This window comes from Colossoma macropomum, unplaced genomic scaffold, assembly GCF_904425465.1.
Source record: "Colossoma macropomum unplaced genomic scaffold, Colossoma_macropomum, whole genome shotgun sequence".
Classification (NCBI taxonomy): domain Eukaryota; kingdom Metazoa; phylum Chordata; class Actinopteri; order Characiformes; family Serrasalmidae; genus Colossoma; species Colossoma macropomum.
Window position 1 is genome coordinate 1373828 of NW_023494793.1, and position 135964 is coordinate 1509791.

General features: G+C 40.2%; 3 protein-coding genes across 3 annotated transcripts; 1 reads left to right on the plus strand and 2 right to left on the minus strand.

Moving 5' to 3' along the window:
- Positions 1 to 5159: 5159 nt before the first annotated feature.
- LOC118813042 (leucine-rich repeat-containing protein 75B-like) lies at positions 5160 to 63162 on the minus strand. Its single transcript, XM_036578178.1, has 5 exons — positions 62566 to 63162; positions 43640 to 43768; positions 36339 to 36451; positions 8258 to 8603; positions 5160 to 6555 (listed from the first exon to the last, which is right to left on the minus strand). Exons 1-5 carry the CDS (start codon positions 62839 to 62841, stop codon positions 6307 to 6309), a joined length of 1113 nt encoding a protein of 370 aa, XP_036434071.1. The 5' UTR covers positions 62842 to 63162; the 3' UTR covers positions 5160 to 6306.
- Positions 63163 to 64494: 1332 nt separating this feature from the next.
- Positions 64495 to 89491, plus strand: LOC118813040 (glutathione hydrolase 1 proenzyme-like). Its single transcript, XM_036578173.1, has 13 exons — positions 64495 to 64526; positions 70709 to 70885; positions 73535 to 73665; positions 74720 to 74809; positions 76541 to 76733; positions 78042 to 78202; positions 80529 to 80678; positions 82719 to 82855; positions 84143 to 84330; positions 84542 to 84669; positions 87100 to 87212; positions 87438 to 87551; positions 89345 to 89491. Exons 1-13 carry the CDS (start codon positions 64495 to 64497, stop codon positions 89489 to 89491), a joined length of 1761 nt encoding a protein of 586 aa, XP_036434066.1.
- A 5151-nt stretch (positions 89492 to 94642) lies between these two features.
- LOC118813037 (glutathione hydrolase 5 proenzyme-like) lies at positions 94643 to 113500 on the minus strand. The gene is made up of 12 exons (XM_036578171.1): positions 113133 to 113500; positions 112929 to 113056; positions 112629 to 112715; positions 106336 to 106516; positions 105775 to 105935; positions 101460 to 101606; positions 101213 to 101343; positions 99750 to 99934; positions 99555 to 99646; positions 97499 to 97611; positions 97252 to 97362; positions 94643 to 96811 (listed from the first exon to the last, which is right to left on the minus strand). Exons 1-12 carry the CDS (start codon positions 113297 to 113299, stop codon positions 96665 to 96667), a joined length of 1650 nt encoding a protein of 549 aa, XP_036434064.1. The 5' UTR covers positions 113300 to 113500; the 3' UTR covers positions 94643 to 96664.
- Positions 113501 to 135964: the final 22464 nt, after the last annotated feature.

A 135964-nucleotide genomic window follows, 5' to 3' on the forward strand; every position in this document is an offset into this window, starting at 1 on the left:
CGCCATTTAGAGACCAAAGTGTTCAAAATTCCCCCATAAGTCAGTGTGTGAGGTGTAAACAGAGAGATTCAGAGCGGTTTGGTGTGAAATGGTTCAGATGTCTTTACAGTGGTGGTGATAGGAACCAGGGGTCGCCATGACTACAACACAAATATACACATTTTATTTACTATCCAGAACCACCAGTGAACCTACACGAGTCTTCTGAGTTTATATGAATGTTGATGATGGAAAATAGTGGAAAATCTGAAATAATACGTTTTCTTTGGGGACTATTTTGCCTCACAGCGCCCTGCATGTATCCCTCCACCATGAATGGAGTTTAAGTTCTCTAAACTATCATAAAACAGTGTCTCAGTCATCAGGCAGTGAATTCATAACCATTTCATGTAGGAACTTTCTGTGAGGGAGCTTTTAGAGGTGGACGTCTGGTTCCTATCACCACCAGTGTGAACAGCTCTGACTCAGTAAGAACAGAGCGTTTCACACCAAACCACTCTGAACCGCTCTGATTACATCTCAATTATGCAGTTATTTTTAAAAATTGGTGGAATTCACCTTTAATATCTTGGAAAATTGTCCCGTTAACAACAATAATAATGTGTTATTGTTATACATATGACGAAACAGCTGACACGGCAGTCAGTCACGTGTCTCAGGTGCGTCACTATGCTGGTTATACAGTATGTGTGCATTTAATGATGGCTGCATCACACTATACAGCAGTACGCATATATGTTTATTATTGTTTAAGGGTCTTTCAGACACAGGACCACAACAACAACGACCTGAAATACGTTAAAAGTTCATTACAAGAGATTTAATCCAGCTGTTCTCTCTTGTTGTATCAGATGTTAAAGTATTTATACTGATACACTGATAAATATACACTGCCAAAAAATTAGATAGATAAGTGAAAACATCTTAAATCTAGTCAGTACATCTAATATTTCTCATTACAAAACTGCTGTAAGAGTTTTCAACCTAATTTATGGACATTTTTATTTGTTTTATTAAATTTTAAATTTTTAAATTAATTAAAAATTAGGGTGAGACCGATATGAAAACTGCGACCAATGACAACAGCAATTTTAAAGGGACAAAAATTCCCACAGCTGATAAGTCGGAATAATTTAATATTTATATTTTAATTCTATAATTTTAGTTATTTTTAATTTTATAATTTAATTATTTTAGTTAAACAGTGCTGTAGTGACTGATATGACTGATATGAATTTTCACACATCAGCAAAAACTTAAATAATATTGATATTGTAGGTCTGGGGGCAGGGCTACCCAGAATTCTTTGTGGATCTGTTTTCTGTTGATTATCTTTTATTTTTCTTGATTTATGATTGGTTCACATAGTTAATAATGAAAAGGTTTGTGTTATAAGCTTTTTAAAGCTAAATTTAAGGTTTGGATAACTTTTACATGCTTTTACATGTTTTTTGTTTTGTTTTTCTGTGGTCGCATGTTCAAACCTGGTGATGTGGCGACTAAAAATTTGGTGATTAATGGCAACATCGATTGCCAATATCAATACAACTGTGTTCAGTATCGGTCGATATAACTGGCCAACTAATATATCTGTCGGGCTCTAACAACAATATCAAGAAATATGTTCAATACTATATATTATATATTATATACATAATATTATATGTCAGAAAATTATATTATATGAAGTGAAACTATCTAGAAGTAGGGTAAACATAATGCTATATATTTGTAATATTACATCTTATTATAATGACATTATAGCAGTGGATATTAGATATATTTACAAGATTTAAGATGATTTCACTCACCAATATATATAATTTTTTGCAGCGCTCTGCGGTTATTGCTCAGTCCTGTGAGTCCGTGTTTGGCGTAGTTCTGTTTACAGTAACAATGAGATTAATAACAACACAGAGATGACATTAACATTAAGACGACATTAAACAGTACAGTTTATACAAACGCGTACAGTCAACACACAAAAGACGGCAGCTTACAGCAAACAGCGACTTCAACAACAGCCTTAATCTGCAGTTCATTTAGTCCCAAAACAGCTCAGTGAGATTCAGACGAGCGTCCCAAAAACCTGGAATGAAGAATGGCGTATTAAAGGGCCCAAATCAGGGAAAACGGACTTTCCCTCAGGTTTTAAATACGTGTTTGATGTATGTACACATTGTTACACAGACTCTTCACTACACAGTCCATATATGGAAACCAATCTGCATAAACAGCCCGTTTTAAAATGACTGTTTTTGTGATGTCATGAAATTCAGCTCATTTACATACAACTGCCTATTCAGCAGTTTAGCTCCACCCATTCATGTTAAAAGCAAGTTATAAAGTTATAAAGGAAGAGTGTTTCAGTCCAGAATGCTTTCTGAATGTGGCTCAATACCAGGCAGCCAATCACAACACAGCTCATTTACATATCATCAAAAAACTGCCAAAAATGCTAACTTTTTAGGATGACTTAACTTTAAATGGAATTAATGAAACCACATTTTGAAGCATTTATGTTGCTCCATTCATCACGACATTTTAACACGTCTTAAATAACAGCAGGTATTTTCAAATTCTGTAAAAAAATAAATATAAAAACAACAAAAACTGGAGCGACAAGGTTTTCAGCAGTGAAGAGTGTAAAATTGTCACGTAAAAATTTTATTAACTGTTTCCTTGTAGAAAAAAAAATGTTATTAGTGGACCTCAGGAAAGAAAAATCCAAATGCAAAGAAGTGTAAGATATGGGCCCTTTAATCAACAGTGATGTGCTACAGTGAGTGTTCAGCTTGCATAACCTGCTCTGTAAATAAAAACCCAGTTGGGAAAACTGTTTATATTAGCCAGATGTTCTAACACGACATTCAGTACATAGTTAGCGATTACGACAAACTGTGAAACTGCCCTACGGTGTGGGCAGCACTGTCGTGGACGTAAGTACCATTCTACAGCGCTTAAAGGGTCAACTTAACTGGAGGAAGTAGTTCATAGCCAGGATAACTGAGGCTCCAGCAGGGCTGGTCCTTCATGTCTCGGCTAACTGAGCGACCTGCTAATACCTAACAGTCCTGTTCTTTATTTAGAGATTAAACAAGAAAGAAACATCAAGTGGTCGATGTTATGTTAGGTAGACTGTGTTGTGTAGTTATGAATCTATAAACAATGTTCAACAAACACTAAACATTTCACTAAATACAGCTAGCTAGCATATTATTATTATTAGCATTGTTGTTTTAGAAAGTGGGGAATAAACTCAACAAAACTGGTCTTTTTCTAGAAAGTAGATCAAACTGACAAACGACCAATGTTTTTAATGTTTTTTCCCTAAATAACACTTACTGTCCCCCTTTAAACCACCCATAGCCACTGATGCTAACGTTAGCCAAAGGTCAAGCTGGGCTAATTTCAATAACTGTGTAAAATCAATGCATTTCCTGCACCTGAACAATGTCAAACAGAGTGGACGAGCTGTACGGCAGCCCTAAAGTTACTGTTGCTGATTTTTTTTGTTTATTTTCAAGACTCAATGTAGTCAGCTAAGGGAATTAGCATACAGCCAGGATAACTGAGGCTCCAGCAGGGCTGGTCCTTCATGTCTCAGCTTAGAAAGTGAGGAATAAACTCATTATAAACTGGTATTTGTCTAGAAGGTAGGGCAAACTGACAAACGACCAATGTTTTTAATGTTTTATCTCCAAAATAACACTTACTGTCCCCCGTTAAACTGGCCATAGCCACTGATGCTAATGTTACCCATGGGTCAAGCTAGGCTAATTTCAATAACTATATAAATTGAAGTATTTCCTGCACCTGGACAATGTCAAAAAGAGTGGATGAGCTGTATAGCAACATTAAAATTACTGTTAATTAACATTTTGTTTATTTTAGAGATTTAATGTACTTTAATGCATATAGCCACGATAACTGAAGCTCCAGTAGGGCTAGTCCTTCATGTTTCAGCTGTTCCTTATTCAGCGATTAGAAAAGAAAGAAACATTGAGTGGCAGGTTTATGTGATGGACTATATTATTTCATTGGGTAGAGATCTGTAAGCAATGTAAACAAATATTAAATATATCACTAGATAAGGTTAGCCTGCATCCTGTTATTAGCATAGTCAGTTTAGAAAGAGGGGAACAAGCTCAGCTAAGCTGGCCTACCTCACCCAGCCGGCCACACAGTGACAAATTACCATGTTTTTAATATTTAAAAGTGTGATTTTATTACATCTGTTCCCTTTAAAGCTGTCCGTGCTCGCTGATGCTAATGTCAGCCAAAGTTTCATGGGCTAATTTTAAAAACTGGATTTGTTTTCTGCAACTGCAAGTGACTAATGATGAAAACAGACGCGGAGAAGAGGGACTGTTAGCTATTTTTGTGGTGTTTTAAGATGATATAGCATTTTAAACAGTAGCCTTGCAGTCATCTGCAGCTTCCCTATTCCCAAAATCCAGTGGGGGTTTAGATTAGCATATCAAAATCCTAGAATGGAAAAGTGCCTTTTAAACAATAAGAAGTAAAGCACTACAGGAAGAGTTGTAGTGATCAGAAGAGCATCCCAAGCTCTGTAAATAGTAATAACAATAATAGTAAAACAAACAAACAAACAAACAAAGAAACAAACAGGAGGACACAGTTTATATTAGCAAGACGTTCTAACACTACATTCAGTACATAGTTAGCGATTACGACAAACTGTGAAACTGCCCTACGGTGTGGGCAGCACTGTCATGGACGTAAGTACCATTCTACAGCGCTTAAAGGGTCAACTTAACTGGAGGAAGTAGTTCATAGCCAGGATAACTGAGGCTCCAGCAGGGCTGGTCCTTCATGTCTCGGCTAACTGAGCGAAATGCTAATACCTAACAGTCCTGTTCTTTATTTAGTAATTAAACAAGAAAGAAACATCAAGTGGTCGATGTTATGTTAGGTAGACTGTGTTGTGTAGTTATGAATCTATAAACAATGTTCAACAAACACTAAACATTTCACTAAATACAGCTAGCTAGCATATTATTATTAGCATTGTTGGTTTAGAAAGCAGGGAATAAACTCAACATTAGCTGATCGTCTTCCAGAAAGTAGATCAAACTGACAAATTAACAATGTTTTAACGTTGTTTCCCTAAATATCACTTACTGTCCCCTTTTAAACCATCTATAGCCACTGATGCTAATGTTAGCCAAAAGTCAAGGCAGGCTAATCTTAAAAACTTAAAGTGTACTTTCATCAAAAACTCATATTCAGTGTACAGCAGTGACTGCTGCTGACCTCTTAGTGTATCTGTTAGCCTTAATGTGTTGAATGATGAAAACAGACAGTGGAGAGGAGGGACTGTTAGTGACCTTCGCTGAATTGCTCCCATGGTCTTCTAAGATGGCTTTGTTCATCACTGGCGCACACAACAAAGAGAAGACCACCACAACAGCGTTATGTTTTTTTTGTATTATCATTCACGGCTACACGACACAAGTGATGAGTGGGTATTCACAAGTGGACGTTTTGGAAAGGTGGGGGGAAAAAAAACGCAAAAGTCTTGACTTAGCAGTTTTGCGCGAGTCACGTGACGGAGGGTGGGCCGTGCGGTTTGTTGAGCTGGTCTCATGGCTTTTGTTGGGAGATTAGCAGAGCACACAGTGGTGAGATAGGGCCGGTCTGCTGCGGCAGAGACGGCCTCAGCCACCAGACCCTGAAAAACACCGCCGAACCTGACCCTAAGCCCCCTAAACCCCCCCAGCACCGCCTTTAACAACATCACCGGCCCTACCTTAGCTAAACCTGTGGATGCTCAGACCTGGAAAAACAGCGTCGGTATGCATCAGCTAGTCCAATCTTTCTGAAACACCCTGGGATTTTCTTCACTCAGTTCACCTTTTTCCCATCTCCCACTGCTGTTCCTTTGCGAGAGAAGTGGGGCACCTTCTCAAACTCCTCTTGGCCCCCTCCAATGAACCCTCACCCTGCGCCGAGGAGCATCATCTGCCAAAACGGTGAGTTCAGGCCTGCGTTTGTCACTGTGTGCTGTGCTCAGGCGCCTAGCTTAGCTGTCCCGCTAGCTCCCATGTGGAGCCCACAGCCCTGTGAATGTGATGGTGTTGGTTCACACGAAGCCACGATGGGGAACGGGTTAACTCATGGAGCTACGGTGAAGGACAAGAGGGTGAACAGTGCTCGCGGTTTGGGAGAGTTGATGCAGAAAGAGCCAATCTCGCTCCCTCTCTCTCTCTCCCTCTGTCTCATTTATTCTCTATGTCTCTCTCCCAGCGTTGGGTAACACTGCAGGTCAAAAACGGGGCTGCTTCACCTCTCGCAGTAGTGCAGGGTGAAGCTCCCTGAACTTTTCTGCTCTCCAATGCTCCACTGCTCCAGGTCCAGCTTGTCGTCCAAGTCGTCTTCGTCCTCCTCTTCCTCCTCCTCTTCCTCGTAGTGGCTGGGCTCCTCGATGGAGCTCTCCATGCGGTAGCAGTACGGCTGCCCCTCCGTGTACTCGTAGATGGTGGGCAGGCTGCTTTTCAGGCTGCACCGCCGCCTCAGGGCCACCAGGAGGGGCTGTAGACAACAGAGACAGGAGGCGTAAGTTTTAGCCACTCCAGAAATTTTCTATATTAGATGTGTAAGTAATGTAGGTGTTTTTACAATTATTGTAATCTTTTATGCAACATGTCGTGAGCTGTGAAAATCGTTATGTGTTTTTGTGGTGAGGGGTGAATATATAATCAACATAATCAATAATCACTATTTTTGTAATGATAAGAAAATGATGTCACAGTGGATATTCAACCAAAATAAGTCTGACAGCATTTATTTTACTTCTTTTTCTCATTTTTCCTGAATATCTAACTGTAGAAACATGGTACTTATTTTGTATGCAAGTCATTTTAATATTAAATATTCAAAAAATTTGACTGTAACTTGAAGAAACATTGAGAAAAAATTTCCATCACAAGAAAGGTTGTGAGATCCTGGTCGGACTAAAACTTGAAAGAAAAAGCACTTCTAACTAAATACTTCTAAGTAAATATAATAAACATATCTAATATTTCTCATTATAAGACTGTAGTAAGATTATTCAACCAGTTTGCTTGATTTAAGTCATTTCAGATAATTTCATTTGTATTTTTACAACAATTTCACAATGAGAAATATTAGACAAGCTACTTTTAAGATATTTAACTGGTAACAGTTAATTTGGATGGTCTACATGAGATGCTTTGTAGATCTTTAGTTTACTTTCAAGTTACAATCTACTAAATTGACCATAAATTTCTTTAACTCTAAACCTGCTCTAATCCAAAACTGAACCTTAACCTCAACCCAAATCCTAACCCCAACCCCTGAAGCGTTTCAGAAGATAGTTTGTTAATAGTTTGAACATCTGTAGATGATCTATAGTGGACTATCCAAATAAAGTGAGACCATTTCATTTTCCAAGGTATCATTTAGTGGTGTCATCTTTTAATATGATCACATGTATATTTGTGTGTTTGGAACACCATCATATAGCAGAGCAATTACTTTTACCATGGTTTACTCATCAAACACAAGAATGGGTCGCTGGCAAAAGCGTAATTATTTATCATAAATTATATAGACAATAAATAAAGCATGCTAGTAAAAATTAGAAATTTGGTGAGGTAATCCAAAAAATGCTATTTCTGTCTGTTTTGGCGTTTCCTCAGCTGAACTAAGCAATATTTTACTTCAGGAGTGTTGATGGAATATATTTCTATGGAAATGTGTACATGCAGAACTGGAAGTGAGCTGGATTTTGGTCTTTGTAACAGTTATCAAGCATCAAGTGTAGCTCAAGAAAAGAGCTACAGCACAAATGGGGGGGACTGTAGAACAACAGCATTAAACATGCTTCACATTTGTGCCAGAAGGTCTGAGGTTTACACAGCAATTCTAGTACGAATTAATTAATCAGCAATTTGAATCAGCAACTTGAACAGGGCTGAAGTTAATGATTATTTCTTAATATATCAGTCTACTGACTGTTACTGGATTATTTGACTAGCATTTTCACAATCTGTCAATCAGAATGACTGTGTGGATCATATGAACATTATAGAGCTTTTTAAATGAAACAGTAGAAGCCATATCGCCCCCTACACTTCCTGTAGTGTATTACAGTCTGTCAGAGTGACTGTGTGGATCATATGAACATTATAGAGCTTTTTAAACGGAACAGTAGAAGCCATATCGCCCCCTACACTTCCTGTAGTGTATTACAGTCTGTGTGTAGTGTTACCTGAGGCATGGTGAATATGTCCACATTGTTGCCCAGATCAATCCAGGCCAGACAAGAGAAGCTCTTTGGGTTCTTCAGCGCTTCAGTCAGATCTTTCATGATGGCGATGGTCAGGCGGTTACCGTTGAGAGCCAGTGTCGTGAGTTTCGGTAAGGCACTCAGGAGTGGCAGCAGCAGCCGCAGCCCTTCATCCCGGAGCTCGGTGAAACTCAGGTCCACTGAGATCACAGCGCCACCGCTGGTCTGGAGGTAATACGCCACGTGCCGTATGTCGCGCATCGACAATGGGATACCGGAGAGGTCAACAGAGTCGCTGCACAGTTTCTTCTGAAGGGTCGTTTTTAAACTGAAAGGTGGAAAGAGATCATTATCAGCTGGGATAGTCTATGAAGAAGCTAGCAGTGGAATAAGCTCGACCCTGTTTCCAAAAAAGCTGGGACTCATTGATATTCAATGATATTCAAATAATGTATATCCTCTATTTTATTGAACATGGTAAAAGACAAGAAATCCACAGTTAAAACTGAGAAATTTTATTGTTTTTTGAAAAAAATACGTCCATTTTAAATTTAATGAAATATCGAAAATGTTTCAACATTTGATATGTTTTCTTTGTACTACTTTCAATTAAATATAGGGTTTAAATGATTTGCACATCACTGCATTCTGTTTTTATTTACATTCTGCACAGCGTTCCGACTTTTTTGGAAACGGGGATGTAATTGAGGCTCACACTACACAAATCTGATTTTTTGCCTTAATGTGCACAGATCTGATGTTTTCAGAGCTGTGTGAACACACAAATCTGATTTTTTCAAATCTTAACTGAGCCACTTTCGTATATGGTTCTATATCAGATACTTATCCGATTGGTGGCCAAGCGGCCTTAATGAGAATGCTCAGATCGGAATTCAAGCCTTTTTTTCCTGAAGCAATTAAACTTGTTTTATTCAAATAAAAAAAATACACTGATTAAAAGAATCGTTCCAAGTATTGATTTATGTTCACTAAAACTAGTTAATTACTTGTTACCACATTAACTAATTTTCTTAGGTTGATCTGATGAGCCACTGTTTACAGTGGACTGTGCAAAAGTCAGAGAAAACCTTAATTTATTTACTGTCCAGTTAAAATGACCATTCACTTATTCATTTTTCACCGTCAGAAAAAGAATCGAGAACATATTTAACAGAAAATCACACAGAAGCCTCAACGACTAAATCTAATATCAGCTGTTTGAGTGTTCAGTGTGTCACTCTCTACCTTTACTACAGGCAACATGCAGTTGGTTCAATGGTTCTTTAGTAAATAAAATGGTTCTATATAGAACCATGAACACTCAAACGACTCTTTGCATGATTAAAGGGTTCTTTGCACATCTGTGTTCTTCAGATTGATGAAGAATGTTTGTAGATGGTTCTACATAGAACCTTTTTGAAAAGGGTTCTTCTATTGTTACAAGCTTGACACCATAACAATAGAAGAAACCCTTTTGGGTGCTAAAAGGTCCTATATAGACCCATATACAGCACATTCTTCATCAATCTGGAAAACCATTTCACCATGCAAAGAGCCATTTAATCACGGGAAAGGGTTCTTTGGTGTTCATGGTTCTATATAGAACCATTTTCTTTGCTGAAGAACCCTTGAAGCACAGTCTTCTTTAAATGTGTCGTGGGCAAAATACAGAAAAAGTAGAAAGAGTGGGAGAAAGAGAGCGGATTAAAAGACTCTTTTCAGGAGACTCACTTTCAGTTTCTCAAAGAAATCTGAGAAAAGTTCAGCCTTAGAAGTTGGTTTATCATTTTCTGCTTCTCACAATCCAAGAATCACAAACATCTTCCTCTTTGATTATTTTGTATCTAATCTCCTCACAGATATCTCCTTAGAAATGAACAACTTGTACTTTATGGTCATTTTGCATGGAAATTAAACACACGAATGGTGGTCTCTGACTTTTGCACAGCACTGTGTTGGAAGGGTTTATCTGCTGCAGTAGCCACGTTTACATGCAGCCTGATAATCCGTTCATAATCCGACTAATATCTCAATCGGAATAGATTACGTCCATGTAAACACTTCAATCTGAATAGTCTAGTCTGATTGAGGCCACATCAAAATACAGTTTCTATCCGACTGATCGAGGTGGGTAATCCTGTAAATAATCCGTTAAATAGAAGAATAATATCCGTGTAAACGCCTGTATCTGATTACATTCCCTATCGGAAAGTTTAAGTCCGTTCTGATCATGTTCGTCACGTCATAGTGAGAGTTTATACCGTTCAACATGGCGGAGCAGAAACTGGTCTGCAGAGGAGACGAAGTTTATGCTCTGATCTTTAAAAGACGGCGGTGGGACGGACGTCCAGCTTATGTGTCTCAGAACACGACGTCTTCCTCTCGGCCTTCTTTAATAAGGACATGTGAAGGACGTTTTCCTGAGTCTGACATCATTTTAAAGTCATTAAAAACACAAGCACTGCTCACTGCTGCTCATCTGACTCTGACTGGACTCACGTGATGCTGGTTGTCATGGTAACGTCTACACTAAGCGGTTCTCCACGCGTAATTTTGGATCTGATTACTTGTAGTGAGCATGTAGACAGAGATTTTCATCAGATTGTTGAGTAGAGTGAGAATAAACACCTCAGTCTGAATCTAGAATCAGAATGTGTCCAATCAGATTGGAGAAAATCTCTGCATGTTAACACAGACAGTGCTGTGCTCAATATTTCTGTTTCTGTGGTTATTTTAGATCCAAATGTCAGGCATCTGTTATTTGATGTTTAAAATTTAACAAAGTTTTAATAGGAAATTGAATGTCGGACATGCTGAACTTTCACAGGATCCCTCTGAGCAGGTGTTAGCGGCGTGTTAGCAGTTATTGCTAACACAGATGAGGGTTATTTATGGCTCTATTGTAAAGTCTCCTTGCGGGCAGGGAATTGGGTGCCATTGTCACTTTCGCTGTGTGTGTTTCCAATTTTGGGGGTGTTGGGGGTGGGTGTCCATAATGAGAGCAGGAGATCCACCAAAACATCCCACACACACCAACCAATTATCTCCCCAAACTACTCACAAAAACATCATCACTGCTGAGCACAAAGGAGAAAAGGCTGTGAAAGAGGGACAGAAGAAAAAGCCACTACGTCACATATACGCCCCAAAAAGAATCATCTGATTCCAGTCCAGCTGAAAATCGGCCCTTGGTTATGTGCTTGAAGTCATGACTACTTGAAAAGTGCAGGAGTACTTGACCCTCTGGGTTCCGAGTGTTCTTGCCCTCATTTTTTTCAGAGTAGCTAAAGAGCAGCGACTAAGAATAACTACCATCTACAATCTCTAACGCTGGTTTCTCCACGTCTTCTGCTAAGAAGTAGCTAAAGAAAGAGAGGAAGGGTTTCATTTTAAGTATGAAAAATGCAAAAACAGAAAGGAATATCTTGAACTAAATTTACTTAAAACAGTACAAAGACAAGATACTTAAACTTTTTACTTTTCAACATCAGTGCTTTTTGTAAATATTCGCTCATTCTGAAATAGATGCCTGCAACACATTCCAAAAAAGTGAAGATCAGGGAAATTTAAGACTAGGAACATTGTTAAATTGTTGAAAACTCTAGAATGAGTGATAGAATCATGCTTGGGTATAAAAGGAGCATCCAGGAAACTTCATGAGCGAGGACGAGTCACAGCTCACCACTTTATCACTTTAATATCATCAAAAGTTTCAGGAAATCTAGAGAAACTTCTGCATTAAGGACAAGACGGAAAATTACAACTGAATAACCTTTGCACTATGGAGTCACATATTAACAACATCTAAAACACCGCCGACTTCTCTGGGCTTGAGCTCGTCTAAAATGGACTGATACTCAGTAGAAACGTGTATTGTTGTCTGATGAGTCAACCTTTCAGATTGTTTATGGAAATAATGGACGTTGTGTTCTCCGGGCCAAAGAAAAAAAAGACCATTCAGATTTTTACCAGTGTAAAGTTCTAAATCTGTCATGGTGGTATTAGTAGGTAATCTGTGAAAGCCCCATTAACAAAGATATCTACACGTTTGCTGCCTTCAAGACTCCTTTTTCTGACAACACCGACAACCATTCTGCACGTTTTACAACCACAGTTGCCAAGTCCACTAATTATCAGCAACTTTGGGCTTATTTTTCTGTAAATTCGCAACTGACAAATATTAGTAGTTGCACGTTGCATGTTTTTGCACTTGTTTCTAAAGTGTAGTTGCTTATTTGAGCTTATTTCTATATAGAACCATGAACACTCACAGGACCCTTTGCATGATTAAAGGGTTCTTTGCATCATTACAGGGCTCTTTAGATTGATAAAGAATGGTTGCAGAATTTTTGAAAAAAGGTTCTTCTGATGTTACAAGCTTAACATTGTAACTACAGCAGAACCCTTTTTGGTGCTATATAGAACCCCATACAGAACCATATACAACACATTTTCCATTCATCTGAAGAACGTTTTCACACAAAGAACGCTTTAACTAAGCAAAGGGTTCCTAGATGGTTCATGGATTTATATAGAACCATTTTCTTTAGTAAAGAACCCTTGAAGGACCATCTTTTTTAGAAGTGTAAGTGAAACACGTGAAATAAAACAACTATATATATGTAAACTGATCCAAGTGGCCTTTCTTTTCACACATTGTGGTAGGTAAGTTTGCCTTTTTTGGGCTTTTTTTTATTTACTTTAGAGCCAAGTTGTTTCTTTTGGGCTTGTTTCCATAAACCTGTTTTTTTGAGATCTGGCAACAGTTTATAACAGCATGGCTGTGTAATTAAAGCATGCAGGTGCCACACCGAGCTGCCTGTCTCCCAGTGAAAACCACAATATGAACTTCAGCATGAATGTGCTAAAATGCTGCAGGTTGAATATGTGAATACGTGCAAATATGTTTGTAACTTTGAAACTGGTTGTTTTTACAGATTAGTTTCCATTTATGGACTAATTTTTGAATATTTACATCCTACATCACTCTTATTTCAAAACAGGGAGGAAAGTCTGGTTTTCCATCAAATGGGCTTCTGCACCTGTGAATCTGTGAACACAGACGTTTGCACAGGTGTCTCCTAACATACTCACACGTAATGTAGATGTGAGCACTAGGGGGCAGTGTTCACACCAAAATGCACAGAAAACAGACATTTTGCAATATTTTGAAGAACAGTCATTTGTAACGTCGCTCCTCTTCTGCCAGCTGATCTTTGACCTACTCTGTTTTGATTTTGTGAGTTCTGCCTCGCCTCGAGTCTCGTCCCAAAACTACCAGACAGCCATACAGCATCTGCTTGACATGCAGCTCCTCAGATTTGCAGAGGCGTAGTTGAGATTTTGGTGGGGGGTGGGTTTGATCCTCTACGAGCTACACTTACCAATAAACTCCTTCTCTGGTTTCAACACAGATACATTAATGTGCGTCTTTGCAGAGAGAAAAATCTCCTTAATCATAAAGATTAGAGCTCCTCAGGTTTGAGTTCTCTTCTCCAGGTCTTAGTCATTCTCCACTCAGCCAAGTGGCTCTGAGTCGGTGCGAGACGGTGGCAGCTATTTGGCCAGAACTGATGGTCTAATTTTATGTTGTTGATGTTTACAGCAGCGTCTGAAACCAACGCTCTCTCGCTTTGATGGTCTACAGTTATTACTGTTGATTTATATCGCTATTTAAACACAATCACATAATCAATTACATTCACGTTAGATTTCCATTCTGGACTGATCTCCTCTTCTACAATCTTAAAAAAAGGTGGTTCTTCAAGGGTTCTTTATCAAAGAAAATGGTTCTGTATAGAACCATGAACACTCAAAGAACCATCTGCATGCTGAAAGGATTCTTTTCATCATGAAATGATTCTTCAGATTGATGGAGAATGTGCTGTAGATGGTTTTATGTAGAACCTTTTTGAAAAGGGTTCTACATAACAGCAAAAAGGGTTCTTCTATTATTGTTGTTGTCTATTTTGTTACTATATAGAACCCTTTTCAAAAAAGGTATAAGATAGAAACAGAAACATACAACACATTTTCCATCAATCTGAAGAACAATTTCACCATGCAAAGAACCATTTAAGCATGTTAATGGTTCTTTGAGTGTCCATGGTTCTATACAGAACCATTTTATTTAATAAAGAACCCTGAAGAACCGTCTTTTTTTAAGAGTGTACTTACAAATGCAAAGTATACAGATTGAAAGTTTAGAATCTGCACTTTTCACACACTTTTCACCGCTCTTTAGTAACAATGGTAACACTTTGCTGTAGGGTACAGGTCATAAGGCTTTATGACACCTACATAAGCTTACAATGACAATTGACATAACGCTACATAAATGTTTATAAACGCTTATTCCAACAGGCGTAATTTGCTATGTTACGTTTGCCGGTTAGCTAAAGTAGTCTTTATGACAGATGATGCGTATTGGTATAAGCAATTGTAAACAGTTATGTCAGCTGTCATGACAAGCTTTTCCAGGTGTCAGGTAGCCTTACGTACAGCACCCTTCAGTAAAGTGTTACCATAACAACTAACATAAAATTGCACCATGATTTTTCATTGTTACTCAAAGTCTAAGAACATGGTGGTAAAACGAGACCCACTGACCTCATTCTGATGAAGTTAAAATGCTGTTTTGTGTAGTTTTTGTATTTGTATTTAAGATTTATCTGATTTTCAGTAAATAAGGGTAAAAAATCCCTTCTAAAAATTCTGTACTGACGGATTTGAGTCTCTACTTTTAACGTTTTTCTTATTTTTTTGATGTCAAATTATAAAAGAATACAAAAAAAAACCATAAAGGATGCAAAAATGTAAATATCTCATCTTCTACAACTCTTAAAAAAGATGGTTCTTCAAAGGTCCTTTATTACAGTTCTATAGAACCATGAACACTCAAAGAACCATTTACACAAAAAATCCCTCTTAAGAAAATTGGTTATTATTTGTATCACAACATCCAACAAAGTTTCTAGATACTTAGCTTAAAGACTCAGGGAACCCAAACCTGTGTTTTTCTTCTGATCAGGTTAATCTCGTTCTTGCAGGTAAACAGTAAACATGTACTGAGGTCACACCTTTGAATTGTTCTAATGACCAATAAATTACGATATATTTCACCAAATTTCTCTCATCTCTCCTAATCTCGGGTAATGCTTCCGTAAGCATTCCTCTGACCAATCACAGGGCGGCATCTCTGGCCCCACCCACACACAACAGTTTCATAGTCAGAGAAGCTTAGTGAGCTAAAGCTAACCCAACATAATCAAACACTAGAAAGATAGACCACCTGTCTGTAGCTGCCTGTCGCCATTCACTCGTTTATCAACACCAACATTAACTCATCCTTTTATTTATTCGCACGTTGCTTCATCTGTCTGCACATCTGTTGGTGGCTTTTTTCGTCCAGTTAGCGTCACATAAAAGCTGGATAATGATGTTAGTTCAGTATGAGGGGCGGAGCAGGCTAGCGCAGAGAGCTGTCAATCAAGCTGCTCATTAGCCACGCCCACACAGCTCTCAGAAAGGTCTGCTCAGTCGTGTTTAAAGCCATGTTTTATCACATTTATCTGATATTTTTTTCATTTTTACTTCGCTGGATGTTTAATATAACACTCACGTTTGAAGTATCACAAACCATTTTTAATATTCTACTCCCTGGGACGTTCAGGTGAACCGAAAAATTCGAGTAGGGAGCTGCCAGATGGGCAGCCAGTTTCAGCCCCGTGTAGCGCCATATTTCATTTCCACTGTACAGACAGTCCTGGTGAATATTGCACTAATTCTGCTGTGTCACTCACCACTCGGCTTGTCTCACTGCTGAAATTGTTCATTCCAGCAGCATGGCTTTCACCCAAACACTGTCCCTGCCTCATCCCTCCATCTCTCCCTCCATCAGCACCTCGCTCTCTCCCTGCCTGCCTGCCTGCTTTATTACGATATGAGTTCCATTATCAGGATCAATTTCTCCATCTCTCCGTCTCACACAGACCCACTCAGTCTCACAGCTCTACAGGACGCATTATAAACTGCTGGACTCTGCTGTCTAAAGGTGACATCATTCGATAGCTCAGAGTAAATCAACACCGCTAATGCATGGCTCTAAAAAATGAGGCGGTAATTGAGCCCCTCCAAAGTAAAACCACACATTAACCATTCCACCGTTTTTCTGGATCAGTTATTTTGTTTTCTGTTTTATTTTGTACAATCTTTTGCACTAAGAAGCCAAAATATGTTTATGCTATAGTGAACTCTTTATTTTAAATATACCTCTTTATTTAAACACAATGCCGTACCATGCCTTTACACACCATGGCAAAAACCATGCCTTTATATTCATATATGCTGTGCTGCAAGGTCTCAGTTACTCTCTCCAGGCACAAATATGTTCTTTCGTAACTGCAGAACAGTTTGAAAGCCTGACACAGTGGTCTAAGAACCAAACCTGTACACAAACCATAGGCTGCTTTCTATACAGGCATGACACCGTGTGGTAGGAATTTTGGGCCCCCTGAAAAACTCGGAGGCCCCCTGCCTCACCCCATTTCCAAGAGCAGAAACTTTCACAGCATTTTCATAACTAAATATTCAACAAAACTCCATAGTTTCCAGTTCTTACTCAGCAGGCAGCAAGCTGTGGATATTAATCATCAGCATCGTTTCATACACTGTTAGAAATAAAGGTGCTGCGCAGGTACATTTTTGTTCATCAAGGTACAAACAGTGTAAATGTTCCCTCAAAGCTCCAACAGTGGTTTTAAGGTCTGATTGTGAACCTTAAATACGTTTTTCCAGGTGAAAAGTTCGTATTTGTACCTTTTCATAACCGAATGTTTTAGAAGAGAGCTATAAAATAAAAAGCCTGGAGACGAGACGGGGTGTGTGGAGTCAGTACAGCTCAGAAAAGGTTAGAAAAGGTCTCAGTGTTTCTTCCTGTTGCTCTTAGGGAGTTTTTCCTTGCCACTGTCGCCATTGGCAACACTCATGGAGGCTTGGACCCGGATTCTTCTGTAAAGCTGCTTTGTGACAACACCTGTTGTAAAAAGCGCTGTATAAATAAACTTTGACCTGACTTGATAAGAACTTCACTATAACCGGCAGAATGACTCAGTTAACCGCCACTGGCCACAGACCCACATCAGAGGAACCTTTTGCCGAAACAGCACTCACATTTCCTGTTCGTGCAAACTTGTGCAGTATGATAATATGAACCAAAACCCCTCAGGACGTTCTGGATGAGGCTTATAGTCGTCTTCTTGCTGTGCGCCGTCTCTGCAGCGGCGGCAGGTGTCACGGCTCCTTTGTCTACGGAGCCCAAATTCAATTTCTCTTCCAAATATAACTCCCGCTGTGTCGTCCCCGGCCTGTGTTACATACAAACGTTTGACAGTCCGATTCTGACCCGCAGCCCAGCGCAGCAGCTGCGTCTCTGAGCGCCGTGACATTTCTGTCATCTCTGAGTTTGACAGGCAGCTTTGAAGCAGCTTTCAGCACCAGCTCAGATCAAAAAGTCATCAACTCTGTGAGACGCTCGTCTGTGGGTAAATAACGTCATTGTGACCTTTGTCAAGTTTTTGTCGCCTCTTATTAGTTCTGTAGAACAGACTCAGTTTATATCACAATACCTACATTTAGAGTCGGTTATTCATTCAGCCTAATGAGAAACTGTAGAACAGACTCAGTTTATATCACAATACCTACATTTAGAGTCGGTTATTCATTCAGCCTAATGAGAAACTGTAGAACAGACTCAGTTTATATCACAATACCTACATTTAGAGTCAGTTATTCATTCAGCCTAATGAGAAACTGTAGAACAGACTCAGTTTATATCACAATACCTACATTTAGAGTCGGTTATTCATTCAGCCTAATGAGAAACTGTAGAACAGACTCAGTTTATATCACAATACCTACATTTAGAGTCGGTTATTCATTCAGCCTAATGAGAAACTGTAGAACAGACTCAGTTTATATCACAATACCTACATTTAGAGTCAGTTATTCATTCAGCCTAATGAGAAACTGTAGAACAGACTCAGTTTATATCACAATACCTACATTTAGAGTCGGTTATTCATTCAGCCTAATGAGAAACTGTAGAACAGACTCTTATTAAGAAGGACATGATGTGCATTTTTGTATCAGCAAATATATTTGCATTTATATCTCTGTGTTTTCTATCTTTAAATATATTGAGTGTTATCAAAGCTTTTAATTGCCTGTTTAAGTTGTTAAACTGTGCTGGTCTGACTTTTCAGACTAATTTCAAATTAAACGTCTTAGACAGCCGTAGAAACCTTTGTCCTTAAACTTGAGTTCATACTTATATTTTTAAATAAATAAACAATATTATAATAATTCCACCTTTTCATGGTTCCCCTGCGGTCAGGCCACAAATCATGAAGGTTACTAGGGGTCTCTATATGATGCAATACCCCTGGCCCCTCTTTCATTAAAGCATGTCAAAATAAAAGTTCTTTGTTTTTGGTTGTGCTGCCTGTCATTTGAGGAAGTAAGAATTTGTGGACAAAAGTTTTTCAGTGAGTTGAACACTTTTAAGTTGCCTTATTTTGTAACATTTTTATTTAAAAATTTAAAACATTAAATCATGCCTAGTTACACATTTTATAACTAAATTACCTTTTTTTAAATAGTTTACTTAATCAACATATATGGCTGGGTGGACATTTTTAGACTTTTGGAAACAAAAAAGAAACTAAAATGAACTTTATAAGGATTCAGTGAAAATTGTTTCACTTAAAAGAGTTACTGTTGAACAATCTGATATATGTCATGTATTTATTGAATTATTTTTTGAGAAAATGAAGGACTTGGACACAAAAAATGCACATCATGTCAATGACCTGCATGTAGAGTGAGCTGAGAAACAGTAGAACACAACATTTAGCTTTTCCCATAATGGTTACCAACTTTAAGTTCATTGCACTTCAATTTTGCTTTTGCATTTTAGTAGCTGTGCAGCTAACAATAACATTTAGCTTACGCTACTTTGATTACATGTTTACGCTTAAGCTGTGTGCATATAGGTGGCTGGCATTACTGATTATCAACCTCAACTGAGAAGTTTTGGATCTCCTAACTTAAGATAAGATGCTTTAAGATAAGAACTGTTTCCCAAATTGAAGTGCTTCTGTAATATAAATCTGTGAAAATTCTTAGATTGAGCTTGTCAGATATTAATTTAGGACTAAAGATTGGAAGTTTCTTATCTGAATTTCCCTTAATAAAGTGTAACTGCTGCATCTTCTTAAAACAGTAGGCCTTGTTTAAGCACTACGATGCTGGTAACAGCTTAAAGCTGAGGAGTTCAGAAAGGAGTAGATTGACTTTCAGGCTTCCAAGCTGGTTATTTGTCTGTTTCTTATTTGTGATCAGGTGTCATGATGAATTACAGTCACTCTCGGCTCGTCTCACGTCTCCTGGCAACCAGTGACTACGTGTGTCATCCATTTTCTTCTTGTCAGCTTCTTTCCAATCATGGAAGGATGAGGACTCGTCTAGAAATGCAGTGCCGCACACACTCTTCATAGAACTGAAGCACATGGCTGCTGTTGGTATTGATTGTATTCCAGATATTTTTTACCATTTCTGCTGGTCCATTTATCCTAAACTGATGGAAAAATCTTGAATAATACTTGTAAAGGACAGCTGGTGTTTCAAAAGGTGTAAAAACATAAAAACTGAAAAAACAGCAGGTCTGTAAAGTGATAAGTGACGATATACGACATTTTTTCTTCTATTACTGCACTACACATTTAAAGGTTCTATAGTAAAGACAGTGGTTCTATACACAACCATGAATGTGCAAAGTACCCTTTGTATACTTAAATGGTTCTTTGCATGGTGAAATGGTTCTCCAGATTGACCGAAAATGTCTTGTACAAGGTTCTATATAGAACCTTTTTGAAAAGGGTTTTTTTTAATCTTGGAAAAATACATGTGGAATAATTGCACCTCATATTTATCACCAAAAGGCAAAACAGGTACAGATTCAGGTCATTCTACCTGAGGTAAATTACAATAAAGTGGAATTAGAATTTTTTCAGATTAGGGCTGCAACTACCATTTATTTATATAATCGTTAGAAGTACCAACTACCATTTGATTAACCAACTAATTTAAATCATTCCAAGTTGTCAAAATGAAATAAAAATAAAGAAAATAGAACAAAATAGAAGCCACATCGCCCCCTACACTTCCTGTAGTGTATTACAGTCTGTCAGAGTGACTGTGTGGATCATATGAACATTATAGAGGCTTTTTAAATGAAACAGTAGAAGCCATATCGCCCCCTCACTCTGTAGTGTATTACAGTCTGTCAGAGTGACTGTGTGGATCATATGAACATTATAGAGGCTTTTTAAATGAAACAGTAGAAGCCATATCGCCCCCTACACTTCCTGTAGTGTATTACAGTCTGTCAGAATGACTGTGTGGATCATATGAACATTATAGAGCTTTTTAAATGAAACAGTAGAAGCCATATCACCCCCTACGCTTCCTGTAGTGTATTACAGTCTGTCAGACTGACTGTGTGGATCATATGAACATTATAGAGCTTTTTAAGTGAAACAGTAGAAGCCATATCGCCCCCTACACTTCCTGTAGTGTATTACCGTCTGTCATATGAACATTATAGAGCGCTTTTATTTTGAAGTAAACAATGCACTGACAAAAAATCCACAATGTCAGCTCTTCATAATCAACTTTGCTGACTTGGTCAACTGGTTGAGACAGAGTAATGCTGTAAAGCACTTTGAGCTGCTGCAGATGTAAAGTTATTATTATTATTAGTATGATATGATTATTATTCTCCGGTTCAGTGCAGGAGGATGTGTCCTGCTCAGTGCCTCAGTGTTTAGTATGAGTGCTGTAAGGTGGGAGTGTTATCAGGGATGCAGAGACAGCAGTGGGGGGTCGGGGGGGGCAAGATCCCGGCTGGTGGTCTGTTATTAATAAGAGATGTTGGCCGGCGTTTCCGTGGCAGCTCAGGGTGCGGTCTGTCCCTCGGCCTCCCTGCGGAGCGTCTGCTCCGGCCTCCACACCGTTTTGTTTTTGCAAGATCATAAATGATGCAAAATCCCTCCATTATTCATTCCAGCCCTCAGAGACTCATATACTCTCCGTCCCTGTCTGCCTCTGTGTCTCTCGACCACTGCTCCTCTCTCTCTTTTACTCTGTCCTCCGCACTTTTTTACTGTATGTCCTTTCTCAGTTTTACTCTCTCCTTCTCTCACTCCTTTACTCTCTGTCCTCATATCTCACTCTTCAACTCTCTCCTTCTCTCACTCCTTTACTCTCTGTCCTCATATCTCACTCTTCAACTCTCTCCTTCTCTCACTCCTTTACTCTGTCCTCCTAGCTCACTCTTCAACTCTCTCCTTCTCTCACTCCTTTACTCTCTGTCCTCATATCTCACTCTTCAATTCTGTCCTTCTCTCACTCCTTTACTCTGTCCTCCTATCTCACTCTTCAACTCTCTCCTTCTCTCACTCCTTTACTCTCTGTCCTCATATCTCACTCTTCAACTCTCTCCTTCTCTCACTCCTTTACTCTGTCCTCCTATCTCATTCTTCAACTCTCTCCTTCTCTCACTCCTTTACTCTCTGTCCTCCTATCTCACTCTTCAACTCTCTCCTTCTCTCACTCCTTTACTCTCCGTCCTCCTATCTCATTCTTCAACTCTCTCCTTCTCTCACTCCTTTACTCTGTCCTCATATCTCACTCTTCAACTCTCTCCTTCTCACTCCTTTACTCTCTGTCTTTCTATCTCACTCTTTAACTTTCATCTCACTCTTTCGTCTCACTCTTATACTCTCTGCTTCTCTAATTCTTCCTCCTCCATCTTGCAGTTTTACTTTCTCCTTCTCACTTTTCAACTCTCTTCATCTCACTCTTTTACAGTCATACCATCTCACTCTTCTAGTCTCTTCTTTAATTCTTTCTCCTCATCTGATTTACTCTTCTTCTCTCACTCCTTTACTGTCCTATCTCACTCTTCAACTCTCTCCTTCTCTAATTCTTATCCCTCTGTCTCTCAGTTTTACTCTTTCTCTCACTTTCACTGTTCTCTTTTCTCACTGTTCAACTCTCTTCTTCTCACTCTTTTGCTCTGTCTGTCTCACTCTTTTACACTCTTCCTGTCTCACTCTTACACTTTCTCGTTCCTTTACTCTTCATCCTTTTTGTAGTCTTTCACTCTCCCCTCCTCTCAATCAACTTTCTCACCCTTTTACTCTGCACTTCTTTCTTTTATTCATTCTTTTACCCGTAGCTCTTCTCTCTATTTTACCCTTTCATTCTTTCCTTTCCTTTCTTTCACTCTTTAGCTCTCCAATCTCTCATTTTTACCTGATCCATTTCTCTTTTACTCCTATCCTTTCTCTAACTTTTTAAATCTCTCCTTCTCTTTATATATTTCTTTTTCCTTGTACTTCTTTTTCACTCTTTTGTCTCTCACTTTCTTCTCCACTCTCATCATATATTCTCTCTCTCTGCCTCATCTCTTTCAGTTTCACTCTCTATATCTCTCTCACTCTCATTGTCTCTGATTTATTGTCTATCCCTCCTGTCTCCATCACTCTCTTTCACTCTCTCTCACATAATCACTCTCTCTCTCTTTCCACCCTGATGGTGGCAGGAGCTCCAGAAGTCTCACTGATAAAGTCTAACCCCATTAAAATGCGAAAAACCCTCCTTTTCAGTCTTGGCCAGGGGTCATAGTCCAAATGCGAAGAAGAGCCATTTTGTCCTTTAAATAAAAATCAAACCACCTTGGGAGCCACAACGTTTTATGTCCATTTTACCATCTTGGCTGTAAATATGTCTCAGTATGTGCTGATAGTGTAGGCTAAAGAATACAAACGCAGAAAACGCAGACTTACTTTGCTCTGCTTTAAGCTTTAGCTCAGCTACAGCTGCTTTTCTCGCATCTCCAGCAGGAAACTTTTCCGCAAAAGTAGAACAGTTTCTTGTAAAATGTCTCTCAATGTTCGACTTTTTCTGAGACTGAAGTCGCTTCTCATTCGCCAGCTTCTTGTTCTAATTTCCCGTTCCACCTTAAATGGCGCCTGAGGCACCAGAATGAAACTGCTGCACCACTTAAGGTGGAACGGGAGAATTTGAATGAGAACGTGGAGAATGAGAAACTGACTTCAGTCTCGAGACTTTTTAGTGTTTGTCAGTTTCTCGTTGCAGATTAAACGTATCAGGAAACCAGCTGGAGTGATTATAAATGCTAGTAAGTCCATTCATCTCTGAATTATCGATGTTCGTCTTAAATCTCTCTCTTTGCCGTTTCGTTAGCTACCAGCTAGGCGAGATTGTGAGATCTGCGTTGCTATGGTGACCAGCAGTCTGTGCTGATCTTCGAGGTTAAAGGGTGAATTAGCAGTTCTACATTAACTCCAGAGTTTAAGACCATTTATTGTTAAAACTGTAGAGCAGCAGAGCTTTATTTTACTGCAATCTATTTTTGCAGATCTAATTCTACTGTGGAGCCACAACCGGGCAGGAAAAGAGCTGCATGCAGCTCTGGAGCCACATGTTGCTGACCCCTGGTTTGCGCTGTTCCTCCCTCTAAAACTTCATCCTAATCTTTCAACTGCAGTTATCATTTAACTACAGTAACAGTACTTTTACTGGAGAATGGGTTATTATACTCGACACACTCTACATACTCTAATTATTATGAAATAACCATTTAGAAATAGTTTAGAAAAACAACAGTAAGTCTTGACATCTCAGGGTTAAAAATGGCAAATAACAGCGTACGAGCTTTATGTAGAAATGAGCGTGGAGTCTTTTGGCCTTCTGGTGTGCAGCTAAAAGAAAACAACAGAGAAAAGAGAAGAAGCCTGCTTGTCTGTCTAAACGGGAGCTGGGAGCAGCGCCCTCGGCTTTGCCGCTCATGAAAACAGCAGAGTAATCGCTGCCTTTAGAGCAGAAACACAGGAGCGCTCTCTGGAGACCCAAACAGAACTCAGCGGAGACAACAGCCTGTTCATTACAGGTGTAACGGTACATGTATTCATCCCAAACTCTCACGGTACGCAATTTCCACCCACAAACCTCAAGCTGTAAGCCTGCGTCTGCAGCCAGAGCCGAATTATCTGGTCTATCGAGGATTCATAACAGCAGCAGCGTCAGAACTCCTGACTCCCGATCAGCTGTGAGGCTGAGTTTGAGGTGAACAGTGAGGGAGAGGTGAGAAAGGCAGGTATTGAGATAAATAAAAAAGAGAGGATTTTTAAAACACACAAGCTGAAATGAAATGAATGACTTTTCCCTCTCCACATAATATTTTTGCGCCTGTGAAGAAACAGGCCCTTTTTACAAGAAAAGGAAGTGCGTAAACGCTGGGTAAACAAGTTCCGCTACTACCTTACAGACAGTTACTAACTTCAGAAATACAGGCGTTCGTATCACTTCAGCCACCACAGAAACGTGAGTCACTTTATCTCTGTCATAGTTGCCAAGATTGAAATTCGACGATGTGTCCAGAACTGTTAGAGAACAAATACACAACAATGCGGGAGTCCAAACTAAATTAAGGATATAAATGCTTCATGGAAAAATTCCTTCACAACTATCAGAGCGCAGTAACGTCAGCTAATGGAGTGATAAATCGATGGAGGTGAAAACAACTATAACCAAAACGCTGGATTAGCTGGAGATGTTGAAACAGCTTGCGGGCAAAAAGCTAAACAAGCACACACACACCAGCAGGGGGCGCGCTGAGACGCCATGGTCCGTAACACCCCTGTGGACATTTTACACAAAACACCGGCTCCACTGAACAAACATCTCCCCACTGAGTTCTCGCTCTCTCGACAGCTTTAGAGGGAGAAAATGAAAACTGTTCCTCTGAAAGCGGCTGCAGCAGCAACTTTACAGCTCAAACCGCACATTAACATTAGTCAGCTGCTCTGAAATGCAGACACAGGGTCTTTTACTCCGTATGACAAAGTTTAGTACTTTATTAATTACACAAACTCGTTTTCCTCTGATCATGGTCAGCTGACAAACCACTGAAACTGAGATGAGGTTGCTTCAAGCTCGAACTCCTGAGTGAGCTGTACACTCGGCAGTGTTACCTGCAACAACGACTTCAGCAGAAAAAAATGTGGAAATGTGAAAAGGGCCTCTTCAGCACGAAGCCTTACAGATTTTTCTGTTTTCTGCTCCAAACTACAAAATCACAACTGAAGTCACCTCACAGATTAGTTAACATCAGTGACTTTCCCCATCAAGTTTAATAAACCAATACAGACTGTAGCAGCCAAAGTTACCTCATGGGGGCGATATACGACACTTGGTGGAAAAAACTACAACTTGCACTAGTCTGTTCAAAATAAATGAAAAGAAACCTAACTTTATACATTTGGGTGTTTTTGTTGCTTTATTTATGCATTTTGCTGTTGTCAGAAGAAAACCTCATATCTCCATTGTTGTTGTTTTTTGGTTTTTGACATAATTTGTTGCCCTTTATATTGTGTGTAAATTTAATGAAGAATGGACCAACAGAAACAGCCCAAAATGGCTTGGACTAAAGTCTGGTTGCACTGACTTACATTAAAAGTAAAGTATGTTTTTTCCTTCTCCTGTAAAGTTACCATTTTGGAGATGTGAGGTTTTGTTCCAACAACAGTGATTTGCTTGTTCAATATGGTAAAACTAAAAACTTGGTTTGATCTCTGCCTAGCAAAATGAATGCAACATTATTTAAGGAGAGGAGCAGATTAAATGGCAGAAACAGATCATTTTTATAAGCATTAATGCTTGATATTTGTTATTGTAAACTGTCAAGCTAATTGGTATTAAAAACAGGTTGAAAGCGAAGTGTCCCCAAACTTTTTATAGACATTTGTTCTTAAAATGCGTATTTTTCATATATTAGATTCAAATATCTGCCCTCCTACGTTTTATCATATTGTTTAAGGTTATGTAAGGTTACTGTCTGGGATGGTATTTAGCCTCTGGTCAGGGGAATATGCTAAAGATGACGAGACATTTTCTCTGCTCTCATTGCCGTGGGAACGGTTGCTAACGCACATACTCACAAGGGACTCTGAAGCCTGGGACTCAAACATGCGCTTCATAATGTGTTTTCCTGTTTTTAGCACTTTGTGAGGACCACATGCACCCATGATGACACAAACAGCAAAAAATCTCTAGAAGTGAGCATATTCTGCTGGTCCTCATACGAGATCACACTGTTTTCACCAATTACTTTTATTTTTTTTAATCTGAGAGCCAAAAAAGCCTTTTGGTAGCGCTACAGTATCACATGAGTGATTGGAAGCCCTCACAGAGACAGTAATACAAATGTGTGTGTGGGCAGCCCTGCAGAAGCTAATCAGCGCTGAATTTCAGAGAGGTCTGAAGGACCGAGCAGAAACAGCTAATCAGAATTAAACCCCACTGTCTGATTATGGAGGGTCTGTGCTCTTACTCTCTGCATTAGTAATGGGCCTTCAACATGGGCTTGTGATACTGTATGCATATAAAGTCGTCCGATTGCGCCCCCTAGCCTCGCCATTGGTCACTGATGACATTATCGTGTAGGGTACAGGCTGGTAGCTTTAAGGAAAAAAAACAGCACATTGTCCAAACAGAGTTTCCACTGCTCACCAAAAAAAGAGCAGAAAATAAGCACTGCAGACTCTTTAGGCTCACAGACTGAGGATCACCTCACAGCTCCTTTCATCCCACAACCTGTTTCAGCACGACTGCTTACCTGCCGCACCTGCTTAAACCGGAGAAAACAAACATGCTTCCTGTGCTCAAACTGTTCTTTGTCAGAAGCTTTGTTCTTGGTATGGTTTGATCATATTTAGTATGGTTTGGTCATATTTGGTATGGTTTAGTAGTTGTTGGTATGATTTGGTAGTTCTTGATATGGTTTGGTAGTTCTTAATATGGTTTGGTCATATTTGATGTGGTTTGGTAGTTGTTGGTATGGTTTGGTAGTTCTTGATATGGTTTGGTAATTGTTGGTATGATTTGGTAGTTCTTGATATGGTTTGGTCATATTTGGTATGGTTTAGTAGTTCTTGGTGTGGTTTGGTAGTTGTTGGTATGATTTGGTAGTTCTTGATATGGTTTGGTAATTGTTGGTATGATTTGGTAGTTCTTGATATGGTTTGGTCATATTTAGTATGGTTTGGTCATATTTGGTATGGTTTGGTAGTTCTTGATATGGTTTGGTAGTTGTTGGTATGATTTGGTAGTTCTTGATATGGTTTGGTCATATTTGGTATGGTTTGGTAGTTGTTGGTATGATTTGGTAGTTGTTGGTATGATTTGGTAGTTCTTAATATGGTTTGGCCAAATTTTTAAGTTCCACATTTATCTTGTTTTATCTACCAAAAGATTTAACAATTTTCATCCTCTCTGTCCCGTAAAGGTAAACAGGCTGTTTTTTTACTTTGCCTTTAAGACTGATCTATGTAAATAAGCTTTGTTCTGATTGGGTGACCTGTATTAAATCTCACTCAAAAAGCAACCAAAGCTAAAACATTCCTTATAAATTTGGTTTGAATTGGTGGGGCTAACCTGCTGTAGGCTGAATGGGCGGGGCTAAACTGCTGTAGGCTGAATAGTTGGATATATGTGTTGGTTTTTGTGACATCACAAGAACAGCGAAATTAACAGGCTGTTTTTCAATTTATCAATCATGTTGGTTGTAACCATGCCAACGCCAGAGACGTTCAGTGACTGGTGAAGTCACCTGAGACTAATAAAGTCTGAATAAATTGGTGTATAAGCATTTTTTTGTGTTTGGTGATGAATCGCTGACTGACCATGAGGGAAACGAGTATCTTACAAACGGCTGCACAACTACACAAATTTAATTTGTGACTGACTTGTTTCTCACTGCAATCTGAAAGGAAAGAGGTGGATTAATATTTAGAATATCCGTAATTTTATTTTAATTATACTTAAATTCATGTAATAAGCCCTTTATATATGTGTATTGTTTTGTAATTCCTTTGTTTATATTTGATCTCTGACCGAATGTCAATGAATTGTGAGAAACGTGATTTCACTTTAAAGCCAAAAACACTGTGATACCATTTTAATCATGAACTGTTCATTACTATAATGTCAAAATGTGCGATAAAGCCAGAAAACCCAAGTTTTGTGCTCGATGCATAAAACAGTGAGTCAGAATCCTTTCTGAATGTCCAAGCAGACGAAAACAGGTAAAAAAATCGTTCATCCAGCGAGAGCGAATGAGAATTCAGTCAGATAAACGGCAGAGGGAGGAGATAACGGAAAGGGAGAGATAACAGACTGGTGTGAAGGCGTTGGCATGGCGATGGCTGGTTTTCTACCTGAGTGGATGCTTTCACACCTTTGATGAGTGTTTGCCTCAAACTCTCACCTTCCTGCAGGAGCAGCTGCTGATCCACCTGCAACCCAAACCTCAACACTCGGCGTACTCACACACCCTGTTACCTATCAGAGACGGCCATTTCAGCCTTTTTCACTGTTTAACAAAAATCATTGATTAAAAAAACCTTGTGGTGACGAGCTGGCATCAAGATTTAAAGCCATTGAGGTGAACTTGCATGAAGATGCATATTTTACATTCTGCTCTCTCAGAGAGAAAACAGGGCCACATACACAGTTACATACTCTGCTACTTCTGCATTTCTTTTTCTTAACCAGAATTTAGAGAATTTAGTGTGCCATTTACACTGTGTCAACATTTCATGATGAATGGACCAAAATTAAGATACAGTAAAGACACTGGTCCTCATTCTTCAGTACCTTCCTGAGTTTGTTCTTAAATGTGACCCTGAGAAAGGTCCTAAGAAAAGGTCTCCGTCAGATTCATGCCTTGTTCTTAAAGCGCAGAACTGTTCTCACCTTTGTGCTCTTGTGTGTGTGTAGATTCTGTTCTTACCTAAGAACAAACAGAATCTCAGAGTCGTCGTCAGAACTGCGTAAGTGGATTTATGAACAGTTGGAGAATAAGGCCCACGGGCAGTCGTGGGCTGGAGGTTAGGGCACCAGCCTTGTGACCAGGAGGCCGCCGGCTCGATCCTCTGAGCCAACAGTCTGTGACTGTGGTGCCCTTGAGCAAGACATCTAACCCCCAACTGCTCCCCGGGTGCCAAGGATAGGGCTGCCCACCGCTCTGGGCAAGTGTGCTCACTGCCCCCTAGTGAGTCTCTCCACTAGTGTGTATGTGGTGTTTCACAGATGTGTTAGATTGCGGAGGCGAAATTTCCCCGTTGTAGGACTAATAAGTGTCTCTTAATCTTTTTCATTCTTCTGTAACCATTTTGGATATTGAAACCATTATATATATATATATACACTGTATTCAATATTAAAAAATGCCAGTTAACTTTTGAAGTGTGATAAAAGTTAACGATAAACAAAAATGGTCCAAAATTGCTTGGAAAAAATCTTGTTCCATTAACTTCCACTATAAGTTTAGTAAATTTTCTATTGCTGTCACCATTTTGGAGATACGGTTTTGTTCTGACTGCAACAATGACTGTGTACAAACTGTTGCTACAGCCTAAATGGTAAGATATGTTGAAAGTAAGTAATTTTATTAAATTTGTGATATCGACTTGTGCAAATCTGAATGAGATGAATGACTGATCCTGCAGTGTTGGTTCTTCTTTGTGTTTAATTTGTAATTTCATTTTATTCAGAACACAATTTATTTATTTGTAATAACTTTATTTGTATTCGACTTTACACTGCTGTGTCTGATCCACTCAGACCAGCACAACACACACTAACACACCACCACCACGTCAGTGTGACTGCAGTGCTGAGAATGATCCACCACCCAAACAGTACCTGCTCTGTGAGGGTCCATGGGGTCCTGACCATTGAAAAACAGGGTAACAAAGTATCCAGAGAAACAGATGGACTACTGTCCATAACTGTTGAACTACAGAGTGATGGTCAGTGGAGCTGATAAAGTGGACAGTGAGTGTAGAAACAAGGAGGTGGACTTAACGAAGTGTTTGGAGAGTGTAGATACCATTACTGTCCAAAGAAAAACACACAACTCTATTTTTGTTGATTTTATGCCATTTTATGGCAGCCTTTACATTGTGTGAAGATGTCACGATGAATGGACCAATAGAAATGCTCCAAAAATATGGAATAAATCTCTATGAATGAACTTAGTTAAGAAGTTAAGGAGGTTTTTGCCATTTTCTGTAAAGTTACTCTTTTGGAGATGCGTTATTCTTCAGGCACTGATGATGTGTATAAAAAAAAAGTTTTGTAAATACGTAAACATAAACGTGCCTAACTTTTGCACAAGCTACATTTTATGTTTTATTTTCCAATATGTTAAATTATGTAGGATCAACAAACCAATAAAAACTTTTTTTTTAAATTTGTAATTTGACCCGGGGTGTCCACACTTTAACATATTGCCGCTGTCCAAAGAAAACCATGCATCTCCATTATTGTCATTTTTATTTTTCTACATCATTTTAACACTCCAGCTGTCCTTTATGTTGTGTGAAAACAAAAAGATGAATGGACCAATAGAAATGCTCCAAAATCACTTGGAATAAAGTCTCTTTACATTAACTTACATTAAATGTAAGAGTGATTTTGTCTTTTGTGGTAAAGTTCCTATTTTGGAGACACTTGTTTTTCGTTGGACAGTGATGTATATATTGCTGCTGTCGGAACAAAAAATCTCCGAAATGGTAACTTTACATGAGAAGGAAAAACACTTATCTTTGAGTGGAAGTTAATGGAGCTAGATTTTTTAAGTAAGTAATTTTGGAGCATTTCTATTGGTCCATTCATCACAAAATGAAAGGGCAGCTGGCATTTTCAAATTCTGCAAAAAATCGCAAACGACAAAAATGGAAATATGAGGTTTGGTTCCGACAGCAGTGATATATCCCTCCACTAACGCTGGAGGAAACACTCTCTTCCTTGTACATCTTTTCTTCTCCACCTCTCTATTCCTCTTTCCTCCGGCGTTTTTAGTTGGGCTTTGTCAGCGCGTGTCCTGCTCTCCCGCTGTGGAACACACACTGTCGGAACATTAATCATATTTGGTAATGGTATTATTGTATTAAGTGCTGGCTCCATCCACCCAGACCAAATCCCGACAATGAGCTCAGCAGTCTGAGGACGTCTCCACACGAGCTGCAGGGAAACTGATCCAAATTCATCAGAATAGAGAACAGACACCGATCTGTGGGGGAGGGGGGGGGGCTCTCAGTGCTGCTGCTTTTCTCATTTCCGTGTGAAAAGAGCTCCATTACGGTGATACGGAACATAACAGAACGAACATGTGCTCATTTCATCAGGAAAGAAGTGAATATGAATAGATGTGAGATTATAGGCAGAGCTCACGCTGGGTGAAATGCACAGTGAGTTGATTTAGTACCACCCTTGCATCTATGTGCACTGGCCATTTTAACAGAAACACCAATATACAGGGTGATTTATCCGATTTCAAAATGATTCATTTCTCTTGTAAATCGTTACAGATCAATTCAGTGAACTGTAAATGGTTTAAATGAGCATAAAGTTTATTATGTAATTGTACAAGGTCTCAATATGAACCTCCTCCAGCTGTACAGACAACATCAACACCATAGTCAAACTCATCCCATACTGGATTGAGCGTGTCGGGTGTCGCTGCACTCACGGCTCTTTCAGTGCGATTTCGGAGATCATCCAGTGTTGTGGAACCAACGACGAACGCTCTGAGCTGTTGGAGCTTCACTGCCCATGAAAATCACACTGCACAGTTATGACGGATTCACTCTTATTGAAGTGGAGAACGCAGAACACTTTCTGCTCAGGGGTCTCATCTCCTCTCAGACTGAAGGGGGAGCCATCTTCCGGTGACAGTTAGAAACTCTATGACCCCTCTTTCAATTGGATTGTGATTGGTTCCTCGGTGCCTCACGGTTGTAAAAATATGGCGCTTTGAAATCAGATGAATCTTTCTGAATCGCCCTGTATAGTTACAGGCTGCAGCGAACCTGCTGCTCTATGGTTTATTAGCCCCTCCACCCCATTCATCACTCGTTGAACGCAATAGGCTTTTATTCAGGAATGCCCACCTTTTTTTCAACGTTTCAGAGAGATTCAGAGTGGTTTGGTGTGAAATGGTTCAGATGTCTTTACAGTGGTGGTCCCCATGACTACAACACAGATATAGACATTTTATTTACTATCCAGAACCACCAGTGAACCTACACGAGTCTTCTGAGTTTATATGGAATGTTGATGATGGAAAATAGTGGAAAATCTGGAATAATAAGTTTTCTTTGGGGACTATTTTGCCTCACAGCGCCCTGCATGTATCCCTCCACCATGAATGGAGTTTAAGTTCTCTAAACTATCATAAAACAGTGTCTCAGTCATCAGGCAGTGAATTCATAACCATTTTATGTAGGAACTTTCTGTGAGGGAGCTTTTAGAGGTATATGCTTTCTTCTCTCTCTCTCCTCCTCTCTGATCATCACTCCTAATTCTGGCTCTGGTTTGTGGAACAGGCTCCAGCCTGCAGATTCTCTCAGAGCCCTGGAGAGAACCCAACACAAACACAGAGCACAGAACACTAGAGCTTTCAATTCAACACAACACACACTCACATGCGAATGCCCCGGTCATACGACGTTTTCTTGGTGAAAATAAGTTAACCCTCTCAGGTTGACAGTAGCAACGATTACAGTCTGATGATCCGTTAACAATCCGACTAACAGCTCAATCGGAATAGAATAAGTCCATGTAAACACCTCAGTCGGAATAGTCTAGTCCTGTTGAGATAATTCAGAATACAGTTTCTATCTGATTGAACGAGGTGAGTAATCCTGAATAATATCAGTGTAAACGCCTGTATCTGATTACATTCCCAATCGGAAAGTTTACACTGATCAGGCATAACATTATTGTTTCTACACTCACTGTCCATCTTATCAGCTCCACTTACTATATAGGTGCACCTTGTAGTTCTACAGTTACAGACTGTAGTCCATCTGTTTCTCTGATACTTTGTTAGCCCCCTTTACCCTGTTCTTCAGTGGTCAGGACCCCCATGGACCCTCACAGAGCAGGTACTGTTTGGGTGGTGGGTCATTCTCAGCACTGCAGTAACACTGACGTGGTGGTGGTGTGTTAGTGTGTGTTGTGCTGGTTCGAGTGGATCAGACACAGCAGTGCTGCTGGAGTTTTTAAACACTGTGTCCATTCACTGTCCACTCTATTAGACACTCCTACCTTGTCAGTCCACCTTGTAGATGTAAAGTCAGAGACGATAGCTCATCTGCTGCTGCACAGTTTGTGTTGGTCATCCTCTAGTCCCTCATCAGTGGTCACAGGACGCTGCCCACAGGACGCTGTTGGCTGGATATTTTGGTTGGTGGACTATTCTCAGTCCAGCAGTGACACTGAGGGGTTTAAAAACTCCAGCAGCTCTGCTGAGTCTGCGCTCCTGACTCATAGACCAATCAGAGTCTGAGCTCCTGACTTGTCGTTAGAAAAATGCTACCCTTCCAGGCAAAAATAAAAGTAAGTCTCTAGCACGCAGTGTTCTCTCTCTCTCATCTCTCTCTAGATCTGTCTCTCTCAAGCTCTCCCTCTCTCATCTCTCTCTAGCTCTCTCTAGCTCTCTCTAGATCTGTCTCTCTCAAGCTCTCTCTCATCTCTCTCTAGTTCTGTCTCTCTCATCTCTATAGCTCTCTCTCTCCTTCTCTCTCACTATATCCTCCTTCTCTAACTCTCTCTTTCTCATCTCTTTCTCCTCTCTAACACTCTCTCTCACTATCTCCTCTCTCTCTCTTTCTTCTTTAGCTTTTTCTCCCCTGCACAGATTAACTCAGGACAGAGCCATACGCACACACGCGCACACTCGCGCACACACACACACACACACACACACACACACACACAAATGCTAAGATATTGATCAGTTCTATCTCTTTAGCAGAACTCCGGTGCCAGATCATTGGTTCCGTCCGAACTAATGCACTCAGCAGGTCCTGCTCCAAAAGCCCTGCAGCACCTCCTGCACTTCATCAGGCAGCGGAGCAGACAGGAACACCAGCTCTGCTTCACACATATTTCGATATATCAAATAAAAACACTTGATAGAAATTGGCAGATATTAAATAATAATGTAACATGGCCGATTAGGTGTTTCTGCTTTTGTGGCCATAGTTACAAAACATGGCAGCAGGTACCCGTGGGCTGATGAGATCAATATGTCCCTTTATCTTACAGAAAAGACAATAATAGTGATGTAAAAATATATACGTTATATAAGAATCTTTGAATGCAGATTTCCGTGCATGTGCAGTCGTTGTGAGATTAATGGTACTGCAGAGTGGAGCTTAATGAGCTCTAATTCCTTACATTTATCTACAACCGCACTGCCAGAAATTACTGCACCGTTTCACCAGCATGACTAATGAAATCGGTTTGACAGGTGATGAATGAAGCTTGTACGTAGATGTGGATCGTAACTGAGTATCTCTTCAAAACATAAACAAACAATGCAATTATATATTAAACTTACATAGAAATAAAAACGTGAAGGAAGTTGTTTCAGATTCTGCACGATTATAAACAATCTGCGTCCTTTGTTCAATATAAACATTCAGTGTTGGGTAATAAAGGCTGTGTGGGTAGTAAGCACACTGTGCGGTGTTGAGCAGTAAGCACACTGTGCGGTGTTGAGCAGTAAACACACTGTGCGGTGTTGAGCAGTAAACACACTGTGCGGTGTTGAGCAGCAAGCACACTGTGCGGTGTTGAGCAGTAAACACACTGTGCGGTGTTGAGCAGTAAACACACTGTGCGGTGTTGAGCAGTAAACACACTGTGCGGTGTTGAGCAGCAAGCACACTGTGCAGTGTTGAGCAGCAAGCACACTGTGCGGTGTTGAGCAGCAAGCACACTGTGCGGTGTTGAGCAGTTAGCACACTGTGCGGTGTTGAGCAGTTAGCACACTGTGCGGTGTTGAACAGTAAGCACACTGTGCAGGGTGTTGAGCAGTAAACACACTGTGTGGTGTTGAGCAGTAAACACACTGTGCGGTGTTGAGCAGTAAACACAGTGTGCGGTGTTGAGCAGTAAGCACACTGTGCGGTGTTGAGCAGTTAGCACACTGTGCGGTGTTGAACAGTAAGCACACTGTGCAGGGTGTTGAGCAGTAAACACACTGTGCGGTGTTGAGCAGTAAACACAGTGTGCGGTGTTGAGCAGTTAGCACACTGTGCGGTGTTGAGCAGTAAACACAGTGTGCGGTGTTGAGCAGTAAACACAGTGTGCGGTGTTGAGCAGTTAGCACACTGTGCGGTGTTGAGCAGTAAACACAGTGTGCGGTGTTGAGCAGTAAACACACTGTGCGGTGTTGAGCAGTAAACACAGTGTGCGGTGTTGAGCAGTAAACACAGTGTGCGGTGTTGAGCAGTTAGCACACTGTGCGGTGTTGAGCAGTAAACACAGTGTGCGGTGTTGAGCAGTAAACACACTGTGCGGTGTTGAGCAGTAAACACACTGTGCAGGGTGTTGAGCAGTAAACACACTGTGCGGTGTTGAGCAGTAAACACACTGTGCGGTGTTGAGCAGTAAGCACACTGTGCAGGGTGTTGAGCAGTAAACACACTGTGCGGTGTTGAGCAGTAAACACACTGTGCTGTGTTGAGCAGTAAACACACTGTGCGGTGTTCCGGTAATAAGCACACTTTGTGATGCTGGGTAGTAAACAAACTCTGTGGTGTTGGGTAATAAAAGGGCTGCGTGGTGTTGGGTAAAGAGCAAACTTTGTGGTGCTGGGTAGAAAACAAACTAAGTTGTGCTGTGTTGGGTTATAAGCTATGCAGTGTTGGGTAATAAACAGGCTGTATGGTGCTGGGTAATAAAAAGGCCATTTGGTGTTGTGTAATAAAAGGTTGTTCGGTAAACACTTTACGGTGTTGGGTAATAAGCAGGCTGTGCGGTATTGGGTAATAAACACACTGTGCTGTGTTGGGTAATAAAATGCTGTATGGTGTTGGGTAATAAACAGTTAGCTCACCAGGCCTGAGCTTTCCTCCGGCTCATGCTCTGTCTCAGCCACTTGGAGTGCGGAGTGAGGTGATAGATCAGCTGCCTGCAGATTTTATCTGTCGACTTCAGCATGTCCGAATCCTAAAAACACAGACAGACAAGCTTCTTCACTTTCAGCTCTCCATACATCACGGTGCACGTCCGCAATAACCACACAGTAACTCAGCGACACTAACAGGTCAATAGTAAAAAATTCACTGCATGAAAATGGCCAAAATGTTATTTTGTTAAATATATGTTTAAAATGTATTCATTAGTATTAGTTATCATACGCCGATCAGGCATAACATGATGAGCACCTCCTTGTTTCTGTTCTCATTGTCCATTTTATCAGCTCCACTTACTATATAGGTGCACTTTGTAGTTCTACAGTTACAGACTGTAGTCCATCTGTTTCTCTGATACTTTGTTAGCCCCCTTTTACCCTGTTCTTCAGTGGTCAGGACCCCCATGGACCCTCACAGAGCAGGTACTATTTGGGTGGTGGATCATTCTCAGCACTGCAGTAACACTGACGTGAGGGTGGTGTGTTAGTGTGTGTTGTGCTGGTCTGAGTGGATCAGACACAGCAGTGCTGCTGGAGTTTTTAAACCCCTCAGTGTCACTGCTGGACTGAGAATAGTCCACCAACCAAAAATATCCAGCCGACAGCGTCCTGTGACCACTGATGAAGGACTAGAGGATGACCAACACAGACTGTGCAGCAGCAGATGAGCTATCGTCTCTGACTTTACACCTACAAGGTGGACTGACAAGGTAGGAGTGTCTAATAGAGTGGACAGTGAGTGGACACAGTGCTTAAAACTCCAGCAGCTCTGCTGTGTCTGATCCACTCGAACCAGCACAACACACGCTAACACACCACCACCACGTCAGTGTTACTGCAGTGCTGAGAATGACCCACCACCCAAATAGTACCTGCTCTGTGAGGGTCCATGGGGGTCCTGACCACTGAAGAACAGGGTAAAAGGGGGCTAACAAAGTATCAGAGAAACAGATGGACTACAGTCTGTAACTGTAGAACTACAAAGTGCACCTATATAGTAAGTGGAGCTGATAAAATGGACAATCAGCGTAGAAACAAGGAGGTGCTCATAATGTTATGCCTGATCGAAGTATAAATATATGTTCATACATATTTTTTTCCCATATGGTCTTGAAAAAGAATAATTGTGGTCGCAATTGCGACCATTTTAGTCGCAGTCTGGAGCCTGGACTGCTTTTGAATGAGGCTCAATACAGGGCAATCAATCAGAACAGAGCTCATTTACATATATCAGTCCTAAAGGCACAGTAGCAAAAACAGCCTGTTATATTAGGGACATAGGCATCAAGAGAGGCAGTGAAATAGTCGGGTAAAATAAAAAAATGTTTTTTGATATATAAAACCACACAGGGCCATTTAAAGGGCTAATGTGGAAATGTAAACATCACTGAACCTTCATAGTGTTACTGAGTTCCAGAGTTAGAGTTCAAAGCCAAGTGTGGCAAGTGAATATTTTAGCATTTAATTTGTGCCGCCCAAAGTTTGATTTCTCAATTTGGTTGGCAGATATTCAGCTGAAGCACAAAATCATAATCCTTTTGTGTGGATGAGAACACTAATCCAGTCTGTAATCCAGAACGGGGGCTGGATCTTCTGCTTTTGTTCAGACTCTGAGAGCGAGCGCTCAGTCGGCTGCAGGGGTTCGGGTGGAGGCGGCCTGGGGCTGTGAACCAGAGCATCTTCACACTGTCACAGCTCTGTCAGCCAAATATAACCACACAAACTCCGAGAGCAGACAGACTGGGAATCAACAAGAGGAGTCAATACAGCCTGGAAATGACCAGCTCTCTGAAGGAGGATGTGTAAGGGAATCGTTTCCCCCTCTTACCACAAACGCAGTCCATCAGCCAAGACAAGACAAGTTTGACGTCTGAAGTTCGCTTCTTTAGTTTCAGCACTGGAGCTACAAGGCTAATGTAGCTAACAAGCATTGGGCCCCACCAATTAGCACAGTGCTACCTGCATGCATCACAAACACCCTCCTCAAACTGTATCGAAGTAATTAACAAGGAATTCCACAGATTTTCAAAATTTCTTCTCGATTAACTCAAGATGTCGTTCAGAGTGGTTTGGTGTGAAACGCTCTGTTCTAGAGAAACTTACTGAGTCAGAGCTGTTCACAGTGGTGGTGATAGGAACCAGACATCCACCTCTAAAAGCTCCCTCACAGAAAGTTCCTACATGAAATGGTTATGAATTCACTGCCTGATGACTGAGACACTGTTTTATGATAGTTTAGAGAACTTAAACTCCATTCATGGTGGAGGGATACATGCAGGGCGCTGTGAGGCAAAATAGTCCCCAAAGAAAACTTATTATTCCAGATTTTCTACTATTTTCCATCATCAACATTCCATATAAACTCAGAAGACTCGTGTAGGTTCACTGGTGGTTCTGGATAGTAAATAAAATGTCTATATTTGTGTTGTAGTCATGGCGACCCCTGGTTCCTATCACCACCACTGTAAAGACATCTGAACCATTTCACACCAAACCGCTCTGAACCTCTCTGTTTACACCTCACACCCTAAATTAGGGGGTGATTTTGAAACATTTCCCCTTAAATAATTTCTAATAGAATTGATTATGTGGTTTCTGATACTGTATGACTGTTAGCTAAGAACAAAATTCAGGTTACCCCTATTTTTAACTATGCTAATGAACTTTAGTCGATACAGTATCAGAAACCACAAAATCAGGTCTATTAGAGATACTGAACAACTCCACACTGTTTGAAGAGTGTGTGATTTAGCCATGCTGTTAGCACCATGCTAATTGGGGCATCTAAGATTCTATTATTTCCTAGCTACGTTGGCCTTATAGCTCCAGGGCTAAAACTACAAAGCAAACTTCAAACACCAAACATGTCTCAGCTGCTGCATTGGGTGGAAAAAATGCAGCTGTGAACATTATTCTATATGAGTGACTTTGATAAGGCTTTAGGGGAAAAGGGACCGTCTCCATTCATTCCAACAGCAGCTGCTCGGCAGGGCAGGTTTCCACAGAGGTTCCTGTCCCGTTACGATTCCATGTTTTTTTCCAGTCAAGTAAAACTTCCCATTTGTCTCAATGTTTTGTTGACATCCACATTAAGATCCCAAGACACTGAGCACATTCCTGGCGCTTGTGTGCATTCATGTCTGAGACACGCCCACTAATCCTTATGATGCTTATTTTCTTCGTAAATGCCATCAACTCGGGTCAAACATGCAGGTCACCAGATGGAGACTCCGTCATACAGAGCGCCTCGATGAGGGAGCAGCCACACAGCGTAGGTGTTCGTGCAGGTTCATGTTGGCAGCAAATTCCTGCAGCCGTCTGTGCATCAAACATCTTGGCTAAAATCAGCAGTAGATACATTTTTAAAGCCTGAATTTTGTCCGTACTTTAATCCACGTTTATAGATAACAGTACACTTTAGAAATCACATACTCATGTCATGATCTAAGTCATGATCAGCGGTGCTCGTGCAGTCTTCAACCTGTCGCTGGTGGGCGGTCTGAAGCGAGAGCAGGTAGAGAGGGAGTTCGGCTGGATTGCGTCGTCAGGCAAACTGGATTTTTAAAAGCATGGGAGCCGGTAACACCCAGCGCTTAGCCAGCGTAGGCTGTATTTATTAACCCTCTGGGGTCAATGAACACGTCGGCATGTCAAATTAGATGTTTCTCAGTGTTTCTATTAATATCTTTGTGATGATCCAGTTCAGAAATCCAGTTCAAACACTTCCTGAATCTGTAGAGTCGCCCTTTCCATTCCATCTTATCACGAGATCATACGAGACTCACATCCGGAGTTATGAGCCTATGAAGAGGGGCTGAGATACACGTCATCTGCCTCTCACCGTGTGGAACTGGTGGATTTGTGTGTCCGTCTACATTCTGTGTGAAACTGACCAATGGGCACTCAGAAAATCATTAAAGACTGACCATCATGCCGGAAACCCTTCATTGTTGTGAAAATGTATTTCAAATACATAAAAATATGTCCATATATTTTCTCCTATATGGGTTACCAGCACTGCGATCTGCTTTTCCAACATTTTCATGTTAATGCAGCGGAACAATCTTCAGCGTAAACCAAGGTCAGTGCAGCTGACTTTTCTGTCTTTTCTGATTGGTCATTGCCGCCCCACGTCACTGCTCATTTGCATAAAGTTGAGCAAAGTTGAACTTCATGTCACAAGATTGCTAGCTGATCATCATCAAGTGACGCTGGCTGGAAGTGAATGACTTCCATAAGCTTCCATTACCCTACGTGATGATTTAGGCATGCAGTTAGCACCACGCTAATTTGTAGTTCCACTGCTTCTCAGCAACATTGGTCTTGTGGCTCTAACATAAAGCCAAAGAAGCAAACTTCAGACACCAAACGTCTGATTTACTACACTGGAGCGAATGAAGAGGGCTGAAACTGCGCTCTCGTGTTTTTCCCACCAAACTATCGCTCCAAACATCGTGGTCTTCCCTGGTGGTAACTGCAGATCAGCACATCCGCCCTGGTGGCCTTTGATTCTGCTTCCCAGTGAAAGCTTACAAAAAGATCCCACAAAGAATCCACACGGAGATTTACTCTCCAAGAGGTCTTACCGAACACCCCCCGCCCCTCACACGCAGTCTAATCTCCGCTCTTCTATATCCGATCTGATCTCACGCTGAGTTTGGACAGCAGAGCGATGAGAAATCAGCGCCTGCTCACGCTACAGTCCCACTGATCCGTATCTGCGGCGCTGTATATTCGTCTGTTCTTATCTGGAGGAGCCTCCGTGGGAAATAGAGCCGACATTGAGGAGATTAAAATAATGTGATTACAGACTCGGAACGTGTAGAAATCTTCAAAGATGGGAAGGAAGTGAACTGAATGCTAATGGAAGCTAGCAGATGTTTTCTAAATTGAATTTTAGGGAAAGTTTTTTGTCAGGAGCCAGATGAAAATGATTTGTTGTACTGATTTACAAGTAGTGTGTCTGCCTTAAAAGTTTGAGTTTATTGAAGATCTAATAGTCATTGAGTAGAACAATAACTGCTGCCTGCCGACGTATTATTTGAAGTTCAGCAAAATCTGAATTTAAAATTTTGAAGTCATGTCCAAGTTGAATGTTTCCATAAGACACCGCCTGCTGAGGTTCCTCCGTTGGTCCAGCGTAGATGTTTTCTTCGGTCACCATCATGAAATTTTAGCTGAAAATGTATTGTCACATAAAAAAATGGCGATTCATGATTTCTCATGTTCATTGTATGCAGTTGTTACAGCACAAGCCTAAAGAGGCCAAATTGCCTGATTAGCCATCATGCCTCCTAGATATGTTTGATTACTAGCTAATACTGGTTGTACTGTTGAAATGATACTGCACTGCTGTGCAAATGTCTACACTTACACAGACCTTTCGGCTTGTAGGTTGAGACCGCGGCGTTGCATCAAGCAGCCGGGCGAGCGAGGAGTGCCATAAGCAGAGCACACGGAGAGCCAGCTGTTCTCCATGCCAGGGTAATGGCTAATGGCTAACCCCAAGAGACTGGCCTTTCTTTCCACTCTCTTTTCCCCATTAACTCATTACAGTCTGATGTCACTGCTTTGACAGTAAACTAGACTAACTGACCTCAGGCTGCAGCCACTACACGAGAGGTGAGGGACTCAGCAAGTTCTGCACTGTCTGTACGTCACATTAACTGCATGTATCTGCATACCGGTATAACAGTAATGACAAAACTAACATGTCGCCCTACAGTTCCCATAATCCTGTATGTCAGCACTGATGCAATCAGAAGAAAAAAATGTTAAATCAACTATATCAGATCTGATCTCAAGCTGAGTTTGGACAGCAGAGCGATGAGAAATCAGCGCCTGCTCACGCTACAGTCCCACTGATCCGTATCTGCGGCGCTGTATATTCGTCTGTTCTTATCTGGAGGAGCCTCCGTGGGAAATAGAGCCGACATTGAGGAGATTAAAATAATGTGATTACAGACTCGGAATGTGTAGAAATCTTCAAAGATGGGAAGGAAGTGAACTGAATGCTAATGGAAGCTAGCAGATGTTCTCTCGATTAAACTTCAGGGAAAGTCTTTTTTCAGGAGCCAGCTACAGTTAAGGAAGATTTGTTGAATTAAACTAAAAAGTAACTGGGCTGCCTTAAAGTTTGAGTTCACTGAAGCTCTATTAGTAAGTAAACAGAACAATAATCGTTATCTTGGAATCTGTCAATGTATTATTTGGAGTTCAGTAAAACCTAAATTTTAAGTTTTAAAGATATGTCCGAATCTAATGTTTGAATAAGACGCTGCTGGATGTACTGATACTACACTGGTGTTCATGCAAATTGCTCCTCCAGCTGTTTTTTATTAGTACCCATTACTTTTCCAGCCTTTTGTTGCCCTGTCCCAACTTTTTTGAGGTGGTGCTGCTGATATCTGTTCTATGTTCTATTGTGAATAAAATATGGGTCTATGAGATTTGCAAATCATTGCATTCTGTTTTTATTTACATTTATTTACATTTTAAACAGCATCCCAACTTTTTTGGAATTGGGGTTGTATAAAAAGACCATGACTAACACTAACACAGTTAAATGCTAACAACTAGCAGTGAGCTGTCTGTATTTTGGCAATGTTTTGATGTACTGCTGCATTCAAAGCGTGTCTCAAATGCGTCTCGGTTGCAGGAATCTTCATCACAAAGCTGCCTTCTAAGGCACTGACCTACAAGCCAGCAGAATACTTATTAGGATGTGAATTCTGACTAATTTTGATGAGTATTCATAGGAGCTAATGAACAAATATTCACTTGACCAAACAAAATTAGTGTAGAGCCGTAGGCTTATCTTTTAGCCGATACCACTGCTGTTAAGAGGCTAAAAAATCAGTGATACAAAGATTTTGCAAAACATAGAAGAACACATTTAAAAAAATGTTTTATTTAAAAATAGCCAAGGGAAACGTGTAGGTTTTTGTATTGGATAACAGAGGCTAACTCTTCAGACAAGCTAATAAGCTTGAATAGAGCTAACAAGTACACAGTCGGACTCTGACGAGGATTTAGTGCCATTTTTAGTCCAGAGGTTAAATGTAAACCTTTTGCTTTACACCTGCATTTGTATGTGGTTTGGCCTCATCCGTATATAATCCTGATACTCAAGACACATAAGGTGACCAGGTGTAAACGAGGTCTATATATTCCAAATCAAAACTGAAACGCTAAAGATTCCACAGTGTGTAGATCAGTCTGACCTTCTTAGGACACTGCATGTCTCTGGCGAGGCTCAGGAGCAGCTCGTGAGAAATGGGGTCCACCAGGTTCAGGAAAGCTGCGTTCTTGTAGAGGATGTCGTTCAGGGACGTGCCCTCTAAGCCCAGGTCCTGCCAACACACAAAACCACACAACACAGATAAAATATGTCTTTTATCAGTGATTAACATTTCATTGTGACTACACAGTGTAGAAAAGCCTTTTTGAAAGACAGCGTTAGTGGGAAATCATAACTCATCCTCTTCTTGTACTGTGACGCGTTTGTGAGTGAAACACGGCATCAGTGAGGGTCTCTGAGCGAGCCGAGTGTCGATCCTTCTTCAGGAATGTCCAGTCTTATTCGCAAAGGGCTGGTGTGGCTGCAGGTTTTTGTTGCAACAAAGCAGGAGCTCACGTGCAGAAGTCAAGTGATTGAGTGATGTGGCTGATGAAGCAGAATGAAGGAGTGATGTGGCTAAAGAAAAGGAGTGATGAAATGATGCGGCTGTTGAAGCAGAGGGATACAGTGATGTGGCTAAAGAAAGGAAGTGATGGAGTGATGCAGCTGTTGAAGTGGAGTGTTGGAGTGATGCGGCTGTAGAAGTGGAGTGTTGGAGTGATGCGGCTGTAGAAGCCGGGTGTTGGAGTGATGCGGCTGTAGAAGTGGAGTGTTGGAGTGATGCGGCTGTAGAAGCCGGGTGTTGGAGTGATGCGGCTGTAGAAGTGGAGTGTTGGAGTGATGCGGCTGTAGAAGTGGAGTGTTGGAGTGATGCGGCTGTAGAAGTGGAGTGTTGGAGTGATGTGGCTTTAGAAATGAAGTGTTGGAGTGATGCGGCTGTAGAAGCAGAGTGATACAGTGATGCGGCTGTAGAAGCCGAGTGTTGGAGTGATGCGGCTGTAGAAGCAGAGTGTTGGAGTGATGTGGCTGAAGAAAAGGAGTGATACAGTGATGCGGCTGTAGAAGCAGAGTGATACAGTGATGCGGCTGTAGAAGCAGAGTGATACAGTGATGCGGCTGTAGAAGCAGAGTGATACAGTGATGCGGCTGTAGAAGCCGAGTGTTGGAGTGATGCGGCTGTAGAAGCCGAGTGATACAGTGATGCGGCTGCAGAAGCAGAGTGATAGTGATGTGGCTGTATAAGCAGAATGATGAAATGATGTGGCTAAAGAAAAGGAGTGATGGAGTGATGCAAGCGTAGAAGCAGAGTGTTGGAGTGATGCAGTAGTAGAAAGGGAGTGACTGAGCCTGGGCTGTGAAAGTGGCTCCACAGGGTTATTAATATTCAGATCCTGATGCTTTTATCCGTCATGGCCGGCGTATTCCGGTACAGGTCTTTGCACTCCCTCCTGCTGGAGAGTGTGAGCTGTAATGTTTTTAGCTGCAGGCTAACTGTGCCACACTGGGGACGGGACGCCCACACGGATCCACCTTACCGTCCCAAACTCCCTCGCTCAGGCACTCAATACTCTCCCTCTTTCTGTTTTTCTTTATTCTCTTTGCTTTTGCTCTTTTCTCTGTCCATTCTGTCTGTTTCCCTGTCTCTCCCACATTCTTCCTTTATTTTCCTTTCTCTCTGCTCAGTCCTTATTTCTGTATCTCTCTGCACATTTTTTTCATTCTGTACCATCACTGTCTCTCTCTCTCTCTCTCTCTCTCTCTCTCTCTCTCTCTCTCTCTCTCTCCCCATCATTTCACAACTCAGACATCTATCTATCAGACAGTTCTGCACATTTAGCTCCCTTAATGTTTTGAACCAAGACCTTTGACAGGACAGGGACATTTGACTGACAGGCAAAAATAACCAATCACAGACCTTTGTTTCAGTGTGATATGAAGGGACAGGAGAGTTTCAAAACAGAGCTACACATCCGTGGGATGGAGGATGCACTCTTAAAAAGTAACCCTTCAGTGTTTTGCTTTCCGGAGCTTTTTTGTTAAGCAGAATTTATCGAAGGTTTCTTGGAGAAATTTTTGGCTGTATATCATCTTTTGTTTTCTCAAGAGTGAGAAAATGTATGCATGTTTATTTCATGAGAAATCAAATAGAGAAAGCTGAATGTCCAGCAAAGGTCCAAAATAAATCCAGCTTTAACAGCCCAAAATGCACCCAGCAGCTACAGACTACTCTCTCCCTACAACTGCGAACTGAACCGCAACTGTAAAAGTGAAAATAGCTCGCAAAAACAACTAACAAGGATCATACAGGCCTTAACATCAGTTAGGAAACAAAACTCACTTCATTCATGGCAACAACAGCAGAGGATAAACTAATGAATGAACTGTAAGTTAGTTTCTCCGGAACGTGCGACGTGCAGACATTTTTACATGCCCCATTGTCATTTGCTATACCACTGACCACAGTTTGGGAACCACTACTCTAGACCTAAAACAAAACTCACTAATAGAACCGTGTGCTCACATAAAACACACATATCCAAAAGACAAGATATTTAAGAACAAACATAACACTGCTGTCAGAAGAAAAAACGAAACGATAACTTTACAGAGGAAGGAAAAAACTTACTTTACTTTTAATGTAAGTTAATGGAACCAGACTTCTTTCCAAGTCATTTTGGGCCCTCTCCTTTGGTCCATTCTTCATGGAATTTACAGGGCAACAGGCATTTTCAAATTAGGTCAAACTGAAAACTGAAAAAACGACAAAAATGGAGATACAAGGTTTTCTTATGACAGCAGCGATAAAAGCTCAACAAAGTCTGCAGTAGATAGTTTGCACACACTGACCCCTTTAACTCAGCAGTAATAAAAAGCTGCTGGCTGAAGAAGCACTTCGCCGTGATGTCCTTGTGACCCCATCTGCCTTAATGAAAACAGATCCAGCACAGCTCAGCTGCAATGAGGCTGGACACCAAGTCTCAGGCCATCACGCTAATGTCAGAAACGTTCTCTATGCAAGTATGCGAGCGCAAATGGCCGCGCTTGGCCAACAACTCAGTGTGCATGCTTACATTATTCAGTACTGAAGGGGGCGCTAGAGGACAAATGAGAAGCTCTACTGCTATTCCATCAGCCTCAACAGCTAAATGTGGACAGCAGAGGAGAGTGAGCCGCTGGACCTCTTCTGCTGGAATGGAAAGGCCATAATGTGCCATATTTTTAAATGTTTTTGTAAGTCGTTTTTGCGTGAGACTTAACTGCTCGTTGACAGCAGCTGAGAAACCATGCTGGCAGTACAAAAGCACTTGGACAGGCTTGGCTGTTATAGCGCCCCCTACTGTAACGTTAAAAATGCAGCTTGCACTTGCTCTTGCGTTATGAAATGTGTCATTTTTGAATGCAACCATGCGCGAAACCCTGTCTGCACAGCTTACAGTGTCTCTATTCGCGTTCTTGCATAAAGTACAACCCCAGTTCCGAAAGAGCTGGGACACTGTGCAAAATGTAAATAAAATCTAAAATGCAATTTCATTGAAAATAGTACAAAAACAACATATTAAATATGAAACTGAGAATTACCATTTTTGAATTTGATACCAACACACATTCCAAAAATTTGGGACGGGGGCAACAAAAGGCTGGTAAAGTTGTGTAATGCTAAAAAACACCTGGTGGTTAATTGGAATCAGGTCAGTAACATGATTGGGTATAAAAGAGACTCTCAGAGAGGCTGAGATTTTCAGAAGTAAAGATGAGGAGGGGTTCACCACTCTGTGAAAGACGTTTCTCAACATAAAATCATGTTCGGCCGGTTCGTTCGAAACCTCTTCAAACACAGAGCAGTTTGATGAGTCTCTTCTAATTTTTTTGGTACAGAAACATCAGACTAAATGTTTATGAGTCTCAGCAGCGCAAAATTATGACGAATGTCGAGTTGGATTGACGTAAAAGTTGCATGAATTCCGATCTGGCTGTTCAGAGTCGCATTGCCGCAGATCGGATACGTATTGGATTTCAGTACCACATATGAAAGCGTCTCAAATCGGAATTGAAAACGTCAGATTCAATGCGTTTTTTGCTGTTCACACTGCCACACAGATGACTCATCTGTGTCACATTTGAGGAAAAAGATCGGATTTGGGCCACTTTTACCTGCTGTGTAAACGTAGCCTAAATTTCTCTGGCTCTTTTGGAAGTGTCTCGGCAAGGCTGCCTTGGGTGCGCCTAAGTCGGATACAAATTTGTGAGATTTCGGTGTCCATATCTTGGGTTCCCTGAAGACTAGCAATCCAGGGCATATCACGCGAATAGGCACATCACACTCTACTGGGGTTTGGAATCTGGCTTTGATCTAACATTTCTAACATCAAAGATCAGATATCGAATGTTATCATCTCCGGGTTCCTTGAAGACCAGCGATGCGATCCAGGGCTGCAAAGTATCTCCTTCTCCTGACGTTTTATTCATGACAGTGATGAGTCAACATTGATTAAACTGTCGACTCCCTACCTTCACATAACTTACTGACGTAGATTAAATATGCTGGAGCACTTGCTTGTAGTGCATCTGTAGCAATTACAACTTCTCAATGATCTTGTATCACAAACGCTGCTCATTTTCCCCCTCTTAAACTGCTTAGACCCTGAGTTCCTTACTTGAGTGTCTGGTCTACCACAAAATGATTATCTCAGGTACTTCAAAGGTCCAGGTTTCCATACACTTTTATGCATGTCTTGACATCCAATTACAAAGATTTGATGGCAATTACCAAATAAAATCACCAAAGTTCGGTTGGATGTGGGGTGCATACATTACTGCGAAATTAATTTGGTGAATAAATAACGTAAAAGTGAACGAAATACAGTCACCGATCATGTGTTTCCATTTTTGGAGTGTTTTTGAACTGATGGGTAAACAGACAGAAGGTGGACCTGAGCCGCCATGTTAGTCACTGCTTTCTGCCTCTGCACTATACACATAAAATACAGCCATAAAATGAAACACATCAACAGATTTCTCTGTAAACTTGCTCCGTATTTCTCTACAAGTGTTTCATTCTCTTGTCCAGGGCTGATGGAAAGTCTGTCTAAAGCTCCATTATAGCTGGATTAGTGTTATCTTGGAAGGTGCTGTAATTTCCGTGATTACCGACAAGATCTGTGATTCTAATCCATGATGAATGTGCAATATCCGAGGATTTCACATATCTGCTAAGTAATAATTCCGGCACAAATTACCTTCTATAATTCGCCAAACTCAGAGCTTCAGTATTAACAGTCCTGTTTGAATTGAACCTTGTAACAGACAATGGGGCCTCTTGTTATTTTTGTCGAGCAGGAGATGAAGCTAACAGCAAAAATGGAGCTTGACTTGGAAGTTTATCCCAAGACTAAAGAGGACTGCTGTAATCTACATTTTGGTGATGGCCCAATTAGGAGGAGAATGAAATTTGAATATCTTGAAAGTAGGTTTCAGAGTGATTTATGTCCTTTTGGGCGGCTCTTTATTTGCCTAGCTTTGTTCTATCAGGTATTAACTAAGAGTTTGTTTTTGTTGTTTGTAGCCATTTGATTTTAATTTGAACACTGAAATAAATGTATGACGTTTCGATCTGGACTAAGTGAGGTAATCTGGGGAAATTGCACTGATACTTTATCCCCTACAAATTATTCATTAGCCTAACTGTACTTGGTTGGTGTTAACTGGGAGTTTTTGCTGTTTGCTTGGCTGACATTTCAACACAGGCTGTAACGTTTTAAGCCGGGCTTTGCAGGGTAATTTGGTGAATTTAGATGGGCGGCAGCAGTGATCTAATTTCACACCGGCAGTGACTTTTCACCTCCTGTTGCCCGAACTGCAGGTCGCTCCTCGCCTATGGGCATTTCTGAATTTGAGCTGTGGTTTCACTGACACCAATAACAGATGCATTCCTGCTAAAAATAAAAGTCCTAAAGACCAAACGCTTGTCTATAAATTTAATCCCTGCATAGTGCATCATTGGCTGTGTTTACATGCAAAGGTTTTTGCCAATCAGACGGAATGATCTACTCAGCACTCTGATGAAAATCTTTGTATATATGCACACTCTGATCCAAAATTATGTGTGTAGAGTACCACTTAGTGTAGACGTTACCAGGACAACCAGCATCATGCGAGTCCAGTCGGAGTGAGCCGAGCAGCAGTGAGTTACTTGAGAGTTTAGTTGGAGCTTTCGTGTTGTTAATTGCTTTAAAATTATGGCCGACTCAGGAAATTATACTTTGTGTATTTACTAAAAGGAAGACTTCACGTCCTGCAACATTCTAAGACCCTCCATGCAGCCTGTTGACTATCTTTAAGTCTTTTAAAGCTCAAGCATAAACTTCGTCTCCTCTGCAGACCAGTTTCTGCTCCCACCATGTTGAACATTATGACTTCCACTATGGCGCAAACGCACATGCGCAGAACGCACTTAAACGTTTTCTATTCTGATTGAGCTATTAGTAGGATTAATAAAGCATTACCTGGCTGCATATAAATGTGGCTATTGTCTGTGTAGTGTGTGAAGAAAACAGGGGTTGGTGAACAAAAAAAAGGTGCATACAGTTTTACTGTAAAGCATAATTTCAGTTATGCAGTTAAATTAAATTTACAGTGGAATGGGAACCTGGCTAGTGTGGCACTGTCACTGCATTTGAGCAATTTTAGTATTTGAATACTTATGCTTAACCGTGTACTCGAGTACCCGGGCACACCCCTACTTCACAGACGACAGAGACATCAACATCAGTAAAGTTGTAGCACCGCTGACTGTAGAACCCAAAATGACCTTTCCATCAGTGCGGAAGCTCCACCAGCGCTGTCACTGCCGGACAATCAGCCTTGCTCCAGTTGCGTTAATTCGCTGACAGCAATTCTAAAACACAGAGCCCATTTTCACTGCCGTCGTGATAATGTAAGTCAGTCTTAATAAAGGTTTGGAGTTCACATAATTGACCCTGGAATGTGAAAACACACACACACACCCACACACTGCAGATCGCTGTAGCGGGTCTCCGGTGACGCGGCTCTCTCAGCGCGGCCCTCAGCAGCGTCTCTGTTGATTACACATGCTGCTCTCTGCCACGAGCTGTCAAATCCTCAAAGTAATTAACTGCAGCTCTGTCTGTGGTGGAGGGGGGGGCGTGTAGAGGGGGGAGGAGGAGATGAAGGTGACCAACCGAGAGTAGAAAGACAGAAAGAGACTGCAACAGAGAGAAAAAGAGAGAGATAGAGAGAGAGAGAGAGAGAGAGAGAGAGAGAGAGAGAGAGAGCACGCAGAAGAGATGGAAAAGACCAACAGGAAGAAGAAAGACGAAGAGACCGTAAGAGACGAGGAGAGAGAGAGGACAGATGGACAGAGAGGGAGAGGAGTGAGAGCCAAAGAGGCTGAGAGAGGGATAAAGAGAGAGAGAGGGAGAGAGGGGGAGAGAGAGAGAGAGAGAGAGAGAGAGAGAGAGAGAGAGAGAGATAGAGAGAGACAGAGACGGGGAGAGAGGGAGAGAGGGGGAGAGAGAGAGAGAGACAGAGACGGGGAGAGAGGGAGAGAGGGGGAGAGAGAGAGAGAGGAGAGAGAGAGAGAGAGAGAGATACCCACGAGATGCAACAACACTTTTGGAGCGATGCTGAAACCGACTACAGGCTTGACAAAATTATTTAAATATTCTTCATCTTCTAGATGATGGATGTTCATATTTTTTGCTGAAGTGACCTGATGTTTTAAAAAAAAAAGGCACAGCTAGACATTTGAGTTTTAGGTTATGTTTATGTCACGTTTTATTCTGTGAGTTTATTGGCTGGTTGTAAAGCAGAAATTATTGTCTGACTCATGTAGACCCTGGAGTTTTCCCATTATCTGATTACTCAAGAGCATGAAAACATGCTGAACCAGTTACAGACACAATCTGATTTTCTGCAGTCATCAGATTATTAAGTGTAAACACACCAAACCAGTTACTGATGCAATTTGATTTTCAATTAATTATCAATTATTAATTATCAATTTCCTTTGGCTATTTTTGAACAATAAAACATTGTATGAAATGTATTCATCTATGTGATGCTAATGTTTTGTGCAACACCAGTGCTAAACGGCCATTTTTTCCTTCTCTGCAGTTACTAGTTTATCTGTTTAACTCTTATGGATACTCAAATATCAAAATTTGTCTGAATGCTCATCCCTAACTAACTTTCAGGCACACAAAGAATTTCTTTCAAAATACCAGATTTGTTGATAAGAACAAGTTAAAAAACCATTAAACTAAAATAGATTTTGGGTGAGATTTTTTAAGTTCAGGGTCAAAGGTCATTTCTGAGGTGGTTTCTCTGAGTAACCACTGTGCACTAAGTGGTGCTGACTATATCATTTGCATTTTTAATTTAATACTCAGCTTGCTCTGTGATTTTATTGTTTTGTTTCAATTTTTGTGACAAAGATTAGGGCTGGGCGATAAAAAGATAACGATAATTATCGCAATATAACTTTCCTTGATAGAACTATCATAAATGTTCGATAAATGTTAGATATAATAAACTATTCTCACACTTCCATGTTCTAGCGACAGATGTGGCATTTTCTACTGCGACACTACTCCGCTGTCGCCACGAGAGGGCGCACTTCCGAGTTTTTCAACATGATTAGTGACGGAGGGGGCGACAAGTAAAACGAGTCATACATTCCCTGTTTGAGAGGAGCGATCGGCGATATGCTCTCCTGTGACGAGTGCGAGTGACGAGATCAGCGGCGTAACTACTGTCCTACAGTGAACTCACCTCTCTCCTAACATCCTAACGAGCTTTAGCAGCGCTAAATCACGTCTGCTCCTCACAACTACAGCACTGTTACAGCGCTCAGTCATATGTTAGTATTAGTGCATTCACAAGCAACGAAAGTGAAAGAAAGAAGTGGGTTCTTGTTAATTACAGCCCTGATTTAAACGAAAGTAAACTGACGAAGCTGTGAGGCATTGGAGAGTGGGAGAACGCTAGCTTCCCAGGCTAGCTGTTTTTAGCAGCTTGCTAACTTGAAGCAGCGCTCAGTCACTTGCATGGCAAATTGATCATTTGAATACTGTGATATGCTCTGACATGGATGTGGTAGGAGTGATGGCAGTGAGGCGGTGTGATCCATCACTGACGTACCGAGCCAGCTAATGTATGCTGTTCGTATTAAGCTGACATTGTTGAGAAACTAAACAGTTTAGCACTTGTAACCAGGTAGCCAAGCACTCGTCACCAGACAGCTAAAATGATCTGTTTTCTTTCTTAAATTATGAATATTACCAGAAACGTATTGATATAAAATGTTTTTATCGTGATAACATTTTTGGCCATATCGGCCAGCCCTAACAAAGATAAAAATCAGTTCTTTGTCCTGCTGATGCGCAGCCCAAATTTGCACTCCGTGCACATCCATTTTGTGCGATGCAAACCCTTCTTAGTGCTGTGCTCACACTCTCACACTGGGAGATGAGCAGCCTCAGATGTTTGGTTTGTGGTGTGGGAACTCAGCCCGTCTTTCTCCTTTCTCAGCTGAGTGTCTTCAGTCTTGATTAGTATTCATCCTGGCCTTGACTAAACCTGTTACCAACAGACTTCCTTCAAGGTCATCTTGTCATTCGGAAACTGCTTACTTTCCAGAATGTGTGCATTTACATCTGGGTCACTGCCCTGGTCACTCCCACTACCTCTGTCGTTTTCATTTCCCTGGATTCCATAACTGCCCGGATCTCCCTCATAATCCTTTTGACTGCTCTCACTCTCGCTACATGAAGAATCTGATGGGACGGCTTCCAGCAAGTCTTACTACCTCCTCAGCACTCATTTCTGTTCTTCCATGATGCCCTGTGATATACAGTATAAATCAAATTAGCTCTGTGAAATATCATCAAACAAAATCAACACAATGTTATCCTATAGGCACAATGTCTTTCACCATTTCTCCATGTGATCATGTGTTTGCCCTAAATGCACTGCGGTTACTCTAGGTAACCACCAATTTTTATCTATGTGCCATCTACTTCACATGTATTCACAGTGGTTACCAGACAAAACCACCACAGTTTAGCCTTATAAAATGGATATATTCGTTATTTTAATTGTTATTTTGTTCATTCTCGTTCTATAGCATGTTATCTACGATTAAAAACTACAGTAATACATACACAACCATCCTGGATCACCTGGTAATAGCTGTCTGTTTTGATTATACACTCTTAAAAAAAAGTGGGTCTTCAATAGTTCTTATAGAAAATGGTTCTATAGAGAACCATAAACACTCAAGAAACTTTTGCATGATTGAAGAGTTCTCTGTATGGTGAAAGCGTTCTTCAGATTGATGGAGAATGTGCTGTAGATGGTTCTATACAGAAACTTTTTGAAAAGGTTTCCATATAGCACCAAAAAGGGTTCTTCTATTGTTATGATGTCAAGAGCCATTTGTGGTGCTATATAGAACTCTTTTCAAAAAGATTCTATATAGAACGACCTACAGCACATCCTCCATCAATCTGAAGAATGCTTTTAATGATACAAAGAACCCTTTTATCATGGAAAAGGTTCTTTAATAAAGGGCCCTTGAGGAACCATAGTTTGCACAAACTGCTAGAATGCAGCGTGTGGAAAGCCACAAAAATAGACAAAAGGCATATTTTTGAGCCTTATGCTGCATGACGCACAAAGCCAGTGTGGAAAAACACTGATTAAATGGGAGGGTATTCCTCACGGGAGGTTACCTCGTCTGGTGTAAAATGGGCTCTAGAGCTTCCCCTGATCCCAAAACACCTGATGCCACAAATGAACTAATTAACGAGCTCTGAGACTGAGGTGAACTGTGTTCGTTAGAGCAGGGAGAACACCAACACAGGGAACCACGGGGAGAGATAAGCTGGGCATAAACATGTATCTGAAGATGGCGATTCCACTACATATTTATTCCACTACTACAGGGCTCAGTAACCCAAATGTTAAGAAGTGCCATGTTGTCAAACAACCTCAGGAGCCACAACACTATGTCCATTTTAATGAAGTAAGATTTTACCATCCTGGCTGAAATTATGTCTTCATATGTGCCAGCTAATGTCTTGGTATAGACCAAAAAATATAATATAAAAACACAGACTCACTTTGCGCAGCTAAAAAAGTCTTGTAAAATGTCTCTCAATGTTCAACTTTTCACGAGGCTAAAGTCGCTTCTCATTCGCCACCTTCTTGTTTGAATTTTCTCGTTCTACCTTAAACGGTGCATCAGCCAGCTTCTTGTTTGAATTTTCAAATGTAACTGCTGCACCATTTAAGGTGGAACGGGAAAATTCGAACAAGAAGCTGGCTGATGCATCATTTAAGGTTCTTTGTAGAACCATCTACAGCACATGTTCCATCAATCTGAAAAACCCTTTCATAATGCAAGAAACCCTTAAATCATGCAAAAGTTCTGAGTGTTCATGGTTCTATAAAGAACCATCATCTTGACTAAAGAACCCTTGAATAACCATCTTTTGAGAGTGTGCTAGGATTTGCAGATTTTTTAAAGTTGACAGGTATGTGATGAAAGTCGACTCGACATCAACTAATCGCCGATGACGTCATGAATAAAATCACAGGAGAAAGGAAAGATTCACAAAAGGTGACTTTAAAAATCTGTGACAAAGCCGAACTTCACAAGACAGCAGAGCAGGATGAGCCCTGGATCGCATTGCTAGCCTTCAGGGAACTGGAGATACAGACCCTGGAATCTCTCAAATCTGTATCCGACTTAGGCGCAGTCGGTAGGCGCCCTTGCCGAGATGCCATGTGTTGTTGGGAAGGGGGCATAACACGGTGAGAAGTTGGTTATTCTTATTTTCCCTGAGTTATGCCCCCTTCCCAACAACACATGGCTTTTTATTGTAGTCTTCAGGAAACCGAAGATAACAACATTCACTATCTGATCTTTGAAGCTCTGAAGATCGGTGGAGAAATGTTACAATGCAGCCAAACTCCCACAAGTCGGTAGAGCGTGACGTGTCTTTTCTGGCAACCCCTGGATCGCTCTGCTAGCAATCAGGAAACCGGATATGCACCCTGAAATCACCAGACTACTCACCTTCTCGTCTTCTCTGAGGCATCCATGCTGTCAGTGTCAATCATGTGATCATTGACTAGTCTAAAAAAATTGTTGGGAGGCATTTATACCAGAGAAAGAGGTGCCTAAAGAGTGTACAGTGAAGTCTGTGAAGGATTAGGATGATAAACTTCTCATTACGGGGGGCGCTAACAGGAAAAAGACCACAGTAGCTTGTGTTCCAAAGCAATTCGGAAATGAAGGTTCCTTCTTAATCCACTGAAGTGCTAATCCAGCTAAGCAACACGGCTGGGGATATGATTAACTGGACGCATACACTGTAAAAATGTCAAATTAACAGTGACTTACAATTTAACACTAAGTGCAGTGGGTGATTTTGAGGCTGTAAAACCTGGACTAAAGGAACAGCAAAAAACACACTGAATCTGACATTCAATTCCGATTTGAGACTCTTTCATACGTGGTACTGAAATCCGATACGTATCCGATCTGCGGCAATGTGACTCAGTCTGAACAACCAGATCGGAAGAGTCTGTTCTACAGTTTCTCATTAGGTTGAATGAATAACTGACTCTAAATGTAGGTATTGTGGTATAAACTGAGTCTGTTCTACAGTTTCTCATTAGCATAGTTCATCTGGTCAGGCTACAGACAATGACTACGTTCACTTTTTGACTTTGCCTGACTTCGGCCGACTTGGTCACCATGAACTGCTGGTGATTACAAGGGCTGTAAAAACACTGATGCATTTAATAATATACACTTTTGACACACATCAAATTAACTGTATGTAGGAATAAAGGAAAAATTACAAAATTGGCTCCCCGACTCTAAAACTCTCTTCACCCACATGTCCAACAGGCCTATTCCAGCTCCTCATTTGAATCAAATCTTAAAGCCCATCTCTTCTTTCTTGCCTATTACCAACCACAGCCTTAAATTAGCTATCAAGTCTTATGTTTCTGCTTGTGATCCTATGGTTTTGTGTTTCCTGTCTTCGTGTCTGTCTCTACTGTGTTTATAAGAGTCTGTGTCTATCTGTGTTTTAAAAATCTGTAAGCATCTTTGAAAAGCGCTATGAAAGTGTAATATACAACCCCATTTCCAAAAAAGTTGGGATGCTGTCAAAAATGTGAATAAAAACAAAATACAATGATGTGTGAATTACTTTAAACCCTATATTTCATTGAAAACACTACAAAGGCAACATATCAAACGTTGAAACTGAGAAGTTTTATTGTTTATTGAAAAATATATGCATATTTTGAATTTGATGGCAGCAAGACGTTCCAAAAAAGCTGGGACGGGGGAACAAAAGGCTGGCAAAGTTGTGTAATGCTAAAAAAAAACACCTGGTGGTTAATTGGAAACCGGTCAGTAACATGATTGGGTATAAAAGAGCATCTCAGAGAGGCGGAGTCTTTCAGAAGTAAAGATGAGGAGGGGTTCACCACTCTGTGAAAGACTGCACCATCAAATAGTGCAACAATTCAAGAATAACGTTTCTCTACGTAAAATAGCAAATAACTTTTACTTTTCATCATCTATGGTACATAATATCATTAAAAGATTCAGAGAATCTGGAGAAATCTCTGTATGTAAGAGTCGAGGCTAAAAACCAGTATTTGCTGGCCATGATCTTTGGGCCCTCAGGCAGCACTGCATTAAAAACAGACATGATTCTGTAGTGGAAATCACTGCATGGGCTCAGAAACACAGTTCACACTGTCTGTGAACACAGTTCATCACTGCATCCACAAATGCAAGCTAAAACTCTGAAATGCAAAGAAGAAACCGTGTATATAAACAGGATCCAGAAACGCTGCCACTCTCTCTGGGCCTGAGCTCATTTAAAATGGACTGAGCTGAAGTGGAAAAGTGTCCTGAGGTCTGACGAATCAACATCTGAAATTGAAGACCACTCAGCTTGTTATCAGTGCACAGTTCAAAAGCCAGTATTCATGATGGTATAGGGGTGCATTAGTGCACATGGCATGGGTGACGTGCACATCTGTGAAGGCACCATTAATGCTGAATGATATATACATGTTTTGGCAACATATGCTGCCATCCAGACGACGTCTTTTTCAGGGAAGGCCTTGATTATTTCAGCAAGACAATCTAAAACCACATTCTGCATGTATTACAACAGCATGGCTCCATATTAAAAGAGTCCGGGCGCTAAACTGACCTGCCTGCAGTCCAGACCTGTCACCACTGAAAACATCTGGCACGTTATGAAATGGAAAATATCACAAAGGAGACCCCGAACTGATGAACAGCTAAAATCCTACGTTAAGCAAAAATGGTAAACATGCACAGTGGTAAACAGGCCCCCGTCCCAACTTTTTTGGAACGTGTTGTTTGCATCAAATTCAAAATGGGCAAATATTTTTCAAAAAAACTATAACAATTTCTCTGTTTCAACATTTGATTTGTGGTCTTTATACAATTTTTAATGAAATATATAGTTTAAATGATTTACACATCACTGAATTTTGTTTTTATTGACATTTTGCACTGCGCCCAATTTTTTTGGAAATGAGTTGTATTATTATTTTTATTATTATTATTATTATTATTATTATTACAACATCACAAAGGCGACGATATTGCCAGGAAGGTGACAAGAAATCTAAAGAATAAAGTATGACCTACAAGGGCTTTATTTCTTTTAAAATAACAAACTCAGCTTTTTTTTTGTCCTGGGAATAAAAACTGGTGTTTATGGTGGCCATAAAAGGAGCTGCCAGAAGGAGGAAATCAAACAAACGGCATCCCCATTGGGACAGAGAACCAAAGACGAGAACAGATCTGAAATTCTTAGAATAAAAACAATAGTCATGTTTGTCATCGGAGATTCCAGCCAACGACAGTGACATTCTGACGTCTTGCTTGACGCAAGATTTTAATGGTGAGGTTCTGCAGTGCTGGCGAAAGTTGAATGAAGTCGGTTCTGCGCAGGGCCACATTAGGCCACTGGTTAAACAGCTATGGAGCACGGAGATGTGAGGAGAGACGCCAGGCTGGGGTTAAAGGCATTTCTTTCCCACTGGGATTAGTAGAGCTCACTTCCTCTGCTAATGTCATGTGACCAGCAGAGCACCAGTAGTATGAGTTTGCACTGCAAGCGACAAAGATGCGATGTGTCAGACTGAAAGCTCAGTTTAAGCTTTCGGGACGCAGTCGCAGCATGAGCAGCCCTGAAAATGAGTCACCGAGACACAGTAGGAGGAGAACATGCGAACGAAGCTGAGAGAACATTCTGTCTGGATTTAAATCACTTTCTTATTGCTGAAGGTGGTGCCACGACAACTGTGACATCAAAGTCACGTCCATTACATTTCTGCTCACTAGTGTGTCCTGGAGTGTGAGTGGTGTGTGAGTGTATGTAAATGCAGCTGTGATTCAATTCACCCAACCCTAATTTAGAGGGACTGTATCAATTTCCCCACTTTTTGGTAATAACAATTGTATGTAATCTAGGAATGTAAAGATCATTAATTTTCTACGTCCTATTCCGATATGAGTATATAAACATTGCTGTATACACCGACCGGTGTGTATCCACAATGTTCCTGCAAATTTCCAAAAAAACTTTTTTTTATATGTTTAAATCACAATACTAAATTAAAAAATAATAAAATAAAATACTAATAATTGTAATGAAAGAAAACAAGTAAGAAAAGAGTGGTAAGAAAAGGGCAGAATTATTATGGCTTCAATACAAAATGCAAATACTTAAAAGGTGGCTGTTTAGCAAAAACAGTGGTTCTGTATAGAACCACTGTAATATGTAAATGAATATGAATATGTAAAAAGAAAAACATTTGCGTTAAGTGATTCCTTGCCGGGTGAAATGGTTCTTCAGACTCATAGGGAATGTATGTGTTCCCTGTGTTGTATATGGTTCTATATAGGACCAAAAAGGGTTCTACCATTGTTATGATATCAAGCTTGTAATAATAGAAGATTTTTTTTCAAAAAGGTTCCACATAGAACCATAAACAACACATCAATCTCCATCAATCTGAAGAACAATTTCACCATGCAGAGAACAAATTAAGCATGCAAATTGTTCTTTGAGTGTTCATGGTTCTATATAGAAACACTGTCTTTACGACAGAACCCTTGAAGAACCATCAGCTCAACTAAAAAGCTGCAGGCAGTTTAATGTATTTAGTCACATACTTCAAAATAAAGGGTCCCACATCTTATAAAAAAGTCTTGATACATTCTCTAATGGAATATTTAATTTTCCCAAATTTATGAAAAACTCCAACACATCGGGCAAAGGTTGGTGGACAGATGTCCTTCCATTTCAACAATATTAAACAAAACAACACAATCAGTTTTTGGCCCTGATAAATGGACAGCAATTGGAAAACACAACAAAAACTGCCACCAGCCAGATTATCTCCAGTCCGATTGAATTAATTTCGATTACAGATTAAGATGGAGGTGTTTATTCTCACTCTACTCAACAATCTGAAGAAAATCTACAAGTAATCTGATCCAAAATTACACGCATGCGTAGAGGACCGCTTAATGTAGACGTTACCATGACAACCAGCATCACGTGAGACGAGCAGCAGTGATTTACCTGAGTTTTCAGCTGGTGCGCTTGTGTTTTCAACTGCTTTATAAATATGATGGACTCAGGGAAACGTACTTTACCTGTACTGATTAAAGAAGGGCGAGAGGAAGACGTCACGTCCTGCTACATTCGGAGACGCTTAAGCTTGGATGCCAGTCCCACCGGCGAGGACACGAAACCTCCATCCGTTTTTAATTTGCTCCCAGTTTGTGTTCATTTGCTCATGTACTCAACTGAACCAGTTTCTGCTCCGCCATAGTGAACGCTATAAACTTTTGCTATGACGCAGATGCACATACTCAATGTCCGATTGGGAATGTAATTGGATACAGCTGTTTACAGACCATTATTCTCCTTTTTAACTGACTATTTACTTGTTTAATCTGACAGAAACTGTATTCGGAATTGTCTATCGGTCTAGTCTATTCCGACTGCAAAGTGTACACGGACGTATTCTATTCCAAATGAGCTATTAGTCGGATTACTACTGGATTATCAGGCTGAATGTAAACGTGGCTGCTGTTTAAGATAAGAGATAATATAGAAGAGGAGACTGTTCACTGTAACACTCAACATGGCATGAGTTTGTTGAAAGTGTCGCCTTCTACATCGACTCACCAGGGTAAAGTGAGAGACCTGCAACATAAATCAGCCAAAATCAAAATTATATATTGCTGTTATGATTGCTGAGTATGTGTTTGGGGCAAAAACCTACCAAAATGTGATCTTGGCCGATTCTGATTGTGCTTCCAATGTAAACTGTAAACTGTGGAAGTCCCAGGAAACACAGAGTAAGACATTAAAAATGTTTGTATGTCACTAAACTTGAGTGTTGCATTAAACATTCAGCAAAGCTTGAATGAAAAACGAGATATTAATATGACAAAACACAGCTTAAAAACTGCTGAACGGCCCTGTCTGAGAACTGTGTGGGCGTGGCTAATGAGCAACTGGCTCCACCACTCATATAAAACTATTTTTTATGTGACACTAACTGGACGGAACAGGTCACAGACAAACAGGAGCCTTTTGATTGGTCAGGGGAATGCTGATGGAAGCGCTATCCAAGATTAGGACCTCCCAGTTTATGTCAAGATATGAAGAAATACATTGGTCATTTATCGGTCAGTGGAACATTATTTACAGGGCTAACTTACTACATGTCCCCACGGCGTCTTTTGTTTGCCTGCAAGGACAAGATAAACCTAATAACAAAGAAAACACAGATTTAGGTTCCCTGAGTCTTTAAATATTTCAAACCTCCATCCATATATGGAAACTGCAAAACAGGTTGATTTAAACCCAATGTTTGTCACATTAACCAACACATACATCTGTTTATTCAGCCCACAGCAGAATATGGGCACTAAAAGATCATCTTTGGCCACTTTTGCTATTTCTGAAGTCGATCTTCCCCACAGAGAGCGGCTAAATGTCCCCACGGCGTCTTTTCCCACCATTCTGAGGACTCAGGAGTTAAATCCATGGCCATATATAAACACACATACACATGACCACACTGTCCTCGTGACCTCGTGTTCCCCTTGTGTCTCTTTGTGTTAAGTGCTGTGCTGTCATATCAGCCTCACCACATCACTGATTTCAGTACAGCCTGTCCAGTCTGTGGTTGATTCAGGTGAGCTGGAACGTTCTCCTGAACAAGGTGACACACTGCAGCACCTCAGAGAGGTACGGCCAAACAGCGTACGTGGAGAGAGCCCCGCTCCACGCCACTCCTGCTGGTGCAGCCTGGGAAACACTTGCGAATTGTGGACAAAAACAAACAATAATAACGCAGGCTGGTGGTGCAAGAAGCGATGCAGCTGCATGGCAATACATTTGGAAAATGCAATGTGCAAAGAGCGCATAGTGGGTTAGAATAACGACAAAAGCATTAAACAAAATCATGACCGGGGACATTAGTTGCTTGGACCCCTGCAACGTTTTGCAAATGCAATACAGTACGATACAGGCTGGAATAGCAACAATGGCTCAAAAGAGATGGTTCTTCAAGGGTTTTTTAGTAAAAGGTTCTATATAGAACCATAAGTTCTATACAGAACCATTTTATGCATACATGGGTCTCTGCATAGTGAAACATGTAAATGGTTCTATATATTACCAGAAAAGGTTCTTATATTGCTACAAGCTTGACATCTTAACAACAGCAGGTGCCATTTTCAAACATGTTCTGTATAGAAACATATACCACACATTCCACCATGCACAGAACCATTTAAGCCTGGAACGGTTCTCTATAGACCTCATGGTTCTAAACAGAACCATTGCCGTTACTAAAGAACCATCTCTTTAAAAAGAGGTGCAGATGACCACCACCACATCCAGCCCTTACCTTTCTCAGCCTTCTGAGCACGTCTGTAGCCTCCTCGATCTTCTTCTGCCGCAGAAGCTGCTGGATCTCCCGGATCCATGCGACCCTCCTGGCGTAGGGGCTCGGGTCGCTCCGGCGGAGCATCCCGGGGAGTCTGTCCGGTCTGAGCAGCATGAAGTCGGCGCTGCCGCGGCTGCCGCTCCGCTCTCTCTCCCCGGTGCTGTCCAGATGTCTCCGGCGCTTCGCCGAGAACCCGTCGTTGTCCAGGCTGCTTTGGCGGCTCAGTCTCGAACCCATGTTTTCATATTTCTCGCAGAAAAACACGGTTTTCGTTTTCCTTCCACCTCACAGAGACAGATGACGCCCAGGCTAACGGCTCCCCTCACTGACAGACTGGCTGAACTTGGCTAGCTAACGGTAACGTTACTCACCCGCTCGGTCTTATTTTCAGCGGTTCTTTTAGTCAAAATACTACAAAATCAGCTTCGCATCGTCTCCGGGGATCTCATAGTTAAATTCATGAGGTAAACTGTCATCGTAATGTTTGGATTTATTCACATTTGTCTGTTTTTTGCGGTGACAGCTGCCTCATCCTATGAGTTGGTATTCAGTAGACGACCTTACTCACAGCAGTGCTGATATTTATGTGTTCCTTTCCCCACCCGTATTCCGACAAACCCCTCCCCCCCAGAAATCACTCTCACTTTTTATTTAATTATCGCTGTAAAAATACGTAATTATTAATTTAGTAATGTTCTACACTGATTATGAATAAGTAACAATGATATACAGTAATATTATAATGCAACATAACATTGATTTAATGAACAATTACATATTTTACAATACTTTTTATTTATCACTTGCAGTAATAAATATTTTTACACGAAGTATTACGAAATATTTTACAACGATTGTAATAAATAATAATGTAATATAGAAATATTTATTTAATTAATTAAATAATAAATATTTTATTTTTAATGATCATTTTCAGTTACCAGTATTTTATTTTATAGTATAAATATTTATTTACTAACTTCACAAAAAAATGAATAACGTTATACAGTAGCAGCAGTAGTAGTAGCAGTAATAATAATAACAATAATAATAATATAACATAAAAATAGCCTTTTCTAAAGCTATTCCCTTACTACACCCACTTGTACACTGTATATGTATGTGTATAATAAAAAACGCCAATTAAATAATTTAATTATTAATACAAGTTTATTAGACATGAACTAAAATAGTGTCTGATATTTACATATAAGAAATAAAATACTAAATTCATTAACAATCGTTTCCAAACAGTTCCACATGCAAAACAACCACTTATGAAAATCACATTTTAAAAAATGAAATGCACATATTCATAACAGTGGTTCATAAAATTATTACTAATCGTTTTTAACACTTCTCTCAAGAAGAATATTTCAAAACTAAACAAAATTCAAACTAATGTCCTGCGACTAAATTAGCAAACTGGATTTATAAACACAAACGTTTACAGGCCGCTAATTTGCATCCTCCTGAGGCGGCAGCCAATCAGAAACAGGATAAATCCCATTGAAGCCAATCCTAGTGCAGAAGGAAAATGAGAAACTACGAGCCAATCAACGCACAAGGCGGGAAACTACCCGCCAATCCTAGTGAAGGTCTACTTTGCAGCAAGGTTCCACTCGCGGGTTTAAAGTGCGAGCCAATCCTAGTGCTCCAGGCTGGAAATGACAACCAATCAGCGGAGGAGGCGGGAAACTACCAGCCAATCCTAGCGCAGGTCTCCATAGCAGCAGTAGCTACAGCAACAGCACATAGGCGGCTGAGCCGAGGCTGTTAGCTGCTGCTCTGTTTTGGTCCTTATTTTTCAGTTTTCTTTATTAGTAAAGCAGAGTTTACTGGATCAGTGATTCCATATATGTTTATTTTGACTTTAGTTACTGTTACAGAATGTCTATAATCAGCATATTCAGTCCTGACAGGTATGATGATCCTAAACATCCATATTCACCACCACAATCACTCACTCACTCACTCAGTCACTCTCCATCCATGCATTTAATTCATTCCTGGCAGGTTGTTATGGCTGCTGGGGAAGATGTGAAGCTGTGTTGGGGAAATAAATCAGACAGAGAGGCGAGAGCTCTCAGCCAGCTGAGATTTGTGTGACCTTAAAACACTGAGTCAGGACTTGAAGCTGAGCACTAGAAGTCTAATAAGGCCATTATTTTATGCTCAGCCCTCAGCTGTAACACACTGACTGGCTAATATTACAGAAATATTGTTATATAAGAGCCACCAATTGGATTTGTCAGAAGGCTGTGTTAATGATTTTTAATTCACTGACCTTATTTATGCTTTTTGTTTGTTTGCTTGTTTGCTTTTAATCTAGTTACAATCTGCTTTGCTTCTCTACATGAGCAGCAGCCCATGCATATTAATTAACTGTGCTGACCAAATTAATTAATCCGGCAGTGAGGATTAGTGAGGAAACATGCAAACACTTCCCTATAACGTTATGACTAAAGGGGAATTCCATCGATTTCACAATTTTTCAGTATATTTAAATAGCTACAGAGTCATTCAGAGTGGTTTGGTGTTCACAGTGGTGGTGATGGGAACCAGACGTCAACCTCTAAAAGCTCCCTCACAGAAAGTTACTACATGAAATGGTTATGAATTCACTGCCTGATGACTGAAACACTGTTTTATGATAGTTTTGAGAAGATTTTTGTCTTAAAATCTGTTCATGGTGGAGGGATAGGCCTACATGCAGGTGTTGTGAAGCAAATTGTCCCCTGAGAAAACATAGGCCTATTTTTTTTCTGATTTTCCACTATTTTTCGATCATCAACATTCCATATAAACTCAGAAGACTCGTGTAGGTTCACTGGTGGTTCTGGATAGTAAATAAAATGTCTATATTTGTGTTGTAGTCATGGCGACCCCTGGTTTCCTATCACCACCACTGTAAAGAGATCTGAACCATTTCACACCAAACCACTCTGAATCACTCTGATTACATCTCAAACACTGAATTATCAGAGATTAACAAATATAATCCAACAAGTTCTGGTTTAAGGACACAGTTGGTTGAACTATGTTAGGAAATGTAGAAAAATAAATTAGGAAATAATATTTGATATAAGGAAAGTCCACTCTCGTCAGTACTTAGTCTTAGTGCGTCTCCAGGAAGCTAAATCAGACCTAAAGAATGACTAAAAATGACTCAGACTGGTTTAGTTTTATATGGGATTGTTTAACTAGTCTTAACGTGTCTTCAAAAAAAACAGATCATCATTTTGCTACAGCATGTGGTCATAATGAAGTCCATATCATCACTTCTCTCGGAATGACTAAGAGTCACGCAGGCCGTTTCCTCACTAATGACACGTTTGGGTGGCCTTTAGAAATGGGCTTGGCCTAATAAAGGGGTATTTAACATCTGTCTCACCTGCCTGTCCCACACTGCACTGCTGTGGCCGCACAGGGCCGGTTTACAGGTACTCAGGGTAAAGTTTAATGAGCTCCGGATTTGTCTGTGAAATTAATTTAGCCTCCGTTCCCCCGGGAGTGGATAGCCAGACTGTAGAGAAGTGTAAACAAGGCAGCATCGTGTTTGACTTAAGGGAGAAGGACGATGACAAGGTAAGAGCTGAGAGATATCATTGATGGAACGTGGTGTTGCATTGAGTTCAGACTGAGTGAAATCACTGTTCTCTCCAGCGGTGAGACTCTGTGTGACCTGCATTGGAATGAATGCATTTCTCCTCATTGCCTTTCGTCCTAACTCTGCCCACATTGTCAGACCCTTGATTCTTTCATAGAGAGCAAGACTTTAGATTTTAGACTCAGGTTTTTATGTGGGCAGTGAATCAGTACAAGCAGAGGTATGTAGAGTAGCCTAAACCTGGACACTGCAAAAAAGTGATATCTTGCCAAACGAAATCATCTTAAATTCACTCTTAAGTAAATTTGATCTAGTAAGAGTGTTTTATTCTGCTGGCAAACTGTTTCGAAGCAGTAAAAGTGTCCAAATCTTTAGTATAAATACAAATTTGCGCTCTTAAAAAAGATGTTTTTTTAAGGGTTCTTTAGTAAAGACAATGGTTCTATATGGATTGATGAACACTCAAAGAACCCTTTGCATGCTTAAAGGGTTGTTTGCATGGTGAAATGGTTCTTCAGATGGATGGAGACTGTGTTGTGTATGGTTCAGTGTAGAACCTTTGTAAAAGGGCTCTATATAGCACCAGAAAAGGTTCTGCTGTTGTAATGAGGTTAAGCTTGTAACAGTTTTTGGTGCTATGTAGAACCATATACAACATAGTCTCAACCAATCTGAAGAAGTGTTCGTGTTTCCATATAAAACCATTATCTTTACTAAAGAACCCTTGAAGAACCATCTTTTTTAAGAGTGTAGTAAAGGGAATGATTCTATGTAGAGCCATTTTCACAAAGGTGCTACATAGAACCATATACAACACATTCTCCACCAATCTGAAGAACAATTTCACAATGCAGAGAACCATTTAAGCATGCAAATGGAGTGTTCATGGTTCCATGTAGAACCATTGTCTTTACTAAAGAACCCTTGAAGAACCATCTTTTTTGAGAGTGTAGTAAAGGGAATGGTTTTATGTAGAACCATTTTCATGCTTCAGGGGTTCTTTGCATGGTAAAATCATTCTTCAGATTGATGGAGAATGTGTTGTATATGTCACAATCTTGTTACAAGCTTGACACTGTAACAATAGCAGAACGCTTTTTGGTGCTATATAGAACCATTTTCAAAAAGGTGCTACATAGAACCATATGCAACACACTCTCCATCAATCTCATTTCACCATGTAAAGAACCATTTAAGCAAATTGTTCTCAAGACTAGCCGAATGCGATGCCTCTGTCGGCGGTAACTGGAACTGAACTCGTTTACTCGTTCATTAATTATTTTATATGGACAAAACCTTCAAACAGAATACGACAGTTCTTTCTCTACCTGTTTAAATATAAACCGTTCTGCTGGTCAAGGATCTAATCCCCATGTGTCAATCACAAGGCCCGCAAAATTATTTTCATTTTCTATTAATATTAGGCCTTTTAACAATCAGCTGTACTACAATCCCCAGCATGCACTGCAACATAATGTGTGCTCCGACCCCCTTCCCCCAAAACAATCTATGGGTCAGCGTTAACACAAAAAGAAAAGATGCTGTCTAGTTCAAGGTTTTAAAAACCTGCATCCTAGGGACGTTTAAAGAAGTTCAACAGTTTTCTGTAGATAATATAGTTTGTTTATATAAAGCAACTTCTTTTTATTTTAAAATTATCTTAAAGTTCAAGTATTCAGTGCCTATTTTGCTGTTGCAGTTTGCATATTGCATATTTTGAATAAACAACGGCCACTTTGGGTCAAAACAAAATGTTACATAAAACTGAAATAAAAACACAGCTGGCCCGCGGATCGGTTACGAATTTTAATATGGCCCTTTTAGTGGTTTGACATCTGAGGATTATTTGTTTGTTGATGTTCATTGTTTCCAAAGTTTGGACAGCCCCTGAGAGCAGATCAGTGTTATTATTACAGTGTTTTCATTTAATAATATAAATGGACTGTTTGGTTTATATTCAGTTGACTTTAGTTTTAAAGAAGAAGGAACAGTGAAGAACCTCACAGTCATTTACTTCCAAAAGTTACAATACAAAATATTATAAAGTAATAAACAATATTTTTAGGCTATATATTATTTAACATTATATTTAACAAAATATATCATAAGATATAATATTATTTATTAATATTTAACATATGAATGATAATGAATGTACAAAGAGCTACAAATACATTTAATTTTTTTTACCCTTTCTTAATCTGGTCTCGGTCTTGACTCGAACTCGCTTCTAATGGTCTTGACTACAACACTATTTGGAAACTAAATAAAATGTTAATGCCTAAAATGGAACTGAATAAATGAATAAATCAATGAATGAATGAATAAATTAATTAATTTTAATGCCAAAAATGGAACCAACCAAATACATAGACACATAAATAAATAAATGTTAATTTTTAAAATGGAACCAAATAAATAAATGAATAACTAAATGTTAATGCCTTAATAGGAACAGCATACATACATACATACATACATACATACATACATAAATAAATAAATAAATAAATGTTAATGGCTAAAATGGAAGGAGAAAGTAGATAACACACTAATATACTGACGCAGAAATAAAAGTATCAGCATTTGAAAATACTCAGCAAAGTACAAATCCAGAATGTTACTTGAGTACATGGAGCAGAGTGAATGGAGGTGGTTATTACTAAGTGACGTCAGGGTCAGTCAGAGCAGGTCTGACTATAGTGACCGCGGCCAAAGCTGCGTTAACACACCCAGTCTGAGACAGTCGCGCACTGTGACCTCTGGGCGGCTCCACACAACACAATGAACTTTTCACCCAGTGACTTCAGCAGTGAATCACTGCAGTCGTCTATTTTTTCATCAAAATCTCAGCAGTATTTGGCCTGTAGTCATTACAAAATCATTCCACAGGTTGGTCTTCGTTGTTGTGTCATGTAAATGTCTACATTTTTTATAGTGAATTATCAATTAACAGGTGGACAAGCTGGTTCAAATCCTCCTTTAACTAAAATTGTTAACTTTGTACATTTTTATAGTGGATTATTCATTATTATCTTGTCAGACTACTGTAAATTTGCATTTTACCAAAAAAAATTCCACACATTTGTGTACATTTTAATAGTGAATTATTAGTTAATAAGGGGGCAGACTGGTGTGAATCCACGGTGTACAAAAAATACTCACTTTTGTATACATTTTTATACAGAATTATTAATTAGTAAGCGTACAGACTGGTTTAAATCCACCTTTTACTAAAGATTTCTCAATTTTGTGTCCATTTCTATTGTGAATTATTCATTAACAGGTGGACAAGTTCAACAACAACAAGTTCATTTAAATCCTTTTCATTTGTTTTGTGTACATTTTGGAGCTGTTCGTTACTAAGTGGACAGACTGGTTTAAACTCAGAGAATGTTCAGTATGAAGTCGAATACATTATTAACACAACCAGCAGAATTTATTCTACATACATATAGTGAACACTAATTGGATAGGAATGTTGTCTGAGAGAGTTTAGCCCAGCCTGACCACTCATGAATTAATTCACTATAAAAATGTACAAAATAATGAGGATTTTCTTGTAGAAAGTCTATCACATTGTTGATACAGCATCACCCATCTATCCCACATGCACATGTTGAACTCATTCAGATGAAGCCAACGTAAAGTAAATTGCACTTTACTGCATTTGAATAGCAGTTTCACTGGTTTGCATAGACTCTGATCAGTATAGATAGAAACAGGCATGTCGGCTGCGTTGCTCAGCAGTCCAACACCAGGTATTTGTTACTACTTTAACATTGGAATAATATTACCACTTCCTTTTCCTATGTCTTGTTGTCCATTCTATATATTTTGACTACTAAAGTTTGCATAGTTAACTGTATAGTTTATTCTTTGACTCTTATGCGGTTTTCACCTTTTCCGCTGCTCTTCCATGTCAGTCCAATAGGCCAATAGCCATCTGTGCTAACATTATTAATTTAATGATATTTAATGATATTCTGTACTCATTCTGTACTGTCTTGTACATTACATTGCAGTTTATTGTGTAGTGCACTGAATTTAAGGTGGGCAATATGGCAAAAATCATTGCAATACTTCAAGAAATTTTCATGAGACTCAATATGTCATAATATTTTTCAGATCTGATATTGATCAGTTGGAACTGAGATAAAAGAAACAATAGTGCTACATTTTAAAAAGTACTGTGAATTCAATATTCGGCACCAAAACCAGTTAAACTGGACTAATTTTGCTCTCTTTATAATGAAACATGCTGTTAGTCAGTGTCTACAAGTACTAACAATATACACCATATGTTCAGAAAAGCATATAATATTGTATTGTGACATACTTTATCACGATAACGATATATAGTCATATTGCCCTGAACACTAAATAGTTTATTGCATTAATTTGCTGTATTTTGTAATTGTGCACTGCTGCTATGTTGTGTTAGCATCTTGTTTCTGTGATGAACTGAATGTGCCGTTTGTCTTGTTTGAACAGGAACATGGTCAAGAAGTCCCTTGTTGCTGGGCTGGTGCTCCTGCTGGTGGCTGCATTGGGCTTTTTCCTGGCTGTGTTCCTGGTTGTGGGCAACAAAAGACCCCCCAGCCCCTCCAACCATTTCTACTCCAAAGCAGCTGTAGCAGCTGACGCTGGGAAGTGTTCCGAGATCGGAAGGTAGGAGAACCAACTTTCTCAAAGTTTAAAAATCAGATGCACACAGTTCTCCGCCCTCAGTCCAAATGTAGATGATCAGTTTATAAGTTTTGTGCCTTAAATTTGCTTTTTTAGTTTTAGCACTGGTGCTACGAGGCTAAAGTAGCTAACATTCAAATTAGTACTGTGCAAACTGCAGGCCCAAAACGATCACACACGTCTCAAACCGTATTGATTTGTTAAATAATTTCTAATGGGCCCTTTTCACAAAGAGTCGTGATTACTTCCGGTTTAAGCATTTGCAGGGTAAACTAACTTCCGCCCCATCCAACTACTGCAGAAGCGATGACATAATGACTATGATCCTCAAATGCTGAGCTACAACAGACATATGTTTTCATGCACTATCACGACAGATAGTGAGAATAGGAAGTGAATGGAAGCACTGATCTAAGCTAACTTTAAACAGAGCTAAAATGCTGAATGTGTGGTGTAGCCCTGCTTTTGCTGCTGTAGCTGCTCATACATTTGCAGTCTCTCTGTCTTTGTACAACATGCCAGTGATTCCTGTAATACTTCTGTTTTGAAAAGAAAGAAGAGCTTTTATATGTAGCATGAATTTGGTAGACGTTGTTTAGATGTAGCTAGCCTAGCTATTTGTGTTCGCAAACAAGGGAGCTAGCTTTCATCAGCTGCTGGCACCAGCCGGCTAACGTGGAGCAGGTTCTGTGGCACATTTAGCTACAGGATGCCAGACTTCTGTGACATAAACACAAACCTGAACTTCTACATGTAAAGTCTATTTAACAGACCTCGTTTAAACTCTGTTTTAGCTTACGGTAGGCTAGCAGGCTACAGGCGCAAATTAGCTAGCTGAGTAGCAAACCTTAAAGCTAGCTGACTGGCTACGTTAGCGATCCGCAAAACAGCATCATTCTTTTAGTTTCATGGCATTTTTTTAAAGCAGTACTTCAGATAACATCCACCTTTCACTGCTTAATCAAAAACGCGACTCCTAGTTAGCTGACTTATGCGGTGACATTTGAAAAAAAGCAGAAAGCTGCTTTATGTTAGCCAGGCAATCTAGTTCGGTTAGCAGTACCTTCTAGCCAGCGTAGCTAGCTTAATATAAATGGAGTGCATCAAATTCATGCTACATATAAAAGTTCTTTTCTTTTGAAAACAAAAATATTACAGAAATCGCTGGCTTGTTGTACAAAGACACAGAGACTGCTTGATGTGAGCAGCTGCAGCAGAAGTGCAGTAAAAACAAGACTAGCACTCACATACAGCATCTCAGCTCTGTTTACAGTTAAATCAGTGCTTCCGTCCACTTCTTATACCTGCTGTTTGTCACGACAGTGCAGAAAAACTAAAACATTGTTTGAGCATTATAGTTCACTACTATAACATTTTGTCATCGCTTCTGCAGTAATTACATGGAGAGGAAGCAAGTTTTACCCTGCGAAAGCTTAAACCGGAAGTAATCACGACTCTTGTGAAAAAGGGCCCATAAATACAACAGTACTGACAAAAATTCAGGCTGCTAGCACTGTTTTAGCTATGCTGATGTACTTTAGTCCATGTTTATAGGTAAAAGTGAGTCATACAGTGTCAGAAACCACAGAATCAAGACTATTAGAGATACTGAACACCTCCACACGCTTTGAAGGAAGAGTGTGTGATGATTTAGGCCTGCAGTTAGCACCATGCTAATGCTACTAACAACAATAACGTGTTAGCTACATAGCCCCACAGCTCCAGTGCTAAAACGAAAGAACTCTCTAGAAAACTAGAGAATGTGTTGTGAGGAAAACTGCCCTTCAGCAATGTCCAGATTGGTCAGATGTCAGAGGGCGATCCTGAGTGAGTCCCAAAAAAATTAGCTCCTCTGGACCTTTGGAGCAAGCACTTGTTTTTTGACAAAGAACAGTATAAAATATTTAAACACTGCTCTCATATTCTTAAGTGCTCCAGTTATAGGACTTCCTAACAGTGTATTATATGTACATTAATGATGCCAGTGAGCGCGAACCAGTGAGCAATCAGTAGCAGTAATGCAACCAATCAGTATTAAGTAGCAGTAATGCTAACCAATCAGTACTAAGCAGCTGTACAGTTAGCACTCAGTAGAAGTAATGCTAACCAATCAGCATGAATGGCTAGAAATTTTTTTTTTTCGTTTTTAGCCATTTAACTCCTTCACTCCCCTTCATTGTTGACTATCACGTGGGCGCCCTCTAGTGTCTTGCAGTCATGTTTTTGATATAATGGGAGAAACAAGAAGTAGCCAGACTCTCTTTAAACCAGCTCTGAAGCAAACTATAGACAGCAAACATATCTTGGTCGGTCAAGTACATTTGGAGGAGGGCAGAATATTACGTTAATTTGAGTTATGTAACTGTAACTTTAACACTTAGGTTATATCATATTTAACATCGTCATGTTCTCTGTGCGTCACATAGAATACTCAGAATAGTGCAGCCACACTTAGAACACATTTCAGAACCATCTTATTCATTCTTTGCTCTAGTCAAGTTGCCATCTAGTGCACATCCCTATATTCACTGCCTTTATGGACGGAATTATGGGTAATTGTGTGAAACCATAATGACTGTAGTTATGTTAGTGAGCTCCGTATTTACTGAATAAAGGTTTTTATGTGCTCAGGGACATCCTGAAGCGCAACGGCTCTGCAGTTGATGCCTCGATAGCGGCTCTGCTGTGTGTGGGGCTGCTGAACGCTCACAGTATGGGCATCGGAGGAGGCCTTTTCTTCACCATATACAGCGCCACCACAGGTGAGCCAGCGCTACAACAACCATTCCAACATCATCTGCTGGTTAATGTATGTTTCCCGTGGCACTTTTTTTGCCTGCTACTTTAATTTAATTATATCTCTTCATCCTGTTAATCCATTTATTGCTGTATGCAAAGGTTAATTAGCTCAAAATAATATAAACATTATTAACACCTAAAATGAAATGCTATTGTTCTAGAGTAGCAGTGTTTATGGTGCAGTGTACAGACCCAGTGTAAAATATGGACAGTCTGAGATGATATAAAATGTAAAGAGCCTGATTTTGAAAAAAAAGGCCAGCCTGGAGCAGGAAGCATTTACTTTATAGCTCTCTTGTGTGACGTGAAGGGTCTACTGTATTATATGCTTTATGTGTAATATTATATTGAGTTTTATCTGTTATAATGGGTCAGCATGTCATCTGTGAACCGTGTGCACAAAGAAATAAAGATCAGTGATCCAGATGCAAGGCTAGTCTCCTGGTTCTGTTTCTTCAATTAATGAAAAGGGGTCCAAAAATCCTTCAGAAGGCACGCCAAGCTTGCCAGTAGGCGGGCAATAAGGATTGTGTTATAAGATGATGTCATCTTGTAACAGTGAAAAGAGCTGGAATTCCAATGAGGCGTTTTAGGCAGCTGAGAAAAGTGGTTTCTGTGGGAGAGAGTTTCTCCCTCTGGCATGAACTTTGAGCTTTGAGACTTTGGAGACTGTTTATATGCCCAACACACAAAAGGAAAGAAGAAAAAACGCAAAAGGACAATAGATCCCCTTTAAAGACGTCAGCCCGCCAACAAACATGTAGACACAGACTGAAGTGAATGTAGTATGGCGTGTTAAAATGTGTCCCGTTTGTGTTCAAATTTATATTCTTCAAAAAAAATCTGATTTGCGAATGCCGCGGAAGCTGCTGGTAAACTGTCTGTCTCGACAGCTCTCTTTTCAGCTCTTTCCCCAAATGCAACCAGCTACTCTGGCCGAGTGTCGTCATGAGGCACAGTTCATCTCTAACTAATCCAGTGTTTGACAATTGCAGTACATGATATGTTTTTTCTTAGGGAAGGTGGAGACGATCGATGCGAGGGAAACCGCTCCGATGAACGCCACGGAGGACATGTTCGGCAACAACACACAGCTGTCTCGAAAAGGTACCGTACAATGTCCACAGAAACAAATCACGCCTCTCGTATGTGCACTTGACCGTTAAGCTTTTGGAAGAGGAGAATGATTCATCCTTATGAACGAGTCCTGACTTTTACACAATTTATACCAACATGCTTCTGTTCAGTCTCTTCTATATTTAACTGTGACACACAAACTGTTCTATAGTGGCCACTTTATTATGTTGCTGGTGTGCAGTTAGAGACTGTAGCTCATCTGTTGATGCACAGTTGGTGTTGTCTGTTTCTCTAGCCCTTCATCAGTGGTCAGTTTCTGACCACAGAGCTTCTCTTGTCTGGGTATTTTTGGGTGGATGGTTCACTCTCAACTTAGCAGTGTCACTGATGTGTTTCAAAAGCCCAGCAACACAGCTGTGTTTGATACACTCGTACCAGTGCCACACACACTCCCATCTCAGTGTCACTGCTGCGCTAAAAATGACAATTTTTAAAAATCATTTTAAAAAGGACATTATGTGCATTTTTATGTCTGCATATATATTTGCATTTATATCTCTGTGCGTTTTCTATCTTAAATATATTGAGTGTTATCAAAGCTTTTAATTGTCTGTTTTAGCTATTAAACTGTGCTGGCCTGGTTGCTCCATCTGACTGACTGGTTGCGCCGTCTGACTTTTCAGACTAATTTCAAATTAAACTGGCATCTGCCTGGACAGTCGTAGAAACCTTTGTCATTTAACTTGAGTTTATACTTAATTTTTTTCAAATAACCATTAATAATAATAATAATTCCAGATTTCAAATAATTCCAAACTCCAGAGGTCAGAACACCTGACATGGTAAACTGAACCGTTCTAACCACGACTCAAACATCACATTTTTAGTACATTTGTGGCCCTGGCATTACACCTTCAAGGTGTAACTTGTCACTTGGGGTCTTCTTTATGATGCAATATCCTAGCCCCTATTTATAAAAGCAGGTCAAAATAAAAGTCCTTTGTTTTTGGTTGTGCTGCCTGACATTTGAGGAAGAACTTGCAGACAAAGGTTTTTCAGTGAGTAGAGCACTTTTAAAGTGCCTTATTTTGCAACATTGTTTTTATTTTAAAGTTTTAAAACATAAAATCATGTCAAACTATTTTAATTTAGAATTGTCAGTAAATAAATTATCTTTTTTTAATAGTGTACTTAATCAGCACATATGGTTGGATGGGCATTTTTAGAGCTTGCAGGCAAAAAGAAACTAAAATGAATTTTATCTGAAGACACTGAAAATTGTTTCACATAAAAGAGGCATGATAAATTATAATCTGATATATGTCATGTGTTTATTAAATTATTTTTTGGAAAAATAATAGACTTGGACACAAAAAAATGCACGTCATGTCAATGATCTATACATGTACCGTATATCATTGCAGTCAGAACAAAAAATGTTTTTTAATGGAAATTATTGGTGAAACTATTCATCCAAGTCACTTTGGACCATTTCAAATTTTAACACAGCTTTAACAAAGCTTTCTCCTTTTCCCCTCCTTACGGGCGACCCTGAAGGTACACTTTTCTCATAAAATAGTTAGTAAGTGTAGCTACGTTGGCAGTGTTATTATTACAAAAGGTTTTAAATAAATCAAAATTTCCCTTCTGACTAATTTAAGTGATGATGGAGATCCCTTAAAAATGCTTAAGGAGAGAAGCATAATAAATTTTAATATTCCAGTTGTTCAGATGTTGTTTCTGTTCTGTGTGAATGGACAGGGGGTTTGTCCATTGCTATTCCCGGAGAGATCCGTGGCTATGAGATGGCTCACCGTCGGCACGGGCGTCTGCCCTGGAAGGAGCTGTTTGAGCCCAGCATCGAACTGGCACGCAAAGGCTTTCCGATCGGCAGGGCGCTCGCCAACGCCATCGAGAAAAACAAGGAGTCCATTCAGGGTGATGTGGCGCTGTGGTAAGAGCTAATTTTCTGATTTATCATCATTATACTGTCGCAGTGCATGTAAACAATGATTAAGATGACATATAATTTGAAGACTAAAAAATTATGCATTACCCTATTGGGGGTATTTTGTGTGACTATGGTGGGTGGACCTCGCTCCGACCCTTTAGGGAGGTCTGGGGAAGAACTTTACATTAATCAGAACCACACTGGTTGTTTGGGTGTGAATGATGATGACATGGCAAAAAGGTCACACCTACAAAGTATGGTGAAGGGGTTTAACAGGTCACAAATGGTCAAAACAAAAAGCCACTAGAGCAAACATAGCAGAAACATTAAGCTTATAACAGTTGTGGTAAGTTCAACTTGATTAGTTAACATTACAAGCAGCCCGTAATGTCACTTCAACATAGCACTTATAGCATGTTTTGAGTGTTTTTAAGTAATCTGTTCCTGTCTGTGAGTTATCTCTAATTATATGGAGATGCTTGGATAATTAATCTATAAAGTCAGTATGTGTGATATTTTTAATCAAGCTGCATGTTGTCATGTAATTTGTAACAGTATATTAATGGTGAATTGCCATACATACCTTCCTGCAGTTCTGCTATTGGTCATTTCAGAGGAAATCGACTCTTTATTTCATTCTATACTTTTAGTGAATTAATCAAATAAAATAGCTGAATTCAAAATCTATTTGAAAATAGTCAAAAAATCATGTGAAAAAACATTCACATTTGAAAAAGTGTGTAATCGTGAAAAAACGTGATCACTTGAAAGAAACATGATCACATGCTGTTTCATGTCACATGTGACCACACATTATTCACAGGCATTTACTGTGAGCATAAATGTAAACACACTTCACATGTGAAATATGTGACTTTTCTGTTAGGCATATAATTACAGCTGAATTAACATTTGTAATTTTAATTAGAAATCCTAAAATCCAAGGCTGAACTGAGGGACCTTCGCAACAGGTTGAAATGGCATTTAACTACTATGAAAGAAGATTCTAATAAATAATGAAGTGACCAAAAATAACCCTTTTTAATTCCACTGTAAAAGCTTTACCGAAAGCCTTTTATATGCATCTAGCAGCCAAATAACACTAGTGACCTGTAAGCGCCCATTTATTTTCTGACTTCAAACAGTTAAGGTGGCATGAACGCTTTGATGTGGGGAGCAGGAAGCTCCGAGCTGAGAAATTCCCAGTTCTCAGTGGTCACAAACGCATCATTATTCCCAAAAGAATATAGATAATGTGTGATATGTGATAATGTAATTCTAATCACGTGCTTCCTCTTTCTTGTCTTTCAGTGAAGTATTTTGTGACTCAAACAAGAACATCCTAAAGGAAAACGACATCATCAGGTTCCCCAGACTAGCAGACACGTATGAGAAGATAGCCGAGGAAGGACCTGATGTTTTTTACAACGGCTCCATGGCACAGACCATAGTGGACGACATCCAAGCTGCAGGTCAGTTCACGTTCCTGATGTTTCGTTCTGTTTATATGTAGTGAGTTCATTTTTGAATGTTTGCAACACAGCAGGTTGGTGTTTGTGATATTGTAGTACCAGGGATGCAGGAAGGCGCTTTAAGTTGGGGGTGCTGACATTTTAAAGAGTGTTTACAGTGGTGCTTGAAAGTCTCTTTAGAATTTTCTACATTTCTGCATAAATTTGACTTAAGACTTAATCAGATTTTCACTAACTAAGTCCTAGTAGTAGATAAAGGGAAATTAAATGAATGAGACAAAAAAATAGTTATGTTTGCAGAAAGGAAAACATTCTAGCATAAAAACCTTTTCCTGTCTGTGAAACATGGTGGTGGTAGTATCATGGTTTGGGCCTGTTTTGCTGTATCTGGGCCAGGACGGATTGCCATCATTGATGGAAAAATGAACTGAATTATGCCCTCAAATTCTAAAGGAAAATGTCAAGACATCTGTCTGTGAGCTGGAACTGAAGAGGACGTGGGTCATGCAGCAAGACAACGACCCTCAGCACACAAGTCGTTCTACTAAAGAACGGTTAAAGAAGAATAAAGTTAATGTTTTGGAATGAGTCAAAGTCTTGACCTTAATTCTATTGAAATGCTATGGAAGGACATCTGGTGACTCTAGCAGCTCTGGGGGCTAACATGTGGCGACTCAGGCAGACGTCGCTCAGGGGCTCAAATAAAGGAGAGAGCGCGAGAAAGAGAGAGAGAGAGATTGATTAACAGGACAGGTCAGTTTATGGAGAGATATTAGAGAGTAATAGTGCAAACAACTCATATTAGCAAAATGCTTGTGCAAACAGAAGTTTTAAGTCTAGTTGTAAATGTGAGAGAGTGTGTCTGAGTCCCGATCAGAGGTCGGGAGCCAGTATGGGGGAAAAATGACTCTCTGGCTCATGGGATTGATGTAAATCTTTAATCTTGCCGTGGCAGAGACTCAGGAGACCGGAATTTGCAGAAACAATGTTTTTTCAATAGAGCGCTCTGTCCATTTCTGCCACCAACACCCAGTGTGAACAGAATTTCTTGTGCCTTGGCATCGACTCCCTCCAGGACACTTGGTTCGGTTGTAAAAGTCCAAAGTGGGTGTTCTCGTACAATTGAATACTGTAGTAAAGAGTTCAGGGTTGGCTTTCTCAGGGACTCAGATCCTATTGTAAATACCTTAGTGTCATAAACTTCTGTCCTGGGAAGGCCAGATCCTCCTTGGGGGCTGTCATAAAGGCAATTTGTTGTTATTGTTCAAACCATGAGAACAGAACATTGTTGACTTTTATACAACAGTTAGTTCTGGCCACACGAGCTGATTGGTTGAGAAGCGTCTCTAACTGTGCTGTTATTTCGCCATAACATCACGGGTTTTTCACAAACACTGTATCAATCTGATGAGATGCCGCTGCTAAGCAACGACTTTGACAGCTGTAGGAGACGCTCAAGCCATTTGAACGTTTTTACTTCTTACTTTGCCACAAACAGAAAATGGACACTTTTAAGATCACATTTGACCGACAGCCGATTTGGTCAGACTCTGAAGATGAGACGACACTAAATTCCCAAACTGTCATCACCACTGAGCAGCTTTTCAGTCGGCAGCTGTGACAGAAGAACAGCTAAACAACCTGGAATCAGCCAGAAATGAACCCAATACCATTCACTAAACGTGTAGTCTGATCTTCAGAGTCTGACCAAATCGGATTGAGCCATAAAACTGCCGCAATATCAAGTTCAGCTCAGTTTTGTCCATTTTTGCCAGATCAGTATTAACGTTGTTTTGTTCCAGCCAGTCTGTAAAGCATCTTACAGCCCATTTAGTTTGGCGAATGGTGTTGGGTTCATTTCTGGCTGATTCCAGGTTGTTTAGGTTCTTCTGTCACAGCTGCCGACTGAAAAGCTGCTCAGTGGTGATGACAGTTTGGGAATTTAGTGTAAGGAGCTGGAGAACGAACTGCCGGCTGTGCAGCGAGTGAGCGGAGCTTGTTACTCTGACGTAGCAACAAGCTGCTCATTAAGGAACTATAATTTCTTTCTGAAAACCTGCCCAAAAATCACGTCCCTCCGCTTAAATGCTCAGATACAAACTCGGCTCTATAACAAGCACACTCGGGTCTCTACTGCGCTCAAATTATTATAAAGTTCAATAAGTTTTATTATTATTTTTAGCAGTCCTGAAATGGGGGGTGCTGCATCACCCTCAGCACTCCCACTTCCCTGCCTAGCATAATGCTAATCAACATAACTGCAGCACTGATGCTAATCGCCAACACTGATTACACTAATCTGAACTTGATGTTTCGGAACATACAGGTGGCATTATAACGCTTGAAGACCTGTTGGAGTATCAGCCAGTGCTGAATGAAAGTCCACTGAGGCTAACTGTTGGGGAATACACGGTACACGTCCCTGACGCCCCATCCAGCGGTCCTGTGCTAGCGCTAATACTCAACATTGTGGACGGTGAGTCTGTTTTTTTATTTGTTTTTTATGGATTTTATGGGAAGATTATATTCCGAGTGCCTCAGAGGAAGGCTCTCGGCCTTTATCAAAGAGTTCAAGTATTACACCCTCACATCTTCTCAGCCATTATGCTAACGTGGCTAATTCACTAGCCACTCATCCCTCATTAGCTTCATTAGCTGGGGGATTTAGAGATCACACACCAGAACTCGCGAGTGTCTTACAGAGATGGAATGAAGAGAGTGTTGAGCCTTGACCTTCTAATCACTATGCAGTGATCTACAAACATTTTTTCATTAAACAACTTCCTGCCTGCAAGAAAACGTCTCAGAAATTCCCACAGTGCCTTCACAAGGGACTGTGTTTTGGCAGATGATGGTATAGGGGTCAGCAGTATGACAATGTTAAATCCCTAACATGATACATTAGGCCACAGTATGCTTTTCTGAGCAAATTGTGGATATAATTGGTTCTTAACCCTCTGGAGTCTGAGGTCATTTTCTGGATTTGTTCATCTTTTGCTTAAAATCTCCTTTAAAGGCTCTTCATATAAACATGATCCTCATCTGTTTCATATCTAAATGCTCCGTTATCTTCATCACTACTTTCCAAAACCGCTGCAGCAGCTTCAGCAGCTTCAGCAGCTGTAAACTCTCTGCATGCCATTTCACATGAGTCTCCGATGTGGACTGAATGAAGAATGAAGGGTTTCCTGTGTGATGGTCAGTCCTTAGTGATTTCCCGAGTGTCCATTAGTCAGTTTCACGAGAATAGGCTAATGCTAGCCTATTAATGACGTCAGTTCCGCTCTGCCATGACAGTATTTTTGTCAGAAAAACAGCAAAACACGTACTGCTGCGCCACAAAAGTGACACTGAACGTATATTAACGTTACCGTACTGATAATAAGGTAATTAAATATGGAAACTTGCAAAACAAAACCTACCACGACGATCAGACATGAATGCCGGGTTTATTTGCAGAAAAAACAAAAAGGCTACTGAAACTCATGAAAGCCAAGCCGAAGACGATCAGAACCGGCTATCAGAAACTGTAATATTGATTAAAATATAACTTATTAAGGATTCTAAGAGGTTGTGACAACGTACAGTCAACGTACAGTCAACGTACAGTCAACGTGGTACCGATTACTTTTGCTGTGTCGTCAACGTCGTCACAACTTTCTAAGAAATTACATTTCAGTGTTGTGACAATGTAGAAAAGCACCAAGCAGACGACGCTGTGGGCACCAAAACAGTACGTTGTCAGAACATATGTGTTTGCAGGGCCATTAGGAATAAAACCTGATGGTTTTGCTTCATAACTGGAATTGGCTCGATGGTTGCCGTTAGAGACCATTAGGAAACAATCAAATGTATCTGGAATCAGTCCCAAAACACCTGATTAAATGATCAGAATCCTTTACACTGTGATATCAACCCATCAGGAAAACATAGAATAACATTAGCGACTACTGAAAACCACCAGGAACCAACAGACACTTTTAATGGGTTCTATCAATTTTTTCAACAGGGAGGTACATTAAATGTAATTCTCTAGCCGAGGACGAAACATGGATTAAATGATAATATCGCTAAACAGAAGCAGCCAAAAGGTACCGTGCCATTAGGCTGCTTCTGCCATTATGGCAGAGAGTCTATGTGACGTCACTGGGGCTGAGAGTGCAAGTCTGCAGCCAGACTCTATTGAGCTTCACACAGAATGTAGACGGACACACGAATCCACCAGTTCCACACGGTGAGAGGCAGATGACGTGTATCCCAATTTGACCGAACTGACCAACTGCATGTTTCATTACAAGTAGAGTCCTGTTTAATTGTATTTAGTGCAACAGAGAATGTGAAACATTGAAAAAAAGGCCCTGTAGTCATAGTTTCTCAAATGTGGTTCTGTTTTTCTTTTTGTTCCAACTTCTCAAACCTCAGGAAAGCCAAATATTGTGATTCATATCATGTATCATGAAAATGTCCATATGGCTCACCCCTGAGGAGGTACTCAAATGCTAATGTGTCTTTACAGGTTACAATTTCTCAGACAGAAGTGTGTCGACGGCAGAAAGAAAGACGCTAACCTATCACCGCATTGTCGAAGCCTTCCGCTTTGCATATGCCAAGAGGAGCAGGCTGGGAGACCCACGCTACCTCAACATCACTGACGTGAGTCTGACAGCTTCAGCTATGTTCAGAATGATGAGAGACTCTGAATCCTCTTAAAAATTTGTCAGGTGGGGCAAATATTGCATAACACTGCGCATAAATGGAATTTTAGCATCTGCCTACTTTGAATACGTACGAAGGGCCTTATGAATTCCAGGGCGTAGTTTTGGTCTCAGTAGTGGGGAGGACAGTTGGAGGTCAACCTTCCCCTCCCCCACACACACATACAAACAACTTAAAGTAGAACTCCACCAATTTTTCAAAAGTTCCACATAATTAACTGGTTAAAATGTAAACAGAGTGGTTCAGAGTGGTTTGGTGTGAAATGCTATGTTCTAGATAAACTAACCGAGTCAGAACTGTTCACAGTGGTGGTGATAGGAATGTCCACCTCTAAAAGCTCCCTCACAGAAAGTTACTACATGAAATGGTTATGAATTCACTGCCTGATGACTGAGACACTGTTTTATGACAGTTTTATGATTGAGTTTTGGCCTAAAACATCTTGTTAATCTATTTCATGGTGGATGGATACATGAAGGGTGTTGTAAGGCAAAATAGTCCCCAAAGAAGACCTATTTTTTCAGAATTTCCCCTATTTTACCATCATCAACATTCCATATAAACTTAGAAGACTCGTGTAGGTTCACTGGTGGTTTTGGATAGTAAATAAAATGTCTATATTTGTGTTGTAGTCATGGCGACCCCTGGTTCCTCTCACCAGCACTGTAGCTAAAGAAATCGTCTGTAAGTTTCTCTACAATTAACCATTTCATATCAAACCACTCTGAATGACTTTACATCGCAACAATGGAATTATGTGAAAATTCTAAAAATTGGGTGGAGCTCCCCTTTAAGCAGTTGGAGCTACCTTAGTCAAGTTCTTTAGGGTTGGATGGAGAGAGATGGCACAGTTGTTCTGCTGATCACTGCAGTTGCCTGCCCCACAGTGAGCTGGAAGCCAATGAATGACGTGGCAGCAATTTTGGGGTGATATCTGGAATGGCCAGTCAGATTTCAGGAGAAGCACTGGCCACTCCGGCCATCCCTTTAAAGCCATGCATGCCTCGAGCTAACTGTGACAGTGGAGGGACAAAAACTGGGCCGGTGACATCCCTGTATACATAAAAATAATGTGTGGCCACCACTTATTAATGCGTGGGAGTGAGATCAGTCCTCATTAAGCTGTGGTCAAGGCTTAATTATCTCATTCCCACGCCTTATTAAGTCGTGGCCATGCATTAGGATCTTGTTCTTAGCGTTTCTCATTTCTCTGTCCCTCTTCAGCTCATTCACAACATGACCTCAGACTACTTCGCCGACAACATTCGGAGCAAGATCTCTGACGACACCACGCATCCGGACACCTACTACGAGCCCGAATACTTCGCCCCCGATAACCACGGGACGGCTCACCTGTCCGTCATCGCAGAGGACGGGAGCGCAGTGGCTGCTACCAGCACCATCAACCTATAGTAAGACAGGATGGGGGGGGGCAAGTTTATCTACAAGAAGGAGACAGTTTGATTAGTAACAATAAACAAATGATCTAGAACCCCATACAGCACATATTTGTATTCAGGAGCACGAGACACGGTGCAGAATGACGGTTCTAATGTTCCAATATTGACTTTTTTTCTGAAAAACTTTTTTCTGAACGTCTCTTTTTACTGTGTCTTCCTGCAGTTTTGGCTCAAAGGTGATGTCACGCTCCACGGGCATCATCTTTAACGATGAGATGGATGATTTCAGCTCTCCATTTATCACCAATGGCTTTGGCATCCCTCCATCTCCCAACAACTTCATCCAGCCAGGTACCAGAGCTCATGCTTGTCTTCTAATTTGAGCAGAATATCAATTAAACATGAATATACCACTCTATTATAAGAGCAAATAAACAGCAGCTTATTCATTACCTGATCATTTGCTAATGATCGATAAACTATTAATTGGTACATGTGCATTAATAAACATGCTACTACTTATAACTATAAAAAACAATTCATAATCATTAGAAATAATAACTGCATGATTGTCTGTGTGCTGTTTTAAAGGATTAAGTAGTTATTTACTATTTTGCTACTTTGTGTTGCATAAACATTTTCTTAATGTTTCGTTCTTCGTTATTTAAAAGGTAATAAACACTTTTTTAAGTTTAATTAATAATCAATCATTTGATCCCTATTTTAAAGTTGCATCTTAAAGGGCCCATATCATTAAACAACAAATGTTTCTCATTTTGTTTCTTAAGATTTTGTTTGTTAAAACTGAAAGAAGTGTCATTACTGAGTGAGGAGAATAAACACAGGTCAAAATAGTGTGAGTGTGCGCTGCTGTGAGTCGCCCCAAATCAACATTATACTGATGAAGATGTGATGACAATAGTAGATAATTCACTCACATCCTCAGAGACACTCCTTCACCAGGTTTAGACTGAGTTCTCTCTGAATTCTCTTTCAACACTCGCAAAAGTCCGATTCATCCACTTGTGGGGGTCCGAAATACAACCGACATTAAAAAACATTCCTCTGCATGGTGTGTGCAATTGCATATTTCCGCCAGAGGGAGCTCCAAATCCCCAAATCCTACATAGTGCTGCTTTCAGTAAAGTAGTTTTATACAGTTGAGCCCACCCATTCATCTAGCAGTTATAAGGAGTGTTTCAGCCTGGGCTGCTTTGTGAATGAGACCCAGCCAGTCAGAACAGAGCTCATTTACATATTTAGTCTTAAAGGCACCGTTTTTCACTGGGATGAAAACAGGTGGTGAAGTGGTTGTGTAAAGATGAATTACGACTGTTTTAGTGCACACAACCACACAAACATTTAAACACATATCAGAGGAAAAATAAAGCACAAGAACAATGTAGCATATGGGAGCTTTAAGTGTATAATAAACAAATGTAAACATATATTTTATTATCTATTACACTTTAAATTGAACACATTTATAAAAAGCATTTACTGTGCTTTAATTTTACGGGTGGTGGGGGGGTCGATTCTTAGATGCACTGCGATGCGGACGTGGATGAATGTCAAAAATGAACGGTACAATTCAGAAGACTAGCTGACTTCAGCCTTGCGGCTAGATAGATGTTGTTTTGTATGTAGTGTTTGTCAGTCTCTTTTTGCAGATTTAACGTACCAGGAAACCAACTGCAGAGCTTATAAATGCAAATAAGTCCATTCGTCTCCAAATGTTCCTCTTAAATCTGTCTCTTTGCCTTTTCTTTAGCTACTAGCTAAGGGAGACTGGTTGAATTGCTATGTGACCTGCAGGGTGTTAAATTAGCAGCGTTTAACACCATTTATAGTTAAACTGTGTTGAATGATCAGCAGAGCTTTATTTTACTGTAAAGGAGGATTATTTTATTATTACCTACAAACTTGATTCTGCTGTGGAGCCGAAACAGGGCAGTAAAAGAGCCGCATGTTGCCAACCCCTGAGCTCAGTTAGCGTATGGACTTTGGCTTCTATGGCGTTGAAGGGAAAAGGGACCTGGATCAGAGCCACACTATATGCAAGGTGTGTCACACTAAACTAAACTATTTCAGAAACGATAAACATGAGCAACAATATTACACGTTTCCACCCGTTTTCCGTCCGGTTGAAGTTGCTCCAACCAGAGGACCACCGAGCAAGTGATGTCAAAGCTTCCACCCAACTCGGAAGCAAATTCCAAACTCTATTGCAACCTTTATTGCCAAGGATTTGCGTCCGTTTTCACTTGGCATTCTCACCAGGGCTTTCATGCTATGTAGCCCACTCGGAGCCAAGATACAGCATCCAGTCTCGCAGATATTTTTCTGACACAGCCACCGCCCGAAACACCCCTTTCTACAACGAGACCAAAACTGAAGTTGTGAAATCACTGAAGAGAACGGGTAGGACATGTGTGAACACCCACAGCCACAGAATCTTATTTCACCATAACCGCACATTTTATCACGGATGAGCCGCAGCAGCGTCTCATGTGCTGCAAACAAGAGCAGTGAATGAGAGTCTTCCAGTTCACTTGCCTTATCGCTTCTGTTTGATTTATTAATAAAAGATATTGGAAGTAAATTCATTATGGATCATTACTAATTATTATTCCAAATCGTGAGATACCTAGAGATTCCCACTTCTATTTGATTATGTGTATGTCTATGTAAATGGGTAAAAAAAATCAAGTATTTATTAATGCATAAGTAACAATTATATAATTATAAACTTAACTGTTTTTGTGTGTGTGTTTTGACCAGGTAAAAGGCCTCTCTCCTCGATGTGCCCAACTATAATTTTTGACAAACACAACAAAGTCAAAATGGTTGTTGGAGCTTCAGGTGGGACAAAGATCACCACGGCAACAGCTCTGGTAACCATGAACATTTTTACTGAAACTGGTGCAGCATTGTTTCTTATGAGGGTTTGTAATAATTAGCACAATTACCACGTGCAAATGTAATGCAATTAAAGCAAGCAATTTTCATAAACAAGCAGCGCATTAGCATAATGCTTCTTGTATAATGGATCTTTTACCCATTTATCCGTTCGCTTAACCATCTGTCCTTCATTTCTTCTTCACTCCTTTTCACTCCAGGTGATCCTAAACTCTCTTTTCTTTAACTACGACCTGAAGAAAGCTGTGACCGAACCTAGAGTTCACAATCAGCTCAGCCCCAACAAGACAGTCGTAGAGCAGAACTTCGAAAAGGTGGGCCTTTTATTGTAATGATTTAACTGCATAAAATTTACAGACCAGCTGTGCAAACTGTCCATTCATCACTCCGACACCCTTCATAACTCATTTTATAACTTCATAATGATTTTGAATCATTTTGCATGAATAATAAGCCTCAGGGGCTCAAAGTGGAGTACCTCTGATTTGATGCTCTCTGGGTGTTTCCTCTCCCCTCTATCATTCAGTGCGATGCTCACTCTCTCCTTGCATCATTAAATATAATGCTCTCTGGTTGTTTTCTCTCTCTCTATCATTCAGTGTGATGCTCACTCTCTCCTTCTCAGTAATTATGCTCTCTGGTTGTTTTCTCTCTCTCTATCATTCAGTGTGATGCTCTCTGGTTGTTTTCTCTCTCTCTATCATTCAGTGTGATGCTCTCTGGTTGTTTTCTCTCTCTCTATCATTCAGTGTGATGCTCTCTGGTTGTTTTCTCTCTCTCTATCATTCAGTGTGATGCTCTCTGGTTGTTTTCTCTCTCTATCGTTCAGTGTGATGCTCTCTGGTTGTTTTCTCTCTCTCTATCATTCAGTGTGATGCTCTCTGGTTGTTTTCTCTCTCTCTATCATTCAGTGTGATGCTCTCTGGTTGTTTTCTCTCTCTCTATCATTCAGTGTGATGCTCTCTGGTTGTTTTCTCTCTCTCTATCGTTCAGTGTGATGCTCTCTGGTTGTTTTCTCTCTCCCTCCATCATTCAGTGTGATGCTCTCTGGTTGTTTCCTCTCCCTCCATCATTCAGTGTGATGCTCTCTGGTTGTTTTCTCTCTCTCTATCATTCAGTGTGATGCTCTCTGGTTGTTTCCTCTCCCTCTATCATTCAGTGTGATGCTCTCTGGTTGTTCTCTTCCTCTGTCACTCAGTGTGATGCTCTCTGGTTGTTTTCTCTCTCTCTATCATTCAGTGTGATGCTCTCTGGTTGTTTTCTCTCTCTCTATCATTCAGTGTGATGCTCTCTGGTTGTTTTCTCTCTCTCTATCATTCAGTGTGATGCTCTCTGGTTGTTTTCTCTCTCTCTATCATTCAGTGCGATGCTCACTCTCTCCTTGCATCATTAAATATAATGCTCTCTGGTTGTTTTCTCTCTCTCTATCATTCAGTGTGATGCTCTCTGGTTGTTTTCTCTCTCTCCATCATTCAGTGTGATGCTCTCTGGTTGTTTCCTCTCTCTCTATCATTCAGTGTGATGCTCTCTGGTTGTTTCCTCTCTCTCTATCATTCAGTGTGATGCTCTCTGGTTGTTCTCTTCCTCTGTCACTCAGTGTGATGCTCTCTGGTTGTTTCCTCTCTCTCTATCATTCAGTGTGGTGCTCTCTGGTTGTTTTCTCTCTCTCTATCATTCAGTGTGGTGCTCTCTGGTTGTTTTCTCTCTCTCTATCATTCAGTGTGATGCTCTCTGGTTGTTTCCTCCCCCTCTATCATTCAGTGTGATGCTCTCTGGTTGTTTTCTCTCTCTTTATCATTCAGTGAGATGCTCTCTGGTTGTTCTCTTCCTCTGTCACTCAGTGTGATGCTCTCTGGTTGTTTTCTCTCTCTCTATCATTCAGTGTGGTGCTCTCTGGTTGTTTTCTCTCTCTCTATCATTCAGTGAGATGCTCTCTGGTTGTTCTCTTCCTCTGTCACTCAGTGTGATGCTAGCCAGTGACTAGTGTCTCTTAGTTATGCTAATAATAAATATGTTACTAATTTATTTTCTCATTTACTAGCTACTTCTTCTGTACACTTACCTCTGATGATTAACTAATCCATGTTAATATGTGAACTTCCTGCAGAGCGTACTTGAAGGCTTAGCACAGAAAAATCACATAACTGAGTTCCTGAGGACTCCGGGTGCAGTGGTGCAGGCAGTCGTCCGGCAGGGTGACAAAATCTGCGCTGAGTCTGACCCCAGAAAAGGAGGCTATCCTGCAGGTTACTGACCCAAACCTACTTTATATTTATTCCTCAATCTCACTGGAGCTTCCATCTACAGCCAAGACACAGGGACAATGTGCCTTTTTAAGACAGTCTGCCTTTAGAGAAGAACCTTCCAGTCCAAAGAGGGATGGGCCAGGGCTCCATTTTTTAATTTATTTTGTATTTATTTTTCCTTTTTGATGGAAAACAGGTGCCATTAGTGCCTACTTTCTTCCTGAATGGTTCAGCAGTAATTTTGGTGATTTTGGCCAATGTGATTTTATTATTTTGTGTGTTGAGAACAAGTGTGAGTGATGCTCTGTAAGTGTTTGTCCTATGGTAGCATCCAGCCTGGAGGTTCCTGACTTTGGCGACCTTCATGGACACTGGATCATGAGCACAGTGCGCCCACTGACCTCTCTAAGAAAATAAGCTGTAACAAAATACAACAATTGAACCAAAGAGATTTCATCACATACATTGCCAACGCAATGTAAAGTCTTAATTGTTGTACATATAACGCACAATTAATGCAAATTCAGGGGTGAAATGATGAAAGTTAGAAGCACATGACATTTCAGGAGCTCGATGAAAATCTCCATTAATGGACATCTTTTTGATGAGGTAATTAGCAGGCAAATATGTTTTATATTCAGGTCTGGAAAGGACCTAGAATGTAAAATATAGTGATGGTGTTCCGGTTAAATAACCTGGTTAAGTTTAAGTAGGTTAAACATTCAGTGTTGGTTTTGGTGTTAGATCAGTGTTTATACTGGGTTAAACTTGCAAAATCTTGTCACAGTACCTCATTTTCAAAGCATCTTTATTGGGTTGAAACTGGTAGATTTCAATATCATCCAAAGCTGGTAACCCATACGTCACGTAACTGTTGTTGAAATAAGTTTTGTGTACAGCAGGATCTGCGTTTGAGCCCAAAACCCAATTGACTTCTCTAAGCTCCGCCCACAAAGGTGTTCTTTCGAAGCTACTATTCTGAGGTTGGACAAGCTTTACAGAACACAGGTAAAAAAAAACTGTAGACTCAGTTTATATCACAATACCCACGTTTAGAGTCGGTTATTCATTCAACCTAATGAGAAACTGTAGAACAGCCTCAGTTTATATCACAATACCTACATTTAGAGTCGGTTATTCATTCAACCTAATGAGAAACTGTAGCAATCGCTGATTTCAGGGATGCACTTATACGGGAATTGTGGGCAGATGCCAATATCGGCTATTTTAATGTACGTATCTGCCGATGTTGATACATAAACGTTTATAAACTGTAGAAATTTAGCATTACAGAGAAATATATTATCAATTTCTATAGGGCTACAAATGCAGTAAAATGAAGAAAATGGAGATATTTCAGTGCAGTACTCCAGCGTCACCTAAACACTCTGCTCTTCTGGAGTTCAGTAAATACATTAAAAATATAAATGTAATATAAAATATCAGTTTATTGTTTAAATCTAAACCGGCCTCCCTGAGGGGAGATACACAGATGATTCTGATATCATCCCTAAAAATAACGCTACGCTACTGAGCTGGACTGTGTTGTAGTATCTAATTAAAACTAGGGCTACGTTCACATTACAAGCCTCGTTGCTCAAATCCGATTTTTTTGGTCAAATCTGATCTCTCTGACTCGATGGTTCACGCTCGTTTAGGTAAGTGATTCAAATCTGTCATTAATGTGATGAATCGGCATCCTGAAATGACCCTAATGAGCTCATCCTACTCAGTAACGTCACGTGAATGAATCACGTTCATCATCAGCACAAACTAACGAGCAGAACGAGCTTCGCTGAGAAGATAATTAACTCTGATCAGCTCTCAGCTTCATTATTAGAGCGAGACGAAGGTGAAAAAGGTGAGATGAGCTGCTTTTCCACCGTTTACAGGCTTTAACTGCTGTTCGGCGCTGCTGCCATGGTAATGCTGAATGATGGCACAGTGCAGTGGCTCAGGTCAGATTTGAAGAGATCAGATTTGTGTCCACACAGCTCTGAAAACACCACATCTGAGTCACATTAGGGCAAAAAATCAGATTTGTGCCACTTCAGCCTGGTAATGTGAACGTAGCCTAGGAGAACCACAACAACAAGTTAGCCACCATGCTAACATTAGCGCAATTAAACACACCAAAAAACGCGTTCAACAGTGTGACGTTTCAGTCATACACAGAATCATCATTAGAAATGAATAAGACTGTAAATGTACGTTTTTAAAATGGGAAATTTTAACTGCGCTCTTTAAAGCTCGTCCAAACTAAGAGCACGTCTGTGGGCGGAGTCTGGACAGGCCGATTGTTGTAGTAATAAAGATTCTTCTTTGAGAAAAGTTTAAGAATCTAAGAACTCTAAGTTTTTTACGTGCCTTAAATGTATTAAAGTGCCTGGCAGGTAAATAAATGGTCCTCAAGCTACTCAGTTACGCTTTCTCATAAAACATTCTGTCACGAAGCCTAAAGCAGTATGAATTATGATGTGCCCGTTGTCGAAATGATGTTGGATGTTTATATGTACAGTGCATCCTGAAAAATACATTTGCATATATTTTTTTAAACACACATTGTCCTGACACGTTGCCTGTTGCTATGCTGTAAACTTTTGTTTTGAAAGATTTTGTGTCTTTTCATTAAATCAAACACTGAAACATTGATGAGCTGCATTGTATTCGTTATTATTGTGCCTGCCGTGCACCTTGAATTCGGCCTCTGTGCTTTCGCGTTGGTCAATAACAATTCAATTTGCGTTTGGAAAGAGAAAAAAATGCCAGGTGTAATTGACAGTTCTGATTAATAGTGTCTCTTTCCATGAAACAAACAAAAGCTGAGAGCCCTGGAGCTCAGATAGAGCAGCGAGATGTGCTTCTACTGCCGTTTGCAGAATGACAAAAAGAGCACAATATTTCTGTACTACATTCTTCAGTATGTGTTTGTTGAGATTATAAAAGACCGAATTTGTCAGTAATGTTTTAACTTATAAGAAACTTCATTTATTTATTTAAAACTGTCATTAAGTACAATTTATTCATTTTTTCAGGAGATATTTGTGAGTATATTTGATATAACATAATCCACCTGCATAAGGATGGAGAAAGTCAAAGTGAAAAATACAGAAGTTTCCAAAACTGGAGTTCAGAAAATGATTAAAAGCTACAGAGAAATGAGGCTCCTAACAACCACCTGGAAGACCTGGTAGACCCCAAAACTGCCCCCATCAGATAAACAGCACTTAAAGCTCTCATCTCTGAGAGAGAGGAGAAAATCAAGCTGCTTCAGATCTGAAAACATCCACAGGTGTTTCTGTCCATCCTTCCACTGTGAGAAGACGACTCAGCGCTGTGGGTCTGAAAGGATGTGTAGCTGTCAAGAAGAACCTCACTGAGAAAAGGAGACGGACACATCAAACAAAGAAGCTGAACGATGGACTGACCACCCCAGAGTCCAGACCTCAACACCACTGAATGTGTTTGATTACTTCAGAAAATGATCAACCAGCTTCTAAGACTGAACTTTGGAGGTGTGTCTGCAGATTCTTTGAGGAACTGAAAGTGAGTCCCCTGAAAAGAATGGAAGCTGGAATAAAGGTGAAGAGTGACACACTAAACACTCAGACAGCTGAGAGTAGAGTTAGCTGTTGAGGCTTTCGTGTAATTTAAAGCATTTTAAAATACCACTCAGAATATTAAATTAATATTACAGCTTATTACCTTTCCAAATGAATGACTATATCCATGGTATACACCTCAACAGGAAACAAGTCATTTACATGATGGATAAGCGGTAGAGAGTCCCGTCCGCAGACAGACTTCTCTCTATGTTTCTCCATGAGTCCAAGTCAAAGTCCTTGGTTCACTGGTGCATGAGTCAAAGTTGAGTCGTAAGGTTTTTTTTTATTTTGTCAAATTGAGTCATCAAAACTGGAGTCCACAGGGCCACCGGAACCACGGTGGCGAGAGAGCATTTGACCCACCACTTTTGATAGTACTGTGGCGACGCCCCACGACTTTCTCAGTTCAGGACACCACAGAAAAACCTCTGCTTTCCCTAAACTGTTTCCCACTGTTGTCGAAAGAAAACCTCACATCTCTCTTTTTTTTAGCTTTTATTACATTATTAAATGTAATTTTGTCATCTCAATAAAATAAACATGAACTTGAACTTGAGAGAAATATCTAGTCAGATATATATATGTGAGTGTCAGTCACACCAGGACAGTGAGTGACCACCAAAACACAACCTTTTCTTTTACTCACCGTCATATATGTATACATGTAATGTAGTTTATTATATATATAATTGCTGCAATACTTTCTCATATAAATGTAACTTTGTCATGTCAATAAACATTAACTTTATTTCCCCCGAAAAATGGTAAGGTAGGTTTTTTCCTTCTCCTGTAAAGTTACCATTTTGGAGATATGAGGGTCCGACAGCAGCGACATGTTGTAATCACATGGTTATAAACAGGGCCGCCGGAACCACAGTGGCGAGCGGGCATTTGACCCAACAATTTTCAGGACGTTCATATAAAAACCTCTGCTTTCCCTAAACGGACTGACCAGCACAGACAGCCAGAGTAAAACTGAGCGGCAGAGCCAATTAGAATCTCCATTTCAGCTGGGAGGCGCTTTCAGACCTGCCTTCAGTTCGGCTTTGACATGCGACTCCACCCGTATTCAGGCAGCACCAGAGCGCGTTTCTGCTGTACCGTCTGCACAACCAGCCGCTTTAACACTTCACTCTTTACAGACACTCATACCGTTCCTGCACTGCGAGATGCTGTAAACAACGAGAGACAAGCAATAAAATAATAATATGTGTTTGAATATTGATCGTGGAGCATGTTTTTGGCATCATCAGCGACCTGATCGGTTAAACTTAATTTGGTATTCACAAAGATGATCAGCATCTCTGTTTTCATGGTGGTGAATGTGAGAGTAACAGAGCACTTATATTCCTGCAAAACGTCTGATCAATAAACAAACACCACATGTGTAATTTAGTCCACTTAAGCCCTGACAGTCTGTAACCTAGTATATAAGGAAAACCTCAACCACACAACAAAAGAAGAAACAGAGAGCTTTATGTGGGTCAGGTAGCAATATATACTACCTCACTGTCTGAATGTCAAAATGTATCAGGCCAGTCTGTACAGTAACAGTAAGTTACTTTTTCTTTTTTTTATTAAAATGTTGCAAAATGCATCAGTGAGTTTACATTCATTGAACAAGATAATTCAACAGTAAATTAAAAGACTGAATGTTCACTATAAAGCTAATCTGGTTATTACTCAGTGTTTAACATGTATGTGTAGCCCAGTGGTGCTTTTCTTTTAGTTCTGTATCCAGTCCTGAATAGTGTCAAAAAATGGCATCCCCTCTTGGAACCTTCTGAACACGAAATCCTCACCAGTCCAGCCGTCTGCCATCAGCAAGCAGCCAGCATCATGAGCACAGAAGAGCAGTCCTGTAAAACCTCCACCCATCACAGAGTTGAAGTGTAAAAGAGTCTGAAGGAGTGAAATTAAGCATTTTGGAGCTCAAACAAAGCAACTCCAGCAGCCACGATGCTACGTTCACAACAAGTGTTGCTGTGCCCTGCAAGTCTGGTACACATTTCAACTGGACTCCTTTACATGACCAATCATCTCACAAAACTCATTATTACAATAAAGCTTGCAATACAGATGTCACTTAACTTTCATTGGCTTAAAACTACATCAAGCAGTGTGCAAAACAGTAAACTTTGAATGTACATTCTCACATTTTTTTTTTCAATTTCTTTTCAAGTTTCTCCAAAAAATACACATTGCCCAAATAAACGCAAGAGTGATAACCAAGAAACACCCATAAGCTCACAAATAAAACCGTGCATTACCCATATAACATGTAACTTTTTTAAAAATAGGCACATTTTAGCTAGCAGCTTAGCCTAAACAAAAAAAAGAAAAAATATTTGTATAAAAATTAAACCTGCTATAACAATATTCTTTTTTTCCTCCCCTTTGGTTGGTTACAAGTCCACCATCTGACTCAAAGGAAAGAGATACATTATCACAAAAAAACAAACTGTGGGTCGGACTTTAGAAAATGAACTGGGCATTAAAACAGCCTGATGTTCTTCAGAGATGTTCACTAACAAATCCTGCTATGTGAGGCTGCAGCTACTGAAGCAGCATCAAAACTAACACTGACACTGTTCATGATTAGGTTAAGAGGAAGGTAGAGCAGCCTAAATCGATACTCAAATAAAAGTTTTGATACTTGCATAAAATATTTACACAAGTAAAGAACCTTCCCCAAACCAGTGAGTGGAAATACAAACGTAGCAGGTTGAAAATCTACTTCAGTACTCTGTCCTGCAGTGGAACCTCTACTACATCCAGCATTTATCAGCACAGGAACTGGAGACTGTGTGACTCTGTTCTTCTTTTTTTTGGATTCTTTTGGTCTAAAATACAAAGTCAGAGATGTAACCAATCACAAAGCAGTAGAAATATCACTACAAATATCGAAACAAAGTGACATTAAACACATATTAAAATCTAAATGTGAATGGCTAAAATGTAACTGAGTAAAAAGATTCCGTAACTCACTAATATACTGTACTTTATCAGAAGTTAAGGTACTCAAAAATACTACAAAAATAAAGTACTAAGTACTAAAAGAATACTCAGGAGAGTAAATCCATCAATATTTTAGTAATGTAATTATTTACTACCCACCTCTCAGTAGGTTTATAAAGACAGTCATTAGCAAGACATGAAATGCAATTTTAGTCATTGGTCTAATTGCATTTCATCACTCAGCCACTTTTTTTTTAAACAATGTTAAACCACTTTTCGAAGTGTGGTGCCACCCCTGGGAGACCAAGTCATGTGACCCAAGTGTTCATTGCTGGTATACAGTATCACACAAAATCATTACATAGCAAAGAACTTCTGATTTCAGATATAATAGCAATATTTGGGAAATTCACTTGAAGCTCTGAGTCTGTGGAAAGTGTCCAGTCTCACAAACACAAATAAGAGTTTATACACACAGCTTTTACTTGTGCTTTTTTGGTCAGAATTGAAAGAAAAGAATTATTTTCCCCAAAACTTTATTGTTCAAAACACATGATTTACTTCAACAAAAAAAAAATGCCAAAGTTAGAGCACTTGTACTTGGAAAGAAGGAATGGATCAGTAGCCAGCAGCCACGCCCAGCTTCCGAGCATCTGAATAAGCGTAGATGGTGCCGTTATGCTTTGATATAGCGTTGACCACATTATAGAAGCGCTTGGTGTACTTAACTGTGTTTTTAAGCTTTTTAAGCGCCTCTTTGACTTCCTGTAAGAGAGAGAATGAACACAGTCATCAACATTCGCAGGCAAGAACTGTGAATCAAGCTGCACTGCAAAAAATGGTATCTAGTCAAGTGAAATGATGTGAAATCTAGTCAATATATCTAACATTTGCCATTTGACATGGTTGTGCACTTATTTTAAGATTATCTAGCTTTTTTCCTGAATTTTCTTACTTGTTTTAGGTCATTTTTTGAATAAAATTATCCTACTATACTGGCAGATAATTTCTTAAAACAAGCAAAATTATCTTCCAATATAGTTAGATTTTTTAACTTAATAAAGTTATTTAAAGTAAAAATGTCTAGAAATAAGGTAAATTATCCTAAAGTAAGCTTACAACAATCTCAGCAGGATTTCTCAACTATATTTAAGGTAATTTTGCTTAACAAGACACATTTGTTGCAGTGTGAGTGGTTTTCTTACCTTGTCAAACTTGGGCTCGAACTTGAGCGCATTACTGCCGTCCACGAACACAACAGCTTCAGCGATGGAGTCGTTCAGACTCTTTCCAAACCACAGGTAGTTCATGAGAGCCTGAATAGGTCACAACAGCATCTTCACTGATCAGAAATACACCACAGCTCTCAGTTCTCGACACTTTACAGCGTAAGAGTTTATAGCTCTGCTCGACAGATCAATGTAATTAACCCATTTCTGGACCCGAACTCACCATGGTCACCCCGGTGGTGATCATGGTGCCCCCTGACGCTCCGATAACTATAATTTCGTCTGTCTTTGTGGAGCGAAGGATCATTGGAGCCATGGAGGAGGGAGGACGTTCACCTACACACACAAACACAAAAGCATACAGTGTTTAATAGAGAAGGAATTTCTGGGTTACTACAGTAACTGATACTTAACACCTTGTTGTGATATTATCACCAATAATGTAATATTGCTTTGAAATTTAAAGCAGGTTCACACTGTGACCTGTATATGAAGACTCTAAGACATTATACATGTAAGCAGGCAAGGTGGGAGGGTGCATATGCAAATTAGTAGAAGGTTTATTGAGGTCTGGGTTAAAATCAGAGCAGATACAGATACAGAGATACAGATATAAGTAAGCAAAGAGCCACAAAACCAAAAACACGACAGAGAACAAACAGAAACAATCATGAAAAAGCGTTCTTCTATTGTTACAATGACAAGTTGTAACAAGAGCAGAACCCTTTTGGTGCTATCTAGAACCCTTTTCAAAAAGGTTCTGTATAGAACCATGTACAGAGCGCATTTATTATCAGTCTGAAGAACAATTTCACCATGCAAAGAACCCTTTAACCCCTTAAATGGCCAGGGCCCACCACTTTTCCATTAAACTAGATGATATTTAGGTTTTGGTATGAATTTCTGTTATTCACAATTAATGAAAAATGCAGAACTGGTTATAATGTTCTTTTTTTATAAAGCAGTACTGCTGGGTAGGAAAAAAGGCGGTTTAAACTTTTAATTTTAACTTAAAGAGTAGTTCCACCCTAAGACCTTTTTTCTCATTAACAGCTGAAATGCTCTGCTTTGTAATAATAAAATATATCAGCTTTGCCTAAAATGTGAACACATCTTTACAAACTGTAAAAGTATCATTTTTATCATGGTCAGTTGCACCTCTGCAGCGCCCCCTCTGGTTCAACTCTGCTATAGAAGTACAATGTACGTACCAAAGTATGATGACACATCACAGCATGCAAATCAGTCAAACAACGGTACCGCCCCCTGATGTTACTGCGCTGAGCTAAACACCCCCAGCACCTCCTCACAGGGCTGCGATCTGCCAGCTGTCTGTACCAGCTGCACATAACCCAGTTAATCTGAGCTCAGTCTGTAATAAAGGTGTTGGACTGATTAGGTGAGGATTCTTTCGAGTCTCCATAAAGCTGCCGGTGTTGCATCCGATTGACGTTTCCCTTCACAACTCAGACCCTCAGGCTCGACTTACTGAACAGACATCAACGACAACACTGGAACTACAGAAAGCGAAACAGTTCAGGAAAGGTCAACATTAAATGTCTGATTGTGTCAACCTTTCGTCCGTACAGCCTTTCTCTGACTTTTTCCCGCTTTCCGTAGTTCCAGTGTTGCTTGCCGTTGATTTCTTTTCAGTGATTGCGGTGCTGATGGTTCGATTTAAAAAGGGGAACGTGAGTTTGAGTGGGAACTGAATCGGATGTAACACCAGTAAGTGCCATGAACAGCTTGCAGAGTGTAAGGATTGCACAGGAGCGCATCGGAGGGGTAAGGGGCTCGATCCCCTGCCCCTTTTGTCTTAAAATAAAGAGTACTTTTTTGATAAGCTGTGTAAAACGAAAAAAGAAAAAAATTGCTGTGAGAGTGACTACTACGTTTGATGAATGCCAGCGGACAACAGTGTTTACAAACCTGGTGGAGCTAGTTTAAACAGGCCTGATACAGCTGGTAAAATTAATAACAGTATAATGTATAATTTTCAGGTGTTACGCTTAAGTGTGTCAGTGGAGGATGACCACAGGGTCAGCAGCCTCTCTTTCCCTCTTCACTCAGGTGCTCACGGCAGCTTGTGCACCTTTAAAAGGAGCAGAGACGGAACAGAGAGAGAGGAGAGAGGGACGAGCAGCAGCAGAAGAAAAAGACTGACGAGCTGAAAAGCTGTGCTGCAGCGACAAACTTTTTTTGGGAAAAATCAGGGATGGACATCACTGTCTTATGGGAACATCTGCAGCAGGTATATATACTATAGACAGGTAACGTACCAGTGTGAGTCTGGTTGGTTCTGTCACAAAAATCTGCAAGTTGATTGTTCAGGATGACGCCTGTCTGGGGCGAAAACTCTGCACAGCCAAACCTGACAGGAAAATGAATAAAGGTCAGTAATGATTAGTGCCTCTGGTCACTAATAGGTTCATTCATATATTGCCTAGACTGCACCATAGAGTAGATCTGCTCACAAGTAGTTGATGGAGCTGGTGACGGACACAGCCATGCCATCCTCGTCCAGCACAGACACATGAGAGGTGCCCTGTGTGTCCACTTCAGGAGCGACGCTGTAGTACTGGGCATCGTGGGTTTGGTCATCTGTGATCTTCTTCCTAATGCGGTCAGCAAACTCCTTTCTAGTTATAGCATATGCCTTCTGTTCAACACACACAGAGGCACGCAAGCTGGTGATAGTGTCCAGCACTGAGGATGGGTTTAAACAACAGGACATCAGCAAACGTGATCAGTGAACCACTTTTGATCAGTCAGACAGAAAACCCAGAGTTTGATCATGAAATAGACAATTTTAGTATACATTAAAGCAGATGAGCATCAGCATGAGGGTCTGATTACAGTAACATCTTAACACTGAAATCTGTTCAGCCTCCATGACGACTTCAGCAGTGAGTGAATTTCGGACAGAAGCTGTTCCAGTATAACAGTTCCTAACTTCATAATCTCATCATGAACTCCAGATAAGAAAACAGCATCACACAAACATCCTAACTAGACTAAACCTCCTAAATCCTGTCCTAACTTTAGGATGAACCCCAACAGGGTCCTCACTTCTGTTTAAGGTCCGTTTCTATGGTTTTTAGGCAGCTGAGTCAGCAGCATAGTTCACTACCAGCATAATGAGCTCCATTTATTTCTACTGTAAAACGCTGCTTTCACTGTGAGATGATTTTCTTTTCTAACTCTGCGTTTTAAAGATCTCAGACGCTGCAGACTCGATCTCCACCGCCCCTCTGATCACCTTCGTGTGTTAATGTTGATGATGAAATATTACAGTGATGGTGGTGAATAATGAGGAGACGGAGCTGAACGTGTGTCTGTTTATTAGGAGGAGTAACGTTAGCGCGCTCGGCTAAAGCGTTTGGGAAATGGAGACTGAAACTGGGGAGCGGCGACGCTCTGATAAACAGCAGGGGGCACTCTCACAGTATTCACTACTTACAGTTTATCACACTTTAGCTGTGTTTGACCTTTTTAACATCAGTAACAGAAGCTGTCTGGTTTTACTTCAGCTGTGTGTTCATGGTTGGTTACTAGGAAACAACATGATAGCCGATTGTTGACTTCAATCGACTATGTTAAGATGCTTTAACTGGAGATTATGATGCTGTAAATTAACTTACAGTAACTAACATTTGCTATTATGACAAATTTGCACGCTGCTGAAACACAATTACAGAAACGTCTTATCTTTTTGTCCTAAGTTAAGATCTAACAGGTCAAGATAACATTTGTTTCTGTGATACAAATTTGTGAAAAATGTTATGTTGCTGTGAGAGAAGGAGATATGAAGGAGAAAAACATATGAAGTTTCTGTGACAGAGGTCAATATTGCTTGACAATGTAATGTTACATTGAGAAACACATTACTGTATAGTTCCGTGTGTAAATAAATCAGGCATCTCATCCAAGGACCTACCGTTACATTGTTGAATCTGGGGTCTTTCATTAACTTCCTCTGTGCATTAGCAAATTTAGAGGCCTCTACGTAGCGATGGTAGGTCAGCACACGCTCTTTTCCTTCTAGAGAGGCTGGATTTAGGTTGTAGCCTGGAGAACACACAGAACATCACCGTGACAATACTTCAGACAAAATAGAACTGTCTGGTGAAAATCATCAGTCCATCAACTGAAAATCAGATCAGTTAGTAACACAGTTCTCTCACCTTCCATAACATTGAGGATGAAGCTGACCACTGAGGCCCCTGAAGGCGGAGGGGGGAAGTACATGGTATAATCGCCCAGAGACACTTTCCAGGGTTCCAACTCAGACACCTCAACTGATCTCAGATCCTCCAGAGTGATACTACCACCTTAATCACACAACATAACACACAGTTTAGCACACAGGTTTGTGGAGCTGTCAGATGTAGCCTGAGAGCTGAAGAGCTGAAACAGGTACTACACTGTTAGAAATAAAGGTTCTGTTCAGGTACATTTTTAGTTCATCAAGGTAAAAACAATGTAAATGTTCCCTCAAAGCTCCAACAGTGGTTCTAAGGTCTGATTGTGAACCTTAAATAAGTTTTTCCAGGTGAAAAGTTCGTATTTGTACCTTTTCATAACCGAATGTTTTAAAACAGAACAGTAAAATAAAAGCCTGGAGACGAGACGGGGTGTGTGGAGTCAGTACAGCTTAGAACATATCATTTCAGTGGATTATGGTTCAGTTATGTTCCCTGACTAAAGGTACTGAGATGGACCCTTGAGGGTTCCACCCCAGTGACAAGAGGGGAACTGCCCCAGTGATGGTTTCATATCTTTATTTCTGAGAGTGTAGCGTGATTAAAATATTACACTCCTGTGCAAAAAATGTGCCAAGCCCAAAATGTGATGTTTGTTACTGGTGGTTTTGGCCAGTCCAGATTTAAACAGAATAACTAAACAAGCTTGGCGATGTTTTTCAGCTGTTTGAAGCCGTCAATGCTGAAAGGATCAATACTGACTCTTCTATCTGTAAAAGGTGCAACTATCCAAGTGTTGGCTCTATCATCAGAGTTCCCTGCTGATGCTACAGCATCCATAGTCCACAACAGCACACTCTCTCTCTGGGTGGGCAGGATGGCCCCCCGTCTCCCCCATCACTCAGAGCAGTGTTAGCCAGTGCAGGTGCCTGTTAGCTGACGTAACAGAACTGGTGGTTAGTGTTCTCCTCCAAACACGTTCATCTGTCCAATGACATTGCATTGGCGGCAGTTTGCAAAGATGCAGTGGAGCTTCACAGGACTCAGAGGATGCCTGTGTTAGCCTTCGCCCTCCAAGCATTGGTGGTATCATGTGATTTGGGGAGTCCCTAGTAGTGGGTGAAACCACCGCCCCCCAACTCCAAGCTGTCTGCAAGTTTACCCTTACTTCAACATTTAAAGAGATCGAAGGGAAAAGCTCTCTCAAGTACTTGATCTATGTAATGATTTGATGAGATCATTTAAAGCCTAAACCCTTACAATTCCAGGCTTTTTACATACTAAGACTAACTATTCTGTAACTACAGAGATCTCAAACTGAGACTTCTGAACTTGCAGTGAACGTGAACGTGCACTGCTTCAGTTATCTTCTCAGCTGTGTGGAAAGCCTGGCGTGATGATAAACAAGGTGGAACATGTTCAGAGAGTTCAATGTTGCCGTAACACATTCGGCATCTCAGTCTGGCTCTGAATCCACTCTGCACTCATCAGGGACTGTATAAAGGAATGTACATACATCATCTATACATACATCAACTAAACCGCTTATCCTTCTGGGTCGCGGTGGGGTGCTGGAGCCTATCCCAGCTGTCATTGGGCAGAAGGCAGGATACACCCTGGACAGGTCGCCAGTCCATCGCAGGGCAGACAGACAGACATACACACTCACACCTAGGGGCAATTTAGCACGTCCAATTGGCCTGAATACATGTTTTTAGGACTGTGGGAGGAAACCGGAGTACCCGGAGGAAACCCACACAGACACGGGGAGAACAGGCAAACTCCACACAGAATCGAACCCAGGCCATTCTTGCTGTGAGGCGACAGCGCTACCCACTGCGCCACCGTGCCGCCCATAAAGGAATGTGATATCTGATATAGTCAGTGTGCAAAATGCCCCCTGGTATCGACTGCTGACGCTTCAATGGTAACACAATGTCTGTTTTATCCATCGTTCTTCTGTAGAGTCTCTGTTCTAGTGCGGTTCTGCGCTCTTCCTCACAGTAACTGAGATCTTCCTCGTCTCCTCTTCTGTAGAGTCTCTGTTCTAGTGCGGTTCTGCGCTCTTCCTCACAGTAACTGAGATCTTCCTCGTCTCCTCTTCTGTAGAGTCTCTGTTCTAGTGCGGTTCTGCGCTCTTCCTCACAGTAACTGAGATCTTCCTCGTCTCCTCTTCTGTAGAGTCTCTGTTCTAGTGCGGTTCTGTGCTCTTCCTCACAGTAACTGAGATCTTCCTCGTCTCCTCTTCTGTAGAGTCTCTGTTCTAGTGCGGTTCTGCGCTCCTCCTCACAGTAACTGAGATCTTCCTCGTCTCCTCTTCTGTAGAGTCTCTGTTCTAGTGCGGTTCTGTGCTCTTCCTCACAGTAACTGAGATCTTCCTCGTCTCCTCTTCTGTCTTCAGTGTGAGAAATGAGGAACAGTCACTCTTCACTCCAAACTCTTGGGAAACTGGGCGAGTTTTCAGATTTACAGATCTGCTGCAGCTCATTGTAAAGTTTTTCAGAGGAATTCGGGCAGAGTTACAGTTTCTAGGCTATGAAGGACCAACTGGGTGAACCAGTCTGCTACAGCGCCACCCTGAGGCAGAGCAGTGCTGCAGCTCTAGTTAGTTAAGAACACCAAAGACTAAAGCTGATAAACAGTGAGCTTCATTCTGGATTTGAGCATCATAATGAGCTTGTTTGAGACATTCAGGTGGTCCAAGACATCAATTAGCGCCCCAAAATTATCTAATGTATCTCATTTTGAGATTGTTGTAGCCTTTTTAATAGATTACTTATTTTATTTCTAGACATTAGTATGTCACATGATCTCACTGTATTGGCAGATGATTTTGCTTGTTGTAAGAAATTTGCTTGAAAATGATCTTCCAATATATTGAGATAATTTTCACTACCTAATGTCACTTTAAACAAGGGAAAAATATCTGTAAACTTAAATAATCTTACAATAAGGTTACAACAATCCCAAAATGAGAAATATTAAATATATTGGTTAGATGGAGGATAGTTTCACTTGTCTAGATATCATTTTTGCAGTGTGCTGGAACAAAAACTTTCTCCAAAAAGATAACTTTTCAGGAGAGGAAGAAAACTTTCTTAACTTGTAATGAAAGTCAATGGAGAAGTTAATTGATACAAGTCGTTCTGGGCCATTTCTATCGGTCTATTCATCATGACAAATTTGAAACTATGTAAATGGCAGCTGGCAATTTCAAATCATGTGAAAAAATGAAAATAACAAAAATGGAGTTGCGAGACTTTGTCCCAACAGCAACGCTATGTTTTGAATGCTGGTATGCTGTTTTTGACTTGTGAAATATGCCAGTGGCTCAGTAAAATACAGCAGTCAGTGAGTGAAATATGAACTTTTGAAATGCATATGGGCTTTGAGTGACCTAAAAAATGTATTAATTACTCAAAGAACTGGCACTTAAACACACCAGGAGGTACGTTAGCATGTCCAGATCATTACTCCACTCTTTGTGTGGGACTTTTTATAGATCCACACAGTCAACAAGGCTGATTTCATCCATACTCTGTTGTTTGGCCTTCCTCTGGAGTTGGTTAAGATGAACTCCCTTCACGATTTCTTGTTAAAATTGAAAAAAGCAGCATAACAGAGTCAGGAGGATCTTGTTTAGAATCCTTATTTTGGTCGAGGTTGAAATTTCAAACAGAGCTCATAACGTTGGCAGTAATGACACTGAATATAACCTGTTTAAAAGGGCTGTTGTTACTGCCATCAGACTGAACACAGCATGTTGACACGTGGGGAGTTCCGCAACAGGGCCTATGCTGTGTGTGCTGGCCAGGACTGCACATGCCCAGGGACATGGCCTGAGTTAGTGGGTCACCAAAACAGTCAACCTCTAAAGGGTGGGCTATGTGGCGGCCGGCTACTGGCTCGCACTGCCTCCTGGGGCTCGTGAAGCATGGAGGCTCATGGTGGGTTCACACCCGTCTAAAAAGGACTGTTTATTGTTGTTTATGTTGTTATTGTTGCTTTAGTTTAAGTTGTGGGTATGTTTCGGTTGGGTTATCTTGTGCCTGGGGTGAGGGTTTTTTGTGTATGGAGTCACCGTAAGGATGAAGCTTGTGGCTTCTGGTGACCACCCCAGTGGGTTTGTGCTTCTCTATGTGCCTTTCTACTGGTGTTTCGATATAAGAGCGCTTCTTGCAGCAGAATCATGGCCTCCCTGTGTCTTACTCTACGCCAATGCTAGAATACAGATATGTGTGGGGCACCATTTGCAAAGTCAAGCAGAAAAACTGATCCAAACCCATCGTTTTATCACCTGCTCGCTGCATATCACAGAAGAGCTTTTTGGCTATTTCTCCTGTGTAGAATTCTTCTGGTCCATTCTCTGCTATCTCCTCCAGGGTATCGGCAAGTTTCTCAAATTTCATAGTGTCCCCTTCCTTCAGCATCCTTCCCTGTTCGTCCTCGAACAACTGACTGAGAAAAAGATACAAAGGGGGAGAGAAATTTCACAAGCATGATTACTGGAGTTGGACCTTTTCTGAGTGACCTACGGTCTGTAGGGCTGTTATACTATACTATATTATACTACCGTAGTATATTATGAATACAGGACATACATTCTGTATTTCCTGAGATCACATAAGAAAAACCACCCCAGTTACCATTACTGATTTGAGCATATCTGTAAATACTCTATATAGCCTAATTACTTAAATATCACATTCTTGCTGAAGTTTTTATGTTATCACAACATGCATGTTCGTATATACAGAAGTATATGTAGTTGAATGTATTGGTGGCTTTATGGTTAAGTGAGTTTTTATGTGCCCCCGTTTGTGAGTATGTCAGTGTATCATTCAGTGTTGTGAAATACCGTGCACCGCGATTTTTGATGTTATCTAGATAACGCGCAACTATTTCGGACATTTTGACCCCCTCTCTGGCCAGGCGGATGGTGGGCTGGAACAGACGGGACCAGGGCAGACGACCGTACAGCCTGTGAACACGCTCATAACCACGGATCTCACCGGGAACACCCATCCAATTAATACCTCCTACACAGAGAGAAAGAGAGAGCGTTCTGTAAATCACAGAGTGGTGAGCACATGTATGTTGTGAGGCTTTAGAATGAGCTTTTACTCAGTTGCATTAATGAAGTTACATGGCATGGAAACAAGCTTGTGCACAGACATTTTGTGAGGCAGGAGAAAAATCTAACAAACATGAGCAGTGCTTAAAGTGGTAGTTCAATGTTAACCCAATGTAGTTGATTATCATACATGTTTGGTGTCTGAAGTTCTTTAATATTAGCACTGAAGTTACATAGATAATGTAGCTAACAAGTAATGATTTAGCCTCATACCGATGTTCAGTATTCAGTAATTTCTTATGTTGTTTCTAAAAAAAGTGCAGAGCTAAGCTAAACAGTTGTAACAGCCATCTTAAAACCTGCATCTGTACTGCACTTCTGGCAGAGCTAGGGGGAAACAAGGATGCTGAAACTAGGTAAGAGAGAGAAAAGGGCGAACTTGACCAGGGGAACTGTGACAGAACCCCTTCCCAACGTACTGTCTGTGTGCAAGAACAACCCCAGAGGTGGAGCCATATTTTGCAATGGAGGGGACAGAGGAGGGGCCTGGAACACAAACCCAGGACAAGATCAAGTAAGGGACAGGGGCCTGTACATGGACAGAGACAATGGGTGTGTCTCAAAACCTAGTGAGCCGCTGTCTACATAGGCAGCTGTCTAAGTAGGCAGCGTTCCAACCGTCATCTGTCCTTATAAGACAGATAAATGAGATGCTCTAGTTAGACAGCAGTGACGTTGCCGCTGGTTCCCGCCCACTGCACGAGACCGGCGTTTACTGACCTCAGCCGTCAGAATCACATTTAGCCAACATGGATCTGCTCTGACAGCTTATATAGCGATTTTAATTGTATTTGCTCTGAATGAAACAGCAAAATAGACCAGAGTTGTGGTCAAACGCGGAACGTATAGGTTATTTGTGCACCTTTATGACCAGAAAACAGTTCAATACCCCAGAAAATCAGAATAACTTATATTTGAAGATGACGTCGCTGCTTGGTGAAGCGCTTCTGCCATCTTCAAACAAAAGTTTGCGCCTCGCTGCATTGTGGGATTGCCTCAGCGGCTGAGGAAACATCCGATGCTCTCTCGATATTCGGCCAAAATGAGACCTCAGTAGGCAGCATGTTTGAGATATCTAAGAATTGGGACAGCCTTCTTGTCGGAAGCGCATATTGTGACGTAAAATGCCCAATGACAGGGATGGAAACTGGGACAGAGAAGAGGGCAGGACAGAGAGAGGGAGAGAGACAGTGACTGGGACAGAGACCATAACAAGGATTAGACTGGGACAGTGATGAGGCCAGGACAGAGACAGGGACAGGGAAGGAGATGATGACTGGGACAGGGACAGGGACTTGACAATGACAGGGATGGACACAGGAACAGAGATGAGGACTGGGAAATTTCACCTCCGCATTTGACCCATCCGTGCAGTGAAACACCACATACACACTAGTGAACACACACACACTAGCGGGCAGTGAGCACACTTGCCTGGAACGGTGGGCAGCCCTATCCACAGCACCTGTGACTGGGTAAGGTGCCTTGCTCAAAGGCACTTCAGTCACCTACTGTCATCTCAGGGGATCGAGCTGGCAACCTTCCGGTCACAGGACTTGTTCCCTAACCTCCAGCCCACGACTGCCCCCACTTTAGACAGGGACAGAGACGGGGACAGGACAGAGAGAGGGAGAGTGAGGAAGACCATGGCTGGGACAGAGACATTGGCAGGGATTGACAGGGACAGAGGTGGGAAAGGACAGAAAGGGAGCTGGAGATAGACCATGAGTGGGACAGATACAATGGCAAGGATTAGACAGGGACAGAGATAGGGACAGGACAGAGAGAGGGAGAGTGAGGAAGACCGTGACTGGGACAGAGACATTGGGAGGGATTGACAGGGACAGGACAGACCATTTCAATTCACATCACACTAAATGAGCCATAAGTTCTGCAGAAAAGGTTTCAGACTCCAGAAATCATTACAAATATTTTCCTGTATTTTTAAACTTTGAAAAACGGTTTAATTTGACCCACAACATGACAGGAGTCATGAAATGGCTAACTAGGGGAGCAGTTTGTGCTAAAGGGCTAACTAGGGGAGCAGTTTGTGCTAATGGGCTAACTAGCTTAGCAGTGTCCACTAACGGGCTAACTAGGGGAGCAGTTTGTGCTAAAGGGCTAACTAGGGGAGCAGTTTGTGCTAAAGGGCTAACTAGCCTAGCAGTGTCCACTAAAGGGCTAACTAGGGGAGCAGTTTGTGCTAAAGGGCTAACTAGGGGAGACGTTTGTGCTAATGGGCTAACTAGCCTAGCAGTGTCCACTAAAGGGCTAACTAGGGGAGCAGTTTGTGCTAACGGGCTAACTAGCCTAGCAGTGTCCACTAACAGGCTAACTAGCCTAGCAGTGTCCACTAATGGGCTAACTAGCCTAGCAGTGTCCACTAAAGGGCTTACTAGGGGAGCAATTTGTGCTAAAGGGCTAACTAGGGGAGCAGTGTCCACTAACGGGTTAACTAGCCTAGCAGTGTCCACTAACAGGCTAACTAGCCTAGCAGTGTCCACTAACGGGCTAACTAGCCTAGCAGTGTCCACTAAAGGGCTTACTAGGGGAGCAGTTTGTGCTAAAGGGCTAACTAGCTAGCAGTTGTCGCTAAAGGGCTAACTAGGGGAGCAGTTTGTGCTAAAGGGCTGACTAGGGGAGCAGTTTGTGCTAAAGAGCTAACTAGGGGAGCAGTGTCCACTAAAGGGCTAACTAGGGGAGCAGTTTGTGCTAAAGGGCTGACTAGGGGAGCAGTTTGTGCTAAAGGGCTAACTAGGGGAGCAGTTTGTGCTAAAGGGCTGACTAGGGGAGCAGTTTGTGCTAAAGGGCTAACTAGGGGAGCAGTTTGTGCTAAAGGGCTAACTAGGGGAGCAGTTTGTGCTAAAGGGCTGACTAGGGGAGCAGTTTGTGCTAAAGGGCTGACTAGGGGAGCAGTTTGTGCTAAAGGGCTAACTAGCCTAGCAGTGTCCACTAACGGGCTAACTAGCCTAGCAGTGTCCACTAAAGGGCTTACTAGGGGAGCAGTTTGTGCTAAAGGGCTAACTAGCCTAGCAGTGTCCACTAACGGGCTAACTAGCCTAGCAGTGTCCACTAAAGAGCTAACTAGGGGAGCAGTTTGTGCTAAAGGGCTAACTAGGGGAGCAGCAGCTCATGGGGCGCTCATTAATTTAATTAGTGATGTTACTACAGATGTTAGGGGAGCTTTGTTCACTAGTTCATCACTGTAGCTTTAATGTTCATCAGCTTTAACTAATTTGTTGATTGGTGAGTGTGATGGGAAGGTGAGTATGATGGGCTGTAGATGAGGGTGGAGGAGAAGCTGAGCTGATGTTTCACTGAACCTGAGGTCTGGCTGGCAGGGAAAGTGACAGCCTCATCCCAGCTAAAACCAGATGAGGGAAAAGTGGAGGATAGACTGGATTGATCTCTGGCAACTCGTACGGTAGAACCTTGTTATGGCGTATAAACAAACAACTGAACGTGAAAAACAAACCTGAGCGTGACGGAATCACTGTGTACAGCTTATGGGAAACCTATTAGACAAGAGTTCCCACATCACAGCCATATATGGCCGTTTACCTCCAATGCTACGCTGATAGGGAGGCATTCTGTGGGTAGAAACATGACAAGACTCATATATAAGGCTTTCATAACCCACAGAATGCAAAGGCCAGTCACGACATGTCGACTTAATTTAAACATTACCTTCTCACAGCAGAGGTATTTTCCACTTGTGTCAAAGCACATACACTAAATCAGCATCAGCAGCGTATTTATCTGATCTACAGCAGCGATTTGAGCTGAGCTGAACTCTCAGATCTTTAGGAACTGGTCAGTCAGTCCTGCTGAAGGTGAAGACTAAACATGGAGAGGCAGCGTTTAGATACTGTGCTGCTCTTAGATGGACCCACTGGACAGAGAGCATTAGAAGAGCTGGACGACACTGGACACTTTAAACCAGCCTGAAAACATTCGTGTTTTAGCAGCTTTCAGCTCAGCTTAAACACTGTTAGCTTGACCGCACTTCTGGAATTTAATAGCACTTTTTATTCAAATTTAATTTTTAAGTTGATTTTTAATTTCAAATTAATGTATTCTCTTTTAAAACCATTGTTTTAATAATGCATTAATTTCCTTTTTCCTTCAATTTGTTACTTTGTAAGTTTTAATAGAAATTATCTTCGTATTTTAACATCTGTAAAGCGCTTTGAATGACTGCAGTGTATGAAAGGTGGTATATTAATAAACTTGCCCTTCCTTGCCTGTACATACGTGTCTAAATAGTAATCTGATAATACTGTACGTGAAGTGTGAAGGTCATTAGTTGCGCTCCCACTGCAGATGAACAAAGCAGGTATTACCAAACAAAAACAAACCATCAGCTGTAGAAGAAAACTTTGAACTTGCTGCATCTGGACTGTCACCTACCTAAAACACATTTACAAAGATGGATTTACTCCTTGATCTTATCTTACATCTCTCTCTCTCTCTCTCTCTCTCTCTCTCTCTCTCTCTCTCTGCCTGTGTGTGTCTGTAACTGTGAGAGGCTGTTTAACTGTCAAATGAAGTATAAATAAATGTCTGATTCTGTGTGAAGTGATTATTCGGATTACCCAAGAAGTGTATCAAAGTAAGGAAAATCAGTGCTGGATAAACTGCTGCTGCTGCTGTTGATGATTTTAATGACATAAATGGTAGAAATGTTCTATACAGGTAACAGTGAATGTGTTTACTGTCTGTAGAGACTGACGTCTATGTGTAATTTTCAAGGAGCTAAAGGGCAGCAGGACTGTCACAAAAAATGACATTATTAACTGAGTTATCTCTCTGTTATTTGAATCCTAATCAAATCATCTTTATTTATATTTTATTTCTTTTAAGCCACATAAAAATAGACTTAATTTAATAATGTGCACAGCCTTGGAAAAAGAAGCCTTATATAATCATCTAATCATGAAATGCATGGAGTTTATTGCAAACCCTGACAGAAACAAACTGGTCAGTCTCAGCACTTAAAATGTACTTTTTTGTGTATAATATTATATTTTGCCTCAGTATACTTTGTACAGTTTGCAGCCAAATCAACTCAGAAATATTTTCAGATTGTGATCGCAGATGTATAAAAAAATAACACAAAGTAATTACTGAAGTAGTTTTCCAGTAAGCACCTTATTTACTCTTACTTGAGTAATTTCCTTTATTAACTGGAGTTATTCTTAAAATATAGAAGTGTATAATAAAACTATACATATATACATGTATAGATATATATATATATATATATATATATATATATATATATATATATACACCAAAAACTGGAGTGAAATATGGAATGAAATCTGACATCAAGGCACTTGCACCAGCTTGTTTTTTTGATGTGTGATATTAACCAATGTGGACGGCAGTGCGTCGCTATGACTGAGCGAGCACAAAATCTAGTAGCAGCAATCCTATGTAGTGAGGAGATAATAGTGAGGTCAATTCCATATAGTCAGATTTTCATCTTTCATTCCATAAATTCTTGTCATTCTTATTTCCTAAACAGCATACTATATATACTATTATATATATATATATATATATATATATATATATATACATACATGTATCGCTGTTGTCGGAACAAAACCTCGTATCTCCATTTTTGTCTCCATTTTTTCAGTTTTTGACATAATTTGAAAGTACCCATGGTCCTTTACATTGGGTGTAAATTTCATGATGAATGAACCAAAAGAAACGACCTAAAATTACTTGGAAAAACATTTGGTTTTATTGACTTAAATTAAAAGTAAAGTATGTTTTTCCTTCTCCTGTAAAGTTACCATTTTGGAGATACAAGGTTTTCTTCTGACAACAGCGATATATATATATATTGTATATATATATATGCACTCTACCTGAACACTTAACAATAGTAAAATTGCATTTGTGTGTAACTTTTTTAGACAACATTAAAAACAGCATAGTAGGTCTTATTATTATTATTAGTAGTATTTTTTTTTCTGTACTTCCAGTGATCAACAGTGTTTTACCTGTTTGACTGCATGTACAATCTGATGAAAGGTTTGGTCTGAAAGTCTTTGGAACCGTCTCTCTGGAGTTGATGATTTTCACTGTACCTAAAAATGCATAAAATTATATTATCTGATCAGACTTTCACTGGTGGAAAGATTCCTGCAGACGTCAAAAGTTTATCAAAATGGAAATGGATATTGATACACTTACTAAAACATAACAGCCTAAACATGTATTTAAAAATGACACAGCTCACAAATTTCTAGTGTTTTTTGCCGTCAGGTGAATAAATATGAGTATTTCTCAGTCCTCCTCACCGTTTTTTGACATTATAGTGAAAACAGATCCTCCTCCGATGCCCGTGCTCTGTGGGTTTACGACTGAGGTACATAACAGGGCAGCTATTGCAGCATCTGCTGCCGAGCCGCCTTCCTTTAGGATGTCTCTGAGAAACCGACAGCAAGACACATTTAAATTGATGGCAAATGAGAAATAAAAACAGCACAAAGAGCAACACTCACCGTCCGACCTCTGAGCACAGTCTGGAATCAGCAGCAACCACAGCTCTATATGGACTGACAACAGCTCTGTTTGAATGGTTTACAGTAATACTGATGATTATAATAAGTAAAACAAACAGCAACAGACTCAAGGTGCAGTAACAACAGAGTTTCTTCTGATTGGCCATGTCTGGATCTGAAAGCCAAGCCTCACACCTACAAATGAAGCAGTGATGCAGAGGGTGATATATATATATACATATATATATACACACATTAAACACTCCTTATTTCTCTGGATGGGTTGTTCCTGAACAAGTTCAGTCAAGTCAAGACATCTTTACATAGCGCTGTGTTAAACAGGCGTTGTCACTAAGCAGGATTGCAGACAATCCAGATCCAACCCCAGAGATAGTCACCGCGAGCAACAATGGCAAGAAAATCTCAGTAAGAGCGACAGGAAGAAACCTCGAGAGGAGCCAAAGGGGAACCCATCCTGCTCTGGTCAACACCAAATAGCAGAACAAGAACATGAGTAATATCAATAAAGCATAAAGAATTAAGATACAAGAGTAATTATACAGAAAAAAACAGCCTGTCATTGGACAGACGTATTTAGATTAACCAACACTCTTTAAAAGTGGTGCTTCAAGGGTTCTTTAGTAAATAAAATGGTTCTAAATAGAACCATAAACGCTGAAAGAACCCTTTGCATGATTAACGGGTTCTTCAGACTGATGGAGAATGTGCTACACAACAAAAAATAGTCTCTTGACAAGTGAAATGATCTCAAATCTAGTTGTATATCCAATATTTCTCCTGGTGAGATCGCTGAAGGTTATTTTTAGATTTTTAACTTATTTCCAAACATTTTTTAAGTTGTTTTAAGCAATTTTATTAAGTAAAATGATCTCACTGTAGTGGCAGATAGTTTTGCTTGTGTTAAGAAATGAGCTTGAAACCAGCAACACTATCTGCCAGTACAGTGAGAGAATTTCGCTTAATAAAATTACTTAGAAAAGGAAAAAATATCCAGAAATAAGCTAGATAATTTTATAATAAGTGCACAACCATCTCAAAATATGAAAAATGTTAGATTTATCAACTAGACTTAAGATCATTTCACTTGACAAGAGACCACTGTTTGCAGTGTGTAGGTGGTCCTATATGGAACCTTTTTGAAAACCATTCTATATAGCACCCAAAAGGGTTCTTCTATTGTTACAAGCTTGACACAGTGACAATAGAAGAACCCTTTTGGCTGCTACATAGAACCCCTTTTGAAAAGGTTCTATATAGAACCATTTATAGCACATTCATGCACATTTTCCATCAATCCAAAGAACCCATTAATCATGCAAAGGGTTCTTTTAGGGTTGGGTAACTGTATAGAACTATTTTCTTTACTAAAGAACCCTTGAAGCCCCATTTTTGAAAGAGTGAATGATAACCGACTGTTAGAGGCCTTTTAGAGTAACAATGAGAAACAGATCTATGAAGTGAATGAATCTATGAATCTATGAGAGTATTTTGTGAGGCACAACGGCCTCTTTTCCACTCTAGAGCCAAACGGTTCTCATGCAGTGTGTGAAATCCCCCCCTGGTATTCGGGGGTCCCTGCTAACTCTCTCTCCATAGCGGCGCTGATGCTTTAATGTCAGTAAATGTTTGTTTTATCAGCTGTTCTTCTGTAGAGTCTCTGTTCAGTTACTTCCTCACAGTAACTGAGATCTTCCTCGTCTCCTCTTCTGTAGAGTCTCTGTTCTAGTGCGGTTCTGCGCTCTTCCTCACATTAACTGAGATCTTCCTCGTCTCCTCTTCTGTAGAGTCTCTGTTCTAGCGCGGTTCTGCGCTCTTCCTCACATTAACTGAGATCTTCCTCGTCTCCTCTTCTGTAGAGTCTCTGTTCTAGTGCGGTTCTGCGCTCTTCCTCACATTAACTGAGATCTTCCTCGTCTCCTCTTCTGTAGAGTCTCTGTTCTAGTGCGGTTCTGCGCTCTTCCTCACACTAACTGAGATCTTCCTCGTCTCCTCTTCTGTCTTCAGTGTGAGAAATGAGGAACAGTCACTCTTCACTCCAAACTCTTGGGAAACTGGGCGAGTTTTCAGATTTACAGATCTGCTGCAGCTCATTGTAAAGCTTTTCAGAGGAATCTGGGCAGAGTTACAGTTTCTAGGCTATGAAGGACCAACTGGGTGATCCAGTCTGCTACAGCGCCACCCTGAGGCAGAGCAGTGCTGCAGCTCTAGTTAGTTACAAATACCAACAGGTGTGGACTCGTGAGACCGGTTTCTTTGTCCATCTGCTGTGCTGCTAAATCGGAACCAGGAAATACTGAAGAAAAACTACGCAAAAGAGTGGCTAACTGCTGTAACAAAAAAGAAAATAAATAATAAATAATGGTGTCGTATAGGAACTACCTTTCCTTCTACCTTCTTCCTCTGCTTTCACACACACAGACACATTGAAAAGGTAGTGCAGGCTGCCAGTCACACATTCGCTCCAAAACTCACGGGAGGATGGTGTGTAGTAAATCTGCAGTGGCAGACAGAAAAGGAAGTGTTGTTTGGAATGATTTCACACCGGTAAACAAATGGCCAAGTATGGTGAGTGTTGAATGTTGAGAGACAGTTAAACACTGTGGCAAACCCACAAACCTAATCACACACCTGAACATTAGCCACAGAACAGGATGTGCCAAGATGCCCCGGAGGCGCTTAGAAGAGAGTGAGGTAACACCGAAAGATTACTCAGCTGGAGCCGGAGTGAAGCGGAGCTCCCTGACTGAAGCGTTTGAGACAGACGGGCAGTGTTTAGGTACAAATGACCACAATAATAGGTCATTTTTTAACAGAGTGTACGAACCATTTCATGAAATGGGTGGTTTCTGAAAAGCCTCGTAGTGCCCTGTTCACAAACAACAAAGAAAATGGTTCTATGTAGAACCACGAACACTCAAAGAACCCTTTACATGATTAAAGGGTTCTTTGCATTGTGAAATGGTTCTCCAGATTGATGGAGAATGTGTCTCTCTACAGCACCAAAAAGGGTTTTTCTGTGGTTACGACATAAAGCTTGAACCATCTACAGCACATTCTCCATCAATCTAAGAACACTTTCATCATGCAAAGAACCCTTTAATCATGCAAAGGGTTCTTTGAGTTTTCGTGGTTCTACATAGAACCATTTTGTTTACTAAAGAACACTTGAAGAACCATCCTTTTTAAGACTATATTATAATTATCATGTGATCTCAAGATAACAAAGTTGTTATCTTGTGATACGAGTTAATTATCATGTGATCTCATAATAAAGTTGTTTTCTTAAGATAACAAGTTATTTATCATGTGATCTCAAGATAACAAATTTGTTTTCTTGTGATAACGAGGTAATTATCATGTGATCTCAAAATAAAGTTGTTTACTTAAGATAACAAGTTAATTATCATGTGATCTCAAGGTAACAAACCTGTTTTCTTTAGACAACAAGATAATTGTCAGGCGATCTCAAGACAACAAAGCTGTTTTCTTTAGATAATGAGTCATCATGTGATCTCAAGATAACAAAATCACAAGATAATTAACTCATTATCTCATGAAAACAAAGGCTCCAGCGGTTGTTGTCCTCGGTCCACTGAAATCCAACACATCACCGTGAGGTTGTCTGTCTCCTCTCAGTCCCTGAGCCTGTTCACCTGCTCGTTACTTGTGTTGGTCGACTGTTTGGGTCTGTGAATTGGTGTGAACCCACAGAGAACACAAAACAGTACAAAGTTCTTGAAGCTTTTGGACCTGCTCCTGGAGTTCAAAATACAATTAAGTTGTATGTTTAAAAGCATTTGACACTCTTCACTTAGTGTCTGTGGCCAAAAAGCTCATCTCCTTCCAAATAGTTTTTTCCCCAACTCTAATTGTGCTTCTGGAGATTTGGGGACTCCTGCAGGTGAAACTGTGGAACAACAATCCTTCTATACAGAAACAGAGCCTAAAATCTACATCCCCAAAGCTAGATATAAAAGATTTTTCAAAATTTCTACATAATTAATGGTTAATATGTAATCAGAGTGGTTTGGAGTGAAACGCTCTGTTCTAAATAAACTTACCGAGTCAGAACTGTTCACAGTGGTGGTGATAGGAACCAGACGTCCACCTCTAAAAGCTCCCTCACAGAAAGTTCCTACATGAAATGGTTATGAATTCACTGCCTGATGACTGAGACACTGTTTTATGATAGTTTAGAGAACTTAAACTCCATTCATGGTGGAGGGATACATGCAGGGCGCTGTGAGGCAAAATAGTCCCCAAAGAAAACTTATTATTTCAGATTTTCCACTATTTTCCATCATCGACATTCCATATAAACTCAGAAGACTCGTGTAGGTTCACTGGTGGTTCTGGATAGTAAATAAAATGTCTATATCTGTGTTGTAGTCATGGCGACCCCTGGTTCCTATCACCACCACTGTAAAGAAATTAGTAGTTAGGAAGTTTCTTTAATTTTTTTTTTAACTGTTTCACATTTAAAAAAAAATGGGAATGACACTGTTTACATCAATGATTGAATTACGCATAAATTTGGAAAAATGAGTGGTATTCCCCTTTAACTATCCAAATAACACTATAATATGTGCTGTTCAGAAACTGAGTAGTTCTTGTTCTATTTGATCTGAGCCTTAACTGTAAAGCTTAAAGACTCAGGGAACCTAAATCTGTTTTCTTTCTAATCAGGTTAATATGTTGCAGGTAAACAGTAAACATGTATGAAGTTCACCCTTTGAATAACGTTCCACTGACTAATAGATGACTGATATATTGTTTGTCTGTGACTTTTTTGCCCAGTTAGCTTCACATAAAAGCTGTAGGGGCAGAGCAGGCTAGGAGTGTTTGACAGAGAGCTGTCAATCAAGCTGCTCATTAGCCACACCCACATAGTTCTCAGATAGGTCTGATCAGCACCATTCAACAAATAGATAAAGTAACGTAACTTAATATGAGGAACTTTTCCCTGAATTTTTAAAATGTCGATGTTTAGTGTGTAAATGTGCAGACAGACAGAAAGAAGAGTCAGTATTGATCCACTCAGCACTGACGGCTTCAAACAGCTGAAAAACACTGCTGAGCTACTTTGTGTTTAATGCGAGGCTTATATTCTCTGACCCAAAACACTGGTACTTACTCTGGTAAAACTAATCCAGCTCAAATAAGGCCTTAAATAACTCCTTTCTTTTGGGCCAACATACTAGCATAATAATAAAAAGGAGGAGAAGAAGAAAAAAAGAAGAACTGCAACTAGAACAACAGGCCTTGACCCGTGCCAGGCCTACATCCTTTAACTGCAAATTATGGTAATTCAGTTAATTTGCATTTTAATTTAAAGTTCTTTAAAAGTACAATAATTTGATACACTCAGAGAAGTAAAAATGCAAATGAGTTACAGCTATTTTGGCTAATTGTGGTTATTATGTAAGTAAGGCAGATGTGTAAGATGTGTGTAACCTAAGAGAAAGATCTATATGAGATATGTATCCTGACTACAGTCAAAAGTAAAAAATATAGTTCTGTTTAACAGTGTCCTCTACATTCTTTATCATAATCGTCAAAGTTGAGATGTGGTCCCATGTAAACGTTTATTGGAAAAGGTCATTGCAAGTTAAATTCAACTTTGTTACAAAATCCAATATATTGTAGCAGCATAAAAATATTATAACAGATTACACAAAGAATACTGAAGGTGCGCCCATTGCTGAATGGTAGATGTTCAAATATGAATGCAGAAAATATTCTATTCCATTTAGTACGTAACTTTGTAAACAAAGAAATTCTGGTATGCTAATATCCTAAAGCAATTGAATTGCTTATTTGGCTTACCTTCATTAAGCCTAGAAGATGAAGAAAAATTACATAAATTAAAAGAGGACTAAATACGTTTTATGTTGAAAAAGCTAAGGTAGCATTCATTCGATCAAGAACCAAATGGCTTGAATTTGGAGAAAATAATTCTTTTTTTTTTTAAACTGGAAAAAACCTTTCAGCTTGGCATATTAATGGATCATTGGTCACAAATGAGCATAAGATATCTGAGTATTTGAAAGTTTTACCAACTACTGTACTCTTCCTCTTCCTAATTCTGCAGATGCTTTCTGTAAGAAAGTGTATCCATTTCTTAAAACCATAACTGAGTAGTGCCACAGAGACTCCCTACACTAGCAGAGCTGGACATGATTATTAGAGGGACTCCTTTCAATAAAAGTCCTGGACCTGACGGTTTATCTTTCAGGTTTTACAGAACATTCTGGTAAGATGTTCGAGAATTTCTTTTGGAAGTTTTTAAGGAGTGTGTTGAGAAGAGGGAATTAGCAGAAACCAGTGGTGGACAGTAAATAAGTAAATGTAATTCATTTCTGTACTTAAGTAGTTTTTTTGTGTGTCTGTACTTTACTGAAGTTTTTCCATTTTTGGTGACGTTTTACTTTCACTCCACTACACTTCAAAGTCTAATATCTGACTTTTTACTCCACTACATTATGAGAAATCTGTCGGTCATTTTGGTTTATGTGTGTATAAAAACGTAACAGTCAAAACGAAAGAAGCGCAAAGGAAGAACACCAATCAGGGCACAGCGGTCACTTTGTTTTGAGCTTGTTTTGACCTGTTGGACAAACCGACCCAAGTTTGGAAGTGCCTATTCCTACATACACGATGGAAAAAACTCCTGACTCTAACCTAACTTTGTGTAAATAGACCACAATATAGAAATATGTACTCATATGCAGTTGTGACTGACGTGTCTTTGTTCTGAATTTATACAAACACTATTTCATTTTATAGTAAATTAGTTTTAGTCTAGTTTATGTTTATGAACAGAGACCTACAGATGCAGTTTAGTAAAGGAAACTCATTTGTGAATCTGAGTTTAAAGTTTTTATTAAACTTAAACTTGTAACTAAGTTCAAATAAATCTTAAACTGAAACTTTGCTTGTTTGTAAAGTGATTTCAGAGCCACTCAGTTCTACCTGATGGAAACTGTTTGCCTTCAGTGTTTTGTGCTTATGATCATTTTAATAGACATCAGCGTCACTAATTAATGACATTCTATTAAAAGACTGGTTTACCAAGAGAGACACTGGAGTATTTTCACCTAAAATGAGTTAATGAAGCAGAGTCTCATTACAAAAATGATAATAGGACATCAGAGTCATAATTAATCTTTTAGTACTTTTACTTTCGATACTTAAGTACATTTGAAGGCAAATCCTTTAGTACTTTTTACTCAAGTGGAGGTCTAAAGGGAGGAACTTCTACTTTTACTGGAGTAATATTTTACCTGGGGTGTCTCTACTTAACTCAAGTATATGGTTTGTGTACTTCGTCCACCACTGGCAGAAACTATGAAGCAAGAACTGATTAAATTAATTCCAAAACCAAGTAAAGAGAAGCTTCATTTGGATAACTGGCGCCCAATAACATAACTCAATACTGATTACAAGTTATCAGATTATTACCTGTTAGATTAGAACCCTGTTTAGAGGATATAATATCTGTATCTCAATCTGGTTTTATGAGAAGTAGACATATATAAAATAATATCCGACTTATTCTGGATCTTTTGGATGATCCAGAGTTGGTTAATGAGGAAGCTTTTATTTTGTGTTAGAGTGTTTATAGAGCATTACAGTGGAACACAAATTTATTTTTGAAACTTGTCATTTCTGTGAGGTCATTCAAGCCTTTTATAAAGACATTAACAGTAACGCTTCCTTATGTAATAGTCTGTCTCCACATTTTGCGGTTAATAGAGGCATTAGACAAGGATGCCCGATCTCCCCTTACTTGTTTCTATCAGTAGCTGAGCTTCTTGATCGCTATATAAGGCGCTGTTCTAATATAGAGGGTATCAATATATCAGAACAGGTGTGTGTAATTACTCAACTGGCAGGCAATACTTGTTTATTTTTAAAGGCAGAAAGTCCTACAAATGCTACAGTTGTTCTCAGAAGCATCAGGTTTATTGGTGAATCGAAGTAAACCTGAAATAATGACTGTGCATGTTAGAAATGTAACTCAGATTAATGGAATTGAAGTTAAAGAATCAGTAAGATATCTTGAAATATTGATTAGTAAACATCTGCCAGACGGGTATTATTATCAAAGGCTGAGAGTATTTCAGAGTCTCCAAAACCCCCACAACTATAACCTCAATGATATTTAAGTTTATTTGGAATAATAAAACATGTATGTAAAGCAAAAAAAAGATCAAGAATGATCAAGTCTTACAAAGATAAAGCTTTTAAATGTTCTAGATTTCAGCAATATTAATTACATTTTTAAGATTAGTTGGATTTAACAATGTTTGGGTGCTTCCAACTCATTTTGGCTTTATATACCCGTTTAATTTTTAAAAATGTGGTGGATTGACATTTTTACTGGTATGTGATTTTAAGTGTAATAAACTCCCTGTAAAGTTAGCCAACTTCCACAAGCAGGCGCTAGAGGCATGGAAAATGGCCTTTAAGCATAACTTTACTCCTCATGCCACTATTTTATGGAATAATCAACAATAAATCCATATTCAAAAAAGACTGATATAAGAAAGGCTTGGTGTTTGTAACTGAATTGTTGAACGTAAACGGTAAACTGTATCAGTACGAGGAGTTTATCAATATCTTGGGATGGAATTTGACACAGAAGGATTATAATACTGTTTGTAAGAGCATGTCACTGTAAGGGCCCAGCCTGTGCCGCCAGCTGCCAGCAGAGGGCGATGACGGCGAGGCGCCACAAATTCAGGGAACTCCAATTCCCAGAAGCCCATGGGCTGATTAGGTCCAACCTGGCACACATGTGGACTCCTCTACTTAAGGCCTGGCAAACAGCAGCCCTTTGTCACACCTTTGTAGAGGGGTGACCGGTACGGTACTTAGCCCAGGTGGGTATTTAAACAGAAAGAAAAGAAAAGAGGGCTGGAAAAACAAAAGGACTAAATTGCCTCAAAAGCCCAAAAGAAGGCTTGAACAAGAAACGGCTCCAAGCCATACAAACAGTGTTTGCTCCACAAAGAGCAATCAGGTGAAACATAGAGCTGATCTTCCTCTCAGAATCACAGAGGAAGTGTTTTTTGTTTTCTGATTATCTTTTATTCACTTTTCTATCTCAGCCTTTGTTTGAGCGCTGCTTTCAGCATCCCCTTTGTTTGCCTTTTTTGTTAATTGAGGTGTTCTTCCTGTTTTCCTTGGTGGTGCAGCAGTAACTCCTCAGACTGCCAATCAGTACATTAGCAGGTCGAGCCTGGTTCTGAGCCACCTCAACCCCCACATCACCAAATTCACACTCACCTCATTAAATTCATTTAAGACCCTTTCTCACAGGTTTTCCTCTCTGCACTTGGGTCCGCCTCCCTGCCGTCCCGTAACAATCAGCCAAATTACTTCATCTCATCAAGGACCAATGCAAATATCTTTCATTACCAGGTGAAATCCCAAAGCTCAGAATTGAAGGTATTGATCTTTTACATTGAAATTGCAGCAATAAGTGTATGAGAAGCAATAACTGTTAATCAGAGCTCTCCTCCTAACGTCATTCTTTAATGGAAAAGGAAATTTCTTCACTAATGCAATGCATATCTTCAGAAATTTCATATTAATGTAACATCACAATGCGCTTTCTGTAATAAAGAACTGGAAACAACTGTACATTTGTTTTTTTGTGTGTGTTCATTCAGCAAACTTTTGGAATGAGGTGTCTGTTGATTTTTAAAACTTTTCACAAGTTCAAATTAATGAGAATTTCTTTTAGTTAATACAGGTCACTCCTTCAGTGGTGGTGATGATGATGATGATATTAGGCCTAATGCCCTGCTTGTACAATTCCATTTACACAAAACCAGAATTACCTCCAATCATCCTAATTTTAGATTGTTCATCACGTATTTAAAATTACTGTGATTTTCCCAGCTTAATATTCTCTATAACAAAAAGACCAAGACTTCTCTTCTTCTGGAAAAGATTGAGTGCTGTTGATTGTGTGTGTGTGTGTGTGTGTGTGTGTGTGTGTGTGTGTGTGTGTGTGTGTGTTTTTATTTTTTTAATTTATAAATTTATTTTTTTAACTCATTTTGCTCTTTCTGTACGTACCTTGTACCGTTTTGTATTGTGAATTTGTGATTTTGAAGACCGAAAAAGGCCTAGTCATCATTTTCACACTAGTAAATACGACACTATGGTAGCGTTCATCTGCACCCATATTGTAAATCCGATAAGAAATCAGCATAAAAGAAAGTGGACACTTCTTTCCCTCCCTTTTGTCAGTCAGCTGAACAGGTAACGGTCTCTGAAGTACGTCTTGCGTTAAGTGTTAGTATTGTAAATTTATTATTTGTTAGTAATGTAAACCTCTATGGTAGGGAGGTGAAGTCATTTCCTTGCTGTAGCTAAATTAGCTCATTATTTTTTGCTTTTTGCGTACCTTTAGCTAACTAGCGCAAGGCTGTCACTGTTGGTGTGTTAGTACTTTAGCACATTAGCTAGCACCCCTTATAGCAAGAGGACAGTGGGCCACTGTCGTCCCGCTAGTGGCAAAGCTGGTGGTCCACTGGCGTTTTGCTCAGTGTTTTCCGGGCGGCCCACTGGTGGTTAAGCAGAGTATTAGACAAAATTCCACTTATTATTGCTCATTTTCCCCTCACAGTCCAGTTTACCAGGGTTTTTTTCCTTCCTTTCTCTTTATTTATGATTTGTAAACTAGTTTAGTAAATTATTTTAATCCAGCTCAGCGTCAGCAACAATATTTTCTATAAAATCATTTTATATCAGGCCTAGTTATTTTTTTCTCTCAGTTGTAATATTTGTCTAAGTTTATTTTCTAAAATAAAAGTCTCTGCATTTAAAATCTGTTTGTTTGAGGAGATTAAAAACTAGTTAGAGCTTGTATGCAGGGCAATAATCTGGGTGGTCCGAGGGGGGAACCAGCACTCGCATACAGTCAGTGGGGTGCCGACTTTATTAAGCTAGTGGACCGATACACACTCGCTATCTGGGTATTAACTCGTGGTTAGCGCATCAGCTCAGGGATAGGATGTTAGCAACTTTTAGTGCTCAGCTATTTTAGCATTTGCAGCCTTACTGGATCTGGCTAACTTTACTGTATTCTAAAGTCTTAAATTGTGCTCTTTTTATGATGTAAAATGCTTTAAAACTGAAAATAGAGATTTCTTTAACGTTCCCTTGTGAACATGAGATATATACTAATGTGAATTTCTACAGGATTACAATAAGAAACAGCCGTTGTCCAGCATCGATAAATACCTTGATGACAACATAGAAGTGTTACCTATCAAAGGAAAACTGCAAGTTTTATTATTCTTTTGATGCATGTTCTTTATTATATCAAATAAACTTATCTTTTGAATGGTCACAATGTCTTATGATTAAAAATGCAAATCATCATAATGGGTTGGTATGAAGGTACGAAGGCAAATGTACATAACCTATTTCTGAAATGTTTGGATATAATGTGAAATGTGAATAAAAGAATAAATATTAAGATAGAATAAAATATTGATTATTAAATCCACTTCAATCTCTAATCAAACAAGTGTAACAAAGACAAGATATTAAATGCTTTATCTTATCAACTTCACTGTTTTTGTAAATATACAGAGTGATAAATATAAAATTGATGCGAGCAAAATGTTCCAAAAAAAGTACAGGAGTACAATTTGAGACTAGGAATGTTGTGAAATGCTCAAACATTTTTAAACAGGTGATTTAATCATGCATGAGTATAGATGGAGCATCCAGGAAAGCACCATTAACACCAAAGAGCTCGTGGAGCAACATATGCTGTTTTTAAACCATTCTGCATGTGTTACAAGAGCGGCTGCCTAATCAGAGAGTGCAGGTGCTACACTGACCCGTCTGTCTCGCATTTAAAAGTGTAGTGCATTATGAAGGGCAAAATACGACACTTGAAGGCCCAGTATGGCTGTACAACTACAGACTTGTATAACAAGAGAATGACAAAAAAAATCTGCTTGTAAGGTTGCAGCACTGCCACTGGAGTCAGTTCAGAGGTCAGTGCATGGGCTGCTTAGACAAGAGATGTATTGAACTTTCTCTGTTAGATAGACATAAACAAAAAATCTCAATTGTGAATTGATAAAAAAAAAAATAAAAAAAATTGAGCACTACTTTTTTGTTTACAGTCCCCTGTGAACCAACACAAGACAAGGGACCAAAGCACAGCAGAAAGGGGAAAAGGACCATGAGAGACTTGTTGAAGTTAAGGTGGTCAAAAAAGAACTTTACATTGCGTATGCTGGATTGTCATTAATGTCTGCTTTGCAGTCTTTTTCGTTTACTTTTCTGCAAAAATGTTTGAGTTTGATCCGTTTTAAGGGATCCTGATCTAATAAAAAATAAATGTCTTATCATTTTTGTTTGTTTTGTTGGATTTGTGTTAAATTAAGAAAAATGCCTGACTCTAATTCACAGCAATCACTGTTGCACTTTTGGAAGAAATCCATTACAGTACTTTCAAATGTGTAGGCTAGTCGTGATGGGAGGCAATAAGCTGGTGGTAAATTGTTTTTGACTAATTTTAAATAAGGCTGATTATCAATAGCCACATAACAGCTGATTCTGAAACAATTCAGGTGTGGACTGCTTACAAATCAGGGCCACCTGTGCTTAATTTGCAGGCCGGATTAGGCCCAGTTGTGCGTTTCATTTTTGGCTGATTTATGGCGCTACTCTGGTGTGTATTGGCCCTGATTCAACAACGATGAGCGGTCCACTCAAGTGCTGTCAATCCGTGTGGCAAGTGGGCCAGATGAAAATGGGAGGGGATGTGGGCCAGAATAATTTTGCCCTCTGAAACAAGTCTGGTGTGGATCTGGCCCACATCTTGTGGTCAGCTACTGGTCCGGATTAGGCCCAGTGATGGGATTCACTTTTGTCTTATGCGTGGCCCTGGTCTGGTAGATACATGGGCCACATCTAGCAACCGGGAGCGCTTTGCCCGAGCGCGGTCAGTCCATGTGGCAAGTGGGCTGGATGAAAATGGGGGATGTGGGGCAGATCTGAGCCAGAATAATTTTGCTATCTGGGTAGTTTTAGAGAACATGCTGTGTAAAACTCAACCAGAAGCTCGCAAGTGTCCAGTGAGTCCACAACATCGCAAACGGACTGACTCGCTCTACCAGCTGATCGGTGGGCTCTGATTTATACAGACAGATACTCTACTTGAATGTAGCACCATGAGATTCACAAACAGAGCATAATTTTAAACTGCGTCACTTTTTCAGCCTCCACATACGGGCAAATGGCATACACTGATAGTGTCTCTGTCTGTCCAGAACTGGAGCTGCCCAGGGGTGAGTTTTGGGTCTGGATATTGGCTGCTGCATCCTCTTCCAGAAGTTTTCAACTGTTCCTGCTTTTCAGACATTTTAGTATCAGCCTGGTTGTGTTTAATGGTAATTTGAACTGACTTCATGTTTTTATCTTGCACTATTATTATGTCTGTCAAATTATTACATTATATTGATATATTTTATATTATTACACCTCCGTTTAGCACCATAACCTTCTGTCTCACTTGAGTCGACAGCTCTTTGGTTTTACCCCTAGCTGATGGATGACTAAAGGATTTTACAGGTGTGTAACCTCATTTGTTTCCCCAGGGGAAACAGAAAATGATCTTAGACAAAAATGGAGTTCTTGGAGGCTAGAACCAATAACAAATATTTTTCTTCACTCAAACATGAACAGTTTTTCTGAAAATACTCTTTAGGGGTGCCAATAATTTTGCTCCATGTGCTTTTAAAAATGCGCTATTCTTAATATAGATAAATAGTAAAAATTTTTGAGAATTTTATTTGAATCATTACTTGTATTGATTGATTGATTGATTGATTGATTTTTTTTTTATTATTATTTGTATATTTTATATGATTGTTTTTGAGGGGCGCCAATAATTCTGAAGTTGATTGTAATCGGCCAGTTTTTCATTGAAATGGATAAAGAGCCCTTTCAAAACAGGTCAGTATCCTGCAGCTAAGCCCATCTTCCGAGCGTCTGAAAGAGCCTCGATACATTCTCCATTTTTCTTTGATAGTGCGTTGACTGCGCTTTGGGAAATCGTGATTTTGTGCCCGAGTTCTTTTAGAGCCACGATGACCTCCTGAAGGGGAGAGAGAGAGAGAGAGAGAGAGAGAGAGAGAACAATAACACAGTAAAAAGTTTATAAATGTCTTATAAACTGTATTAGCATTTTGCTCTTTATTGTATGAACCACTGGTTAAGCTGAATGGCCCAGGATTCAGGCCTCACAGTTTTAGTTTCAGTACCTTGTCGAAGTCGGGCTCAAAACTGAGCTCCTTTTTGTCGATCACAGTCACCATTGGTGCAGCAATGGAATCCTTCACTTTTCCCGAACCACAGGAAGTTCATTAGCGCCTGTTACAATGGTAGAACGAGGTAGACTGACATCAGAACACAGATAGAACGACTACAAAATCCACCTGCACTTGCTTTGGAATACTGTGCTGCAAAGCAAAGGCCCATTTCACTGAAAACCGAATGACCATGAACATGTTTACACACCACCACTGATTCAGCTGTGTGTATTACGAGCCCCTCTGATTCATTTCTGGAGCTGGTTGCGTTTAGATATGGTCATAAGCTACGTCGTTGTAACTTTCTGTGTGTGACTTTAAGACTGTTGCACCAACTGGCTGTGAGCTGAGTTCAAAAATTGACTTATTATTCTTAAACTCGCATGTGCTCGAAGTAGCTTTTAACTAGAGATGCACAATGACATTTGGAATTATATTGGTATCGGCTGATATTTCCTTTTTTACACATCAACATTGGGCATATGCGTAAATTTGACCGATATTTCAAACTGATATTTGACACGTTTATTGTAACTTGTTCCTCCAGCATAGTGTTAATGTTTAGGTAGTGCTGCACAGCTAAAATGTCTGTGTGTGAAACTCTCTAGGTGTGGTGTGGGGTTTTTTTTTGTTTTTTTTGTTTTTTCCCCACTTAAATCTCCTTATAAAAAACACTACCAGTATTAAAACTACAAAGCGAAGTTGGCTTCTTATTTTACCACCTTCTTGTTTGAATTTTCCCGTTCCACCTTAAATGGCACAGCAGTTGTATTCTGGCTCCTGAGGCACCGGGCGAGACGATAAACCCCAGGTTCAAGTTCGTTTTTACACTCTACTCGTATAAACTGAATGAAATAGTGTTCTGCATTACTTAGTATCAGTTTGCTGACTGTTTTCCAGCTGAAAGATTTATTCCCTAGGGAAACAGGGAATTCTGAAAGACAACAACGGAGTTCCTGGAGACCAGAAGCAATAACAAAGATGCAAACTTCTTTTGATTTTATTTCAAATGCTCTTTCAGGGTGCCAATAATTTCCTCCATATCGCTGCTGTCAGAACAAAACATTTGTATCTCTATTTTTGCCATTTTTCAGTTTTTGACATCATTTGAAAATGCCTGTCACTCTTTACATTGTGTGTAAATTTCATGATGATTGGACCAAAAGAAATTACCCAAAATTACTTGGAAAAAACTCTGGTTCTATTGACTTACATTAAAGGTAAAGTATGTTTTTTTATATTTCCTGTAAAGTTACCGTTTTGGAGATACGAGGTTTTGTTCCGACAGCAGCGACAAACTTTTGAATGAATACTTTATTGTTAATATAAAGCAACACTCTTATAGAAACGATTTCTGTTAGATAAATGGTAAACATATATTTTGAGGAACATTTGGCTAAGCTAGTAACATTAGCTTTGGTAACTGACCATTAGCATTTGTCTGTTTACCTAAAACGCTTGCTGCCTTTCTCTGGCCACATATGATCTAGTGGGGCTTTCTGTGGTCTTTAATATGGCTTTAATTCAAAATAGTAATGGTAAACTGCTGAGGAACTGAACAGTGCTGGTGTTGTGTTGAATTTAATGCTCAGCTATTTTTCTGCTGAGTTTTTAAAAAATTGGCAAACAATAAAACCTAATAATATAAAATGTGCCATAACATTTTGCACAGGCCATATTTTATTTTTTATATTTCTTTACCACTATTTTAAATTCAGCAAATTAATAGTGACTGTGCACTAAATTGTGCGGAAGTGTGTTCTTTGTAGATGACATGAATTACTGAACTCAGAACCATCAGCCAACTGTGTTTGCACAAAGAGGAATTAGATCTCTGCATTTAAATCACCCGTGCAGTGAAACACCCACATACATGCACACTAGTGAACACACACACACACACACTAGGGGGCAGCGAGCACACTTGCCCGGAGTGGTGGGCAGCCCTATCCACGGTGCCCAGGGAGCAGCTGTGGGTTAGGTGTCTTGCTCAAGGGCAATTTAGTCACGTACTGTCGGCCGAGGGGATTGAACCGTGACCTTCCAGTCACAGGGCCGGCTCCCTAACCTCCAGCTCACGACTACCCAAATGTTACTTATTTTCACTCCAAAAATCAACACACATGCCATTTGACCAGAGGTGCCCAAGCATTTGCATATGACGATGTTTTCACATAAAGGTGCACCATTAAGACCCGTCTTAAAGCTGTTACATACCAACATGTGACAAATAGATCAAAATGCCTTTTTTTGCATCAAAGCTATGCACACTGGTGCAAATGATCAAATGGTAATATATAGATTTGCTATATAGAACAATTTGCTTGCTTAAATGGTTCTTTACATGGTCAAATGGTTCTTCAGATGGAGTCTGTGTTGTATATGGTTCTATGTAACATCAACAAAAACTGTTGTGCTACTGCTACAAGCTCAGCTCCACATGAGACAAAGCAAAAGACAAACATCTCTTTGTGGTGGTTGTAAAAAACATTTTAGTTGCCGTCAGCTTGGTTGCCATCATGCCAACACCAAAAACAATGTGATTGGTTGAGGGAGTTCACATCGGCTGGGAGAGTTTGCAAAAATCGAATAGAGGGAGACTAAAATAACGTTTCATTTTCCGCATCTAAAAGAAGCGTATTGTTTGCAAGACATCATCAGTCAGTCACATGTTCGACACTGTCATCCGAATAAACAGTGTTGCGGAAAGCTACTTTGAAAGCATAGCTACCAATTACTTCACACTGGAAGAAGTTATACTACAGCAAAGCTACCCTAGAGAGAAATCAGGTTCGATTAACTAGAGCTACTTAGGTTAACCCTCAGTGGTCTGAGGTCATTTTCTCGATTTCTTCATATCTTCTTAAACTCTCCCTTTAAAGGCTCTTCATATAACATGATTCTCATATGTTTCATATCTAAATGCTCCGTTATCTTCATCACTACTTTCCAAACCCGCTGCAGCAGCTTCAGCAGCTGTAAACTCTCTGCACGCCGTTTCACATGAGTCTCCGATGTGGACTGAATGAAGAATGAAGGGTTTCCGGCGTGATGGTCAGTGCTTAGTGATTTCCTGAGTGCCCATTGGTCAGTTTCACACAGAATGTAGACGGACACACGAATCCACCAGTTCCATCTCAGCCCCTCTTCATAGGCTCATAACTCCGGATGTGAGTCTCGTATGATCTCGTGATAAGATGGAATGGAAAGGGCGACTCTACAGATTCAGGAAGTGTTTGAACTGGATTTCTGAGCTGGATCATCACAAAGATACAGACACAGATATAGAAACAGAGAATCTGATGCGTAGGCGAGTTTGTGGACCCCGGAGGGTTAAAGTTGTTAAACTACTTTGTGAAAAAGGTCCATGTGATACAAAATCAGAACAAAATATAATACAGAAAAGTTACTTACCAGCAAAAAAAAGTCAGTCTTGGTGCATAAACACCTTTAGTGGTGCTGGTGGTGCAACAGCTGTAAATTCCTCTCTAAAATATGTTTTTTGCTACAGCTGACTTAGTAGTTAAGTCTGTTTTAAGGTCTGCAGGGACCCAAACTCACCATGCTCACACCAGTGGTGATCATCGTGCCCCCTGAGCCTCCAATGACCACAGTGTGGTTTGTAACTTTGGAGTGAATGACTCATCGTAGCTGTGGACGAGGGAGGACGTTCACCTACACACGCAGAGCTCTTTTATTTCAGATACAAAATGTTTTTCTACAGAATTTTATTATACAGTCTCCATATAAGATAACTCACCAGCTTGAACCTTGTCTATTTGCTTGCAGAAGTCTGTCAGCATGTTGTTGAGGATGATGCCTGTTTTGGATGAATATTCTCCAGACCCGAATCTAAAAGGGGAGATGGAGGTTGTTACGTAGGGATATAACAATACAGCATATCACTTTATTGAATTATTATATGGTGTCCTATTTTTTTTACAGCAGTTCTGCAAAAATACAGGACAAAGTAAAGCAAAAAAGCTGCGAATATGATATCAGGTGTGCTTTAATATCTGCAGTTCCTTCCACCACAAAAAAGAAGAGCCATTTTACATAGCAGACAGAGCTGTAAAACTGTGTCAATATCAGGTTGAGCTCCTCTTTTTCAGATGAAGCTGAATGTGGTTTTGTTCCAGTCAGTCATCTTATGTTTTTATTTTCTGTTTTTGTATGCGCTGAAGTACAACCCTGTTTCCAAAAAAGTTGGGACGCTGTGCAAAATGTAAATAAAACAGAATACAACGAGGAGCAAATCATTTAAACCCAATATTTCATTAAAAATAGTACAAAGACAACAAATCAAGTGTTAAATGTTTTAGTTTTTGAAAAACATGCCAACAACACATTCCAAAAAAGTTGGGACAGGGCAACAAAAGGCTGGTAAAGTTGTGTAATGCTAAAAGAAAACATCTGGTAGAACATCTTACAACTAATTAGGATAATTAGCAACAGGTCAGTAACATGACTGGGTATAAAAGAGCATCTCAGAGTCTTTCAGAAGTAAAGATGAGGGGGGGTTCACCACTCTGTGAAAGACTGCACCATCAAATAGTGCAACAATTCAAGAATAACGTTTCTCGTTAGCAAAGAACTTTTTTTCTTTTCATCATCTACAGTACATAACATTTTTAAAAGATTCAGAGAGTCTGGAGAAATCTCTGTATGTAAGGGACAAAGCCAAAAACCAGTATCTGCTGGCCGTGATCTTTGGGCCCTCAGACGGCACTGCATTAAAAATAGACATGATTCTGTAGTGGAAATCACTGCATGGGCTCAAACACTTCTGAAAACCACTGTCTGTGAAAACAGTTCATCACTGCATCCACAAATGCAAGTTAAAACTCTAAAACACAAAGAAGAAATTACATATAAACAGGATCCAGAAACGCTGCCACCTTCTCTGGGCCAGATCTTATTTGAGATGGATTGAGGTGAAGTGGAAAAGTGCCCTGTGGTCTTGAAACTAAATTCTTTTTGGAAAACATGGACACTGTGTCCTCCGGGCTAAAGAGGAGAGGGACCATCTGGCTTGTCATCAGCACACATTTCAAAAGCCAGTATTCATGATGGTATAGGGGGCATTACTGAACATGGCATGGGTGACGTGTTCATCTGTGAAGGCACCATTAATGCTGAACAATATATACATGGTTTGGAGCAACATGTGCTGCCACCCAGATGACGTCTTTTTAAGGGAAGGCCTCATGTTGCTGACATCAAATTCAGGACGCTATTGTCTTCACCTAACAAACTACAAACGTAGCCTGTCAGGTCACGTTAAATAAGCTAACTCCCTAAAATTCACCACAGGATCCATTTCTAGTGATTTACAAACACAAATGTTAAATTCTTCACACAAATACAGCAATCAATCAAAACAAAAACAGAAGTAAAGAAATAACTTACCTTTGTAAACTCCACAGTCGGCAGACACGGCCGCTCCATTCGCCATGTTTATCAAACTGGAGCGATGGAACTCTTGGCCGGTGAACAGTATTGTGGGATTGTCTTCACCGACAAGGATACATGTGATGCTGCCTTCAGATTTGGTCAAAATAAGGCACCTTAGCAGGCAGCTGACATATCAATGCTGTCAGAAGAAAACCTTATCTCCATTTTTCCGTTTGACATAATTTGAAAATACCTGTTGTCCTTTACATTGTATGTAAATTTCATGATGAATGGACCAAAAGAACCGGCTCAAAATGACTTGAGTCTGGTTCTACTGACTTACATTAAAAGAAGTAGATTTTTCCTTCTGTAAAGTTTTACTTCTGTAAAGTTACCATTTTGGAGATGTAAGGTTTTCTTCAGACAACAGTGTTAAGCTGCCTTCTGAATGGAACAGCCTTTGCCTCAAGGGCATGGAAATGCCTCCTTAAAATCAGCAGCCTCCTGATTGGACCACACCCTATAGAACCTACTTAGACACCTGTTTAGTTTTCAGTTTATAATTACATGCATGTGTATGTGCGCATATATATATATAATATATATATATATATATATATATATATATATATATATATATATATATATATATATATATATATATATATATATATAATTGTGTGTGTGTGTACTATCATTTTATCTCTGTAAGCGATACATTTCTCATATTTCGAGAGGTACTATCCTCATTAAGACTAGTTGTAGTCCGTTACTACCCAACACGAGAGTATTAATCTAGATGAGTTTAACGTAATGAAAGTGGATTTTGCTCACATAAAGTTGATGGAGCTGGTGATTCCGTCCTCATCAAGAACGGATATGTGAGTTGTGCCCAGTGTGTCCACAGGTGGAGCAACGCTGTAGTACTCAGGATTGTGGGTTCTGTCATCTGCGATCTTCTTTCTAATGTAGTCAGCAAACTCCTTCTGAATGATTTTATAGGCGTTCTGTTTAACACAAACACAGATGATTATGAAAAGGGCTACATCTACAGGGAATACCACCCACAGCTCCCAACCACTGCCTCCACCATTGTATTTACTGTGTGTAGACTCATTTTAGAGATTTTACCTGGACTCGCACTTTGGAGACTTGAGACTCAACTCTGGCTCATCACAGAGACTTGAGTCTTGACTTGGACTCACACCTCAGAGGTTCAACACTCAGACTCTCACCTCAGGAACTGGAGACTCAACTTGGACTCACATCTCAGAGAAATCAAGATTCAACTTCACAGAGACTTGAGACTCGACTTGAGACTCGCACCTCAGACACACACACACACACACACACACACCTCAGAGACTCAAGACTCAGACCCGCACTGCAGAGGTTTGACTTAGACTCACACGTCATAGACTTGAGACCTGACACCTCAGAGACACAAGACTCGACTTGCACCTCAGACACTCGAGACTTAACTCTGACTCACATCTCATGGGCTCAAGGTCTCAGATTTGCACCTTTAGACTCTCACTCGCATCTCAGAGGTTCAGTATTCAGACTCACACCTCAAAGACACAAGACTCAACTCTGACGTCAGACACTCAAGACTCATACCTTAGAGCCTCAAGATTTAATTCAGACCTGCACCTTAGACACTCTAGACTCTGGTTCTCATAGCAAAGACTTGACTCAACTCTGAGTTGATAAAACTCGACTTAGACATCCGAGACTTGAGATTCAACTCAGACTCATACCTCAGAATCTGAAGACTCCAACCTCGAGACTCGACTCTGCATCTTAGAGACTTGAGACTTGACTCAGATTCACACCTTAGAGATTCAAAACTCGACTTGCACCTCAGAGATGCAAAACTCGACTTAGACATCTGAGACTCGAGATTTGACTCAGACTTGTACCTCTGCAAATTCACCACAGAGACTTGGGACTTGCCTCAGGCTCACACCTCAGATTTGAAACCCGACTTGCATCTCAGAAACTTGAAACTTGACAGACTCGGACCTCAGATTGAAGACTCGACTTGCACCTCGAGACTTAAGACTTGCCTTGGACCCACAACTCAGAGACTTAAGACTTGATCGGACTTACATCTCAGAGATTTGAGACCTGCCTCAGACTCACACCCCAGAGGTTCAACACTCAGACCCTCACCTCAGGAACTCGAGACTCAACTTGGACTTACACCTCAGACTTCACTCTACTCAAGACTCAGACCAGCACCCTAAAGATCTGTCTTAGAGTCACACCTCATAGACTCAAGACTTGACTCAAACCCACACTCGAGAGTCGACTCTAAGCTGAGGCACTCAAGACTAGACTCTGACTTGCACCTCAAAGCCTCATGACTTGACTCAGAGCCGCATTTCAGAGCTGATCAGAAATTTGATACTTGACACGGGTTCACACCTCAGAGACTCAAGATTCGACTCTGCATCTCTTGAGACTTGATACTTACCTCAGAGATTTGAATCTCAAACTAACACCGCCTCGAGACTCAACTCAGACTCGCACCTCAGACTTGAGACTCGACTTGCATCTCAGAGTCTTGAAATCCAACTGCATCTCAGAGACTTAAGGCTTGGTTAGGACGTGCACCTTAGAGACTCAACTTACACTCACTTCTGGCTCAAGACTCAACTTAGACTCTCACTTAAGAGACTCAAGAATCAACTCAGACTCGCACTTCAGAGATTGGAGACTTGACTCAGACTCTCACCTCGGAGAGCTATCGGAAACAGTGAAGTTTTCTAAAGTGTGTGTGTGTGAGATCTCCTTGTTGATTTCCCAACAAATAGAGGCTACTTGTACAGAGCCCATTTTGCCATTGGTTCGTGGCAAAATGGGCTCTGGCTCTGGTGTGACCTCAGTTTCCTCCTGGTGAATATGGGATAAAGCGTTTGTCTTGGAGTTTCTGGAACCAGGATGGTAAGAAATACTGAACTGAAAATGAGAGAAAGAGGGACCAACAGGCTTGTCTGGGGTTATGTTTAGCAGTGCGGAGATATTCTAAGTTCATATGATCCATGGGGGCCAAGAAAAATG

Bases quoted from the DNA above. Each gene is read 5' to 3' on its own strand.
- LOC118813042 (XM_036578178.1), bottom strand. From the start codon at position 62,841: ATGGGTTCGAGACTGAGCCGCCAAAGCAGCCTGGACAACGACGGGTTC. The intron at 36,452-43,639 runs GTCAGACTGATC...CTGTGTTTTTAG, and splicing joins ACATGCAGTGTCCTAAGAAG to GATTCGGACATGCTGAAGTC. The intron at 8,604-36,338 runs GTGAGCTAACTG...TCCACCTTTCAG, and splicing joins CGGAGGAAAGCTCAGGCCTG to TTTAAAAACGACCCTTCAGA.
- LOC118813040 (XM_036578173.1), top strand. From the start codon at position 64,495: ATGTCTATAATCAGCATATTCAGTCCTGACAG. The intron at 64,527-70,708 runs GTATGATGATCC...TTGTTTGAACAG, and splicing joins AGCATATTCAGTCCTGACAG to GAACATGGTCAAGAAGTCCC. The intron at 87,213-87,437 runs GTAACCATGAAC...TTTTCACTCCAG, and splicing joins TCACCACGGCAACAGCTCTG to GTGATCCTAAACTCTCTTTT.
- LOC118813037 (XM_036578171.1), bottom strand. From the start codon at position 113,299: ATGGCCAATCAGAAGAAACTCTGTTGTTACTGCACCTTGAGTCTGTTG. The intron at 99,935-101,212 runs GTAGGTCCTTGG...TGTGTTGAACAG, and splicing joins CCAGATTCAACAATGTAACG to AAGGCATATGCTATAACTAG. The intron at 97,363-97,498 runs GTGAGTTCGGGT...TGACCTATTCAG, and splicing joins TCACCACCGGGGTGACCATG to GCTCTCATGAACTACCTGTG.